The following is a 135,032-nucleotide window of genomic DNA, read 5'->3' as shown; positions in this document are numbered from 1 at the left end:
AACCATCAGTAGTAGTAAATATAAAGACTGGATTCAAGACACTTGTGTGCTGTCTTACTGTTGTCTTATTGGGAATGTTGTTGATTTTGAATGTGAACTTCCACAGACATAGTATGTGAAGTTCAGTTTCCACATCAGAAGCAAATGTAGAGGATTGCAAGAAAAAAAATCTCTTGCCACTGCACTCACTATACAGATAAAAATAATTGGCCACACCTCTTGATGGTTGTTTTTTCTGAGCTTTGCCTTCAGCCTCTTAGTTAATTCAGATAAAACTGAGATTATTGTACTTGGCCTTGAAAATCTTAGAAATTTGGTATCTAACCAGATTCTTACTCTGGATGGCATTACCTTGGCCTCCAGTAACGCTGTGAGGAACCTTCGAGTCATTTTTGACCAGGACATGTCCTTCAACGCACATATTAAACAAATATGTAAGACTGCTTTCTTCCATTTGCGCAACATCTCTAAAGTTAGAAAAATCTTGTCTCAGAGTGACGCTGAAAAACTAGTTCATGCATTTATTACTTCCAGGCTGGACTACTGCAATTCGTTATTATCAGGATGTCCAAAAAACTCGCTGAAAAGCCTTCAGTTAATCCAAAATGTTGCAGCAAGAGTACTGACAGGGACTCAAAAGAGAGAGCAGATTTCTCCTGTTTTGGCTTCCCTTCATTGGCTTCCTGTTAAATCCAGAATTGAATTCAAAATCCTGCTCCTCACATACAAGGTCTTAAATAATTGGACCCCATCTTATCTTAATGACCTTGTAGTACCATATCACCCTATTAGAGCACTTCGCTCTCACACTGCAGGCCTACTTGTTGTTCCTAGAGTATTTAAAAGTAGAATGGGAGGGAGAGCCTTCAGTTTTCAGGCCCCTCTTCTGTGAAACCAGCTTCCAGTTTGGATTCAGGAGACAGACACTATCTCTACTTTCAAGATTAGGCTTAAAACTTTCCTTTTTGCTAAAGCATATAGTTAGGGCTGGACCAGGTGACCCTGAATCCTCCCTTAGTTATGCTGCAATAGATGAAGGCTGCCGGGGATTCCCATGATGCATTGAGTTTTTCCTTTCCAGTCACCTTTCTCACTCACTATGTGTTAATAGACCTCTCTGCATTGAATCATATCTGTTATTAACCTCTGTCTCTCTTCCACAGCATGTCTTTACCCTGTCTTCCTTCTCCCACCCCAACCGGTCGCAGCAGATGGCCGCCCCTCCCTGAGCCTGGTTCTGCTGGAGGTTTCTTCCTGTTAAAAGGGAGTTTTTCCTTCCCACTGTCGCCAAAGTGCTTGCTCATAGGGGGTCATATGATTGTTGGGCTTTTCTCTGTATCTACTGTACAATATAAAGCACCTTGAGGCGACTTTTGTGGTGATTTGGCGCTATAAATAAAATTGAATTGAATTGAATTAGTTCCAGTGAAGGGGAAATCTTATTAATGCGTCAGCTTACCACAACATTTAGGACAATTCTGTGCTTCTAACTTTTTGGAAACAGTTTGAATAAGGCTGTTTCCTGTTCCAGCATGGTTGTTAACTGGTGCACAAAGCAAAGTCCAGAAATACATGGTTGGGTGAGTTTGGTGTGGAAGAACTTGATTGGCTTTCAAAAGAGCCCTGACCTCAACCCTACTGAACACCTTTGGGATGAACTAGAGCAGAGACCGCAAGCATGCAACATTAGTGTCTGGTTTCACAAGCGCTTGTCTTGATGAAAGACCAAAACTTTCCACAGACAATTCGAAAGTGCAGAACATATAGAAACCCTTTCCAGAGAAACAGAAGTTGCGATAGCTGCGAAGTGGGGACTGATGCCATAAAAAAGTTCCTGCTGTTAAAATGTGTAGAAGGCCCAAATACTTTTGTCTGTATTGTGCGTTTAATAAATAGGTAAAAACAAGAGGCCACCGAACATGTGAGGATCTGAAAAAAGTTAAAAGCAAAATGATTAAAAAAAATGTTATTTTTCCAGATTTAGGCACACTGTTGTTGCGTTTCTGAAGATAATCTGAAAGCACAGAACAGAAAGAAAATAATAAAGTACGACAGAAGAAAAACAGTCTTGTGATGAAGTGGCGACCTGACCGGGGTGTAACCCACCTCTGACCTTATGACAAGGATTAGGCTTGAGGCCTCATATGACCTAAATTGGATAATCTGTTAAGAAAATGAAATGGTGGGTGGATGGATAGAGTCCTCATAATTTGAAGGACAGATTCCTTTTCCATGAATTGCATTAGGCATTTCTTTAGCTGAACAAGGTCAAAAGTGTGCACTTTGTTTTGTTCAAGTATATTATTACAAATGTTTCATGTATTAAAATATCAAAATAAGCTGAACAAAAATCACTGAATCTTCTAGAGATAATTTATTCTGACAGATAAATGTACAGTATTAACTCCTGTCGTTGTAAGAATGCATTATAATGCCCCCCCCCCCCCCCCCCCACCCCTTTTTTTTTTAAAGCAAATGGAGTCCACCTTGTAAAATTGTGGTTGGGAAAGACAAACAACAGAAACCAAACACTCTCCTTGGCAGAGTTTAAACACCCAGCATGTGAGTATACGACTGTGTGTTGTTCACCCCCCCCCCTTTTCCTCAACTTTCGCTCAGACTTGTCAACCGAAACCTGCCCTCCCATTAGACTGTGTCAGGAGACTTTGAGGCCATGGGGCAGGTTTGAACAGACCCTCTCGTTTACACCTAAAAAATCCCCCTGGCTTGTCCTTTCCATGCAGGAAAAGTGTCTTGAGTAATGTGGAGCTCCTCCTAAGCCCTGGCTCCTAATAATGTAACAACTCGTTGACATGTGAAAGAAAGTAATTTTAAAAACAAAAAAAACTATATTACATTTATTATTATTATAGTAAAGATTATAATGAAATCTAAAGGAGTATTTCTCATGATTACATTTCCAAGGAACTGCTGCCTGCAAATTAGAAGCTGAAGCAAGTTTCAGGCTTTTCCTAATGATTTTTTTTATATTTTAACACAGTGTTATCATGTTATATCTCCAGTGGAATGTTCAGAGCCAGCATTAAGCAAATTAATTATTTATTTAGATTCCTTTTAGGTCGACCCCTCCTTACCAAACCTACAAAATCAAACATATGAAGCTACCAGCACTGGTGACCCCTTTGTGAATAAGAAGCAAGAAGTATCTTTATTTATGTCCTTTTATAGCAATTTTAAAGACTGACTCCATAAATATATGAGAAATTTCACTAAAAAACTGCAGTACAGAAATAAGCTCACAACCCACTTTCTTGGGTACATCTGTGGAGCTGCAAATGCAAATATCTAATGAGCCATTTACACTAAAGAAACTCAGTGCCTTTATGTAAGCATGTAGACATGGTCAAGATAATGTGCTGTAGTTCATTCTGAGCATTAAGCATGAGCATTACGTGACTCCAAACATGACATGGTTGTTGGTGCCAGATGGCTGGTTTGAGTATTTTAGAAGATGCCTGATGTTCTGTGATTTTCCTGCACACCTATTTCTAGGTTTACAGAGAAAGGATTAAAAAAATAAATTAATTAAATGAGCAGCAGTTTTATGGGCACAAATATCTTGTAGATACCAGAGGTCAAAGGAGAATGGTCAGAGTGCTTTGAAATTTGAGCTAAAGACAAATAAAACTTAAATAACCACTTGTTAAAATGGAAGTAAGCAGAATACCATCTCTGAATATGCAACATGTTGAACCTTGAAGCAGAAAACCACTCCAGGTGACACTCCAGGCTAACAGCAGCAAACTGGACCACGCAAGCTACTATTTGCATGGTCTCACCTTTATGACCACAGTGTACCCATCTTCTGATGTTGCAAAGATCAAACCATCTTAAAATAGTTCCTCTAACATGACAGTGAGCTCACTGTACTCACTGTAACTTGATCTCAAACCAATAAAGCACTTTTGGAATGTGGTGTAACGAAATATTTGCATCATGGATGTGCAGCCACCAAATTTGTGCTACACTATCATGTTAATATGGAACAAAATCTATGAAAAATGAGTTAGAGAAGACATGAAGTATTAAAGCAGTTCTGAAGGCAAAAGGAGGCCCAAACTGTTTTTAACAAGGTATATCTAATTGACCAGTATGTGTGTTTAGTAAATATTTTATTAGGCATAATAACATTTAACATTTTTATGAATGTATTTATCAACAACTAAAACTGTCTTTATAACTTCCCCTATGCATTGTCTTTTAACCTTTTAGGTTTGACAATACAGTATCCCCCCCCTCCCATGCATGCACACACACACACACACACACACACACACACACACACACACACACACACACACACACACACACACACACACACACACACACACACACACACACACACACTAAATTATATCTGCACCCTCTTCACACATGAAACCACAAACACATCACTTCCCATTTTATGGTTCATCTTCTCTAGACTTGATTTGCAACACACAACCTTATCACTGCTTTTTAACAGCAATAAAGAATGAAGTACTCTAAGCATTGTGGAAATTGTTCAATAAAATGAAATATTAAAATTGACATATTTATAGAACCTATCTTGTAAACATGCCCCATACTTAAGTTATCTGAGAACTTGATATTGAAGTTGAAAGATTGACATTTAAATGACAAGCGGTGGCTGCACCTGAAGTCCATTACTCACTCTGCAAATCTCAACACTTCATTGTACACAGCTAATCAGCACTATCTGCCGGGCTCGCTTCCTGTGGGTACACACCAGTTGTGACACTGGTAGCGTTTGTCCTCAGAGACCCTGCCTACCCTGTCATTAAGGTCATGTTTGCAGTAAAGCTGGGAGAGCGGATAATGTTTGGTTAACCACTGTCTCAACTCCAGATAAGCCCCTCAATATCATCCTGAGACCCCGTGGTTTGTTAATGGCACAGGGTCTCCAGATAATAGCGAAGGAATGAGTTTAACCTTGCTGAGGCACGTATGTTTGTGTTCATCTGTCGTCTGTGGCAGGTGTGTGATGACTGAGATAGGAGCAGGGAATAACAAATAAAAACATCTTTTTTTCATTGTTTTTGGTATTTTAACTACCGCTATCTTAACTCTTGTGCTAAAATTAATATCTTCAGTTGGTGTCAGAAGGTGTGAACCGCCCTGAAACCCAAATTGTTCATCACCATGCTAGCAATAAAAGCACAAACACACACACACACACACACACACACACACACACACACGGACACTTGCTGTTAATGGAGTGATAGAAAAGATTGTATAGGCAGGTGTGGGCCTGGTTTGACAAAGATCAGGGTGATAGTAGACCATCTTCTATCAGAGAATCTCTCACATCCCTTTATAATGACCCAGTGTTCTAGTACGATTCTTCCCAGCATAAAAACCCATCATAGTGCCTTACAGCTCTTACCAGTTGCAGAGATGCTGTCATTTAGAAGCAAATAAAATAGAAAAGGGAGTCACAGTTAGTCTACAATATCTTACAAGTATAATTTGTTGGTTAAGGAAGTCTCAGCACTTTACTCAGAAGCAAACGTGAGATAGCTTTTGTGTTATTCTCCTGTCACAGAACTAATAAAACCAGAACTAGTAACCTCTGAAATTCACTGGTTACAATCCAAGTTTGGATTAAAAATAATGATTCTGGCCTTTTTATCATTATACATTTCACTTGTAAAAGCAGGAATCACTTAAGCATGCTAACAACTACATAGACAGCATAAAAAATGACAGGCTAACCACCTTCTGGCTCTTGAAAACACCACCAGATGGGGACATTGTTGCTCCGGTGATTGAACATAAGACTGACTTTTGCCTGACTTTCCACGAGATGCACTAAAAAAATCAGTTTTTTTGGTAAATCATTTTTTTAATGCACAAAGTGCTTCTAGTTGTACGCATCCCAATATATGATACATACATTCACCCAGACAAAAAAGAAATCTAACACACAAGCAATGGTGAGAACTGTGGTCGAAAATAAAGGGCACATGACCACGATAACGAGAACAAGTAGAGAATATTTCCTCAATCAAAAGCCACAGGTGCTGAATTAGATTTATTTTTTATTTAAACTTCATTTGTGTGTGTGTGTGTGTGTGTGTGTGTGTGTGTGTGTGTGTGTGTGTACGCAGTAGGGTACACTGCTGAGTATGTGTGTTGAGTGAAATAAAGTGACAGCTTGAAGTGCACTTATTTGATTATACTCTAACGGTCCTGTATCACATTTACCATTATTTAGGAAAATGAGTGCATGATAAAATTAGGGCTAATTTTGTTTTGGTGTTGATTAAAGTGAGAGTTGTGGGAAGATACCACAGAGGTGGAAAGTAATGTTTTTACAAGTGGAAGATGGATTGTTTTACAAGAGCCAGAGGGAGAAACTAAGTGTGGGAGGGACAGACAGAGAGGGGGAGTGTAGACGTCACATCTGTTCCTGCCACTCCCTAGGGGGCTCTGGGAGCATGGGAACCTTCACCAGCTCCAATAGTTGCAACAAGCTTTGCAAAATGCATTTATCAATTTAAAAGTTTAAAGAAGCAAAAGGACTGCTCGAGTGCATTGAGCAGTGGGAGGAAAAGTCCACACTAAAAACACTAGAAGTCCAGTTTTACAGAGCATCCACTCAAGTTACATAGAATAAACTTTTCATCCTCAGTCTTTGGGTACGCCAGTATAAATAAAGGCATCTGTCATCAGTATCTCAAGCTCGTGGTGTGCTCTGTCGATGTAAATACATCTAATAAAAGTATCTCTAGAATCTTGGGCTTCCTGTCTGTGGCTTGTGGCCTGCATCATGTTCAATGTACTGCGACGGGTTTTGAGTTACCCTTACTGTCATGTCTTGGTTTGGCCCCCCAGAATGGTGACCACCACACTTTAATAAGCCATTTCACAGGGGTCAATTTTCTTTTCTTCACGGCGTCAGCTGGGTTGCCCCATTCACCCTCTTCACCCCTTCCTCACCCACGCTCCCCCATTGGCATGTGTGCGGCCCAATGTTGTTTACTGGACTGAGCATTTAGAGGGGTTAGCGTTTCACCATGGCAGCTGTTGGCACCATGTGCCTCCCCTTCAGGCGGCTGGCCGACGGCACGCAGGCCACAGCTTCACACACCCTTCAGCATCCCCCTGAGGACCCTCACTCCCTCCACTCAGCCCTTTGCTTGGCCTTGGTTGAAACCAGTAGCCTTGATCGGGTATCAGATACCAGTTTAATGTGAAGACATAGTTCTGGCTTTAATTGATGGCTTCCAATTGGTGCTCACAGTCTGTCCGCAGTGCAGAGAAGTAAATTCAGTGACCGCGCACAGGATCCACATACAGTATCAGACATGACTAGACTTTATTTATTTCAGTGCAACAACTATTGCCATGTCTGTCGTTGGTAGGATTAAGGGCTCCTGTTACTACATTTTCCATGTCACCTCTCCCACTGATTTGCTTGACAACTGTAAGTAATCGTAGGGACTCAAGGAAAAATCCTTTAAATAGCTTCACCGTGAGACCGTAAATGGAAGCCTCTAGTCCCCCCCCCAGGCTTTAGAAAAGGCAACGTAATCTCTTCTTCATGACCTGGATGTTTGATTTGGCAAAGATGTGCAGGACGCCCTTCCTGACACAACCCTCCTCATTTATCTGGGCTTAGAACTGGCACTAAGCGTACACTGGCTTTTGGTCCCATAAAATTTTAAGGGGTGGTGGTTATCTCTATTGCCTCATAGCAAGAATAGTCTGTCTTTGAGCATTTTGTTTGCCTGCTCTCCCTGTGCTTGCATGGAACCCACAGATACTGGGTTGGTTAGCGCTTCTAGACTTTATGCGAATATGAGGATGGAAAGTTGAGAGTGATGTCAGTCCAAGTATTTATTGGACTGATGTGTCTCAGTTGACATTCATGTTTTTTTGTGAGATGACCTGGCAGCTATTTGTTGGATTGCCACTGACTTTTAATTAAATTAAATTCAACCAAATTAGCAGGCATAATGATAAACTATAATAACTTTGGTATCTTGTAAAGTTTCGTGTCGCCCCGTTATCAGATTAACCCGCAGTACCTGTCCAGTTACTGCTTCACACGGAAGTATTAGTAGAAAAATCAAAACCCCTGTAGTGCATGTGTGATGATCTCAGTGTCTGCTGTAGCTCTTAAATTCAGTTTTGACCTTAATGGGTGGGAAGCTTGCAGGTTTGCTGGTTAGTTAGAGCTGGAACCGATCAAGGAACACAAGAAACTCTTGTCTTCCTTATATTTAGGCAACTCCCTCTTCCCCTGCATTGACTACATTTACATGGAGCTTAGTATTCTGAATAAATTTGGTTTAATAGCTAAACAAGTCCAGTTTGACTGGAATTTCTGTCTGCTTCAGGGGAGTGGAAAATAACTTTTATTAAAACGAGAGAAAAGTTGCACAATGTAACGATTACTTTTTGGCAGTGTTCACACTACACATGCCCTGAGCACTGATATAAATCCATGGGGAAGTGTGCTTTTTTGTTGTTGTTTTTATTGCTGCTTCCAAGCTAAAGGAGTTTGGTTTCCATATTTTTGTCATCTAATTTTCATTCTTTTTGTGTGCACGTGTATGTTTTTATGCTATTGTATCCGAGCTGGACCATACCAATTTGGGGGCATGTCTGGGAATCAAATCCCTTCTCCAGATCAATAAATACTGGTAGTCTGAAATATTAAATTAGGAATTTGGATGTGTGAGAGTATCATCGGTGCAAAAGTAGACTGAAACTCACTGATCTACAGGGTGGGCCATTTATATGGATACACCGTAATAAAATGGGAATTGTTGGATTGGGTTTTAAGGGGTATTTATTATTTTCTTCTTTTTTTTGGGTTGTATGGAAGCCCCAAACGCAATTTCATTGTTCTTGACAATGACAATAAATAAATAAATACTAAATACTAAATTGTTGGTGATATTAAAGTCCTGTTTGTGGCACATTAGTATATGTGAGGGGGCAAACTCCTCAAGATGGGTGGTGACCATGGTGGCCATTTAGAAGTCGGCCATCTTGGATACAACTTTTGTTTTTTCAATAGGAAGAGGGCCATGTGACACATCAAACTTATTGGTAATGTCACAAGAAAAACGATTGTGAGCTTGGTTTCATCTTAACTTTATTCTTTCATGAGTTATTTACAAGTTTCTCTTTGTTCACAGCCATTGACATGTCGAAGAGGTTAACATGTGAGGAGCGGATCGAAATCGTGTTGATATCTGGTGAACGCAGTAACCGGGTCATTGCAGCAGATTTCAATGCAAGACACCCTACGAGACCACCCATCTCCCATGCTACAGTTAGCAAACTGCTTGCTAAATTTGGTGAAACTGGTTCAGTGTTGGATTTGCCAAAATGTGGATGCAAGAAAACTGTCACTAATGAAGAAACATCACTGGCTGTCCTAGCTTCATTCAGCAAGAGCCCACAGTGTAGCACTCGCCGCATGTCACTCGAGAGTGGCATTAGTCGAACATCCCTTCGGCGGATATTAGCTACTCACAAATGGCACCCTTATAAACTCCAACTCCTGCAGCATCTCAACGAGGATGACCCAGATTTGCGCGCAGAATTTGCAGAATGGGCAAAATGATGATGCCGTCATTCACCTCCTACATCGTTCCCTCGCTCACCTGGAGACCGCTGGAAGCACTGTGAGAATCATGTTCTTTGATTTCTCCAGTGCCTTCAACACCATTCTTCCCTCGGTTCTGAAGGACAAGCTGGAGAACTCTGGAGTGGACCATCACCTCACTACCTGGATTTTGGACTACCTCACCGACCGACCACAGTATGTGAGGACTCAGGGCTGTGTGTCGGACAGGGTCGTCTGCAGTACGGGGGCCCCACAGGGAACGGTTCTGGCTCCGTTCCTCTTCACCATCTACACTGCAGACTTCTCCCACAATTCCACCCAGTGCTTCCTGCAGAAGTTCTCTGATGACTCTGCAATAGTCGGCCTCATCACTGATGGGGACGACAAGGAGTACAGAGGACTGACTCAAGACTTTATGGACTGGTGCCAGCTGAACTACCTCCAGATCAATGCCAGTAAAACCAAGGAACTGGTGGTAGACTTCCGCAGGCACAAGCATTCTCCACTGCAACCACTGAACATCCAGGGTATGGACATTGAGGCTGTGGACAGCTACAGGTACCTTGGTGTTCATCTGAACAACAGACTGGACTGGACTCATAACTCAGACGCCCTCTACAGGAAAGGGCAGAGCAGGCTGTACCTGCTGCGGAGACTCAGGTCGTTTGGGGTGGAGGGCCCACTCCTGAAGACCTTCTATGACTCTGTGGTGGCTTCTGCTATCTTTTATGGTGTGGTCTGCTGGGGCGGCAGCATCTCTGCTGGGGACAGGAAGAGACTGAACAGGGTGATCCGAAGGGCCAGCTCTGTTCTAGGATGCCCTCTGGACCCAGTGGAGGTGGTGAGTGACAGGAGAATGGCAGCTAAGCTGTCATCCCTGTTGGACAACGTCTCCCACCCCATGCAGCAGACTGTGACAGGACTGAGCAGCTCCTTCAGTGGGAGACTGCGGCACCCACGGTGTGGGACGGAGAGATTTCGCAGGTCTTTCCTCCCCACTGCTGTCAGACTCCACAACAAAGACTTTAACTGAACAAACACACACATCCACACATGTGCAATAACACTAAGTGCAATAATCTTTTCTGGCATCGTTGTATTTTTACTCAGTTGTATATAGCATTCGTATTCTATTTTTATCTTATTGTATATTTTTATTCTATTTTATTCTACTGTATATAGTATATTATTTTATTCTATTCTGTACAGCTGTGTACTGTATTTATTCTTATTGTATTCTAATTTTTGCATCATAACTTTTGCACTGTCCACTTCCTGCTGTGACAAAACAAATTTCCCACGTGTGGGACTAATAAAGGTTATCTTATCTTATCTTAAAACAAAAATTGGAACAGGACCCTCAGTTCACGCAGAAGATTTTGTTCAGTGATGAGGCAAACTTTTATGTGAATGGTGACGTTAACAAACATAACCATCGCTATTGATCTGACACTAACCCACACTGGATGGATCCCTCCAAGACTGTTGGAACAACAAAAGTGATGGTTTGGTATATGGGGTACAACAATACATGCTACATGATGGTAAATGGCCTGTATTTGTATAGCGCTTTACTAGTCCCTAAGGACCCCAAAGCGCTTTACACATCCAGTCATCCACCCATTCACACACAGTTGATGGCAAGCTACATTGTAGCACTGGGGCGCACTGACAGAGGTGAGGCTGCTGGACACTGGCGCCACCGGGCCCTCTGACCACCACCAGTAGGCAACGGGTGAAGTGTCTTGCCCAAGGACACAACGACCGAGACTGTCCAAGCCGGGGCTCGAACCGGTAACCTTCCGATTACAAGGGAAACTCCCAACTCGTGAGCCACGATCGACCCATGATGATGTGTTTCCCTCTTTATGCACTGAAGCTGGCACGTTCCCTGAGTTTTTCCAGCAAGATGGTGCACCACCACATTATGGGTGCCCGGTCCGAGCATTCCTAGATGAACAGTTTCCTGAAAAGTGGATTGGTCGTTGTGGGCCAGTTGAATGGCCCCCAAGGTCTCCCGATCTGACCCCCTTAGACTTTTATCTTTGGGGTCATCTGAAGGCAATTGTCTATGGTGTGAAGAAACAAGATGTGCAGCACCTGAAACTATGGATACTGGATGCCTGCGCTGGCATTTCTCCTGCGGTGTTGCTATCAGTGTGTGAAGAGTGGGAGAAGAGGGTTGCATTGACAATCCAACACAATGGGCAGCACATTGAACACATTTTATAAGTGGTCAGAAACTTGTAAATAATTCATGAAAGAATAAAGTTACGTTGAAACCAAGCACACCATTGTTTTTCTTGTGACATTACCAATAAGTTTGATGTGTCACATGGTCCTCTTCCTATTGAAAAACAAAAGTTGTATCCAAGATGGCCGACTTCTAAATGGCCAGCATGGTCACCACTCATCTTGAGGAGTTTGCCCCCTCACATATACTAATGTGCCACAAACAGGACTTTAATATCACCAACCATTCCCATTTTATTACGGTGTATCCATGGCCTACCCTGTATATGTGTAGATTTTAACCCTTTAAGACCTACCATAGAACCAAGTTCGCCAGAGCTTATATTATATTTTTACAGGTTGTAGTGCCATTTTTTGGAGCATTCCAAGTTGCTATACATCAATACAACCATTATAGCCCAAATTTTAATAATATGTATGCATTAAGTGCATAGTAATTACATAAATTGCAAAAAAGTGCAATAAACTACAAAAAAAAAAAGAAAATCGTTTTTGTTTTTTTAACATATATTTCTAGTTAGAGAAATTTAAGAGGCTTATCTCTCAAAACTGTAAATACAAAAAAGTTGCTCAAAATAGTTTCCCACCACAGGAAATTTATTTTGAGTGTCTTCATAGTTTTTTTTTTGAAATACACCAATTGTTATTTACTACAGGAAAAACGAAAATAAATATTATAATGCAAATTTGCAAAAAAACAGCATATGCATCAAAATAAACTATTTCCAGCAGTGCGATATGAGTTGTGATGGCATGCCACACATGGTAAGCTCCAGACCCCACCACCAGTTGATTCACTTTAGTTTAATTTACAGTCACTACTTTAAAATATTCTACTTATTGTTCAATATTGTTTCTTTATTAAATGTATTTATTTTTCCATCACACCTTCCAATGTTTATATGGCGTGCACACATATTAACCTTGCAAGGTCAAAGTTCTGTTTCATGTTATATTAATACATCTTTCTTTGTTTGAGTTACCTGGGGGTTGGTTTCTCCTCCTGTCTGGCAAAAGGTGTGGCAAAGGGCTGGGAGACCTGAAGTACCACTGACAGCCTAATTGGATTGCACCACATGCTTCATTGCCTGGGGGGTGTTTCATGTTTGTTTAATTGTTTTGTATTAGTTGGTTATATGGCAGCCATCTTGTTTCCCCCGTGTGTGTCATTTGGTTTAGCTAAACCAGTATTTAAGTTCCCCCGTGTGTCATTTCAGCAGGTCAGTTTATCGTATGTTTGTTTGAGGTTTTGTTAATTATTATCTTGAATTTAGTCTATTGAGTTGACCTCTTTTATTGGTCTGCCTGTTTAGGTTTTGGCTTTGTTAAATATATTTTTGGGTCAATAAAACCCCTTTTTTGAATTAAAACCACCTGTGTCCTATATGCTTTACTGCTTGGTCCCTGACATGAGTCCTAAGCATCCCAGAAACAACACAGAAAGTCATAAAGTCAAACATAACTTTTAAAAACACCAGTATAGGCTGATGGGTATGGAAGCCCGTTTCCGCCACTAAATAAAAACAAAAAAGCTAGTATCCATAACTTGAAGTTTCAAGTTATTTTCTCGAAATTTCGAGTTAGCTCTGCCAATCAAAAATATACGTGAATGAGGTCGCTTTTCTTGTTACCTGGAATCATATGGCGCAGAGGAACGCGCACTCAAAAACGGATCCCAACAAATTGGCGCTTTCGCGAGTACATTTGCTGATAGTAACACCATGTGATTCAGCTAATAACACAGGAATTTCATCATTTGTGAAGCCAGGCTGAAAACACTCAGCAATCTGTGCATTCACGACTGGATGTAATACCGGTAGCTTAGCTGTAGCATTTGTAGCTGAGGACTTCAGCTTCCGGGTAACGAGGAAATGACGTCATTCACGTAGATTACTGATTGGCAGCGCTAACTCGAAATTTCGAGTTACTTTTCTCAAAATTTTGAGTTAATAAATCGAAATTCAGAGTTATTTTCTCAAAATTCCGAGTTATTTTCTCGAAAATTCGAGAAAATAACTCGAGATTTTGAGTTATGGATCTTTTTTTTTTTTTTTAGTGGCGGAAACGGGCTTCCATAGAATGGGGCCCTGAAGGTAAAAAACTACATATCCGAGAAAGTGACGTTACTTCTGGTTTCGGGCAGGTAATGGCGGACGTGCGATAGTTTGCGCTGATGATCTATTCCAACATAGGATGTGTTACGAACAGCTGATCTGGTCGGTAAAGCGTGTTTCTGGAATATTGTGTTTTTATTGCTGCATGTGGTTTTTATGCAATTTTTGCAACGCTCTATGTGGAAGGAAACCGTGACCTAGGACAAGCTGATGGCATAAAATGTAAGTACAACTCCTCCGATTTCATATGCAAAAAGAATTATTGCGCTAGCTTACCTGGTTGCAGTTCTACCGGGATTTAAAAATAACTAAGCAAAACAGAGCGTGCTGCTCTGACCGGCTTTAAAGGGTTAAGGGTGTGTCCAAATTCACTTGTAGCTTCCATAGATACATTATGCAAAAGTTATTATTACTTATTATGTTTCAGATCATCACACAAATTTTAACATTGGACCATGACAGCCAGACTAATTACAAAATGTGGTATTAAAATAATGATTTCATTGATTAAGGGAGAAAAGTTATCCAAACCTACCTGGTCCTGTGTGAAAAAGCAGTTGCCCCTCTTATTAAATCATGAATTAGCTGTGATTAACCACATTTTTTAAAAGCTGAGTTTAGTTTCGCTAAACACACTCAGGCCTGATGACTGGCAGACCTGTTGAATCAAGAAATCACTTAAATTGAACCTTTCTGCCAAAGTGAAGCAGCCTAAAAGATCTAAAACAGCAACAAATCATGCCACAATCTAAACAGCAACCTGAGAAACAAAGTCACTGCCATCTGTCAGTCTGCAAAAGGGTTACAAAGCCATTTCTACGGCTTTGGGACTCTAGTGAACAACGGTGAGACCTACCAAAACATCCTAAAGAAGAATGTCTGTTTGTGACCTCAAGCTGAAGTGCATTCGGGTTCTGCAGCAGGACAATGATCCGAAGCACACCAAGAAGTCCACCTCTGAATGGCTTAAGAAAAACAAAATGAAGACTTTGGAATAGCCTAGTCAAAGTCCTGCCCTGAATCCGATTGAGATGCTGTGGCATGACCTTAAAAAGCCAGTTCGTGCTCGAAAACCCTCCAGCGTGGCTGAATTACAACAATTCTGCAAAGATGAGTGGGCCATAACTCCTCCACGATGCTGTAAAAGACTCATTGAAGTTATCGCAAATGCTTGAATGCAGTTGTTGCTGCGAATGTTAGCCCAACCCGTTATTAGGCTTAGAAACTGTTTTTTGTGTGTACTTGTGTGTTATCTTTGTCTAATATTTAAAATGTTTGATGATCTGAAACATTTAAGTGTGACAAACATACTAAAAATAGGAAATCAGGAAGAGGGCAAACAGTTTTTCACATTGCAGTAGAGTGGAAAGAGAAAAGTATGTGACTTATCTCTGTGACATTTAGTACTGCCAATCACATGTTGCTCTCTAATCAGGCAATAAACCAGTCAGCAATTTCTGGGTGATTAGTTGTCACCTTCAAGGTGATGTGCAAGAGAGGCAAAGACATACATGCACATATATACACAACCAAATATATTAAATATAATTCTACAATCTGAGATCCTAACATGTTAGTGACACCTTGCTTTCTGCTACCACATCTATGTAGTTAGTAGATGTCTGTGTTTCTTTTAGGGAGATTGTGAATGTCTGCAATCTCGTCTCACCCAGTCCCAGAGTTGAGTGAGTCTTGGGAGAGTGGTGTAGAGAAGGAAGGTCAGGGTGACAGTTGTCAGACCCTCATCCATACCATTTGGATGGAAAGTGATACCAGAGACAGCTGAGACTGCTTCGGTCACTCTCAGGGTTAATTTGAAGCGTCTTAACATTCACTTTACTTCGGGTGCATTTGTAATGAACGTGGAACTGTGGGGTAAATGGAAATCTCAGCATCTGTGTCTCCTTAACTCTCCCTTCTCTTTCTCTCTCTCTCACACACACACACACACAGATGCACTATGAATTAGGCTACACTCACCCTCTCAAGGCCACAGAACAAATTCCTGAGGTTGTCTTGCAACCACAGAGTCATTCGGTCATAACTCTTTCAGTCAGAATCACTGGGGTATTGCCTGTCACTCTCCTGCACGCATCGAACCCCACTCTGGTAACTTGGATTGTGCGTAGAATGCCTGGTGGATGTTTTCCTCCTTCAACACAATCTAGCTGCATATCAGGTTTGCCCCAAAATAATAAGAGGGGAGCTGGAATGAGATTCTCTGGTCCCAAGTTATCTTTAAATGGTTCCACACTCACTTTCAACACCACCATGCGGATACAAAAGGTATAAATGGGAGGAAATGATCAGGAGTTTGCTAATTAGTGACAAAGATAAAATGTGGTACACAGAAAATCGACAGTTTTCTTATAGATGATATTCTCTTGGTGATTAGTTAGGATATGTGACCTAATTTTAGACATTTTGACAGACTAAATAAATAGTGGTGTAAAGAATATTTAAGCTTAATACAACTTTAACAATGCTAACCCGCTGTCTCTAAAGAGGACATTTTGTGGGGGGCCGAGCAAGATGGCGAAGTGAAGAGGAGTGTTTTTTCGAGCTCTCAGCACTAAATCAAATCAAATCAAATCACTTTTATTGTCACATCACATGTGCAGGTACATTGGTACAGCACATGTGAGTGAAATTCTTGTGTGCGAGCTTCACAAGCAACAGAGTTGTGCAAAATACAAGAATGTAAACAAGCAAAATACAAGAATGGCTACATCTGAAACTAATAAATATATGTACAATATATAATAGTGTATGCATTTCTGGATGTGTATACTAAATATTTTTCTACGTGTGTGTGTGTGTGTGTGTGTGTGTGTGTGTGTACACATATTTTACAAATTAAATAGAGTAAACAATAAATAAAATATATAAAATAAAATATACAGAGTGAGACATGTGCAAAACAGTGGCATTACTGTACAGTATGGAGTGCATAATGTTAAAGTTCCAGTAGTGAAACTGAGGTGTCTATGAAGTGTTCAGCAGTCTGATGGCCTGGTGGAAGAAGCTGTCTCTCAGTCTGCTGGTTCGGGACCGGATGCTGCAGAACCTCCTTCCTGATGGAAGCAGTCTGAACAGTTTATGGCTGGGGTGACTGGAGTCCTTGATGATCCTCCCCGCTTTCCTCAGGCACCAGTCTGACCACTTGGCATCTGTCAGACAGGAAGCTAAGGATCCAGCTGCAGAGGGAGCTGCTCAGTCCTAGATCCTGCAGTTTCCTGTCCAGCTTCGAGGGAACGATGGTATTGAATGCTGAGCTGTAATCTACAAACAGCATTCTCACATACGATCTCTCTTCTCCAGGTGTGACAGGGCAGTATGTAGTGTCAGGGCTATGGCATCATCAGTGGACCTGTTGTGGTGGTATGCGAACTGTAGAGGGTCCAGTGAGTCGGGTAGTGCAGAGCAGATGAGGTCCCTGACCAGCTTCTCGAAGCATTTGCTTACGATGGGGGTCAGGGCTACAGGTCGCCAGTCGTTCAATGAGGAGATGGTGGAGGATTTGGGTACAGGGACGATGGTGGCCATTTTGAAGCAGGCTGGGACTACAGACAGAGAGAGGGAAAGGTTGAAGATGTGCGTGAACACTCCAGCCAGCTGAGCCGCGCATGACTTGAGGACGTGGCCGGGAATCCCGTCCGGACCAGTAGCTTTGCGTGCGTTCACCTTCCTGAAGCACCTCCGCACATCCTCCTCAGACACAGTGTGCACACTAGAAGGATATAAAGCATTTTTACAACACCTATTTGACGTCTTTCTAACTTTCAAGACTTTTTTGAAGATCAGTGCACTAAACCTGCTAAATCTGAAACCAAATTCTATAACAACAACATGTCGAAATCTGCTCAGAAAAGGCTGAGTAACTCGGGCAAACCACATGCAACTAGCATGCTAGCTAGCGACCATAGCTACATGAAAGAAATGGAGTGTCAGGAGATGGTTGAAGAAGAATTTCCACCTCTACCAGTTACGCCTTCCAAGCCTCCAGTGGCTAAAAAACCAACACTATCTACCAGTCACTCTGGTGGCGCCTCCCTGAAAGCTGATGCGGTCAACACTTTGATTAATCTGATCAACACCAGAAGTGACGCCATTGAAGAAATGGTAGGAACAGTTCGTACGGATTTAAAGGACATAAGTGATAAGATTATGGTCATTGAGAAGAGGGGTTGAGAAAAACGAAACGCTTACACAGAAATGTGACAAACGCATCTCTGAAGTTGAACGCTACAACCGCCGTTGGAATCTGAGACTGTATGGGGTACCGGAGTTGGAGAAAGAAGATGTGCGCACAAAGGCGATTGGGATATGCCAAACGGTTCTGCCTGCGGAAAAGGAAAAGTTTTCAGAGGTCTTAGACATCGCTCATCGAGTGGGGAAACCAAAACAAAATGACCCGAGACCCAGAGGGATCATCATCCGGTTCATCTCAAGGAGAATTCGTGATGCGGTGTGGAAAGCTGCCAAGAACAATACTTTCCTTCAAAATAATCATCTGCGGTTCACTGAAGACCTGACGAGAGAGGACAAAGAAAACAGACTGAAGCTGTGGCCCATTATAAAGAAAGCACGTGAAGAAGGGAAATCTGCTTACTTTGTTGGAGGTCGAGGCTTTGTAAATGGTGCTGAAATTCACACATAATCTCTTCAATATTCCCTGACCCTTAGTTCTTCTCAGGTTTGTTTACAAGGTGTTCTTTATATTGATGTGCCTGATATTTGTAGATATTAATGTTTGGCTGTCTAAATTGCTCTTTGATGTTAGCAAAAAGCAAACTTACTGTTAAATAGGTAAAACTTTTTTTGTTACGCTTTTATTAGGCATCTAAAGTTTATTTATATATATATATATATATACTCTATACTGTGAACATTTTCATATTCTAGTGCTGAACTCAGTGTTAGGTTAAAAAGTTTAACTTCGATTTACATTTTAGTACATATCTTTTCTTTGTCAATTTGTGTTCTTTGTTTTTTGTTTCTATTAATGCTAGGGGTCTTCGTAACAACTTAAAACGTAAAGCCACTTTTCTTTATGCAAAGCAACTTAAATCTGACTTTGTGTTTTTACAAGAATCTCACTCTACTATCAACGATGTTAGTTTTTGGCGATCTCAATGGGGAAATTCTATATGGTTATCTCATGGAACTGAACGATCAGCTGGGGTATCAATCCTAAAAAACAGATATAATGGGGATGTTTTACATACACAATGTGATGTCAAGTCATAAAATATAATGATTTAGTCTTAATTGTAACTAACATATACGGGTTTAACACGAAGCTAGAAAATGATCATTTATTTTTGACGATTGAAAAAAAATATCTAGCTGGTTAAATAAATTTCCAAATGCAAAATTATTACTAGGTGGAGACTTTAACTGTATTATGGATGCTGAATTAGATAAATTTCCTCCAGGACATTCGAACAGAATTAATACCACTGTTATGGTACGCCTGAAACTTACAGACATTTGGAGATTCAAATTTCCTCAGTCCAAAATGTTTACTTGGTGCAACAATTCTAACTCGAGACATTCAAGGATAGACTTTTGGTTAGTTTCAGAGAGCTTTGACAGCAATAGCATAGATGTAGGTGCTTGGCCTTCTCCAGCAACAGATCATAAAGCCATATATATTAAAATAAATCTAACTTCTCTATCTAATTCTTCTGTTGTTAAATTTACATACTGGAAACTAAACAGCTCATTATTACAAAAAGACAATGTGAAAAAGGAGCGTAAAGAACTGATCTCAAACTTTTGGTCTATAGCTCAAAAAGATTTAAAGTATGGAAATAACTGGGAATTATTAAAATTTGAAATTGGCAAATATTTAAGGAAGGTTGGCAGCCTTAATGCAAAATCCAAAAGATTAGAGGAAGAAAATATAATCTTTCAAATCACACAGTTATCTAATAAACAAATTGACACTTTAACTGAAGAGGAAAAATGAACCTTGCTAAATTACAAGATAAATTAGATCGTTTATACACAGACAAAACAAAACGAGCTTTTATCAGATCAAGGTCTAAATGGCTTGAAGAAGGTGAGCGTAATTCCCATTATTTCTTCAGTTTAGAAAAGAAACACTCAAGTATAAATAATATTAGCAAATTAATGATAAATGGGGTTATAACAGAGGATTACAGATTAATCTCTAAATATTGTAGTCATTTCTATAAGGAACTTTATAGCTCTACATTTTCTCAGGAAGCTGCAAATCATCTCTTAGAATCGCAGAATGTTAAATCTATCAGCCAAGAAGATTCTATATTATCTGATCAACCCATCTCATTATAAGAAATCAAAGATGCAATTGGGCTATTGAAAAATAATAAATCTCCAGGTATGGATGGTCTTACTACTGAATTATATAAAACTTTTTCTGAAGAGTTGTCTCCCTTTCTTCTTGAGGTATTTGCAGAAAGCATAGGAAACCAACAGCTTCCCACTACGATGAATCAAGGTTTGACTATGTTGATTCCGAAGCCTAATAAGGACCTATTGATGATTGATAACTGGAGACCAATTAGCTTGCTAAATAATGATTATAAGGTATTTGCTCTAATTATAGCTAACAGACTTAAGATTTTGTTATTGATGAAACACAATCTGGCTTTATGCCCAAAAGACACATAACTAACAATATCAGATTGGTTTTAGATATTCTGGATTATTCTGACCTCATAAATTGCAATGGTTTCATATTATTTTTAGACTTCTACAAGGCCTTCGATACGGTGGAGCATGAATTTATATTTCAAGCTCTGGATAAGTATGGTTTTGGCTCTTACTTCTCTACAGCGATTAAAACATTATACCATAACAGCAACAGCAATATTAAATTAACAAACGGTACTTCACCCAGATTTAACATACAAAGAGGGATAAGACAAGGCTGTCCCATTTCTCCATACCTGTTTTTGTTAATTGCCCAACTATTGTCTAACCATATGAAATCAAGCTATGTAAAAGGTATATCGCTAATTGGCAAAGATTTACTCATAACACAGTTAGCGGATGACACTACATTATTCCTAAAAGATGAAAATCAAATCTCTATTGCTATTGAAACTATCTCCATATTTTCCAAAGCTTCTGGATTGTACTTGAATATTCCTAAATGTGAACTTATGGCGATAAAAGAAAGTTCGAAAACACCTTTGTGTAACATTCCAATAAAACAAGAAGTTCGTTATTTAGGTATCATAATAACCAAAAATCAGGAAAGTAGAATCACTCAAAATTTTTATCCTATTCTAGAGAAACTCAAACGCAGATTTAATCAGTGGCTCTTAAGAGATTTGTCGTTAAAAGGCAGGGTATTAATAACTAAAGCAGAAGGCATCTCTCGCTGCATTGGCATTGCACCTTGATAAAAAACTTATAAAAGAGGTTGATAAGTTACTTTTCAACTTTATCTGGAAAAATAGGACACACTACATTAAAAAAACAGTTCTTATGAACTCCTATGTCAATGGAGGACTTAATGTGTTGGATTTTAACACTTTAGATAACACATTCAAAATAAATTGGTTGAAGAATCTAATTACTAATCCTACTTCCATTTGGAATACTATACCTGTGTTCATGTTTTCTAAGTTAGGTGGCATTGAATTTTTCCTTACTTGTAATTTTGATATTGATAAAATCCCTTTAAACATCTCTGCTTTTCATCGTCAAGCTTTTTTAGCATGGACTCTTATTTACAAGCATAACTTTAGTCCACACAGTTATTATATCTGGAATAACAAGGATGTTTTATTTAAAAGAAAATCTCTCTTCTTAGATAGTTGGTTTAGGAATGACATTGTTTTAGTCAACCAGTTATTTGATTCAAATGGTATTCTTTTCTCCTATGAAGAATTTTGTTTACATTTCAATTTAGCTATAACTCGTCATGATTATACCAAAGTATTTGGCTCAATACCGTCAGGGGTTTGTATGCTGTTTAAGAATCAACCTAATATCACTTCATTCCACAGGCCGTTGGCATCTCGCATACAAACTTTTGTTGGCAAGATTTGCTTTTCTAAGCAATCTAAAAACAACAATAAATCGATTAGAGCTTTATTTCAGAGTACCATAACCACGCTACCATATGTCATTTTTTTCTGGAACCGGCTGTCAGATGGTATTATGTGGAATGAAGTTTGGAAACTCCCTAATCAGTTTTTAATTACCAACAAAATTAAAGATATTTCTTATAAATTAATACACAGAATTTATCCTTCTAAAGATTATCTTCAAAGCAAATTCAAATTAGACATTGATACAAGCTGTAGCTTTTGTAAAACTTCCAAGGAATCTACTATACATCTTTTTTGGTTTTGTAACCTTGTACAAGATTTTTGGCAGAGCTTATGTGTTTTTATTTCAGAAAATATATTTAAAGGATTTTTACTGTTTTGGAAATATGTTTTGTTTGGTCTGCACAAAAACCAAAAACAATTCAACTTTGATAACAGATATATGATTAACTTGTTACTTTTAATGGCTAAATTTCATATTCACAAGTCCAAATGTTTAGGAAGACATCCCTCTTTTTATGTATTCTCCTTTGAATTTGTACAGTATCTTAACTCAATTAAGAACTCCACTAACCCAAAAGCTATAAAAACTATTGGTGTTTGTGAAAAAATCAAGATCTTTCAATCACTTTATTCTTTGGCTTGATCAGTTACTTTCCCCCTAGCATATTTATATTGTTGTTTTTGAATACTGTTCTTGTATTTGTTTATCTATGCATACAACTCTTTTGTAAGTACAATACCATTATTGTAGTACTGTTTAATTCCATTTTGTATTGTACTGATGTTTAAATAAAGGTTTGGAGGAAAAAAAAAAAGAGGACATTTTGTACTTCAATAACTTTTCATTGCTCATTGGTCATATTTTACAGGCTATGCTTTCTTGAAGCAATACTATTTGGTCAGTTTTTACTTCTATCTTCATCCTGGTGTTGATCCCGCTGGTGCAGGGTCCGCTCTTCGGCAAAGGTTTCTTCATTTGGTTCTGTCCAAGGCGTCCTCAGGTGATGCGTTGACAGTCGGAGCATGTGCATCTCCATAATGTTTAGGGCCTGCTCATGTGTGGTCAATGCAGGCCAACATGCGGAGCCATACGGAGCTATTGGGCGGACCACCGTTTTGTAGATTTTTCCCTTGAGTTGATCTGGCATTCTTCTGTCACAAAGGACACCAGTGACCTGTCGCCATCACTGGTGTCAATCGTGTTTATTTACAAAACTAATGATGTTCTCTCCAATATCAGCTATAGTTTATGTTTAATGCTAATTAGCAAACAATAGCATGATACCTGCCTTGCATTTTTAATCATGTTGGCAAACAGAGCTTCTGTATCTATCTTTCTGTGTCTATGCCCACATGGCTTGAGAGTTGTCCACCTTGTTGAATATGATGGAACTATCCGGAAAAAATCTGTATTTCCTGACTGGAAGTTGTTCCTGGAGGTTGCTGGCTGTCTCTAAGGGAAATTGGTGACAAAGAGAGTGCTGCGCCAAAAATGTCCTTGTGTTCACCTGTAGTTTGTGTGAAAACAGACATTCACCTTTGAAGTTAAACTTGTCCCTCAGTGCTGCAGGTTTCAAAAGGTTTTTACTTTTTACTTTTAAGGGAAATGGTATCTGTTTCTGGTTTGTGCCACACTTCTCAGTTTCACAGAGAAAAGCAAGCTACTCTCAGAGTGTTTGTAGACAAGCCGGCGTGTTTGATGACGGCTGCAGGTGACAGAAAACTGACAGAAATCTGATAGTAACCAAAAAAATTACAACACGGTTTCTGCCAACTGGTTGAGGAATACATATTTTTTACCACTAACTGTTCTTTAGGGCTATGTAGCTGTGGCTTTAGCAATCAGCCTCCAGCAATCAGTTGCCAATTGGTCAGGGATTACTCATTTTTCCCTCACAGCCAGTTGCAGACAAGTCTCCAGGCTTGTGTCAACGGGGCCTTATTCACTTGACCCTGCCTTGTCACAATAGTTGTCACACATGCAAAACAGCAGACAAGTTAACATCATATGGTTACTGGTTACGTGTCTACAAAACCTCAATACACTCTTATGCAAGATTTTACTCATTGATATTAGAGATGGACTGATTTGATATTACATATCGGTATTGGTCCAATACTGACATAAATTACTGGATCGGATATCGGAGAGAAATAAAAAATGTAATCCGATCCATTAAATATCAAAAAAGCACCTCACAAAACTTGCGACATGGCGTAACTCGGCTCATAACCGTAGCACGTCGCAGCAGTATGCCTCACGTGATAGAGCGGCTGTGTGTATTTGTAGCCTCGCTACCAATCCAGCATTTCATCTCCGAGGAAGTGATCACAGAGAGAAGTAAAGCAAATGTGTAAGTTCATCTCTGAATGTTAGTAAATCATAACCACATTAAGCTTAACAACTGATATATGGAGCGACTGCCTCTGCCTCTCCCTCCCTCTCCTGTTGCTACTTCAATCATAAAACTGATCAATGATCAGCTGATTGGCTTTTCTGTCACGAGTCCGTCTCTCTTGTTTGCTTTTGGCCCACTTCGTGCCAGAAAGAGGAAACCAGCAGCTGAACAACAGCAGCACGTTTAAGTTTGATAAGCTGTTGTTAGAATTTATTTAATATTACTTTCTACACCAGGATCCTTTTCTACGCAGCTGACGGCTGGTAACTGTGCAGGGGCGGATCTAGCAAAGTTTAGCCAGGGGGGCCGATGGGGCATGAACAGGGAAAAGGGGGCACAAAGACATACTTTTCTTTCTTATTCTCATTTAAAATGTCTAGCTTTTAATAAATAATTATCTGAATCTTACACCCAAAATTTTAATCTGATGTAAAATGTATAGAAGTCCATTACTGAATATAGTAACTATTAAGTCTAATATACCCTAGTAAGCTATAGTATTTTTTCCTTTGGGAAGGTACCATCTGTGCAGTCTGCAATTTTGTTGAAGAAAGATGTTGAATCTATTTAATTATTCTTGAAAAATAATTTATTTCTGTGCATTTTTTTCCACACTGCATCAAATTAAAGTTGATTACGTCGATTAAGCATCATGAGGTGGAGGGTGGGGGGTGGTTCCCTATTTTTTTTTTTTTTTTTTTGCTGGGAGTTTGCAACCCTATTGGTTAGGTTGCTTAGTCTTTAAAATACCAGGTTTAAGTTTATTAGATTGATCAGTGTTGCTGAACTATGAAATATTTTGGGTGCAGTGTATTTTTTGCATACAGGTATAACAGAATAGCTTTAGTGTTTTGTTTTGGTTTTTTTTAACTTGAGTATGAACTTATACAAAATGCAGCAAGATATTAAAAAACAGTTTTGTTGATTAAAAAACACACTATATCGGATTCATATCGGTATCGGCAGATATCCAAATTTATGATATCGGTATCGGACATAAAAAAGTGGTATCGTGCCATCTCTAATTTATATTGTTATCAGAGGATGAACCCTAGTCTTAATGACTTAGTCAGAGTGTCACGGTGCGGCATGGCACACCGTGGAAGGAGTGGGGAAGGCGGACCCAGGCGCGGTGCTCTACGTATAGACAGTGTTTATTTACAGAGGGTGATATCAAACAACAATAAATCCCCGTGTTTCTCCCCAGACTCCCGTGTCGTGTCCTCCAAGTGCTCTCTGCTCCCGTGTCTGCACTCCCGGTGCTCGCTGCTCCTTAAGCCTTCCACGCTCCTCCTGCGGGAAATAATAGCGGCAGCAGTCAGGACACTGAACAATGGCAGGCATACACTACACGACCAAAACCTAAACTGGGTAACTAACGTGGAGTCCCAAGCAATGATCCCGCGTCGGTGGGAGCTCCAAGACTCTCTTAAGTAGCTCCCCCGACGAGGCCTGATCAGCAGCAGGTGTGTGGCTTCGGGTGTGGCCAGTCCCCTTGCAGGGCCACACCCTCCAGGCCTGACGCCGCCTATAAACAAGTGCTCAGCCACCCACACACACATACACACTAGCGCAGGGAAGGGGGAGCAACACCAAAATACACAACAACAATAATAATAATAATAATAATAATAATAATAATAATAAAATACATGACTGCTCAGGGATCCTGGGTCGCCCAGTCCCAGGACCCTGACAGTACCCCCCCTCTAAGGGTCGGCTCCCGACGACCCCAAAACCAAAACAAAAAAAACAGCACAACCAACCCAGGGCGGGCGGCTGGGGGAACCAGGACGGAGGGCCAGAACCAAAACAAGCAAAAACAACAAAACAACAAACCGACCCAGTCCACAGTCTCAGAGTCAGACCGCGCATCCCGCAGCGGTGCAAAAAGAAAACGAAAAGACGCCACAAACAGTCACAGGCGGCCCATCAACACAACAAGAGAGTTCAGGGGGCCTACCTCGAGCCCAACGGCGGTGACGTAGCAGCTCCGGCGGACGGCCCCGGGTCTGGCAGCAGCAGCAAAACAGTTCAGGGGGCCTGCCACGGGTCCGGTGGCGGCGGCGCTGCTCCTCCGGCGGCCAGCCACGGGTCCGGTGGCGGCAGAACGGTTCTGGTGGCCTGCCACGGGTCCGGTGGCGGCGGCGCTGCTCCTCCGGCGGCCTGCCACGGGTCCGGTGGCGGTGGAACGGTTCTGGTGGCCTGCCACGGGTCCGGTGGCGGCGGCGCTGCTCCGGTGAGCAACAGCGAGGCGTGGCACCAGGCCCATGACGCGCCGACCGCTGACGTGGACGCACCGGACGTAGATGGCGAGGAGGCCGCGCTAGACGTGGAGGTCCCTCCGGTCCGCTGATCTCCGGCTCCGGCTGAGCGGGTCCCTCCTCGGCTGCTGGCAGCGAGAGCTCCTCCTCCTCGGCTGCTGGCAGCGAGAGCTCCTCCTCCTCGGCTGCTGGCAGCGAGAGCTCGCTGAGCTGCTCCTCCGGCTCGCTGAGCTGCTCCCCGGCTGGCGGCTCGCTGAGCTCCGGCTCCTCCTCGGCTGCTGGCAGCGAGAGCTCGCTGAGCTGCTCCTCGGCTGGCAGCGAGAGCTCCTCCTCGGCTGGCAGCGAGAGCTCCTCCTCGGCTGGCAGCGAGAGCTCCTCCTCGGCTGGCAGCGAGAGCTCCTCCTCGGCTGGCAGCGAGAGCTCCTCCTCCGGCTCGCCGGGCTCCTCAGCCGGCTCGCCGGGCTCCTCAGCTGGCGGTGCGGGCTCCTCCGGCTCGCCGGGCTCCTCAGCTGGCGGTGCGGGCTCCTCCGGCTCGCCGGGCTCCTCAGCTGGCGGTGCGGGCTCCTCCGGCTCGCCGGGCTCCTCAGCTGGCGGTGCGGGCTCCTCCGGCTCGCCAAGCTCCTCAGCTGGCGGTGCGGGCTCCTCCGGCTCACTGAGCTCCTGCTCGGGCATGCTGAGCTCCTGCTGCAGCTGGACAAAGTCTGAGGTCTCCCGAGCTTGCACTACCCCCCGGGCTTTACGCAGGGTGCAAAGGCAGGCGGAAACTCCCTTGAGCTGGCCGAGGTAGGGGTTTCCCTCCAGGAGTGCCTCGATGGCATTTAACCCCACCACTCTTGCCCTTGCGTTGGTGGTGTGAGTTACCCAGTCCATCAGGCGTTGGACGCGTGTGAGGTCGCCCCCTCCGGACAGGGCTGCTGGAGTGGGTAGTGGAATGGAGGCTGCCGCTGGTGGAGAAGATGGCTGAGGGATGACCACATGCGGATGAGATGACGACAGCGCCACAACCGCAGATGGTGAAGCAGCGAGTGGTGTGAAGGCCTCTGACCGAGGTGATGTTACCTGCGCTGTCAGCTCGTCCACTGCAGACACAAACACAGATGGTGAGGGAAATGGAAAATTGTCCGTACTACTCACCACAGCCGGCTCTTGAGATGACCGTGGATGTGGCTGCGGTGAGGAACGCTGGCGGCGCGAACGTCGTTTCCGTGTAGACGTCGGGGCCGGCGTCTCAGGCAGTGAAACCACCAGCTGTCCGAGCTGGTGGGCAGCCTGAGGAGGAGAGTGGAGGTGGAGGGTGGAAAGTAGAAAGTCCAGGACCACCGCATTAAGGGAGCCCACCAGCCAGGGGAATTTAAAAAGCATCTCCTGCAGCCGCCTCTCCACGGCGCGACGCAAACCTTCCGCTGGCTTCTCCCACCACAAGTCACACATGCGGTACACTTTGTCCATAATTTCCCTCCTGAGCCTCTCCTCAGAGACCGCTGGGTCCATAAGTGGCGGGATCATTCTGTCACGGTGCGGCATGGCACACCGTGGAAGGAGTGGGGAAGGCGGACCCAGGCGCGGTGCTCTACGTATAGACAGTGTTTATTTACAGAGGGTGATATCAAACAACAATAAATCCCCGTGTTTCTCCCCAGACTCCCGTGTCGTGTCCTCCAAGTGCTCTCTGCTCCCGTGTCTGCACTCCCGGTGCTCGCTGCTCCTTAAGCCTTCCACGCTCCTCCTGCGGGAAATAATAGCGGCAGCAGTCAGGACACTGAACAATGGCAGGCATACACTACACGACCAAAACCTAAACTGGGTAACTAACGTGGAGTCCCAAGCAATGATCCCGCGTCGGTGGGAGCTCCAAGACTCTCTTAAGTAGCTCCCCCGACGAGGCCTGATCAGCAGCAGGTGTGTGGCTTCGGGTGTGGCCAGTCCCCTTGCAGGGCCACACCCTCCAGGCCTGACGCCGCCTATAAACAAGTGCTCAGCCACCCACACACACATACACACTAGCGCAGGGAAGGGGGAGCAACACCAAAATACACAACAACAATAATAATAATAATAATAATAATAATAATAAAATACATGACTGCTCAGGGATCCTGGGTCGCCCAGTCCCAGGACCCTGACACAGAGTGCCTGCCAATGTTTTGTGACTGTGTACATTTGTCCACAAGACACTGCACAAGAATGCACCAACCGTGTGCGGCAAACATCAAGTGAACTTGAACAAAAGTATAATAAAAACAACTATTCATCTGTAGTGTCGGCAGCTGTCTGTGTTCATATTCACATGGAAAGCATAATCGCAGCCTTAGCTTTAATCTACCTTTTGCCAACTTCCTATCTGTATGGTACAACAGTGCTCATCACAGAACAAGTAAAGTTAGTAGCAACCGGTCAGGTGTTACAAGAAACATTTTGCAGTCATACAGTATATCAACAAAGTAAACTCCCATGTTTGCCGCACTGTGCTTCAGATAAGAAACAAAAACACAAGGGAGTGCGGTAAAGTCTTTACTTATCAGCGTTCCAACCTTTAATATCTATAGTTGCGTAAATTCACAAACAAGCACGCCTGTGTACACACCCACAAAAACACACGATTTTTTTTTTGTCCTTGGTCTCTGAGGTGTAGGACAAAAAAACAGCATTTGATTACTTATGACAGAGAAGAAAAACTAGAATGCAGCTAAGTCTTCAAAAAGTAACACACAAACCAGGTGTGCATTCATTTAATCATCTATCCTTTGCAAACTATTGCTATTACTGCTGACTTCTTCCTCTCTTGCTTGCTTCATTGTGCACATTTTGCCAAACATGAATTCTTAAATGCACGCACAGCAGAACAGAAGGTTGCTTAGTAAAGTTAAAACTATATATATATATAAACTATATAAAGTTAAAGCTAAAGTGTGTGTGTGTGTGTGTGTGTGTGTGTGTGTGTGTGTGTGTGTGTGTGTGTGTGTGTGTGTGTGTGTGTGTGTGTGTGTGTGTATTTTGGGAGACCATAGAAGGAGGAGAACAATGGGTGGTGGTGGTGGAAATGTGGTTGAATCTTCATCTCTTGTTTACATTCCACACCCCCAAAGACCCTAACCCCAGCACCAGCACCTAATCTCATCAGTAAATTTCCCACTTGAACAAATATCTAAATATCTCCTCTCACATAATCAGTCTTCGTGTTCACACACTCATGCACAAACACATAACTTCAAGACACACAGTTCCAGTTTGGTTCCCTGGAACTGTGCAAGAGAGTCAAAGACCTTCCTCTTGTTCTCCTGCCTGGTAGCTCCATATAAGAACTGGAGACTTTTGTCAACTTGTTATTTCTGGTGTGGACTTGCAGCACGTCCGCAGGAAGTGCATGCAGAGATCACATCCTTACTTCTGTCTTTGTTTTTTTTTCTTTTGTTTCAGCTGTTTGACAATCAGTAGCTCTTTCTCCGAAATTCTTTTAACTCAAAAACAGCTGTGGCTGTTCAGCAGGGATAACGAGTGTCTTTATTCAGCGCTCCAGCATTTAGCTGGCAGGAGACCCTCACTGTCATAGTGGTCACAGAGAGAGGCACGGTGAGGAGGTGGATATGAAAGGCTATATATACAGGGAGTGCAGAATTATTAGGCAAGTTGTATTTTTGAGGAATAATTTTATTATTGAACAACAACCATGTTCTCAATGAACCCAAAAAACTCATTAATATCAAAGCTAAATGTTTTTGGAAGTAGTTTTTAGTTTGTTTTTAGTTTTAGCTATTTTAGGGGGATATCTGTGTGTGCAGGTGACTATTACTGTGCATAATTATTAGGCAACTTAACAAAATACAAATATATACCCATTTCAATTATTTATTTTTACCAGTGAAACCAATATAACATCTCCACATTCACAAATATACATTTCTGACATTCAAAAACAAATCAGCGACCAATATAGCCACCTTTCTTTGCAAGGACACTCAAAAGCCTGCCATCCATGGATTCTGTCAGTGTTTTGATCTGTTCACCATCAACATTGCGTGCAGCAGCAACCACAGCCTCCCAGACACTGTTCAGAGAGGTGTACTGTTTTCCCTCCTTGTAAATCTCACATTTGATGATGAACCACAGGTTCTCAATGGGGTTCAGATCAGGTGAACAAGGTGGCCATGTCATTAGTTTTTCTTCTTTTATACCCTTTCTTGCCAGCCATGCTGTGGAGTACTTGGACGCGTGTGATGGAGCATTGTCCTGCATGGAAATCATGTTTTTCTTGAAGGATGCAGACTTCTTCCTGTACCACTGCTTGAAGAAGGTGTCTTCCAGGAACTGGCAGTAGGACTGGGAGTTGAGCTTGACTCCATCCTCAACCCGAAAAGGCCCCACAAGCTCATCTTTGATGATACCAGCCCAAACCAGTACTCCACCTCCACCTTGCTGGCGTCTGAGTCAGACTGGAGCTCTCTGCCCTTTACCAATCCAGCCACGGGCCCATCCATCTGGCCCATCAAGACTCACTCTCATTTCATCAGTCCATAAAACCTTAGAAAAATCAGTCTTGAGATATTTCTTGGCCCAGTCTTGACGTTTCAGCTTGTGTGTCTTGTTCAGTGGTGGTCGTCTTTCAGCCTTTCTTACCTTGGCCATGTCTCTGAGTATTGCACACCTTGTGCTTTTGGGCACTCCAGTGATGTTGCATCTCTGAAATATGGCCAAACTGGTGGCAAGTGGCATCTTGGCAGCTGCACGCTTGACTTTTCTCAGTTCATGGGCAGTTATTTTGCGCCTTGGTTTTTCCACACGCTTCTTGCGACCCTGTTGACTATTTTGAATGAAACGCTTGATTGTTCGATGATCACACTTCAGAAGCTTTGCAATTTTGAGACTGCTGCATCCCTCTGCAAGATATCTCACTATTTTTGACTTTTCTGAGCCTGTCAAGTCCTTCTTTTGACCCATTTTGCCAAAGGAAAGGACGTTGCCTAATAATTATGCACACCTGATATACGGTGTTGATGTCATTAGACCACACCCCTTCTCATTACAGAGATGCACATCACCTAATATGCTTAATTGGTAGTAGGCTTTCGAGCCTATACAGCTTGGAGTAAGACAACATGCATGAAGAGGATGATGTGGACAAAATACTCATTTGCCTAATAATTCTGCACTCCCTGTACAGGGACTACTGTGCCTTCCTTTGGAGACACAGAGCAGAGCATAGACTTCCAGCTGTGCAATCCCAACTACTTCGTGCAACTATTAAGGTTTGGATCAGTGGGCCTGTAAAGACCAGGCTTCAAATGTCTGCTTAGTGGAGCAGCAAATCTAATTTGTCAGATCTTGGGGTTTTTTCTTTGGGTTTTTGGGGGGGTGGTTTGCTGATGTAGATTATTTATGTATTTGTCTTGTTTATATATAATAGTGTTTTGGGACAACTCATAGAAAGTTACGTTTTAGTTTTAGGCTGGTGCGGGTGGTGGCACGTCATTTAGGGAGAGCTAGGCAATGCCTAATGGCAGTGAGGTACTGCAACACATAAGTTGCCAGCTATATGCAAGGTTCCCCCATTCAGCTGTGTTTATTTTTTCTAAATAAAGGTAGTTGAATTATCACATTACTATTGTGAGTTCATCCGGTTGTGGTTTGAATTCTTTCACCAAAATATCATACTAAATTTGTCTAACTTAAGTCTTCTCATGGCTAAGTGCCTGGGTGTGTTTGAAATTAGCGTGACTTACATACATGTCTAAAAACCGAAGGTGAGGGCCATCAGAGGGAGGTGATAATTGGGACATCTGAGGACCTCTGTTGTTTGCTAACACCCCAGAGGTGTCGGGGGTCGGGGGAGGTGTTCTTCTCAATGAAGTGCTTTTCTTTTTCAACCCTTTATCTCCATGTAGCCAACAAAAAGGATCGTTTTCCTACAAACAGTAGCCAATGCACTCCAAACCCTTTAGTCAATACTTCATAAGATTCGCAGACACATAGGTGTGAACTACTTTCAGCTTGGGTCGATTTTGCAAAAAATCAACTGTTTTCTCAGAGCTTTATCATAGGTTTGATCCGATCATATGAAAGGCTTAGGAGATAGGGTGTTTTATCTACTAATCAGAAATTTGGTGGCTCGGTCCCTGGCTCCTCCAACCTGCATGTTGAAGAATATTTGGGCAAGATACTGAGCCGGTGCATCCATCAGAGTGTGAGTGTGTGAACTTTAGGTTAAACATGTTTAGGTTTGACAAAAAAGGATGTGTCTGAAAGGCTTGTAGTAAGATCTCTCTCTGGGAGTTCAAAGTGAGTAGAAAAGCGTTACATAAGTGCCAGTTTGTTTACCATTTGCCATTCTTCTTTTGGCTCTTACACCAACTCTACATCCATGAATCTTTTCTGTGGTCTTCCTCTTTTCATCCTGCCTGGCAGCTTAATCGACAACACTCTTTGCCCAGTATACCCACTATACCTCCTCTGCACCTGACCAAAACATTTCAGCCTTGCCTCTCAGACTATATCAGCCCTAATTTCTAATCTTGTCTATCCTGTTCACTCCCAATTAAAATCTTCAAAAAAATCACTACCTTGCTGCTAAAGTAGAGAAAATGGTACCTGGTAAGCTGCTTACTGTACTTTTTTTGGTCAATTAATCCACAGCAAAAATAACCAGGTTGAATTTGAAGGAAGGAAGTAGTACGATTTTGCTGGCCTGTGTCTTTAGTGCTTTCTTGCAACTTCCTGGCTTTTGCTTTTTGGTGTGAACCACAAGTAATATCTCCAGCTCTGCTCAGGCTTTAAGGTCTGATAGTAGGATGACATCATGTAGAGAGCTATTATCAGGGCCTCAGTCCTCGTTCCATTCCTACTAGCACAGAAGGAAGGAAGAGAGTCTGATTGAAGGAAAATGCAATGTGCTCTAGGTCAGACTCTGAGCAGCCAGAGTTCATACTACAAATGGCAGCCACATTTATATAATCTAAAAGAAATCACTGTGTTTTCTTGAACTTTGCACCAACCTCTCTAGGTTTTGTTTCTATATTAAGCTTTGATAGAGCTTGTTTTCCTAGCACTGGGTCTTCCCCCACTCCAACCTTGTGAATCTGTTGTGGAGTATGTTCTCATGGCCTCTTATATACCCTGAAACAAACAAGCATTTCAAATCAGAGAGAGTGAGAGAGAGAGCTCAGAAAGAAAAAACGCCCCAGTATCATGACAGACAAACATGCTCTGCCAACAATTTTGAAAAAGCTGCACGCTCTGACCAAACCACACCTCACCACATGTAGTAAGGATGCAGAAGGGCAAGTATTAACAGTACACTATGACTTGAGCTGAGCGTGTGCCTGATAGTTTTGACGTTTCTCACGGTGGGTCAGGTGCTTTCTTACTACAACGCTGCATGCCCATGCACATCTCCCTTTTATTTCCAGCAGTTTCCCTCACCACTCCAAATTTGCTTTTCTCTTGTGCAACACATTTAAAGGTGACTGCACGCACTCCCTCTTTTTTTTCCTCATTTCTCCCAGTGTTTCCCACACTTCGCGCACCTTGAGAGATCTAGCGCCCTTTGGCGCTCATCCATTTGGCTGTCATAACAACAGAAGGACCAACATGTGCGTAGGCTTCATAATAAAATAATCTTTGCCCTGGGGTGCTGAAACTCTGCAGCTACTCCCAGACAGTTTCACTTGCCCTGAGAGAGAGAAAAAAGGAATCGCTGAAATCTCGTAGAGACATGCACTCTCGCTTGTCGTGCAATGCTGTACGTTCGAGGTGAAATACAGAGCAACGGAATGTGCAGCCTACTTGTGCACAAGAAAGACGTAGATGTGTGTTGAAGAGCATGCAAAACTGGAAATGTATCCATATTTTATAATGTTTTTGTAGTTTTTGCTCCAGAATATCAAAATTCATATGGACATGTCAAGCTTGAGCTGTTGCTTTAGCACTTGACTTTACATGAAGTAAAAGCCACATCCTGGGACTATATTAAGGCAGTTTTACTTCCTTTAGTCTTAATATTTTAAATTGCATAAAGGTTTCATGCATAAAAACAATCTCTGTATTCTATTAGTAGATAATCATGACACAAGATGGTTTTATTTAGGTTTCTTTATACAGCATACTTATTTAGAAAAGGAAAACCATTTGAATTATTCATTTTCGATTCATCTTAAGAGAAATAACTGTGATTAAAGTAATTAAAAGAAACACATGCATTGAAAAGGAAATACACACGTACACACAAAACAAACACACAAACAGAAATTGAGTTGTCATTCACTTTCAGTGCAGCAGTAAGTTTTAAAATGCACGAAAGGTGTTTAAAGATGGGATGCATTTGAGATTATCAGTGCCACAGTTGGTTTCATCTGTGGTTTACAATATGAAAAAGCAGGTTCATCCTGTTTGCTTCCAAACTTCTGCTACTTGACTCCTTCGTGCAGGATCTAATGGCCCTGTTATTACAGCGTGATTAAGAAGCCTGTTCTATAAATTTTGTGTGTATAAGGGAGCCAGTGTAAACAACTAAAGCATTCTTTTCTCCTGGTTCTCATTTAATCTCTGGCAGCAGCAATTTGAATGAGCTGAAGTCATCTGACTGTGTCTTTAGGAAGACAAAAAGTGTCTGTTTGACGCATTTCCACCCTCCTGCTGAATCATGTTTGAACACAAGACTTATGGTTACATCAGTATTTATTTAAGGTGATAAATTGCTCATTTAGTCATAGCCTTAAAAACGCAGATCTCAGTCAACATGACACTAACATTTGTGACATGGGCTTTTAACTTTTTAGCCCTGCAATCAAGCATCTTTTATCATTTCTTTCCTGATAAATGTAATGTAATGGTTTACAACCTGAAAAGAAGTGACAAAGAAGTGACTTTTAACACTTAACACTTATACAAGGGTACTAGAAAGCTTGCACAAGAGAGTTCAGGCTGTGTTGAAGAATAAAGGCGGCCATACCAAGTGTTGAATTTAAAGTTCATTAGAAATACACAAGTTAGAGATGAGTGGAGCCATCCAAATATCGATATTATTGTAAAAAACATACTTCAAACATGCAATTTGAAAGATGTGTGAACCCAAAGCACTTTAAAGACAGGCACATTTGCATCCCAGGTCTCCAAAACAAGCAGTTTCAAAAAACATGAAAAGCTGAAAGGTGTGTTTTATTCGTGTTAGCTAATTATTGTGGAAAGTAAAAACCAGCTTGATGATGGTTCATCTCGTAACTCAGGACACACAGCTCTCTCCTACATAAAATGTGTTTATAGGTTAAAAGTATCAGTATCAGCTGCAATACTGGTGCTGTAGTTGCAGTACAATTTGCAGTATTGCACACTGCAAACAATCACACAAATTCCAAACAAACAAACAATGTCCCCTTTACCTGGCAAAGAAATTTGGAGTGGCTTGAGACTTTTGCATGGTGCTCTGTGTGTAACACCCCTAAAGCAAACCTATCACTTTTAAAAATTGTTTATAAGACTAGGCTGTAAACATTTACCTTTTTTATTTTATTTTTATTTTTTATATTTCTGGCAAATTTAGCTGTCAAATAAAGGTTGTGGAAGTAGAAAGCTACAAGTGTAAGTATTTCTTTTAATGAGTGTTCTTTGTTTGCTTAGTTGTTTAGGTAGTTGTTTGCTGAGTGTTGGGGAAACATTCAGATCTTTTTTCTTGATATATTAGTCAAAGCAATAGCACCACACTGTAAAAATATGCCATTACAACCTCAGTATACTCTTATGTACATTTGGACATTAATTATGTGTTGTTACCAAGTATATAGTATATGGTATATTATACTATACTATAATGGTATTACATTATAATTTGATTTCTGTTACTGTTATGGTTGAATGCCATTTCGGCTGTCTTTAAAGGTTAATGTTAGTAACTAAATGGTTATCCTGTATCTTGATTTTCATTGTCTCAATTTATTATGAGTGAAAATTTAAGTATGTTTCTTTGGCAGGCTAGGAAGTAGATGCAAGCTTTAATGAAGCAAAGAAAATGGTTAAAAATCCCTATAAAATGCTGCTGTTTACTATTACCAAGTTTACTTTGAGAGGGACACTGTTTCTTCCCCCCAGAGAGGAAGCGTGATTTCGTCCTGTGTGGGAGGAGGGGAGGTGTGGAGGAATAGTGGGAGGAACTTGTAGAGTTGCCCACCGATTTCATTGAGAACTCGGAAGGCAGCAGGTTAACATCTATGAACTGAGTCCAGCTGAAGACTTTCTCTCACCCATCTCTCGCTGTTGGATTTACCTTCATATTTTTTTTTCTTGGATATTTATTTCAAGACAACACCTGGATTCATCAACTGCGGATCTATGCGAACCCAACGCGGGAGTCAACAACATTTGTGAAGTTGAAGAGGAGGAATGTATCGTTTCTTTGTGAAACTAACATTTCTGATTCCAGCAATCGCCATCGCACAAGGTAAACAATTTTTATTTATTTATTTATTTTTGAGCGTGCATTGCCACAGAGCATGACCGAGACTTATCTGTGATATTCGCAACAATTAAAGTGGGCTTTAGAGAAGTTTGTGAATTATAAAGAGGAAGAGAAAGACACTCGATTAAACTGATTTGAGTGATTTAAATGTCATGCTGTATAATTATGATCGGAGTATTAAAAAGTTGCATAAATAAATCTCGATGAAAGTTTTCCAGCTTCTCTTGGCCGTGGGAAAGTGAAGAAACCAGAAGCTGCAGTGCGCTTGGCTGGCTCCCCCGGTGTGCGCTAAATGAAGATGTCGCGAGCTATTTTGTCCGCTCATTGCAGAGCAGTCACACTAAAATCAGCTGAGCTTATGCGGTAGATGCAGCAATGTTGGAACCACGATCAAAAGCTAACTAACTGAACACAACATTTAATTTGTTTTCTTACTCTAAATTTATATCAAGAATTTTATCAACAAATATTTTTAATGCTTTATAAAAAAAAAACGACATTTAGAGTTTTAGACAATAAACGGTCTATTTGTAAGCTGTTATTGGACCACTTTCATGTAAAATATGAGATAATGGAAGTTGGTGCGGAGGGACGCGGATTTTTTTTTTTTTTTTTGGGGGGGGGGGGTTGCAAGCACCTTTTGTCTACAAGTGTGGGAGAGTGTTGTGAGTCCCGGGTTGGCGGGGGGTGGAGGAGGAGGAGGAGGAGGTGCTGTTATTCCCGTCTGCCCGGTAAACAATACCCGAGGAGGGTGTTTTATGGCTCGTGCTGCACCACGATTTCTTTTGTTCAGCATCTGAGCCCCGCAGCTGCTGCGCTCTCCCCGCAAAAGCGTGCGTCCCCCCGCAGCCCCCTCCCCTGAATTAAAAAAAAAAGAAGAAAAAAAGCCACGCACCACGCGCTTCTAGCCTCACCAGTGTCCACGAACAGGCTTCCCAATATCCCCTGCGGACACTTGTGGAACAAATCAATTTAAAAATCACGACGCGTGTGCATTAAAATTTGCTAATAAAGCTGTGTTAAAAAAAAAAAAACAACCCAAAAAACAAAACTTAACTGCTGGATAATTCCCTCATGATTTCACCTGCAGCTTAATCCCGATTAATCCCAGTGTGCTCATTTCCGTCCTGTGTGCACAGAGAAACTGTGCTGGGTAAAACATGTTTTGATCTATATATTTGTTTATGCATTCAACAGGTCTTAAATGCTCTCTACCCACCGAGGCATGCCTTAATGGAGGAAGATGCGAAGCCACCCCAAACGGAAATGGTGAATGCAAGTAAGTAACAGGGAGCCTAAGAGCAACACATGAAGATGCTGCTGCAGGCAGTGAGGAAACACCATAGCTATCTTTTTTGTGTGTTACTTGGAGCTTGTATGGTCGTAGTAGTGCACTGTGGGGCAATCGTGGTACTTCTTTACGGGTGGGGAAGAAAAAGAGGCCACATATTCCCCCTTTTAATTCCAGCCTTTGAGCGGTCTCTCTGCTCAGCAACCAGAGGCCCTTAAGTTTCCTCTGGGCTGCTGTGCTCCTGTACCCCTCCGAGAGCTGCATTGCTCTCTGCACACATTCCCTGAAAAGAAAAGACTTTAAAGGAGTGCAGAAATGAAAAGAGAGAGCAGCCTCAGAGTGCTGGGGAGATGAGAAAGGGGAGGCCAGACACACACACACACACACAAAGCCCCCCCCCCCCTTCATCAGCCCCTTAATGAATGCAAGTCCCCCTTCACCTGGCAAAGTGAGAGGACGCGTCCAGTCCTAAATCTTGTTTTTCTGCTCTTTCATGGGCGACAGCTGGGGCTCGCCCGCCGCCCGTCACCCATTGTCCTGCAGTCAGAATAATGCTGTGTGACTAATCTGAGTGGGGCTTCCCATCATGCCACAGCCACCCCAAACACCACAACACACACCAAACCCCTGCCATACCTCCCCCTCCTCCAAAAGGCTTCTCTCCGTCGTTTTGAATGGCTCTCTCCCCCAACCACCCCCACCTCACCCGCTTGTGATCTCCATTTGAAAGCCAGATGGCTGGGAAATGTAATTGGATTGGATGTCAAGAGAGTGAGATTAATTGGAATAAAGTGCAGAAATTTGAGGGCGAACAAGTGGGAATAGACAGGGAGGCAGCTTGTGGGGCTGTTTGTTTAGAGTGTGGATTGATGTTTTTGGGTGAGACGTTTTAATATGCAAACATATTCCCTTGAGCTGGCCTTCCTGTAAATTTTAATATAATGTAATGAGACACCAACTTTTATCTGGTCTGAGTTGGAAACTGATCCTTTCTGAAAGCATCTTTATGTGTGATTTTTACTTGTGGCGTCACTTTATTTTTTCTCCCCTCTTGAAAGAAACTCAGAGGTGGCCTGGTTTGCCCTGGGGCATGTGATCATGGCAGGCTCTCCTCTGGTCTGCGGGGACAAGGGAGAGCTATTGAAGGACCTACGCGAGTAGCCCAGGGGCACCAATTCACAATATGTGAATCTGCACGCTCTGCACACACACACAGTCACACACAGCGCCCTGCACGTGTGCGCACGCTCTCACACAGAAACTCTCTCCACCCTCCGATCCCACAAAGCTGTTATTGTGTTCTTCATCTCTGCTCAGTCCAATTAAAAACAGACAGGATAAGAGCATCACTTCACCCACCCGCGCTCTCTCTTCCTCCTGGCTTCCCGCTCATTCATCATTCATCCTTGCCAAGCTAAGCAGCTATCAGTCATGGGGACACTGTGAGATTCGGGGGGTCAGGGTAAAGTGTCTGTAGCAGAGAATCTTCCAGCAGTGGTCCATATTTTTGTGCCATGCTGTGTCACATCAAATTCGCTTTTAAATTTTGTGCTGCTGACACATAGGTGGAAAGTCGGCTGAGTTAGAAAGGAGGGGATGCCTGCACTGCGACAAGAAAAAGGAAAGCAGTGGTGGAGTTCAGCTGAGGGCATCTAAATTGTGCGGTCGCCCTCACGTGATGTTTAGGGGAAGGTCAGCAGGTTATAACACATCAAACCCACAGAACCAACTATCGGAGATACCACTGAATCATGTTCTGCTTTTGTGGTTATGCAGCATATGGTGGCACAGTTTTGAGTGGTTAAGACAGATCTGAATCCTCTTTTCGGCACAGTTCTCACGAGTGCGAGAGTCGAATCACATGCCGACAATGATGAACAACATTACACCCTTCCTCCCTCCCCCAATATTACTTCATACCTTTAGGAAATCAGGAAAAGGATTAGATTTGTCTTCTTTATTCATGTTGCATTCACTAGAATCTGCTTTTTCTCAAGCTGATATTCAAATGAAGGATTTTAAGGTGATTTTTAACCCCAACCAACTGTAAATTCAACAAGAGTCAAAACCTCTAAAGATGGTAGCTTTAATTCATTCTACAATCACAGCAGTCAGCTTGGTAGAGTAAGGTTAGATTTAGCTAAAAGAAATATAACAGCTAGCTGTGTGGTTGACTGATTGGCTGAGATAGTAAGGTTCCCATGCTGGTTTTAAAAATGGAACAAGAATATGGTCTTAATGTGTGTGACAGCATACACCTCCAGAGAAAATCGAAACACTCAAAAGGAACAAAGGGGGAACCAGCTTTAAAACCTTTAATGCTGTTTCCTCGATTGAAGACAAATCTCTTTACATTAAAAGACTGAGTAACTTTAGGGGAAGTCGGAGAGTTTATGTAAATTGTGGCGATATTGGACACGGAAATAGCAACGAGTGTCTGCAGTGGGGAAGTACTCGGTTGCGATTCTGTGAATTAAGAGGTTATCTCAAGGTCTGGGGCTTCCTGTTTCCCACGAAGCTGCAGCAGTCTTTTTTAATGTAGGCAACTTTAAAGTTTGAGGGCACAAGCATAGTGTGAGTCAAATTTAGTTTCCATTTGTCAGACTGTAATGAGGGCAAAGTCAGGTTAAAAGGTTGTTGCCCTCGGTCTGGCCTTTACGTGACAGACTCACTGTTATTGCTGCTTTGCTGAAATGGGTGCCGTTTTGGTCAGAGATAAGTGTTAAGAATAAACATCTCAACTGTCGCCCCACATGTCTCGAATACTGCACTGACAGAAATAGACCAGACGAGAGAATTTCACTTAATGTGATGTAGCTAGTAAAGGGAGCTGTATGGTGTTGTTTATTGACGATAATGCGTCTCAGTCACAACCTGAAATGATTTTTACACTCTTCCTCTAAGAATGCTGCTCTTCTTTTGTCCTCCTATAGGATTACCAGGAAGGTCTCTATAAAAGCTCAGCTCCCTGAATCAGGGACATACAAGTGCTTAGTGGGTTTAAGGTGCCTGCTGGTGTTGCCTTTTTATTTGGGGTTTAAGCTCTAATGCTGCCACTCCCCTGGTTGGGCCCATTCCCCAGATGCCAGGGGCCACATGATATAGCACTGAAAGAGGCTGGTGGGGGAAAAAAAAGGTCCCATCTTCTTACAGTTGATGTGCAATTTTCAGATATAGAACTCCCAGAAGAGAACGCATTGCATATATAATGTAAAGGCATATTTTTTCACACCTACTTTGGAGACTGATCTGGAAACCTTCAAAGCAGGAGATGCTGATGCAATGCTGTCAGAGCAGAGCGATAAGGGCCTGTGTCACTCTAGTGGGTGTTGAAAGTTCATATCTAGCAGTAGAGGCTATCAAATGAAATAACTCTTCTAGCCAGAAAATGTGTGCATGTCTTGATATTTCTAGTAATTGCATGTGCATGGGGGGGAATGTTATCTGGTTGGAATGTGAGTCACCCTTTATAGCGACCAAACAAGTAATGATGAATGAATATGTTGTGGTAACACACTTGTGCCCACCTGACTTGATGGTAATCTGAAGTAATAGACTCCAGACTACTCCATCGGCTTTCACTGATAATCATCACGAGAGGTGGAATGGCAGGCAGGTGTTTTTCCTGGTTTTGATCGTGAGCTGGGATGTTTTTACAGCGTTGTTAAGTGAGTGCAGCAGAACAAGGTGCATGACACACACACACACACACAGGGAATCAGAGTTATGCCGTCGGCTGTTTACCGTACTTTTATGAATGAAAGTGAGCTCACTGTCAGGCTGTGCTGTTATTCAGACAGGTGCCAAATTCTTCTCATTCTGACCGCCTCTACCAACTTCACTGATTTTAGAGAGTGGAACAGAAACCGCTTTATTATTGTCCAATGATTCTTCTAAGATCCCCTTTTTTGAAGATATATGTTACTTGTAGAGAGTAATTTTTTTGTTTAGGAAGGTGGTTTGATTTCCAAGCAATAATGCGCATTTTACCGAACCAAATGAGCATGATTCAATGTTTAGTAAACACTTTATGCAGTTTAGCCCTTTTTAGGTTCAACAGCCTGAGAGTGCACAATCTTTGTATGACTATTATACACCCTTTTAATATAACAGTGTTTCTCTCTCATGGATTTTATTGCTGTAGTGGGATTTGAGAGGCTTCCAAATCCAGTGCATTTCTCATTTTCTCTAGCTGGGCTACATTGCTCCGCTCTTGTTCTTACTAACAGATGTGGACCCCAGGGGTCACATCTTGGCTAATGATGAGACACATTCAAGGGAACATCAACTAACCAGACAAAGCAAATGAGGAGGAAAGGGCAGAAACAAATATGTAATAAAGACAAAAGGACGAGTGAAAATCAAAAGAGAGAAGAAAAATAGTCGGTGATCTTGGAACGTTGTCAAGTATCATGAAAGAAAAAACCAAGACTGACAACATTATACATGCCTTTGATTACTGTACGCCACCCTCAGTCATTTCACATGACATTTTCCACAGCGGTGGCATTTCCAGCGCACAGTTGGGCACGTTTTGTGTCAGAGCATAAAGTCACCCCCAGAGTGACAGATGGTAGATCAGGCCCAGCAGGGAGAGTGGAGAGAGGGAAGAGAAGGCAAAGGGGCTGTCCCACAGTCACAAAAGTGTTTAGGGTCAGAGGTCGGGGAAGCATCTGCTCTGGCCTGAGGGGACATTGCAGCGCTGGGAGAGACCTGTTGCCGTGGTGTGTGCTGCTGGTCTTTTCAGCGTGTGGGTGGATCTTTATCTCTGACTTCAGGACAAACAAGGTCTATTACAGTCAGTTTGCGTGGGAGTTAACCACACACACACACACACACACACACACACACACACACACACACACACACACACACACACACACACACACACACACACCATTATTAACACCTCGTTTTTATCATAGTGGGTGAGATTTTTGTACCTCAGCAGTGAATTACCTTTATAATTCACTCAGTGTGTTTTCCCGGTGACTTCAAAGTCACCTCAAATGCTTTTACAATCTTGCGCCAATTACAACTGTCTGGACTCCCTGTAGAGGCCCTGCTAAAAACTCCCTGTTGGTCTCACCTATCTAAGTCAACAATAGAGTTTTGAACAATCCGGTGCAACACAAGGGGAAATCTGCAAAAGGGAAACAGCTACGAGTTTAAAAGAAAAATGTCCCTTTAACAGGAAAAAATGATTCCCCATGGTAAGCTGAATGAGAGCTAAAGTAGAGAAAACTAGAAGGAAATATTTTATGTGAAAAGGGAAATAAACAAAAAAAAAGGGAACAGGTAAGTAAGAGAGGAATTAAGAATAAGTCGTGTGGTTTGGAGGCACAGAAGTTGCAACAGCTGACTTCACATGGGTTCTTTATGTCCCCGGAGGAGAGGTTGGCTTTGTCAGCACCCCTGTCTGAGAAGGGGACAGAAGGGAGGGGGAGGAGGAAGGGGAAAGGAGGAGGGGACACGAGGATGGGGGAGGAGAAGGAGTCCTGACCAACAGCTGCCTTCATTAACATGCACACCTGCTCCCTGTGGAGATACTAGGAGGCCAACAGATGCCCTCCTTTACACATAACCACTCACACACTCAGGTCACAGCTACACACAGTCACACAAGCCTCCCAATTCAAATGTAAACACTTTTCTGGTGACTTTAAATGCTCCCTCACGTGACAGATGGGACTGCAGTGTTATGTACGGGCTGCATATCAAATAATGTCTGTGCATTTCATTAGCACAATGCTAAAACAGTCAATTTCTTGTACTCTTTGGTCAAAATGTATTGATTTTTTCTTTTCTTTTTTTTTTTACAAACACCCTGTAACCACAGTGGGCAGAACCCATCTTTGTGAAATTTATGAGAGAATTTGTTCAACTAATCAGCCACTTTGAGCTGTGTGACTTAGCAGTAACAGTCCTTGGTCTGGATAGGAGGGAAGCAGGCTTAGGGCCTGAATGCAGAGCTTCATATCAGTCATCCATGAGCGGCACATTCCCCTTGATCTCTACGGTCATTGTGGATGAGTATGGACAGCATGGGGACGAAAGGTAGATGGGAACAGGCTGTTAGACTGCTAGACTATTTTGTGGCGTCTGTTGTCCCGGCAGAATGTATTTTCAAGGTTCTGAGGGAAGCTAATCCAGAGAGACGTATTAGAACAACATGTTATCCCTGTCACACTGCAGTGGGACTTTGTTGGGCGGGAAACTTTTAGTTCCCTTCTACACCTCCCCCTTACACATCAAACCCCTCATTTTACTCCCCTTTTGTTTAGATAATTGTTCCCATGCTAAAAAAAAAGTCATGCTTTTCTAATCATTGCTGCTCCCTCTCTTTGCTGTCTGTTCCCAGGTGTCCCAGTGACTACATAGGCAGCCGGTGCCAGTATCCAAATCCCTGCAGTCCTTCGCCATGCCGCAACGGTGGCGAATGCCGCGCTGTTTCCCATAGCAACACGTTCGATTTCCGCTGCGTGTGCCGCCTGGGTTTCACTGACCGACTGTGCCTGACCCCCACCAACCACGCCTGTATGAGCTCCCCCTGTCGCAATGGAGGAACATGCCATCTCATTGCCCTCAATGCCTACCGCTGCGACTGTCCACCTGGATGGTCTGGTATGTATGGAAATGTTCAAAACTTGTTTTGTGACTACAAATCTTTTGCCCCTCTTTTAAGCCCTTTTTATGATTATTTCACTTTTACTATGTTACTTTCCAGGTAAAACCTGCCAGGCTGCCAACCCGTGTGCTTCCAATCCATGTGCAAATGGTGGCCTGTGCTCAGCCTTAGAATCCACCTACATCTGCAAATGCCCACGCGCTTTTACTGGTCAAACCTGCAAGCAGGATGTAAACGAGTGTGCCCAGACTCCCTCTCCCTGTCTCAATGGCGGCGTATGCGTGAATGAGGTGGGCTCGTATCACTGCCGTTGTCCTCAAGAGTACACAGGCCAGCACTGCGAGAACCCCTATCTGCCATGCAGCCCGTCACCATGCCAGAATGGAGGCACTTGCGTCCAGAAGGGGGACACCGCTTACGATTGTAGCTGTCTTCCAGGTATGGCACAAACATGAATTTACAGAGTAATGGTAGCTGCCACGTGGAGTTGTGGATGGTTAGTGTGGTAACAAAACACACAATTGTTTTTCCTGTTACATCAGTTGACCTACAAACCAGCCTGTTGTTGTAGTAAAATCTGATTGGGTGGAGTGGAGTAATCTGGAATCACCGCTCTTCCCCTCTCTCTCTGCCAGCCTGCACAGGCAGGATGCAGTTGCACAGACGTTTCCTTCTGATAATCGGTAGCGAGCCCCTACAATGGCAGAGAAACCCACATGCACACAAACCTATAGATTTACACACCCTATTCACGAGATCACAGACTCGCAAAAATAGCTTGTTTTTCACATCAACACTGCCAGCCTGTCTGCCACATTTATTGCTCAATGTTGTGGTAACTGCTGTTAAGAGTCAGGACACCAGATGTGTAGAAAGTGCACACACAGTACATACGTGTAGATGTGGGGAAATAAAGAGGAGAAAAAACAATTAGGGATTTTGCATCAAACCTATACAGTACTTATGTTTAAATTATTCATACCATGCTTTCTAATTTTTATTAGAAAGTACTGTATAATTTTTCATAGAAGGTCACAGTTAGTTCCAAAGGTCACAATCTTACTTTGGAGTAGTAGCAGTGTACATTGCGGACTCTTAGGGAAAGTATTACCTCCTTATCCCTAGCACACCACATCAGTTAAAATAAAAGGGTGGTTGGATCAAGCTTTAACTTGCCTGTGTTTTTGTCTCATTATGTGGTCAGCACAGAGCCCGTTGTTTGGACATGCGGATGAATAACTGATGTTGTGTGTCGAAGTTTTAAGTCACGCTGCGTGCCAGTTGCGGGTGTCTTTGCTGGAATGCGTTTAGATAGCGCACCAGTACAGGCACCTGTGGAGCTGTGGGTTGATTGTTAAGCGGAGCTATTGTGCCTATAAAACACCCACACAAGCCTTTGATGTTAACAGAGGGGACAGGCTGTGCTCTGCCACGAGCTTGTATATCTATTTTTATGCAGGAAGGAAAGGTCTGATTATTACCCGCAATCAAGTGTCGCAAGAGCTTTTCTACATTTTGACTCGTTTGTTCTCACCCCACGCCAATCCAACAGGCTTCACAGGCCACAACTGTGAGATCAACATCGATGACTGTCCAGGCCACAGCTGCCAGAACGGTGGTGTTTGTGTGGACGGGGTGAACACCTACAACTGCCGATGCCCACCTCATTACACAGGTACCTTTCACTTAAAGGCTTTAAAAAAATCATCCAATAACATTTTAAGATAATAAATACCAACTTTTTTTTTCTCTTTTAGGTCAATACTGCACAGAAAATGTGGACGAGTGCGAGCTGATGCCCAATGCATGTCAGAATGGTGGGACATGCCATGACACGCATGGTGGCTATCACTGCGTCTGTGTAAATGGGTGGACCGGCGATGACTGCAGCGAGAACATTGATGACTGCGCCAGTGCAGCTTGTCACCACGGTGCCACCTGCCACGACCGCGTGGCCTCATTCTTCTGCGAGTGCCCTCATGGACGCACAGGTATGGCTCTTGTGACCCCTCTGTGAATGCTATGCAGACATATCATGATCTTAATGTTTAGAGAGTAAAATGTAATACATCCATGGCTACAGGTCTGTTGTGCCACCTTGATGATGCCTGCATCAGCAACCCATGCCAGAAGGGCTCCAACTGCGACACCAACCCAGTCAATGGCAAGGCAATATGCACCTGTCCCCCAGGTTACACTGGATCGGCCTGCAACCTGGATATCGATGAGTGCTCTCTGGGTATGTTATTAAGCTACCAGTTTGTCTCCTTTAGTTTGGATTACAGCCCTCTGATGATTCTGATTCTTTGCAGTTAACACGCAGAACTGATTTATTACATTTATTTATTACAACTTGCATATTTAATGTTTTAGGTGCCAACCCCTGTGAGCATGGCGGTCGCTGCCTCAACACAAAGGGCTCCTTCCAGTGCAAGTGCCTCCAAGGGTATGAAGGGCCTCGTTGTGAGATGGATGTCAACGAATGCATGTCTAATCCTTGCCACAATGATGCCACCTGCCTGGACCAGATCGGAGGGTTCCACTGCATCTGCATGCCAGGTAAAGCATCGGTTTGTAATACAAGAAGACTACTTTTCTTTTGACATGTTTTTTTCCTTTACTTTGTGGTAAGAAAAGAAACGTGACCTGACCTATAACTCCCATTTCAGGATATGAGGGTGTGTTCTGCCACATCAACACAGATGAGTGTGCCAGCCAACCTTGTCTCAACAATGGCAAGTGCATTGACAAGATCAACTCCTTCCACTGCGAGTGCCCCAAAGGTGAGAAATAATCTGATTACTACAGTAAAAACAGCCACAAAAATAGCTTCCATGGTATCATTTTAACCCTCCCTTTTTTTGGCAAGACAATGGGAGCTAAGAAAAGAGGGTGGATTATTAACTATCTGTCAATGAGTGCCGTGCATGCAGTCTCCCGATTGAACGTAAATGATTTACTTCTTCTAATAGTGTCAGTAAAGCATTTACGAGTGTGCTGGACAGAACAGACAGGGCTGCAGAAACATTAGCATATTTGGCGGGCTGGAGAGTTTGTGTAAGAGCTTAGCGCCAGAATTGGGGGGGTAGGGTTTGGTTTTTAGCTGGTAAGCTGTGGACTATTGTGATGTGGTTTGAAAGAAAGATTTCACTGCACAGTAAGAGCCCGAAAAAGGAGGGGTGAAGGGAGTGTTGTGGAATGATTTGTTAGGACTTTCAGCACCACGTGGCCTTTTTTAGATGCAAATTTCAGCAATTTTCTGCATTTCTGCAAATATATTTCCTCTCAATATTGAAAGAAGTTTAATTCTCTGTTTTAAAAAAATGCATCTGCAGGCTTTTCAGGGAGTCTCTGTCAGGTGGACGTTGACGAGTGTGCCAGCACACCCTGCAAGAATGGAGCTAAATGCACCGATGGACCCAACAAGTACACCTGTGAATGTGCTGAAGGTACACCAGACTAATCCTTTCTTCTAATTTATTGCGTAATCTTGTTTGTCTTTCTTAGAAAAAAGTTGCGGGTGTTAAAGCTGTTCTCCTACATTACAGGATACACAGGGCAGCACTGTGAGATTGACATCAATGAGTGCTACTCCAATCCCTGCCACTATGGCACCTGCAGGGATGGCCTGGCTTCCTTCACCTGTCAGTGCCGCCCAGGCTACACTGGCCGCTTGTGTGAAACTAACATCAACGAGTGTCTAAGCCAGCCCTGTAAGAACGGCGGCATTTGCCAGGACAGGGAGAATACATACATCTGTTCCTGCCCACAAGGCACTGCGGGTGAGACTTTAATATTATACAACTTTGAAATTCTTCCAGTGAAATATGCCTGCACTTTCTTCACCTTTTTTCTGCCCCTTATGTATATTCTGATCTACAGGTTTCAATTGTGAAGTGAACCTGGATGACTGCAAGAGCAAGCCCTGTGACTACGGGAAGTGCATCGACAAAATAAATGGCTATGAATGTGCATGCGAGCCCGGTTACACAGGTGAGCGCTGGGTGGAGTTTACAGGTGCAGGGGGGTGGTCACCTGAGCTTTGGGAGGGGCAGGTAGAACAGGTGGCTGACGGACCCATTCCTGTGGAACAATGGTGTCATGTTGCCTATGTGGGACGGAGGAGAAGAGAAAGGGAACACAGCCTGATACATGCACACAGCACACACAAAGCACTGACTTTGTTTCCCGTCTGAAAAGATTGTGACGTTGAGCTTGCAAAGACTCTGTAAACTGATACTTTGAAAGGAAAAGAGAGGCTGTCCTTTAATCACATATCTGATGATTATTAGTGTGTCTGCACAACAAGCCAGTTAACACTTGATTTACTAAGCAAGCCAACCTGTAATGCACTAAAATACAGAACTTTGGTGACAGGCACTCTTTAAGAAATAGACCAGGCAGGTCACATGGATCCGGTTCTGACTGGTAGTGGTTATGTGATTGTGCTAAAACCAGGGATGGATGTGTGGTTAGGGGGAATGTGTGTGTGTGTGTGTGGATGTGAAGGCTGCCTCCCCCCCCCCCCCCCCCCCCCCAAAAAAAAAATCTTTTTGTGCTGAGTGTAGAGGGCACGGCAGGACTGAGACACAGAGGGACAGAGGGCTATTGTAACTGAAGATCAGGCAGTTGGGCCCTCCTCTCCTGACTGATGAAGAGCATAGGAGGAGGGAGCCGGGTACAAGATCAGAAAGGGGGGTGGGGTTAATTGTTACTCAGCCATGTGTGAAATAAGTCTGGCCTTCTGTCCCTGTAAACAGCCCTGGGTGAGGTTAGGTCTCCTGGATGGGGGTGGTGTGTGTGTGTGTGTGTGTGTGTGTGTGTGCTCCCCCCACCTCTGTGATTCAGCTGAAGGGCTCCTTCTGCCTATTCAACAGGGCCCTATTCAATCAATGTAGGAGAGGTAAAAGAGCCTCCAGGGGCCACCAGGCTTGGTACACATTGTATTTGTTGAATATTGAGGGAGTTTGTCTTTTTGTTTTTCATATGCAAAAAAAACCCTGCACAGATTATCTCAGTGAGCAAACTGTAAGGCCTTAAATTATATCACATGGGAGTATCCAGCTGTTTGGCTTCGATAATGGCCAGCTTAGTTATTGATCACTTCAGTTCATCCAAAAGAAACGTTTGTGACACTGTTCTTAAAACCAGATTTACTGTCTTACAGGAGCAATGTGTAACATCAACATTGACGACTGTGCCATCAATCCCTGTCACAATGGAGGCACATGTGTGGATGGCATCAATAGCTTCACCTGCCTGTGCCCAGAGGGATACAATGATGCCACCTGTTTGTCCGAGGTTGACGAGTGTAGCAGCAACCCCTGCATACATGGCAGATGCCAGGACCTTCTTAATGGGTGAGTAGGGATCCAGGTTGTATGAGGAAAAAAAAGTACACACACACACACATATATATTTCTATATATATCAATTACTGAACAAGCCTTTCTACTAAAGATACAAATGTACCTGTGACTCTGGCTGGAGCGGCCAAAATTGCGACATCAATAACAATGAATGTGAGTCCAACCCATGCATGAACGGAGGAACCTGCAAGGATATGACCAGCGGATACCACTGCACGTGCCGAGTTGGCTTCACAGGTCAGTGTTTGGCCCTACCTGCACTTTTCTTTTTTATTCGCGCACAGATTGAATGAGGAGAGCCTTGTTGGCCAACATCTAACCAAAGTGTGTTCTCTAATTCCAACTGCTGTAGGTCCTAATTGCCAAACTAACATCAATGAGTGCGCCTCCAACCCCTGCCTCAACCAGGGCACTTGCATCGATGATGTGGCTGGATACAAGTGCAATTGTTTGCTTCCTTACACCGGTACGACATGTAACTGCTTATCTCCCACTGTGAGAATTACAACTGCTAACTGGATTGTTCATTTAACTAGCACCTGCTTTTAGCTGTTTGCACACGTCTGATAGCATGAACACAATCTTCCAAGTTTCCACTGAAAAAGGATTAGATTGTTATATTCCGTGTTGTTTTTGAAAACATCACCCAGTGGCTACTGACAGGGATGTCTGGTTTTTGACGTCTCTGTGTGGAAAGATCTGCTCGTCTGTTTTGCTGGGATAATAGCGTGTGTGTGTGCTTTTTGGAATAACAGGCCGTTGTGGCTAATGTAACGCAGAGACCCGGACACTGCTCCGAGCACTAGTCCCACTTCCGCCATGTCCTGTTTCCTGTCTATGAACAAACAATAGCAGGAAACAGGAAGGCCTTTCCTGTTTGGCTAAGATGTCATGGAAATGAATAAGGAAGTGGAATGGAAACTGGAATTTAAAAAAAATTGTGTTGCTTTTAAAATTGTGTTTTGCAGTCACTGAAACTGTGGTGCTTATTTTATTACATGCAGTTAGGTACTCAAAGGAGCTCCTATGTAATGCCAGAGTGATTCAATCAATGTTGGTTTTTTTGGTCATACCAGGGGAAAATTGTGAGACTCTACTGGCCCCCTGCAGTTCCAGGCCATGTAAAAATGGTGGAATATGTAAGGAGTCGGAAGATTATCAAAGCTTCTCCTGCATCTGCCCTGAAGGATGGCAAGGTATACATTTTTCCAGCTAGTGTTTTTCTTTTTTTTTGATTGTTTGGCTGAATGTGTGTGTAGTCAGTTAGTATATAATTACCCAACAGTACAATACATTTTTTTTTGTTTTCCCCTTCAGGTCAAACATGTGAGATCGATATCAACGAATGTGTGAAGAGCCCATGCCGCAATGGCGCCCTTTGCCTCAACACCATGGGAGGTTACCAGTGCAAGTGCCAGCCGGGTTACTCTGGCCAGAAGTGTGAGACAGACATCGATGACTGCAAACCAAGTAAGAAGCAAATCTAAAGCCTTTTAAGTTCCCACTTTGTGTTTGACTTAAAACAAAAGTGGCAATCATACTTCCTTTTCTTGCATTTCAGATCCCTGCAGTAATGGTGGCCTGTGCCGCGATGGCATCAACAGTTTCACATGCACCTGTCCGCCCGGGTTTCGTGGTGGCAGATGCGAGCAGGACATAAATGAGTGCGAGAGCAACCCGTGCAGGAACGGGGCCAACTGCACCGATTGTGTGAACAGCTACACCTGCACCTGCCCACCTGGCTTCAGCGGTATCAACTGTGAGATCAACACAAACGACTGCACTGACAGGTAGCTCCCCTCACTACAATCTGTTATTATTAAACTGTTCTGATGAACTGACCCAGAGGAAAGTAAGGGATTTAACATTTCCTATTTTCTTGTTTCAATAGTTCTTGCTTTAATGGTGGCACCTGTGTGGATGGAATCAACACTTTCACCTGCCTGTGCTTACCCGGATTCACAGGGAGCTATTGTCAATATGATATCAATGAGTGTGACTCCAAGCCATGCCTCAATGGAGGCACTTGTCTTGACAGTTATGGGACCTACAAATGCACCTGTCCTCATGGCTACACAGGGATCAATTGTCAGGTAGGGAGAAATACTCTTATCTTTGTCTTATCACATGCCTAGGCTTCTTTACTACATCTAAGTACCTTCTCTCTTTTTTATCCTAAATTAGAATCTTGTGCGCTGGTGTGACTCTGCTCCCTGCAAAAATGGAGGTTCGTGTTGGCAGCAAGGTGCCTCCTACACCTGCCAGTGTCAGACTGGATGGACTGGCCTCTACTGTGACATCCCAAGTGTTTCCTGTGAGGTGGCAGCTAAACAGCAAGGTATGCTCATTTCGATTATAAGGTGAAGCTTTTGATAGTAAATTTGCTATAGTCTGGTGGGCAGTTTGTACATTCTGAAACTCCTCGTTTGTCTTTGATTGTAGGTGTTGACGTGGCTCACTTGTGCCGGAATTCAGGCCAGTGTCTGGATGCTGGAAACACGCATTATTGCCGCTGCCAAGCTGGCTACACTGGCAGTTACTGCCAGGAACAGGTGGACGAGTGCTCACCCAACCCTTGCCAAAATGGAGCCACCTGCACTGATTATCTAGGAGGCTACAGTTGTGAGGTAAAAGGATATATGAGTAATTTAAAGATGAATTGATTTATTTAAGTTATCTTAAATAAAGTCCTGGACAGGACTCTGTCAGCTAAGCCAGCTTGATAAACCATTGTCACCAGGACACTGATTTATATTTGGTGCTATGACTCTTTTCTGGGAACTTCCTATATATGTGGTACTCGTAAGGCACCTCCCAACCCCTTCATGAACATGCATGGAAAGCAGGGAGCAGTGAGAGCAGTAGCAGAGAATACAACCGTTATAACGGTGATTAAGTCAGTTAGAGCATTAAATGAGGAGCTGGGATAGAGGTGGGTTGCAAAGTGATTTGCAGATGCATATGGGAATCAGCTGAGCCACCAAGTGATTGGTTGGCATTAAGACAAACTGTTCTGAAGGGATTGCAGCTGATATGGATTTAATAGTCACTCTGAAATATGATATAATAGATACATCAAGAGGCTGTTTATTTCTGGTAACCCTCTAAACTTGTTTCTCATTTAAATAACAAAATATGCTTGAATATCTTTTATTGTCAGTGTGTCCCTGGCTACCATGGTGTGAACTGCTCAAAAGAGATCAATGAATGTCAGTCTCAGCCCTGCCAAAATGGAGGGACCTGCATCGACCTAATCAACACATACAAGTGCTCGTGTCCCAGAGGAACACAAGGTATCTTATAGTTTAGCATATGTGCATACACACATTCCAAAAAATATACTTGATAAATGAATACCTAGGTATCCATGGTGTGTAACCCAACTTATCTGTTTCCCGTAGGTGTCCACTGCGAGATTAACTTAGATGACTGCAACCCCTTCAGAGACCCACTCACTAATGAGCCCAAGTGCTTTAACAATGGCAAGTGTGTGGACCGCATTGGAGGCTACCAGTGTGTGTGCCCACCGGGTTATGTAGGTGAGCGCTGTGAAGGGGACGTCAATGAGTGTTTGTCAGATCCTTGTGACCCCAGAGGCTCCTACAACTGCATCCAACTCACCAACAGCTACCGGTGTGAATGCCGCACTGGGTATACAGGTACTGAATGTGGATCAGCAGCAAAAGTACAGCAAAAGTCTAAATGTTTTCTAAGAGTAGCTGACACATGCTTTTTGCTTCTGTGCCACAGGCCAGCGTTGTGACAAGGTATTTGATGGCTGCAAAGGGCGACCTTGCAGAAATGGGGGGACATGTGCTGTTGCCAGTAACACACCTCATGGTTTTGTCTGCAAATGTCCACCTGTGAGTAAAACATTATAGCGTCTACTTAAATGTTAGCACTTAAAAAGTCCTTTTAAACCAAAGCATAGCACACTAATCATAAAGTCTGTGTCATTTCTGCCCCTGTAGGGTTTCACTGGCTCCACCTGCGAGTATGACTCTCGTGCCTGTGGGAGTCTGAATTGCAGGAATGGTGGCACGTGTGTGTCAGGCCACCTAAGTCCACGCTGCCTGTGTCCTTCAACCTTCACCGGGCCTGAGTGCCAAACTCCGACTGACAGCCTCTGCATCTCGAACCCCTGTTACAATGGTGGCACTTGTCAGATAACTCCAGACCCTCCGTTTTTCCAGTGTAGCTGCCCCAGCAACTTCAATGGTCTGCTCTGCCATATACTTGACTACTCGTTCGTTGGCGGGTTTGGCCGGGACATCACCCCACCTCCGGAGGTGGAGATGAGCTGCGAGATTCCACAGTGTGACGAGTTTGCAGGAAACCACATCTGCAACTCAGTGTGCAACAACCACGCCTGCGGCTGGGATGGAGGAGACTGTTCGCTTAATTTTGATGATCCGTGGCAAAACTGCTCCTCTGCTTTACAGTGTTGGCGATACTTCAATGATGGGAAGTGTGATGGGCAGTGTAATAGCCCTGGGTGTCTCTATGATGGTTTTGATTGCCAAGGACAAGAAGGACAATGCAAGTAAGTGTCACAGAAATGTCTTGGGTGTTTTTTTTAAAGATTTGTGGGGCGGTATCAGAATATTAACCCAGTCTTATTTTGTTTTTCAGCCCTCTATATGATCAGTATTGTAAAGACCACTATGCTGATGGTCACTGTGACCAGGGCTGCAACAATGCAGAATGTGAATGGGATGGACTGGACTGTGCCAACAACATGCCAGAGAAACTGGCTGATGGACATTTAGTTCTTGTGGTCCACATCCCACCAGATGAGCTTAAGAACCGCTCTTCAGCCTTCCTCAGAGAGCTCAGCAGTGTCCTTCACACTAATGTGGTGTTCCGCCGTGACGCCAAAGGAGAACCCATGATCTTCCCTTACTATGGCAATGAGCAAGACCTTGTTAAGCATAATGTGCTGAAGCGCTCTGCAGATGGGTGGCCTGACTGGGCTTCGATGCCAGCCAGTGTTTTGGATCAAGTTAAAGAGGGTGTGTCATCCATCGTCAGCTCCCGGAAACGCAGAGAGTTGGATCCTTTGCAAATCAAAGGGTAGGGCACAACATAGAGAGTTTTAGCTATGTTTAACATTTAATCACTAAATAATTACACTGATTTGTATTCACATCACAAAAAGGCTAAAAAAGGTTAATGCTAATGTGACTATCTATCTCTGCTCATAGGTCTGTGGTGTACCTGGAGATTGACAACCGTCAGTGTTACCAGCAGTCTACTGAATGCTTCCAGAGTGCCACAGATGTAGCTGCATTCCTTGGAGCACTGGCCACCAGTGGGAATCTCAATGTTCCCTACATTGAAGCTGTCACAAGTACGTGTCTCAGTTTCAGCCATAAGATTTTCCATACATATACACATATATGCATACACAAACACAATGCATTTCAGTCATGTAAAATAATTTTATTTTAAACAATCATTCCAGGTGTGAGACCCACTCCCTCTGATTCAGAGCTCTACCCCATGTATATAATCTTCCTCGGTTTGGCTGCTCTGGGTTTCATCTGTCTGGGTGTTCTGGTGTCCCGTAAGCGGCGACGAGAGCACGGCCAGCTCTGGTTTCCTGAAGGATTCAAAGCATCGGAGCCAAGCAAAAAGAAACGCAGCGAGCCACTGGGAGAGGATTCTGTTGGCTTAAAGTAAGTGCACTCTGAAAGTGGAATGTGAAGGTTATTGGCACTGGCAGTGGGTCACTATATTTCCTTGACTTGTATTTGCTTTGCTGTAGGTGCTCTAATCTGCAACCTCTTTTCAATAGGCCAATGAAACACTCGGACATGAACCTCATGGATGACAATCAAAATGAATGGGAGGACGAGGATCCGGAGTGCAAACGCTTCAGGGTAAGAAGAGTTTTCCTTTGCACCAAAGCTGTCCATTCTAAATTTTATCATCTCTGATACTAACACTGACACTAACTGGTGTGTCTTTCAGTTTGAGGAACAGGCCATGTTGGATTTGGGTGATCATACAGATCATAGGAAATGGACACAGCAACATCTGGATGCAGCGGACCTGCGGATTGAATCCATTGCTCCTACACCTCCTCAGGGAGACATAGAGAATGGATGCATGGATGTCAATGTCAGAGGACCAGGTGTGTAACTGGAAAACTCACAATTTCTCTGTCAGGGTGTCACAAACGAATAAAACATAAATTATCTTTTGAATTACAACTGACTGAAGATGCCTATATACTCACTGATCCACTCCCCCTTCTTTTCAGATGGTTTTACTCCCTTGATGATCGCCTCCTGCAGCGGTGGAGGACTGGAGAATGGCAACAGTGAAGAGGAAGAGGATCCATCGGCAGAAATAATCTCTGACTTTATTTACCAGGGCGCCAACCTCCATAACCAGACTGACCGTACAGGCGAGACTGCCCTCCACCTGGCTGCCCGCTATGCCCGCTCAGATGCTGCCAAACGCCTCTTGGAATCCAGCGCAGATGCCAACGTTCAGGACAACATGGGTCGCACACCGCTTCATGCAGCTGTGGCAGCAGATGCACAGGGAGTGTTCCAGGTAAATGCCCTGGAAATCCCCTCAGGATTTTATTTTCAGGACAATGTTTGTCCCAGTTTGACCCAACAGTTTAAATTAATTTAACAGAAAACATCTTGTGTCCTTGCAGATTTTAATCCGAAACCGTGCTACTGATCTTGACGCCCGCATGCACGATGGAACAACACCATTGATTCTGGCGGCCCGTTTAGCAGTTGAGGGCATGGTTGAAGAACTTATCAACTGTCACGCCGATGCTAATGCCACTGATGAATCTGGTAGCTAAAGTTTTATCAAACTACAATCTCTACAGTTTTCACAAATGGCTTATTGTGCTAGGGGTCATGATAATAAACCCCGAATTTGCACTCTCTGCAGGTAAATCTGCTCTGCACTGGGCTGCAGCTGTAAACAATGTGGAGGCTGCTGTGGTACTGCTGAAAAATGGTGCCAACAAAGATATGCAAGATAATAAGGTATGTGAAATGATATGCATTTAATGGAGGTTTTCCACAAGCCTTTGTCCTTACATTTACAGTGATTATCTAGTGTATGAAGTGTTGTTTAATGAGAAGTGGGTATTTCCACCCAGGAGAGCATACCTCCCTGCTAGAACATGTACTTGTATATCCTTGATAAGAACAACAGGTATAATAAGTCATACACATAAAAAACATGAGATGCGGTGAAAAGCAGCTTAGAGATGCAGCAAAGGTAGGCAATCTTAAGCAGCTTAAACACTGTATAAAAGTCCTGTTTGAGATTTGTTAGTTAGATCAACAACAAAACAAAAAAAACTGTTATCAGCTGCTGTCTAGACGTCTACAGTCAATTGTTGTTGCAACCTACGTAAGTGGCCAACATCATTGGTGGTGGTGTGCCCAAAAAAAAAAAAAAGAAATGCCTGTTTTGTTATAAATTTAATGTTATATTCGTTGTAATTTCTGCTGTCCTCTTGGCCAGATCTCTCATGAAAAACAATTTTTAAATGTCAATGGTTTTACCCAATTAAATGCAGGATATATAAAAGTCACATTGCTAAAAATCTGAGCATCTGTGATACATTAATATATCATTATTATTCCTTATACTTATTCAGTAATTGTTATTCTCACACTGATAAATTAAAAAACAGAGGAAAAAAAGCAGCTGTAAATGCATAGTTGGAATCAACTGAACCGGCCAATCACAAAAGTTATGGGCTGCATCACTGCGATGTGTAGTTACATTTCTAGTGAGGTACAAATCAGATTATGCCGTGGGGCTTCAGAGAGGTTTGTAGTTACAGTGGTGTAGAATTCCTGCTGAAGCAGAAATCCCCATTTACACTGACTTTGTGGCCTGCCTTAACTAATGATAATCTCAATATTTGGTTTCTTTATAGGAAGAAACGCCGCTCTTCTTGGCAGCCCGTGAAGGGAGCTATGAGACAGCGAAAGTTCTTCTGGAGCATTTTGCCAATCGCGAGATCACCGATCATCTTGACCAGCTGCCCAGAGATATTGCCCAGGAACGCATGCACCATGACATTGTGCGTCTTCTGGATGAATACAATGTGGTCCGGAGTCCTGGGCTTCATAGTGCACCCTTAAGCACCTCCACCCTCTCCCCACCTCTCTGTTCCCCCAATGACTATCTCAGCAACCTCAAGCCAAACGTTTCGGGCAAGAAGATTCGTAAGCCTAGCTCGGGTGGAAAAGGAGGAAAGGACAACGGCAAAGATAATAGGCTGAAGAAGAAAAAGTCAGTGGATGGGAAGAGTAACTTGCTAGACACATCAGGTGTCCTCTCACCAGTTGATTCCCTCGAGTCACCCCATGGCTACCTTTCCGATGTTGCCTCGCCTCCCATGGCTTCCCCCTTTCAGCAATCGCCCCCAATGTCTTTAAATCACCTGCAGGGGAATGGAGATTCCCATCCTGGCCAGATGAACATGGGTAAGGATCTGAGTTGCATGGCTTTTGATCCTAACCCACCCCGTCTCTCCCATTTGCCTGTGTCCAGCCCCAACAGTCAGGGCGCAGCATCTATAGGTGGTAGCAGAGGGGGGCAGTGTGATTGGGTCTCCAGGATGCACTCAAGCATAGGCCAGCAAGGAAGCTTCACCCAACCACCACAGATAACCCATAACATGATGGGTCCTCTGCATGGTGTCAGTACTGCCACTCTGTCTCAGATAATGGGCTACCAGAATCTGCAAACCAGCCATCTGGGCTCGTCCGCTCACATGATGCAACAGGCTCACTCGCGGCAGCTCCAGCACCAGAACTCTAACAACACCACAGCCACTCAGTCCCTCAACCAGAGTTTCCCAACTGTTGAGCTGAATGGATCTGACATGCAGCAAAACAACTGCTCAGGCCGCACCATGCCCATCCACACGGTGATGCCGCAGGAGACCCAGATTCTTGGCACCCAGTTTCTCACCCCTCCATCTCAGCACAGCTATTCAGGCCCAATGGACAACACACCTAGCCACCAGCTACAGGTGCCTGACCACCCATTTTTAACCCCCTCCCCTGGGTCCCCTGACCAATGGTCCAGCTCTTCCCCACATTCCAACATGTCTGATTGGTCAGAGGGCATCTCCAGCCCTCCCACAAGTATCCACTCGCAGATGAATCTAATCCCAGACCAGTTTAAGTAAAAACTTGTAAAATGGACTGAACTCTTGTGTGGACTACATAAAAAATATCCAATGTTCACCATGAAAGACACAGAAAAAACTTGTTTCAAGACTGAACATGTTCTTTTTTCTATTTTCAGTTTTTATACTAATGACAAGAACAATTTTAGTAATTTTGTATTTATTTATGTGCTTTTTTGACTGAAAGATAAAGATGTTTTTATATTTATGCTTTTAAATTTTTATTGTTTTGGGGGTTTTTTTTGTTCTGTTTTTTATGTATGGGAAGACTAGAACCCATAAAAGGGAGTGTATATCAGAAAACAGCTCCTGAGTGTGTACACTGGCTATTTATTTCTGTCTTCTGTTGGTATATTTACTCGATTTATTTTAATATTTGACGTATCGGTCTTGACAGATTTTATCCTTGGGTTGCTTTATGTTTGTACTTTTTAAAAAAAATTATAGATTATTTTAAAGTTTCAGTATTAATTATATTCTAACCTCGTTTGTCCTTTTAATTTCCACAATTTTTGTTACTAAACTACATTTCACTAAGTCTTATCAGAGTCTGCTTTGATCAGATTTGTACATAAAGCATCACCTTTCATGATGTTGCTTGCTACACTATTGTCTGTAAAAAATAATGGTGGAGACAGTAACTGAGCAAAGGTATCAAAGATATAATACTTTAAAAATGTTGGACCTTAAAGCACAGAACAACTATGTCCTGTCGGCTGAGAGCTGCTTTTGAGAATGAGTTTAAATCATCTCAGTAAATCTGAGCCTATTCTATTGAATAGCAGTCTTGGCTGGCAATGAGTAATAGATTTGTGGTTATTCGTGATGCAAGGACTATTTCTTTATTGCATACTTATATCACAAATCAATGATTACATGTTTAACCTGTTTTGTGTTAAATGGCAAACCTGTAGTAGAACACTGAAATGTTACATTTGCCACAATTTCAAATAGTGCCAGTGCTTTTTGAAACGCAGTGTATGTGTGTGTGAATTTTCTTGTAAAAAATGTGGGGCAGAAATTGTGAAGGAAGCTGGGACCTTTGTATGTTTAATGGAATCACCTGCACTTTTAAAGGAGTGTGGTTTAAGGTGTTTAAATGTCACGTTTTATAAACTAATCCAGAGGTAAAGGTGTTTTTTTTTAAGAAAAAATAATGAATTCAAAATCAAACTTCATGCAAAGTTGTAGTTTGCTAAGAAATATTTGCTGAATAAAAATGTTTTGTAAAAATGGTCTTGATTCAATAAAAGCTATTGTTAAACTTTAAAATGTGTGTCTTTCTGAATTTTACTTTATTTTCTGAAAAAGAAAATGCCTGCTAGGGTTGCTGATAAACATTTGTGTGAAACATGATGTTAACTGAACTAGATAAGAATAAATGTGTGTTTGCTACTATCGCTATTCATGCAGTGGGCTTGCTAGCTAATCTGCTGAAGATTATAGCTGATTTGAAAGTATGCCACAAAGGAATCATGTCATTATTTACATCTCTTCAAGTTTCAGTGGACTTATAACAATATGGTGCATGTACAGAGCTGACAGTTTTTCTTCCTGGTGCCTACCAGACAGGTTTAGGCCAGTACCAACAGTGCTGTCACATTATAATGCAATACTTTTTTTAAGTACATAATTTTGCTAACTGGCACTATGTTTGCTTAAGCTTAATTAAACTAAAGATAAACCTAAAGTACAATATTTCATTCCTTTGCTGTATGTGAACCATTCTGAGTCAGATAGAACATGTTTAATTTTTATCTGAGCCACTGAGTGTACACGTTTTGCACACTCACAGCCCGCTATTTGTAACACGGGCTCGTCCACTTTTTACTTTTATAATTGCATTAAATTTTCATGGCACAGATTCAAAAAGGTGCAGGAAGCATTCTACAGAGAGTTTGGTTCATATTGACATGATAGCATCACACAGCTGCAGTTGCCCTAAAGATGGTTTTGTGGAAAAATCTAACAAGATCAACAGATTCTGAAATACCAAGAAATACCTGTCCATTTTACACCCACAACCCAACCGAAGTATGTTCATAGCCACTCACATTCTGATTCTCAGTTTCAAGTTCAGTTGCCACTATGTAATAGACTGCTTAGATATCTGAATCAGCTGAACACGTATACGTAATAAAGTGTCTGAGCCCCAAGTCCCTTTTTTCACCTAAAACATCTTATAAAATGTGATATCCTAACATAAGTACTTACACTTAAAAATGCTTTATTTTTGATTGTTTGATTTATATCTTTGTCATTTTCACACCATTATCCAGCATTCGTCCAATGTAACCACATTTATGGCTACTTACTTTTTTTGCCATGAATTTACAATTAAATTGTTTTAGACATATAAATTGACCAATACCGCCCCCTCCTGGATGTATTCCTCAATGAAAAGCAGCACACTTGTGACAAAGCCACATTTAATCACTTTGATTATTGGAGGCTGGCTTCACTCGCTGACTGTGTGAAGTTTCAGACCCACTCCCCTGCGTGGAAAAATAAGAATATTACACCTTAATCTGGGTTCACCTAGGCAGAGGGTTCTTCTTTCACTGTTTTTACATGATGACGGTGAAAACTGATGTGTGAGCCACCAAATGCAGTGATTGTCGATTTTTCATATACCTCTTTGTACCATTTTAGGTAAAAACAGCAATTAAAGAAAAACATTTCGTTTCGTACAAAATATATTTTAGAATAAACAGCTTTTTATCCACAGCAAAAATAAATGTTTAAAATACAATGTTTTATGGACGAGAGAGATAAGCATCAATTTCATTCTGTGCATGGTGATCCTGCACAAGATCACATTCACTGCTTTCCCTGTTCTATGAGTTTGGGATGGCTGCCATCTCTACCGTTTTACTGTGCCTTATAAGTCACCGAGCTCTGTGTGCTGACTCTCACACGTGCTCATTTCTACAGTGGATATAATAAATAAATAAAACAATAAATAACATTACTTGTAGTTATGAACTTTTTTGTCTGTTTAAAACAAATATTACAACAATATCCAATAGGAAATTAAATCAAGCAAATAATTGCTTTATTAATTATATCCAGTCTTATTAGTTTTAACTTTTGGTATAAATTATTTAGTTCTAAATGATTGCCTAATGCAACAATCTTATGTTTTAGGCTTTACTTTTTTATTACGTTAATTTGTTCCTGATTTTTTTTCTTATCTTTTATTAATCTTCACAGCTGTTTTTTTTTTTTAAAAATAGCGCTGCAGCGCCCTCACCAGGTGGCTATATGTAACTGGCGGTAACACCCGTCCCCATAGAGACAGGCTCCTACAACAGGGTTGCTCGTGCACCGTTAGAATCGCCAGTCCTCCGTCAGAGACGATGACAGCCTCAGTATGAAAGAGCCAGCTATTTGACATTAATGATTCCATCGAAAGCAGACATCTGTGGTGGTTGCCAATCGGAATTTTTATTATTACTGTTATTATTATAATTATTGGATTAACGACCATCAGCCACCAGGCGAAGCTTTATCCTGAGAGGCCGGAGATTTGTGTCGCTGGGCAGGGAGGAGTCTGTTATTTCAACGTTAGCTGAAGCCAGGCCAGCATGTCGGCGTTTTAACAATACATCCATCTCAAATACAAAGCTTCGGAGAGGATCCTAATGTGCTCTTAGAGGTGAGTCTTTGCTACATGTTATATTATTGCTGTTAAATGTTGCAACGCTAGCTAACCTGCCACTGATACAGTGGACATAGCGGTGCTAGGTTAATATTGGGTCGTTCTGTTCAACTGGACTCACAAGAACCAGCTGTCATTTACTAAAAAAAAATTATTTTTGGTTTCATTTTTGAAGCTAATTCTAAAAGAACACAGAGCTATCATTTATGCCCGGAAGTGCCCTATAGTTACTTCAGTCTAAGACATTATTAGCTGATAATCAGATAAATAGCCAACAGCATACATATAGAAGGTGTTTTGGGCTCATATGAATGGTCGTGCTGACTGACAGCAGAGGCGACTACAGCACCTGCAGGTCAGACGAGGTGAGTCTTTGTGAATTTCATGTTAACGGAGCCGGTGCTGTCAGTGAGCAGGGCCCCGGTTGTTGTCCTGAAATCGATGATGTAATGGTGTTGGCTTCATGAGAAGAAGTAATACCCGTGTGTCTCTATGTTCAGGATGGATGTGGAGGTGAGTGCTGGCAGGGACAGCACTTGGAGGAGAGCAGCGGCAGCAACAGCAAATGATGATGGTGCTGGTGGTGGTGGAGGAGGAGGGGTCATGGAGGCTCAGGTTGTACCGCTGGAGCTGTACGACTGTGCAAGAGCCAAAATAGACGCAAATCTCCGCTGGTTGTTTGCCAAAGCCTATGGCACAGGTAAGACTTTCTCTTGTGCTGCTGAGACCTTCTTGGATGTCAAGAATGCAAGAGGATTCATATCTTTTTATATGGATGAATATTTTATTGTGCATTTTGTCCTAGTAGTAGAAAGAGAGAAAGGTATATACCCTACAAAAGGTCCATGTCTAGAATCACATCTGAGTTGTGTGTAGTTATACAGATGCTACTATGACACAAATGACAATTTTAATAAAATGAAATTTGTGACCTTTTCAGTTTAAACATTATTGATTTCTAACTGTGTTATTAAACAGTCAGAATAACTGAAAACATCAGGATATGTTGACGTTAGGTTTCAAGTTTCCAGTTACTAGTCCTTTGTTTATGCAGATTGAGACTTCAGTCTACTTGGAAATCCACTATCCTATTTTTTGAGTGTTGATTTTCGACCACAACAATTGCAAATGTATTTTATGAGAATTAACTTTTCATACCGCGACAACATAGCAGCACTCCAGAGCGTCATTCCTGCGAGTGAATCCTTGGGCTGACATCTCGTGATGAGTCTTTCATGCACAGGTCACTGGCTTTGTCAGCTCTGATGAGGTCTGTTAAAATATTAAAAATGATTGCTCTACATAGGCAGGCTGTAAGTACTGCAAATGTCTGGAAATCACTCTTTGAATGTGGGTTTTTATGCCACACACTAGCAGATCTATCAGGAATGTGATCAGGAGGTCAGCTGTGCTCTGCAAGTCTCAGTTTTTGTTTTATCAGTAACAATAATGTATTTGGAAGTTGATCCGGAGGCAGTCATTTAGGAACGGAAAACTCATTGTTCTCATATCCACTTTATGAGTCAAGCAGTTGGAGTGCCTGCAATTAAAGTGTATCCATTCCTGTAGATGACTCAGGGAATTGACGCTGACATGGGAACTAAAACTGAAAATGCAGGGCTTATAATACCATAGAAATGAAGCCGAATGCTAAATTCTGCTCCAATCTACACACTGGGAATTACTGTATCTTTCAGATGACAATATAACTGTCATCTTCCATCAGTCATGTCAGCATGAGCAATCTCACATAAACAGATGGAGCATTTTAGTGTTTTACCATGAATGCGCAAAATATTGTATGCTTTCGTTGTGTAGACTAGAGCTTGGTGTTTGTTCGGGGCAGAGATAAGATGTCCATAATAAACACCAAACCATTACCATTATCTCAGAAAGCTTCCTGCTTCCCTTAATCTCATTGGCTCTTCCTGATGTGTGCCAGGGACTCTGGTGTCCTGTTTTATGCAGGCATTGATATAAAAGTCTATGAGGATTATACCAATACTATATGACATGGGACTCCTCAGTTTATTAAGCTATCACAACTATTTAGGTAGTAGGGAAATGATGAGCTAGATTGTCGCCGCCATTTATTCGCAGCTGTCATGTGGCGCTTATCATGACAGTCAGTTTTTGTTCCTGCTTAGCTTAATGTGGTGTGCAGCTAGCAATTATCACTTCGACAAAGAAGCAACTGAGACCATAATTAAGCAGGAAGTGGTAAATGTTTGGCACTTTTCCTTTAAAGAAATACTTAAATGATAAATTGAACACTTCAATAGATATACCTGATTGTTGTTGGACCTCGTTTTGCCTTCTGTCTTATTTCTTTATAGCATAGATTCAACAAACATTTCTCAGATTTTGGTTAATATTGGCATCATGCAATTGCTTTGCCAGCAGCACGTCCATGATGTGAATCTCCTGTTCCACCACATCCCAAAGGCGCTCTATTAGATTGAGATCTAGCGACTGCGGAGGCCATTTGAGTAAAGTGAGCTTATTGTTATGTTTAAGAACAAGTGTCTTCTGGAAGCAACCATCAGAAGATGGGTATGCTGTGGTCATAAACAGCTGGGCGCTTAGCAATACTCGGGTATCGTGCAGCTTTAAAAAAAAATGTTCATCTGGAGAGAAGAGATAAGTGTGGAAGACAGAACCACACTATCAGAACTCCTATTAGAGTGCAAACTGACGAACACACCGACACAGCAGTGCCGGGAGGACCGTGTTGTCTGTTGTGAAAGTCAGCACAGCAGTCACATGATTAAGTGTTTAATGGGATTGGACCTGAAGGCCTGTGTCTCTGAACAACACAGCCCGTTTGTTTAGACTCATGACATGTTTATTAATGGCCTGTGGAGAAACACTGAACGTTCCTGCACTGGAAACAGTTTCAAAGAAGAAACAGATAAACGGATAGTAAAAGTGTGTCGCTTTCAAACTACATAATTACTTTTTATGTACAGTTTTAATAGCTTTTAACAGTTGGAGTCAACAGTCTTATGTTGTATAATTTGTACAATAGTGGGCTCTAAAGGTCAGGGATATTGCTTTTATATTTTCTCCCACATAATGCTTAAGTGCTCTGTCACCTACTGTACAGATCAGTACAGTCCATAGATTTTTTGTTCTGTGCTTTACTTGATAAAAAAAATAGTTTTGAAATGGAAACTGAATGCCGTTTGAATGAACCGATACTGGAATAGTTGGATATTTAGGTAGATGTGGAAGTGCTGAGATTCTCCTGGGGCGCAGTTAGTGCTATCACCTTTCAGCTTGAGGGTTTCAGGTTTGAACTTGCTGAGGTCTTGCTCTCAGTTTGTTTGCCCTCAGTAAGCCTACATGGGTTTTCTATAAGTGCTCTGTTTTCCAGAAGCAAAGTTTTGTTTTTGTTTGTGTTGTTGTTTGGTTACTTGGCATATCTGTATTGGCTTTATACTTGGATGGTGGCAAGAATGGTTGCCTGTGCTGTTCACTCCGGGATGGACTGGCCACCTGTTCAGGGTGTATCCTACCCTTTGCCCAGTGTCAGTTGGGATAGACTCCAGCTCCCCTGTGATTTCAGTTGGATAAGCAGTTAGAAAATGATACATGGATGGATGGCTGTATTAGTGATCTCTCATGCACAATAATAAATGCGTACAATTAGAATAAAGGATCTGGAAAATTGGTGCCCACCTTTTCAGTTCTGTCTGCTTTGCCATGCTTTCAGGTGGGATTGGCTTATTGACTTACAGGCTATGTTTGCCCAACATGCTGTCTTCAGGAGGACTGTTCATTGAGCCGTCTTATTGGAGAGAAATGTTGCATACCCCTGCAGAGCCCGGAGTCTGATAGCTCTGCCTTAACTGTCAGCAGGATTTCTGCTGGTCAGTCTGACCTTTGTGCTTGAAAGAATAAGAACAAAGACTCATACATGCACACTGGGCTGGGTTTAAGTCCTGGATCAGATAGACGATAAATATCTAAGCAGTATTAACTACTAGAATTATGGAGGAGAACCTCTCCTTTCAAATTTATTGCTGCACACACACATACACATGCACACATCTCCTGATGTCAAGGTCCGTGAATCAATTCACTGAGCAGGAGCCGGGACAGCATCCCAGCCCCCGCCTCCGGCCTCTCCATCACCACAGCAACCAGGGAGGAAGAGGAACCATTCTGGGACAGCTAAGAGTGAGGAAGTGGGGGTATTTGTAAGAGGAAAACAAAACAGAGGAGCTCAGACATGCAGGGGTGTGTTTTCTCACATGATCTAGAATTCTCATTCACATATGGCAGCGCTACATCAGCGAAGCGTGCAATAGATCCTGTATGTGGACCATGACAAGCAAGCAGTCTGTCGTAAAAGACACAGCTGAGGTCTTCGCAGTCAGATGTAGTACCGAGCCTGCTGTGTGTGCGTTTTCCACTGATGGATGTTTGTCTGTTACATCACAGTCAGCATCATCCCTAATGTGAAGCAAAACGAGAACACATGCTTTTGTTAACTGATGCAAGTATAGCTGCTTATCTTCTCTTCTCACACTTTTATTCATCACTGTCATCGCTCAGTTCTGGAGATGTTTGACTTAGAAACAAACAGTCCCTCAAGAAGCCTGGCAGGGTGTAACTGCTAGTCCAAACCAATCATTTGATAGAGAAACCATAGATAATGGCAGTTAAAAGCAGTGCATTTTAGGCATATCTGTGTATGCGGACATTACAATATTTTAACAAGACAAAGATGTGCAAGGAAGCTCTATCTGGCTACGAGGTTTGCTGTACTGTCAGAGAGATAATTTGACATTTTGGAGCGATACACTTGTTCATTTTCTGCTGAGTTAGATGCAAAGATCAATATTATTCTCTTGTATGCACACCATCTCTGAAGCTGGAGCCAGAAGCAGTTAGCTTATCCTTGCAAAAAGACTGTGCACAGAAGCAAACAAACAAACCTAGCTCTTCAAAGTTAAAAAAAGAGCTAGAGTCTCCTAGAGACCTCATCATTTGCTTGCCAACATTCCTTCATTTCTGTGGTTATTCAAACAAGATGTAATGTAGTAATAGCTGAGCTAAGAGGTGCTGTAGACACAGATTTACTGCTTCCCCCTCCATCCACTTTTACGTTAACCTACACTAAGCACCTTCTGGTTTTTATTGTAAAATAGATACCACTGTGCCTGCTACCCATTTACTGATTTATCACAGAAATAAATTATACAGTTATACACTTTGTTTAGAGCAGTACACACCCACTCATACCCCTCTATGATGGACAGAACTACTAAAATACTAAATCCACTACAAGTTCAGGTCAGTTTTACATTAGCTTGCATGCTTATAATATTCATTATCAGATGGCTTTGAGGGTTTTTTTTTTTTTTTTTTGGGGGGGGGGGGTGACAAGAAACAACAGAGTTTCAACACACAGAAATTTCGTGAATGCTTCGGGCCTTAACTCCTGGATTAACATGTCCAAGACATAAAAATAGCTTTGGCATGTCCATGTGCATGAGCAGGAGCTGGAGAGTGCTAGGCTGGCTTGGACGACACCATTAGCTTAACTATCACCACTAAGTCCCCGTTGGCTAAGTGGCTTAGGGCTTCAGGCCCAAGTGCTGTTTAACCACTGACTTTGAGTGCTCTCCTCATGCACTGGTTTCTTCTTAGACGGTCTAATACCCTTTAAAGCCTGTGTACTAGGAGCTTCTCTGTTACATAACACAGCAAGGCATTGGTTGGACACGTGTTGTATAAAAATAGTTTGTGTGTGTGGTTGTAAAGTGTGATTTGTACCTTTATACAACTTTGATAGGTAAAAAAAACTTGCTGCTCCCATTGTGGCTCTCATTTTGAAAGCATTTTGTTTGCCATCAATCCTTCCCCCAGATCATGTTCCTGCAGACCTGCGGGACCCCTTCTACACAGACCAGTATGAGCAGGAACACATCAAACCCCCCATCATCCGCATGCTGCAGTCTGGAGATCTCTACTGTCGTGTGTGCGGGCTCATCCTTCACGCCGAGCAGGCCAGCTCACTCCAAAACCACCAGTCTGTCATCCAGGCTCTGTCGAGAAAAGGCATCTATGTCCTGGAGACCGACAACGCGCCAGTTTCAGATCTGGATCTCAGCGCTTCTCCCATCAAAATGGTAAAATGTGTCTTTCTAGATTGTCAGAAAAAGCAGACTCAGTTTTCTGAAAGATGAGTCACATTTCGGCAACGTCCCAAAGCCAGATTCTGTGATTCATGTGTAGCAGTTGTAACAGTGACAAAATAACAAATATTTAATTTGCTTTCATTTCACTGATTTACACACCTCCCCAAAAATCTCTTTGTTTTTTTTCCCATTGTGGTTAGTATTCCTCTGTAATAGTATAACCCAGTAACCTGGCAACCCACACTTACCATCTGTTAACAAGCTAATCTGACTTTCCAGAGCCAAATGTGAGCTAGTAGTGTTGGAATAAATAATGCACCAATGTAACAGAATTATTCATCAGGCAAAATGGATCAAAAAGTTTTTCATGAATTTTCAATTTTCTCTTGATGATTTCCATAATCCTGAAAATGTGCTCTAAATGCAAAAACAACACATAAAAGGGAATGATTATTATATAAAAACAATATTGTACCATTACCATTATACCATTACTACTATACTAAAGTGAATCTGTGATTCCCAAATATTTAATACATAGAAAGACTTCATGAATGTGGGGTTGTCACAGTAGGGGGCAGGAAAAGTCATTTCCGCCTAAGGCTTCTCAAATGCTATGTATCTAATGATGGATTCAAAGATAGCTCTTTATCTGTTCTCCCAGAGCGCACACATCCACCTCATTGATTCCCTGATGATGGCCTATACGGTGGAGATGATCAGCATAGAGAAGGTGGTGTCCAGTGTCAAGCGCTTTTCAACCTTCAGTGCCTCAAAGGAGCTTCCTTATGACCTGGAAGATGTGATGCTGTTTTGGATCAACAAGGCAACAATTAAACAGTGTTATTGTTATGACATGTTATTGTATGATGTTATTGTTTGTGTGTTCGTCTGTCTGTGCTAACCTGCTGTATTCTTTGGTGTTTTAGGTGAACATAAAGTTGAGGGAGATCACAGAAAAAGAGTGTAAAATGAAGCAACATCTTCTTGACTCACCGAGTCACCAGAAGGTAATGATAATATAATAACAACAATAATAACTTTATGTATATAGCACCCTTTAAAAACAAGTTTCAGAAAAATACACTCACTGGCTACTTTGTTTGGTGCACATGTTCTGTTGCTTGGGGAAAAGCCAGACTGCTTGCATTTGATATGATTGCAGCAGTAACTCCAATAACCACTCCTTACAACCAAAGTATGCAGATGAGTGTTTCTGAATGCAGAGAGTAGGGTGCAAACACCCTTGCAGATGAGCTACAGCAGCATAAGACCACACCGGGTGCCAGTCCTGTCAGCTAAGACCAGGAAATGGAAGTTATAATTCAAACAGGCACATCAGAATTGAACAATAGTAGATTGCCTGGTCTGATGAGCCTTATTTTTCTGCTATGACATTCAGAAGTAGTTTAAACTCCACCTCAGCATTATTGCTGATCTATTACATCATGGATGTGCAGCAGGCAGCAAGTGCATGATATTAACATGTAAATATGGACTAAAATCTCTGATAGATGTTTCCCTGTTCTACATAGAGTGAAGGGAGTGCTGAAGGGAAAAGGGAGTCTGAGTATGAGCAACGTGCACATAACAAAGTGTTCAGAGAGTGTAGCTTCCCCTGTCTTGAAAAGAGTCTGTCTTAAGTGATGTTTTTTGCCTTTGTCTAATGTCCTACATGTGTGCATCTTGTCCTTAAAATACATATTAATTGTCAAGTAATCAGTTCTGTCTTCTACTGACATTGTCTGGCAAACCTGTGATCAGATATTCAAACATTTTTATTTGTGTGTGTTTGCACCTCATGCTTAAAGGATATATATATCATGCTTTATATTTTTAAACTACTGTCCCTATTATTTGAGGGCTTTAGGATAATTAAGCTGTGGGATTCTTTGTGGGGAACCAGTTTTTAATGTATTATATTTTTAACATAGGGATTTTTTTTTCAAATTGTGTCTGTCATCATTAAGTTTGTGCTGAGTAAGCTTTTGGTAGTTAGTGTTTTAACGTATCAACAGATGTGCAGACAGTTGCCGCTGGATTGACGCTTGCATTAACTAGCTGCATCATTAGTAGCACAGTGTGTCTTTTGAGCTATGTCTCATTTCAGTTGTTCCCCCGTGATTCCTGAATAAATAGATATTGCTGATGCTTTCATTCGAACCCTTTCCGGTTATCTTTAAGACCAGATCTGCCTCCTTCCAATCAGGAGAAGATTCGATTCCTTCTGGCTGTGTCTGACCCTTTACTTGTCTGTTGCTCTTCCTCTTTGTGTCTCCCTCCCAAATTAACTCCCTCGTGTGCCTCTTGGATACTAGTCTCCCTCCAAATGGTACTGGAAGCTTGTACCTGTAAGTGCCACTGCTTGCAATCACCTGTGTGAATGTCAATGTGTCAACTGGAGGTGTGTGAGGTTGTGTATGTGTGTGCATCAGATGTGGCAGCGTAATGGAAAGCTGGGAAAAAACTAGACTAACAGGATGAAGGAAAAAGGGAATATATTTATGGGTGTTATATAAATGCAGTAAATTGTATAAGGAAGATGACACAGTGGCCCTTACTGGCAAAGGAAGGAACATCACCATGCTCGTTTGCTTTTATTTTCAAATCCTTTTTTACATCCTTTAATATTCAGCTGAGCTCATTCAGTCCTCAACTTCCTCCTCCCAAACCATCCATTTATCCACCCAGTGTTAGAATGGCTCATGGCTTCTTTTATTTCACCATTAACTTCCTCCCAATATCATTTCTTTCTGACCTCACTAGCCTGATATATTGCATGCTCTGGCTCATTGCTTACTGGAACCTGTGGAGTTCTCTCGTGTGGTAAAGTATTCATCATTAACCCCTTTCGTTACTTCATTGTACGGTTTATGACTTTTTCTCTTGCATATCCACGCAATACTTATCTGTGTTATGCTTAGCTTAAATATTTTATATGAGAATCATTAGCACCCTTCCCGATTCGTATCAGCGAAGACACACATTATGCACCACATGACATGTCACAACCAAGAAGCCCTAGACCCCAGTTAGTGCTGAAGAGAAGCAGAGATTAGTTTACAGCATGTGAGATGTTATGTTTATCTGACAAGTGAGAGTGTGATTCAGTGATTCATTAGACAAATGTGTGCACACTGTGTAATCCTAGGCCTTCTCTTGGTGTGTAGGTGCGTTACCGCAGAGATCACCTATCAGGTCGAACGCTCCAGCACTTCCCCTTGTTGGACGACCTGTTGAAAGACATGTGTGATGGCACAGCTCTGCTGGCTGTGATCCACTTTTATTGCCCAGAACTCGTTAGACTGGAAGGTACTGTAACACAGCTCTATTCAAGCCAGAAGTGTAGCACATACTGTAGCTGTCAATTTATCCTAATGTTATATAAGTCAGGATAGTTTTACCAAGAGGTGAATTAAAAGATCAATACGACTGTGAAGCAAAAGGAGCAGTATCTATGAATTTAAAAGGTTTAAGAGTACAGAGTAAGCCTGATAGCGTTGTCCTGTTGTGTGCAGATATCTGTCTGAAGGAGGTTCCCTCTATCAGTGAAAGTGTTTACAATATCCAACTACTGATGGAGTTTTCAAACGAGTATTTGAACAAATGCTTCTATCTGAAGCCTGAAGACCTGCTGTACTCCCCACCGGTACTAAAGGTGAGCTTGGAAACATAAAACACTTTTATAGTTACAATAAAATCACTGTACATTTATTTTTGAGTAAAAGTAACGTTAAATTTAACTGCTTAACTATTATACCTCAACAAAAGACGTGTTTTATGGATTTGTCCTTGTGGTCCTGCTCCTCTTGCCCTCAGTCTCAACACCTGATAGTGAATTGCTTTAAGCGATGGATTAAATCTAAAGAATACATATAAAGCCCAGTGTGCCTTGATCCTGTGCTATGCTGCTTTTTTGTCATGTCTTGCTTTTCTTCCTGATAGCGTCAGTTTTTGATGTCTTACAGAATAATGTGATGGTCTTCATTGCCGAGCTGTTTTGGTGGTTTGAGATTGTGAAGCCAGACTTTGTTCAACCCCGGGATCTTCAGGATATCAGAGATGGTATGGCACACTTTCTGCCTTCATCCATCAGTTTTGATTGAATAACACAAAAAGCACAGTCGCTACATGTACACAGATTGATTTGATGACTATATATATATATATATTTGTATTTACTGAAATGTTAGTGGCTGTTGTGAAAACATGCCATTCTTCTATTTCCACAGTGAGACTGCTGCTGCAGCCTAAAACTTCTCGATCCTATGTACCCATCTCCAACATCACTAAACGAAGTTTCCTGACATCATCGCACTCTGCTGACACCCTGGCCACGCCCACAAGCCCTGACCTCAGGTATCATTACAAAAAACATCTATTGAGTCACTAGTCCAGAAAAAAAGAGTTTGGCTGTCTTTTCCCTAAGATCAAAAACAAAACAAAACAAAATTAACTAATGTTTTAAAAGTTACACATATACAAAATTATACAACATTAGGGCTAAACTACTGACACGATTGAGGTCTTGGGTTTATTGCATCAGATCATTTAAGCAAAGTGATTGGCTTTTATATTTCCCAGTTTAGCTTTTGATTGGGTCTTTGGTCACAGGACCCAGACAAGCATCATCTTGGCTCTTCTCCTAAATGAAGATCTGTGGGATGATTCGGAGTGCGGTGTCTCTCTTTTGTGTCTCTGCGGTAGTGTTTTAAATGCCTCTGCACTAAATATTTAAGCAATGTAAACTTAGTAAATTAAGAGGTTATTAATTTATACAATGATATAGATATACAATAATAATTTACACAGCTAATATCTCTCTCTCTCTATCTCTCTCATGCAGCACTAAATCAAGCTCCACAAGCCCATCTGTGCTGCCTCTGAGACAGAGACAACAGAAAGTGGTTGAGGAGACCACTCCAGGTAAAAAAAAAATCATCTGTGTTCTGAGCTGAGGTTTCTGCCTGAAGTCAAGAAGTAAATATATTTTTTCCTAACATGGATCATGTATTCTTTGTGCAGATATAAGGCATAGGCCTAACTCTCTGATAGGCCCAGATGCGCAACATCAGGGCTCCAAAATGGCCTGGCCAGAGAGAAGGACGAGGTGAGTGGTATACAGTAATTGGTTTATTCAGTTTCATGTTGCAGAATCTATCAGTATGACAAATTCTTTTGTTCAGCTTACCTAACTCATTTTCCTCCTTCTGTACTATTATCTCATCCAGGCCTTTATCCCAGCCTGCATCCTATGCCCTGCATTTTGCCCCAGAGGATGATGCAGACAGTATCAGTCTTGCTCGCTCCATTAGCAAAGACAGCTTAGCCTCCAACATAATGAGCATTACTCCTAAACACATGCTGGGTGCGGGTCTGTCTCAGCATAGACTTAGTGGTCAAAGCCTGCTTAGTCACATGCGCATAGAGGATGAAGAAGAAGAAATAGAAGAGGAGGAACTGGTTGCCGTTATCCATCCTTCTGTATTTTCTAGACATCGAATCGGGAGCAACATGGAGCAGGACGAGCTGGAAATGCAGAGTGCAGCTCCTGCCTCAAAAGTATGTAATGCTTCTCGTCCTTCCTGTTTCGATGCGGGCCCTTTTACTCTGGACTGCCGAGGCGACAGCTATTATCTGGAGCCTTTGTTGCCTGCCATCCCTAAAATGGCCAAAGAGAAAAGCATCAGCCTGAACAAGCAGGAGGAGAGCGGTGAGAGTCGCTGCAGAGGCACGGGAAATGCAAGAAATGCAACGGCCGGTGTCCCGCGGACCTCACAGAGGAAATCCCCCAGCAGCTGTACACCCACGCAAGTGGTGGAATCAGTTCCTAGCTCTCTCAGGCAACTGATCGAGGATTCAGCAGTCGACTCTCAGCCTGGAAAGAAGCAATCTGAAGGCTTTTTCCTTCACTTGTCAGATGAGCCAGACCAGCACAGTTCTTTCTCCATAGATTGCATGCCAGAGGCAGGGCCCGATTCTGACTCTGACATCGCAGACCTGGAGGAGGATGAAGAGGAAGAAGATCAGATGGAGCTGATGAAAGAGGAGGTGAAGGGAGGGAGGGGAAAGTGCCCAGAAGAGGACGACACGGCTGAATTTGGAGAATTTGGAGAGGGAGAGTCAGCCAAACTCAGAGAAGACATGAAGGTAAGCGAGCGGGAGGATAAGGAAGATTGCAGTGGGCGCTCTAGCCCTTGCCCTAGTACCATATCATGGGCGAGCAGCTGCAGTGCTTCGGGCAGCGCCAGTGTCAAGATGACCAGCTTTGCAGAGAGAAAGCTCCTCAAACTTGGTCTCCGTGACGGATACTCAAGTACCAGCAGCTCCCAAAAGACAACACCTGATGGCTCTGATGTCACCCCCTGCCCTCCCTGGCAACTGAGGAATGACTCCACCTCGGGTTTGCTGGGGAAAGAACCGAGCACTGTGATGGGGAAGAATACGGCACTTAGTTCTCCAGTTGTGCCTTCAGAGCTACTGCAACTTCACATGCAACTGGAAGAGCAGAGACGCGCAATCGAATATCAGAAGAAAAAGATGGAGACGGTGTCAGCCAGGCAGAGATTAAAGCTTGGGAAAGCTGCTTTCTTGAACATTGTTAAGAAGGGTGGGGGGCGCAGCGACACTCTTCCTTTACCCCTCAAACACTCCAAGGAATCCTTGGCGCTAACATCTGCTGACAGGAGTAAATCAAAGAGCCAGACCAGCAGAGATGATTCTTGTCTTGATGCTCTAAAGGTTCGAACAAAGGGAGGTCAAAGAGAGGAAGGACCGATGAACACAGACAACAGATTAAACGCTCTCTCCCAGGATAACGGAGCTGAACCTGATATAAATGAGTGCTCCCGTTCCATAGAGCTGCTCAATGAAGCTATTAGTACTATTCAGCAGCAGATGATGCAACTCTCATTACAGCAAAACCTGCTCATGAAGCAGAGCGTGGCCTCCCCTCCAGACTTGGTGCCGTCAGGCCCAAGCACACCCCCTGACACAAACCCAACACAACAAACACCTTCTACCTCAGACTCCAGATCTTATGCAGTTCACTTTGTAGATATCAGTGCCGGCAGTGCTGCACCAACTCGTCGTCCTCCCAAGCTTAGCTCCAGCCAGCGCAGCAAAGCCCCAGAGCTGAAACAGAGTAAAGAAAACAGCAAGAGTGTCAAAAAATCAAACATCCAACTTCCAGAATGTGCTGAAGGGGAGGAGGTGGAGAGTACTGCTGAGAGCTCTAGGACTGAGAGAAGCCTTCAGAGGAACACCACCTTCAGGGTCCAAGACAGCACAGGAGAGGGAACAGGGCGCCTCTCAGACAAACTCAAATCACCAGACCCACCAGTTATCTCCAGTACGACTCAATTTCCATCACAGGATGGAGAGCAGGAGAAGGACGCAGCTGTCAGGTCAAGGATGGAGGTTGCCAGTGGGGAGGAGAGCACAAGAGTCAAGGGTCAGCTGATTGAAGTCGACTTGTCAGAGCTCAAAGATCAACTCGAGGATGGCACTGTAGACGCCCCAGACTGCGTGGCAGAAGGCGAGCAGAAGAACGTGTTGGGCTTCTTCTTCAAGGTGAGATGAAGATGTTTACACATTTTGTTGTACTGTGTTTTAATTTCAATGTGGTATATTGGAGGTTTTTCTTTAATCTTCCAGGATGATGAAAAGGCAGAGGACGAAATGGCGAAACGTCGCGCTGCCTTCCTCCTCAAACAGCAGCGCAAAGCCGAAGAGGCGAGACTACGCAAACTTCAGCAGGAGGCTGAGAGCGAGCTCAAGCGTGATGAGGCCCGGTGAGTTTGGACATGAAATCACATGTTAAGAAATGATAAGGAGTGGTCCAAGGCGTGGGTGGGCATCTGGCCGCTGTATTAACTTTCCTTCTGTTTGCTCAAGGCGAAAGGCTGAAGAGGATCGCATTCGTAAGGAGGAAGAGAAGGCACGGCGAGAGCTGATTAAGCAGGAATACTTACGGCGGAAGCAACAAGCCCTGATGGAGGAGCAGGGTCTGGTCAAACCTCGCCCACGGACCAAAGCCCGCAGGAACAGGCCTAAATCGCTGCACCGTGAAGAGTCCAGCGGTCTCTCCAAAGGATCCGCTACACGTAAGAGTGTCTCTAGTACTTAAGCAGTAAAAATGTGATCGTGTTGTCGTCCTCTGAGTATCTGTGTGTGTGCGTGTGTGTCGTGCAGGTAATTCTCTGAAGGTTTCCATGTTGATCAAAGCCCAGGACTCTGCAGCAGGCTGCAGGGGAGGTGAACCTTCTTAAGCTGCTCTGCATGATGTGGACACGACTGATAAAAATAGGAGTGGATTTCAGAATAGGAAGATCAGTCCGTCTTTTTTCAGAGCAGACACTTCTGATTGGCTTTGATACACTTGTTTTATTGTTTTATGTGCAGCTTATTGTGTCTCTTTGGTCTTACATGTGCTTTTTTTTAACTACATTGTTCTTTTTTTAATTATTGCTGTGAAAGTGCAGTAGTTCAGGCATAAAACTGGGCAAACAGCACTTGGCTAAGGAAAGTAGCTGATGCTAAATCCTTCTGTCTCCATTTTCAGCCGATCTGAGCTGCAGTCATCGAGGATCAACGCTCTCTTTGGCAACTGATGCAGACAGCGTTATCTCCGGAGGGGCAGAGTCAAACAGGTGAGAGTTTGGCTGTATAAAAGCAGAGAAAATTTGTGTCCATGTTGTGTGTCTTTGCACTAATTTGATTTTGGTGCATTTTTTTAGGGCTGGATCTGTGTGCTCTATGGAGTCATTCCCCCTAAGCAGGGCCTCCAGCAGGAACATGGAACGGGACTGGGAGAACGTCTCTATAGCCTCTTCCATTACTTCGAATGAGTATACTGGTGAATAGAAATGCTGAAAAAAAGATTTATTTCCATCATCACAAAACCAACATTTATTTTTAAAGATTGGTGCAAAACAAATTTTCTATTTTGTCACATTCTTAATGAAAGAGACATTTAGATAAATGTGTTTTTATGCTATTTGTCAATGAAACTGTGAAAAGGTTGATGGCTCTTCTGTATAACCAGGCCCAACAAAACAGTTAGCTTAGCCTTAAGCACAGATTGTAATATCCACTGGACCTCAAGCCATGACTTCACAAACTTTGCTACAAGCTTGAACAGCAGTTTGCCACTGCATCTACTCCCTCCTTCAGTTTTGATGCTAAGCTATGCTAGGCTAATCGGCTCCTTATTCTAGCTTTATAATTGCTTTAAAAATATGAGAGAAGCATTGATATTCCCATGTAACTCAGCAAGAAAAGAGTTAGGCCTGTTTTCTATTATAACCTAAACCACTCCTTAAACGGTTAGAGACCTGTATGGCATTTACTGATCTTCTTGGTTTGGTTCATATGCTATAGGTCCCAAACTCTTCAAGGAGCCGAGCTCCAAGTCCAACAAGCCAATCATCATCAATGCCATCGCCCACTGCTGCCTGGCCGGAAAGGTTAATGAAGTGCAGAAGAGCGTTGTTCTTGAGGTCAGTGAACACACAGCAGTAATACCTATGAAACTGTCTGGGAACTTTGTGTATATCATAGTAAAACATTTTAACGTGTTATTGAAACAGTACTATGCAAAAGTCTTGAGCCACCCGTCCTTCCTTTCTATTTTCCTTTCAAGAAGCCAGACTTTCTAACATAAGAGACAACTTAGCTAAGGACCCGTTTTAAATTGCAAGCTCACAATTTTAGATTAGTTTAATGTTAATGTAATGTCAAAGATAACACAATTTGTTGGGCAAATAATTTCATTTTTCCAACAATAAGGTGATTCCCAAAGAGCTATCAGCTGGAAAGTTCTATCTCAGCATGGTGTGCAGTGGACAAGTGGAGGACAAAAGAAGAAGTAGTAGGCCTTAAAAACTATATACAACAGATGAACTTTATCTGAAAATCATCCCAATGTTTAAATGGTTGTTAATATATATGGAGGAGGTTAGGAAAGACATGCAACAATATGTGAAACACAGTGGAACAGGTGGTCATACCAAATATTGACTATATTACCATGTATGTTTGCACATTTCAATAAATCACTGCAGCTATTTTCAGCAGACTACAAAGAAATAAGTGGAAGCTGAAGACTTTTGCATAGTACTTTTAATTTTTTACCACATTCAAAAATTCAGTTTTAAATTCTCAGGAACTAGAAAAGTGCGAGTCCAATCACCTGATCATCCTCTTCCGTGACGGCGGGTGCCAGTTTCGCGCCATTTACTCGTACTCTCCGGACACTGAGGAGATCATCAAGTTTTCAGGCACAGGACCGCGCACCATCAACCGAAAGATGATCGACAAGCTCTACAAGTACAGCTCAGACCGCAAGCAGTTCACTGTCATCCCCGCCAAGACTGTGTCGGTCAGCGTGGACGCTCTGACCATCCACAATCACCTGTGGCAGGTCAAGAGACCAGGGAGTGCACGAAGAAAATGAGAAAGGGGGACATTTGTAACCATTTCTGGTCCCATCTGCTACTGTTGGGCAGGCCCCAATAAGCGTGGAGACGACTGTCATGTCATTAGAGGGTTCAGATATTCAAAAGTATTGCATTCTGTTGTATTAGCTTTTTATTCTGTATGTCACACTGCAGGGTTTTAATTTGTGGGGATATCCTACATTTAATTAGGCACTTCTTTTTATGTAGCACCCCCACTACTGAATCTACTGGTACCAAGTGCAAGTGTAGACACGCAGGGATGAACCTGACAGTGTCTTGTAACATTTACTGTTCCAGCTTGGCAAAGAAGTACCCGACTGCTGTGATTAATCCAGGCTGCGCATACAGAGGACTCTTCTACTACTCGTATGTGTTTTTATGACGAGGGAGCTTCGAACAGACTTTTCTTATGTCCGTGTGGAATGGATGTTAGCAAGTGGTAGTCTTCTTTTCTATTTAGTGTGTTTGGAGAAGTGCGTCAGTCTTTGTGTTAGGGGGAGGGGAGAGCAGACTGCAGTTCTTCTGCATTTGGCCCTGAATGTGTTTACTCTTTTGATTATGCTTTAAATCTTCTGACAACCAAGCAAATGTTTTTCGGGGGGGGGGGGGGGGGGGGGTATTTGTGCTGCTGTTACAGTGGAAAACAAAATAATGTTGTTTTTACCTTAAGGGAAATTGTACTGGTATTTATCTCAAACCTGAAGCAATTTAAACACTGCATTAAAGGGCAGCCTACGGAAATAATCGCACACATATATAAACATATATTCCGATGTGAGCCCTGTGAGATCACCGATTAGCTCACATCACTGAACTAAAATTGACTGGTCTATGCCACTGAGCTGTTTGCCTCTCACATATAACCGCTGGCTGGATGTTGGCGAGATGTTCGTTTTTAATGCCGCTTCTGGCGCTTCACACTAGTAATTTCCTTGCAGTGACTGATGTCAGCAGCTGGTACAGTGTTTGGGAAAACTGCACAATACTTGATATTTGTTTGCTGCGTTTTGTACGTTTTTGAGCAGTATTTTTTGTACGTTGCGTACAAGTTATGTTTACAAAAAAAAAACAAAAAAACAGGCACTATTTCGAGGTTTGTTCTGTTACAGGCATACAGAGCTGAGTCTTGTCCGTGTTATATTGAATGTTTATTTATTTTGATTAAATATAATAAATGCAGCTAGGTACATTTTCTTGCTAAAGTTGCCTTAATGTGTCTTTTTTCTGCTCTCCGTTTCCACTCTGTATTTACTAAACGAGGGGGATGCACAAGTCCTTTTTATGGATTGCTAAGAACTACTAAATGCCACACAGTCAGCACCTGCAGCTGGCAGTTAAAGCTAGAAAATGAAGATCTGCGGAGGACATATGGTCAGGAGAGTGAGCAATAGTTATGGTTGCTGATCAGGAAGTACAATTAAGTCCAGTTAGAAAAACACTGCACAACTGTGACTTGTTTGCTATGGTTACCAGTAAGTACATCCCATGATTCAGTCATTTATAGGAGGACCTGAAATCACCCGCTAAACAACCATCACCCTCACATGGCCATGCTTAACAGTTAGTGTCCGGGTTTTTTTTTGCTGATATGCTGTTTGGTTCTTGCCAAATCTGGTCCTCTGTATTATGGTCAACATCTCCCCTTTGGCACAAAAGCAAACGCAGCTTATCAACATTTATGGTCATGATTTGGATTTGTTTTGCAGCAGGTGATTTCAGGTGCTTCTATAAGCATGAAATATATCTGCAAAAAGTCCTGTGAAAAGTTTCTTTTTAACACAACTGTATATGCCAGTCTCTTGTACATTCAAACAGACTTTTTTGAGCAATTATTATTTAAAAATAATCAGCATATTTTTCAGACTTAATAATTACCTTAATGAAACTATCAGGACTACTAATAGATGTAGCTAAGTAAAACATTGTACCACACTGCTACTCGGCAGTGGGCTATTTATGATTATTTGGTTTTAATCAAATTTGCATTTTAATTACAATATTACGATGATTTTGTTGCCTTAGAGCCACAGGGAGCCAGTGGAAATATGCAACCAATCCATAGATCCGGTGGTTCCCTGCGACTTTAACAAAAAAAAACTATCCCAGTACAAATATGGAAATGTTTTAAATGATTATAATTGCTGTAAATGATCTTTTATATTGTCGTTTATTAAAGAAAATACACTTAATGATGTACATAGAATAAGCAAATATCAAATTAAAAACAAAAGTCCTGATAAATTAAAGTCACTAAAGAAAATGGAGAATTTTACTGTACATCAACCGACAAGTTTGCTCTCACCATCTAACACTGATGGCTCACCGTGTGCCTTGTTTTCCCAAAAAGTGATTATTTTTCACCTATAATCTGTCAGACCTATCTCTCATTAATGTTATCAAGTCACTTTGTATTTGAAAGAACAAGTAAAAATGTGAAATCCCTTTTTAGCGAGAAAATTCCATTAAAAATGCTTCAAAAATCACCAGCAGCATAATTACAGATTCCAGTTTAGTGACGCCAATCAGTGGAAGTGAAGCAAAGTATACACCAACTAGCTCCTGTCAATTAAGGTAACCATGGCAATAGCACCAGTGTTAGGTGCATGGGTTTACATATATGTATGTTTTTTTGCATCAGACATACTTTTTAATACTCTAAAGAATGGTCTTTTAAACAGGGTACTTTATGGGGATTTACTCACTCGTGCAGTCAGCCTCAGCGGCCACCAAAGAAAGTTGACGACTTTCAGCTGCAGTTTCCTCCTGCTCATCGGGGCAAACACATTTCTCATAAAATCAGGTCAGGTCTCAAAAGCCAGTTAGAAGGAAGCTGAAGTGTATAATCTTTCAAACAGAGATCAGAGGGAGCGTCTCACTGATCAAACCCACTTCATGCATACATTCAGACAATTTATAAAACAACATTTCTCTATCACAACCAAATCATAACTTCCTGTGATGGCAACAACAAAAATCAGATTTCACCTTGAACGTATCCCAATAACTTGTTTTATTAAATAATAGGACTTTAATAATCTATAAATAATGTATTAAATGTCCCATATTTTCATGCAGGTACATAAGTGATTTGTGTCTGTGCATTTAGAGGTGCAAGTTTGTTCTTCGGTTTATTCATTAACTAGCTCTGGGTTGTTGAGAGAAGAAGAAGAAGGAATAAACAGAGGCTTGTATAAACACAATAAACAATCCATAAATGATATTTTCACAATTCAAATAATTAAAAAGCCTAAATTAGATTTAACATGTTACTTAGCTCAGTCTGTTGCGGCCTCCGGGCAGGTTAGTTGCTCCCCCCATTTATGGTGCTTATCTTAAAGTAAGCTAACATTTTTATGAAATTATCTTAAAACAATTTAAGCAGTAGCATTCTTCTCAAAATTCTTGCAAAGTCTCTAAAGCATCAGACTATTCCTTTAATGTCATTGCTTACTAATAGACAGGTTTCTATAGTAAAAAAAACAATATAGGCAACTTGAAATCATTTCAGTATGTTGTGTTCATAATACAGCACTTTAATGTGCGAATAAAATAAGACTCAAGTATAAATAAGTTCAACACTCAAATAAGTACGAAGTCAAAGAGTCAGAAAGACTCTTACATTAGGCCAAAGCAACCACAATTGTATATTATGAAGCAAAAGTGTTTCACTTAGCGGTGCTGAAAGAAAAATGGCGCTCTCTAATTACTAATATAGTGTTAATCAACTAAATACTTTATGGCACAATATTGAATACATGGCACAGCCTGTTTAAAGGGTTGAACTAAGCTCTTGTAGTAGTAAATACTTCATCCAGTCTAAGAAATGCACTGCAGCAAACATATAAGTAACCACCATTATTTGTACATGATACTAATCTACACCACTAAAAATCTACTTCTATTCTTCAGCTGCAAAAATTAAGCTTTGAGAGTTTAAAGCATATATTTTTATTTGAGTCATGTAGTGTTGCAAGTTACGCTTGAGTTTATGCGAGTGGTGGTAAACAGAAAATGTGTATCCAGGGAAATTCAAAATATGATCACCTGATATTCTCAAAAAAAAAAAAGCAAGGAAAGAGGATTAAATCCTGAACTTCAATGTCACAATTTTTCTAATAACGATACTTCAAACCAAACCACCAGAGTTCTGTAGCTTTCAGTGACAAATACATATTTCTGTGCTCATACTTGAATGGCTAAATGAATTGGATTCATTCTAACCAGGGCCGGCTCTTTAGCTCTGATGAAACTGACTGGCATTCCTTCAGTTAGCTCACTTCACTTCATAACAAGCATGTCCCTGACTGCTCATTTTTATTTTTATTCCTATTTTCACTTGTATTTTTATTTTTATTCCTATTTATTCTATTTATCCCCTTCGTAAATTTTATTTATATTGTCTCTGTATTTATATGTGTGTGTGTGTGTGTGTGTGTGTGTGTGTGTATATATATATATATATATATATAATATTCTGTAAATCTGTAACTTCTGTCGGTGCTGTGCTTTTTTGGAAATCGAATTTCCCAGAGGAACCCACCCGAGGGATTAATAAAGTTAATAAAGTTCTATCTAAAAAGAGCTCTCACAAATATCAACACACTATTTTTACAGAGTTTGTGGCAAGAGGATGAAAATGTCACTGATGACATCAGCTGTCACCTGACAAACATTAGGCACTCGTATAATACAGTGGCAGACTGCAGGTGCTGAAACTTTGTAGCACAAATTGTCCTCTTTCAGACTGGACCCGCATGGATGCAACGAGACCCCCACAGAAGCTGAAGCTGGGTTAATGAGTGTAGCAATAAAGGTTGGCAGGGTATCAGAGCTGGGTGTCCTCTCTGGTGTCCATGCTGGACTCGTGTCTCTCTTTCAGGCTGCTGCTGTGGACAGGGGGCTCTTCGGGGACGTGAGCCAGAGGGTCCGAACGAATCAAGTAGCTGGGTGGGAGAAAGAGAGCAGAAAGCAATGAAATGCTGATGTATCTCGCTCATTATTAAAACTGCTCCATACTCACTCAGCTCACTGAAGAATGAAAGGACCAGGACATCTTAAAGGCCTCATTGTATCATATCAACCCATTAGAGTGCTTTGCTCTAATGCTCTAGGAGTTACTGGTGGTTCCTAAGATACTTAAAAGTAAAATGGGAGGCATATCCTTCAGCTTTCAGGCCCCTAATCTGTGGAACCAGCTTCCAGTTTGGATTCAGGAGACAGACACGCTCTCTAAATTTAAGATTATGATTAAAACTTTCCTTTTGATAATGCATATAGTTAGGGCTGAATCAGGTGACCCTGAAACCTCCCTTAGTTACGCTGCAACAGATCTAGAGTGCCGGGTGCTTCCCATGAGTGTTTCTTCACCACCTTTTTTTCACTGTCTAAGTGTTTATACACCACTCAGTATCTAATAATTAGATATTATTCATCTCTCGCTCTCTTCCACAGCATGTCTTTTGTCATGCCCCCCTACACCTTAGCCTTAATTGGTCATGCCCTTCCCTGAGCCTGGTTCTGCCAGAGGTTTTTTCCTGTTAAAAGGGAATTTTTCCTTCCCACTGTCACCAAGTGCTTGCTCATAGGGGGTTGTCTGATTGTTGGAGTTTTTTCTCTATTATTGTAGCGTCTTTAATTTACAATTTAAAGGCAATTGAAGCAACTTACTGACATCACCTTTATTTACCCCTCTTTTATTTATATTCATAAGAGGTGTGCTTCTTGCCACCAGACAAAATTAAGTCCAGCACACTCAAAAAAATAACTCTTTGAATGAACATAAAAAAATCATGGAAAGAATTTCCACGTAATTATATTGCTTTATTTTAGCATTAAGCAATTCTGTTAATCCAACTTAATGTACTTGAGTTGGACTAACTTGATTAATTAATGATGAATCAACTGTTTTACTACAGTTGAGTCCAACTTAATTTAATTGAGTTGATCCAACCAATGCAAATTACGTTAGTACAACAAAAATGCTTAATTGTGATAGAAAGCCATTTATTAATGTGGAAATCCTTTCCATGGTTATTTTACATTCATTTATAAAGTTATTTATTTTTGGAGTGTTCAACAAAGTGTAACAAAGTCTAGAGTCTTGTTAACATAAAATGTTAATGGATTTATAATAACTTGCACTCCTCTTATCTTTACCAGGGTTGCAGTGACACTGGGGCCTATCCCAGATGTGATAGGGTGGGAGTCAGAGTACTGGACAGGTCACCAGTCTATCGCAGAGAGACAGACAACCATTTGCACTCATGTTCACAGATATTTTAGAAACACCAATTAACCTAAACCTAATTTATGCATGACTTTAACTGTGGCAGGAAACCAGAGTACCCAGAAAGAACCCACTGCAAACTTGGCCAGATTGCAGATTTGAACCCAAGACCTTCTTGCTGCGAGGCAACAGTGCTAACCACTGTGCCACCGAGCTGTCAATATAGAGTTTAAAAAAATAGGGAAACTATGATTACAAGGCTTTATATAGAATTTTCTGTACGTTTTTGTCCTTTACAGGTTAAACCACAATAAATAGCTAATAGTGTGTGTATGGTTGTCTGTCTCTTCTAACCCCAGTGATTTTCCTGTGGTTTGAACTCTTGTCTGATCTTGTGAATTTTGTGAATCCAGGCAACTAACCACTCTTACTAGATTGTATCATGTCATCTCAACAAGAATAAATTAAGTTGCTGGATTTCATGCAGATCCTACATGATTTAATTACGTTCACCACAGAAACATGAAATTATTTTGTTCACATTGCAAGTTTGAATTTTGTAAACGTAACAACCACTCAATTTCATTTTTTTGAGTGTACTCTTTTCGATGTCTGCTCATTAATTGCAACATAATCTACTATAAAAACCAGTTAAGTCTTTATCTCTTTACAGCTTAGATGCCTAATAAACTGACAAAAATGTAAAGTTGTAGCATGTAAAATTAGTTAATATGCCATTTTTATGGATTTGCTCTACAAATTACATTCATTCATTAATAACATAAAAATATTGGCAATTCACTTTATTTTAATTATAGTGTGCACTAATATCTTACTGGCATTTTTTTTTCTTTTTCCCTCACCGTTGAATAATTTGATGTCATCAGACATGTAAATACATCGAAATACAACGATGTGGAGGAAGGGAAATGCACAGCGCAGCAACATAAAGTAGTAAAACTTACACAACATCATTGAGCTCCAGCCTAGTGTCAGGAGATGGGTTAATAAGGACATAGGAGAGAGTATTTTGGTGATCGTTCTGTTCATCTGAAACACAAACATCACCACAGTCAAGCACAAAAGGCGATGCCATGATCAAACTGTATTTGCAGGATCATGAGTTGAATACCTTGTAGGTAACCCAGATTAACTCTGTTCATGACGTCACTGGCTGTCAGATTTGTCAGGTCATCTACAGGTACACAAACAGCAGTTAGATTAAAAACAATTAAATACCGAGCTGTCGGTTTTCTCGTGTCTATCATTACCATATCCAGATGTGGGGAGGCCCAGGTGCCTCATGCGGTTGCGGACCAGTTCTGACAGCTCTTCCCTCTCAGAGCGCCTGTAGAGGTTGAGGCGCTGCTGGGCAATGCGCTGGGCGTTTTCTTTGTTCGAATCCCGGCTCGCCCCCTGCCACCGCACACTTTTCTTACTCAGACGCCGAGCCCACTGCATGCTCTTCTTCCTCAACAGGGGGTGATCGGATGGGTCGTTGTTGCGAGACTCGTCCCCCTTATCCTTTGTGTCCTCGCAGTCATCAACGCTGACTGACACCTGCGACTAAGGTGGCGAGACAATAAGTTACATTTACACATCTTTAAAGAAGGGAGGCTGACCATTATTCATTGAGGTAAATCATTTTCTTCTGTTTTTAGTTTTTGCTCAAGCACCAAAATGAGATCTCAATGGAAATACATCACTGCATACATTCATTTGTTTTTTGTGTATTTAATAAATAAGTTCTTGGACTGGAGATTGATAGCCTGACATCTTGCTTAGATCTCACCTCAGAAGTGCAGAAAATGTGTGACTCAGTTCGATAGATCCCAATAGGAATTTCAGCACTAGAGGAGCAGAGCTTCTGGAACAGTCTCCCGTAAGTGCCAATCCACAGATCCTCCTCTTTTACTTTCATCTAGAACAGCACATGATAGCATATACTATTAGGGCATATGGGCTGCACTGTGCTTCTTTCTTTTCATTAATTCTGTTCTTCTGTCACACTCACAGCACACAGGTATCCTGATCCTGGGGTGGTATCCAGCCCCAGCAGCAGTCTTGCAATAAGGATCATGTAGTCCTTCACAAAAGACTAACAAAGAATAGCAGAAGATTACTTGTATCGCTTCATACATACACATACACATAGCCATGACAGCTATAAATGCAATAGAAAAAAAAAAAGGGAAACCTTTTAATCAGTCACTGAACACAAGAGGGCACTTGTGCTTTATGATGGTAACACTGCTCACCATCTTCAGGTGATGCTGTTTTTCTGCTGCTATGAGCCATCATTCAGACATTACTCATTTCTTTCACCTAGTGTTAAAAAAGAGTCACCTCAGACTACGCGTTTCGCTGCAAGTGTGTACCAACCTGGTAGAGCAGGGTGTCCAGCATGCTGATACTGAAGACTCTGCCCGCAGCGAAGGGTAGGCGAAACATGAAGGCCAAGTTGGAGCCTTTGTCACGCTCCTTCTGTGGGGGAGAGACAGGACACACATAAAGCAAAGCATCTGTAAAGGCCTACAGGGCAACTAACCGTAAGCTCCCTCATGCTGTTTTTACCTTTTCCAACTTAGAGAGAGAGTATGAGTAGCAGTCCTTCGCTCTGAACTGCATGAATCTCATGTTGGATGGGTGAGTAAGCTCTGTGATTATACTGAGACTGGGAAACAACCTTGAGTGGGAGAAAGTGATAGAAAAAAAAAGAGGAATTAGAAGCTCAGGCATCATTTCATAACAAACTGACTACGGTTCATGAATAATATATGAACGACTGGAAAAAATGCTCACTTTACCTGAACATTGTCTGCACGTTGACAATAGTTTTGGCATCGGCCATGTAATCTTCCTCGGCGCTCATGGTGCTCTCTTTATCCACAACGACCAGGTTATCGGCGTAGATGATCCCACACTGGAGCAGGCTGTCCAGACTGAAATATACACACACAATAAAAAAGCAGAATATAACATAAAAAAGTAAATGTAATAAATATCAAAACTGAAAATGAAAGCAGAAAATTATGTGACATTCTCACTTGTCTATGGATCCAGCCATGTAGTAGACCATTGGGAAACAGCAGATGGCCTCCAAGAAGTGATTATCAGGCCTGAGGGAAGTATATATGGTGCATTTAGCTTCCATGAACCTTATTACATGAATATATAACAGATTTTAAAGAGATAAGTGTATCATTCAAACATAGAAAAGTTGTAGCCCAAGCTTCCTTTCTCTGAAAACATGTTGGCTTCCTCTTGTACTTTTTAAATATTTTGCTGTGTGTAGCCACACTTCTGATATTATGTAAATATAGTGTTACTAATGATGTTTATCTTTCTGTCTTATGTAAAGAGTGTTGAACTGCTGCACTGTTAAAAAGAGCTACACAAAAAGTGAATAGTATTTCTTGTAGACATGCCATTTCTTGTCATTTTGTTTAATGTGCAGCGATGAATTATAACAACATGAGATGGGCCAAATTTGAAATATTGAGCATTTGATCATTCAAATCTCAGCTGGCAAAATGAAATAGCCCTGACGTCTCCTCAAAAAAAAGAAGACAAACATAAAATAAAGTCTATTAAAGTAGAAAGCATTAAGATTTTTGACTATAGTAGCTGCTATGCTCTTATAATATGTGCAACAGTGAGCACAAGTTCCCCAAAGCACTTAAATGGTAGCTTTAATTCCCTGTTAGTGGCTTCAGGCTGAGGGATGAGTCCACTCAGAGAGATTTAGCTGCTGACAGAACGTCACTGCATATGCATCTGCCCAGTCCTGCTGACTAGAGACCCAAGGCTGTCGTAAATGCGTGGGTGTTTGTATTTGTATGCGTGCGACACCAATAGGAAGAGAGAAAGAGAGAGCGCCGCATGAACGGAGAGTTATTGTTATCTGTCTGTTTCCATGAGAGTCCTGAGAGCTGGCATGTGGGGGCTGAAAGGGACACATCAGGGCTGTGGATGAAAGCCTGCGTAGTGCTCTCCAAAGAAATCATTTTCTCCATCTTTTCCTCCCCTTGTAGCAATCTAAATCATTCAGGTTCAAGGCAAAGCAAGTTACCATGGTGACCGTCTGGAGGTACAGAGAGCAGCGTTTTTATTTTCTTTGTCACTCAAAACACACCGTCACTGCAAGCGGTACAGCACTAACCTAACATCAGGGCTGACAATGGAGTCCCGCCTCCACAGCCGTGTCCTAAGTGCTCGGCTGACGCAGGCTTTTAACATACATAATGTTTCCCGGTGTGAAACGGTGAAGGATGGAGTGAAGGGAGAAGAAAGGGACAGTGTGCGTGTGGCAGGCGTGTGTGCGCGCCGCGAGGGCGAACTCACGGGTTATCCAACAGCAAGACAATAGGGTTGAGTTCTTTCCTGGGTCTGTAATAGGCTCTGAGAGGCACTATGAAGTTATAGAGACCGTTCCCTGCTGTTTCGGCTGAAACGATTATGAGCTTGTTTTTAAACCCGTACGCTTTGGCATCCTCGAAGCTGTTGTGCCTGCACCCCTGCAAAGACAGAAAAAACTCAGAAACATGGAGGTATTTCAGGATTGCTTTTATGAAGTGAAGGACAGAGAGAGGAGAGAGGGAGTGATTGAGGCAGTAAGTAATTTGAGTGACTAAGTTGAAGGAACATCGACTGCCCACCTGGTCCAGACGTAGGCAGCAAAACGGGGCTTTTTCAGCCAACAGATGGCAAAGGGTGGGCGAGCTCCCAATGTACGGAGAGTTAGGGGGATAACCTTTCACATACCTGGCAACGAATCCAAAAAGCATGAACGACACATTTCATAAACCATACAGGACTTTCCTTTCCTTTATTTTTTAATAAAAACACCCAAACTGGCCTCTGTTACTTGGAGAGAAAAAAGGAAATATGAAGGAGTATCTTTATTATATGTACAGAACATTAGCACGGGCCACTACAGAAATCTAACAGGTAAGAAACATTGTTTGTTTGTTTGAGGGTTGTTGTTTTTTTGCATAATATATAGGCGGATACTACAAAACAGTGAAGAAAATAGTTGTATTAAACATTAAGTTTGTCTTAATTTGCACATGGATGTATGCCTGGTATTCAGAATGCTGGCATATATTAAATGTGTATTTTATGTCACCATGGCTGAAGTTCATGTTGTTCTTGTTCAAGTTGAACAAGAACAACATGAACCCATGCCAGCATGCTAAAGTTCATGTTGTGAACTTAAACAAGAATGCAAACTTAAAGCAAAAATACAAGATTACAAAAAATTATGTTCTATCTGAGAAAAATTTAAGCCTAATAAATAACGAGTAATCATACTCGCTAATAATACTCCCTGCTGTTTTTTTTTAAATCAGTTTCTTTAGGTGTGGTTTCTGCTCGGTCTCCTTGTAAATAGGTTTAAGAATAGACTGTATATAATAGATGGAAGTCGCTACCATCTAAAACTGTGTCATATTTTACAAAACAAACATCAGTGACAGTGACTAAGACCATAATATTACAAAGTTGTTAACTGAAGTTATAAATAAAATGAGCAATGGGCTCGTAGACTTCAATACCTTTTAATTGTGAAGCCAGATATTTTGAACCTTGCTGTTCAGTAAAAACAACGTAGATTCAAAAAAGATACATAAACACTATGAACACAGAGGCTATGTCCATCTTTTAGATACAGTTAATGGCTTTAACGTGCATTTTCACAGCAAGAGAGTCCTGGTTTTGAATCCAGTTACCATCTGCCACCTTTTTGTGTGTGTTTTTATGTCCTCCCTGTCAGCTGGTAATTCTCAAAGATGTGAGAGTGAATGGCTGGCTCTCTGAGAACAACATGAACTTCAGCCATGGTGACATAAAATACACATTTAATACCTGCCAGCATTCTGAATACAAGGCATACATCCATGTGCAAATTAAGACAATCTTAATGTTTAATACAACTATGTTTGTCTGGCAGGGTGTGACCTGCCTTTCCCTCTATGAGAGCTGGTTTAGACTCCAGTCTTCCCACTACCCCGAACTGGACAAGAAGTTAAGAAAATAGACTGGTGGTATTAAACTGTGTGTGTTTACACGTGCACAGAAAACCAGAATCCTTACTCTGTAGATGAGTGGCCTTTTTCATCTGTGAAGACCGAGTCATCTTCTGATTGGTCACTTAGCAGGTCACATGGCAAGATTGAGGCAGAGTCTGCTAATTCCTGAACCGGAGCAATGCTCGGCCTACGACTTCCAGTTCCATTTACTGTAGGTGGGACCAGTTTACCTACTGGGGCATCAGGAGGGGTTGTATTCTGAAGATCCATGGCAACCGTACCTGTAAATACATCCATTCTGGTTCATATGAATCTCAGTCCTAAGTTTGATCGAACGTGATCAGTTTGTTTTCTTTCTCACCCATGCTGGCAATGATGCTGTGGACAGGAAGCTGTGAAGGCCCATCAAAGAGTCCCCCAGCAGGACCACCCTTCTTCTCCTCCTGGTTGAAGATGAAGGCTGAGTTTTCCTCCTTGGTGATGTTGATGTAGTAGCATGTGTCTGTAGAAGCCATGATGTGGCGCGGCCCAGGGTTTAACAGGATGCTCTTGTTGTCTTCCCTCTTTATACCAATCAGACAAACACCATACCTGGGGATCACATACCTGCCGTTAGACTAAAGCGCCTGAACGACCTGCTTGATGGAAGACTGAGGACAAAAGAAAAAGAGCAGTTCTACTCGTAAGTTTAAAGACTAGATTTTCAGATTGGATGAGCACAGAAACTTCAAATTAAAACTGAAAATTCAGTAGTAAGTCTTTTAATTGCTTAAAAGCTATTAAGAGCTTTAATAAGATTTGCAATCTTAAAGCATATTTGTTGGTGTTTCTGCTCATTCTTTCTCATCTAAACAGATATATCTTATCAGAGATGTCATCAAAGAGGTATAAGTTTGAGGTATTATTAGCTAATTATATTTTACAGCATGAAAAAAAAGAAAAACTTTAATTTGCATCTTAATGAGAGCTCCAAGATTAATAATTAACCTCCATGCATATTAAATGTACTTGTTATTCCTATATCAAATAAATTTTCATTATAGCACTTTGCTAAAATTATACAAAACAGGTGTTAAGAAATACTGAGCTTTCCTTGATAACTGATACAATCCCACAAAAGATCTTCTGACTGATATTGTTTTGCAGCTAGTTCAGTTGCTAATATGATATGCCGTTCTCTCTTAGAACCCGATGAATAGTAGATTTTAGTTTGAACACAACACTAATACCACTCCCTGATGGCAGGACTCTTCCAGCAGGACAAAGCGACTACTAGACTGTACATGAAAGACATGGGAACACAAGAAAACCCCCAAAGTGGAGCTTCTTACGTCCTATTTTGATGGAGCATCAGTATGATTCTTATGTCATGTCCAAACACAGCCACATGCTCCTTATCCAGGGGTTGAAGGAGGTTGGAACAATCCAGAATGGCATCTACAGTTAACGAGTTGTTACATCTGAGTGGTAGTTGCACAAAATACTGTCAAGCAACATCTGTTTTTACGAGCTGCATTGTGGTTCTCCTTTTAACTGATGCCACTGAGGGAGTTAAGTCAACAGATGACCCCGCCTGCATGTATCCTTTTTTTCATTTCATCCCTGCAATGCGCTCATGGTTCAGATAAGAAGTTGTGTTTGTGGTACTTGGTAAGTGGAGTAATTTTTTAAAAGTAGCACATAATTTCAAATTGAATGTTTCAGTCCATTTTACTAAAAAAGATAGTAAGAGCAGGTTAGACTGGGTAGTTTTTCAGTGATGTTGTTTAGTGTACAGTGATGAACTGTGTTAATTTAATTTAGTGTAATTTTACTTTATTTAGAAAGTGGGGCAATACACATTAATGAACATTTTAACAAATGTAAATATGCCAGATTATAGCCCTGGGCTAATTTCCATCTGCAGACCCTCTGCCAGGTTGGTGTTACACACAAAATAGTCAAAACATACAAAGACACTATTTACAGATCATGTGACAAGGATTTAAACAGTGATTACATCATATTAGAACAAACAATGACAAGAGGAGTGGACAACAGAGGACAATACAGAGAACAATAACGGAAACACATCAATTATATTGCACAAACCCCAGTATTACACATGCCCTGACTGTCGGGTTATTGCACTGACCCATTACATTAATAGTTGTTTCCCTTTTTGTAATACACTAACTCTTTTTCACGTCTAATGTGAAGCATGATTAATTAAACATGATCACATGTTTGTGCGTCCCTCAGCCACCCTTTTAAGTGACTCTTAAAGATACAAAGACTTGTACTTTCCCTGACAGTGGAAGACTATTCCAGAAGCTCACTCCTTGATACGACAGAGCATTCTGTGAAAAGGTGGTCCGTCTAAATGCCCATTCACAATCACCTCTCACAGTGGCTCGAGTCAGTCGAGACCCGACAACACTGCTAGACTTTTGTTTAATAAGATCACTCATTGGTGGAGGTGCCAGACCATGTATAACTTTGTATATTAGACAGACAGGTGCTGAACTGGTGCAGGGCAGACTGTGGTATCTTTGGTCACTGCTAAATTAGGTTGTGTGTAGCACCAGAGACAGTGTAACAGAGAGACATGAGACACAATTCTAAATTGAAAATTATGGAACATTATTGGACGGAAAGAAGAAGCCCCTAAAGTCTTATGTGTGTGCAAAGCCAGCATAATTTTAGGCAGCCTTCATCAGATATAACTGAATATACTGGACATGAAGTTTTTAGGTCTCATTAACCTTTGAAATGAAATTAATTTAGATAAAGCTTCAAATTCATTCTAACTATTTAATCTTGAATAGTTTTTAAACTTTAAACTCTGCCCTATGCAGAACAGTTGTTTGATGGGTCTTAAAGCTGCTGATAGGTGGATTTAGATACCTTTGGACAGAGACAAGCTAACGGCTCTACTTATTTCCGGTTTTCAAGCCATGATTAGCTAACTGATTGATGCTAGTAGCTTTATTTGCAAAGGACGGATATAAGGATGATATGAACTTCCTTTTATAATTCTAGGCAAGACAGTATTTGGCACAGCTTTTTCTTCAAACAAGAGCAGAAGTGTTATTTAAACATGCATGAAATTAAAACCAGTGTTTTTGTAGTCTGCGGCACACAGAATATGACTTTCACCAGAAAAGCACTGCTGAAGCACTTAATGCTGTGTAACACTAAGCTAAACAGACAAGCAAACATTTTAATCTCTGAGGGAGATGCGTTTGCTTACAAAGCTACTCACTTCTTGTGAGCATGAAAGGAGGCATATGTGAAGCTTTTGCCATTGTACTCTCCAAAGAACTTGCTGTCACACACTTTGATGTGGTAGACCTCGTTGCCGGAGCAACATCCATACATCCTCTGCCATTGCTCCGGGGATTGCTGTCCTTCTCTGGAATCATTCAGAGGAAATACAGACGGATGGGTAAATTTAACACGTAAACCTATTCAGTCTATTCAGCATCAGTGATAATCATCAGTTGTGAAAGAAAAACTCTCTTCTTTGCTGCACACCTACCTCTAGACCCTTGGGGTCTCAAAAGTCTCCTGACGAAAGCAGGCAGCTTAATTTATCTGTGTCAGTCAGGCAGTTTTGTGCTAATATGCCCTTTGTAATGACTTCCGGTTATTACTGTAATTGTTCAAGTGCTTTGATGGAGTTTAATGGGCTGTGAGAGATGCTCAGAACAACCCCAAGGTGGTGGTTTACAGACTTGCTTCTTAGTAGTTATTAATATTTGCATAAGAAGACATGTAAATTGGATTTCTCACTCTAACTTTCATATTTCTGAGTAAAAGGAAAAATAACTTGCTCGTGACGATTGGTAACTCCTGATCCCCTTTTATTTCCCACTGCAGCGCCATGATGAGCTGCATGTCACTAAAACCTAGCGTTTCACACAAAACGCCCACACAAGCGAAGGAAACATGCAGAATGAAATACGGTACGTTCAGGTACATATTGTTACACTTGTGTGGAAAATGTCTGCAATTTTAAAAATTTAGAATAGAAAATACACAAGCTTTTTTTTTTTCTGAAGGGTTGACAGGAACACAGCAAGCACTAACTAAAGCCTATTTATTCTTCATTAATGCTGTTTCCCTTGAGCACTGAAATCAGCTTTTAAGCGAGATCTGTTTGCATGCTGTGAAAAAATCATTTTCCACTGGAGTGCTTTTCATACGGCGCTACAAAGGAAACACATGCTAAAAAAATCAATTTCGGTGGCGGCTGTTCTCTCTTTTGGTACACTCTCTCCTACATCCTGCTGAGCTTCACAATGAGCTGGGACTTTTGTCTTTGGCTTGGCTTTCTCACCTCTCTGTGGCAGCTCCATGGGCCCTATTTATGCATCAGCAGACATGAAAATGTGAAGAAATTTGAACTTTGCAGTCTCACTAAGGAGTAATCAAACAGCCTGAGGAGGTTTTGTAGAAGAACTGACCGTCCACGGGAAGTGTGTACAAGGAGTGTAACCAAAGTGGAGGTGGCAGGACAAACACAGTTGAGAGCCAGCATGGCGTACTTGAACTCTTCCTCGCAAACAACATGATCTGAAAATGAAGAAAATAGTTGATCAGCAGAGCTGGCCGAGAACTACTCACAGTACTCTACAACTTGCACTAATGTTATAATGGGGTGATTATATTATGTGTCACTGTACAAAGTTGTATCAGCCCCATCATCACTGCAAAGGCAAGTATATGATAAGGCTTAGCCAAGGTCATGTGTGCATTTACTTGTGTGCACAATCAGAGCTGTCTTACAGATTCGTATTTGTTAACAAATACACTTAACTCCCCAAATTCTTGCTAAATCACAATCTCATTAATTTTTACAGTACATGCTGGTGTTATGGGGAGTTACACATTTATGCCGAGCTAAGCTAATCAACTCTTGGCTTTCGCCTGACATTTAAACCTGAAATAGCTAACTGTATGGGCAGTTGTTAGGTGTAAAAGAACAAACTGGAAGGTTTATAAATGTCTGATTACCACAGACTGAACAAAAGCTACTGGTAAATAGACTCACTGGCCATTTCATTATGTACACCTAGCTAGTACTCGGTTGGACCTCTTTTTTCTGAAGTACTCAGAACACCCATCTGGCACCAGCAACCATGTCATGTTCAAAGTCACTTAAATCAGCTTTCTTCTCCATTCTGATGCTCACTTTGAACTTCAGCACGTCGCTTTAACCAAACATGCCCCCTGAGCCAGGGCGACCGTGGCTCAGGGGGTTGGGAATCACATCTCTAACCGGAAGGTTGCCGGTTCGATCCCTGGGCTCTCTGTCCTGGTCGTTGTGTCCTTGGGCAAGACACTTTACCCTACTTGCCTACTGGTGTTGGCCAGAGGGGCCGATGGCGCGATATGGCAGCCTCGCTTCTGTCAGTCTGCCCCAGGGCAGCTGTGGCTACAATTGTAGCTTGCCTCCACCAGTGTATGAATGTAAGAGTGAATGAATAGTGGTATTGTAAAGTGCTTTGGGTGCCTTGAAAAGCGCTATATAAATCCAATCCATTATTATTATTATTATCCACTAAGTTGCTGCCATGTGATTGATTAGCTGCTTGTGCTAACGAGATGTTGAATAGGTATACCAAATAAAGTGACCAATGAGTGTATATGAAGGGAAAGAAGTGGGCTGTAAAATAATTCCCCATTTGCTTTTTTTATGGGCAAAAAAATAATTTCTGTTGTTTTGTCTGAGCACACCACCACAGTGCATTTTAAACCACACAATCAAGCTTTGATTTAAAGTTCAGACTTTAATTCAAGGGGTGAATAAAAGGGTTTAATAAAAGTGTTGCACTAGCTGTTTAGGAATTACAGCCATTTTTATATATAGTTCCTATTTAGCCAGATGTCCAAAGGTCATTGGACTGATAAACAGTTTCATGGTCAGGTGAGGCCTCTCCCCTCATTATTCCATATCAAATAAAGCGGATAAAAACTCTCAGCTTCAGTCGACCTTAACTGTTTACATTTAAATCCACCATGATGATGTACAGAGGCAAAATTACAAAACAACTGTGTCATTGTCCAAAAAGTTACTGACTTGACTGAACATGTATTTGCGTGATTGCTTCATTATTTCATTTAGAAACTCTCACCTGCAAATTTAACATGGAACTTATTTTCAGGTTTGAGTATCTGGACATATAGGGGACAATTTGGAGCAAAGTCTTTCACTGCCCAAGCTCTCAGGATGGTCTGATGGTCCTGAGGGGGGAAACAACAAAAATTATGCAGCTGTCTCTGTGACAGACAGCATTAATTTCTGAAAACTCATAAATCAGAATTACAGCACAGTTCATAATTTGTCATTTGTTATTTTTTGTCTTACTGCAGCCATGCGATCCACCTCGTTACGGCTGCTCAATATGAAACAAGCCTCTGCATCATCCATTCTGCAGAATTGTGACAAAATTGACAAATTATTAAATGTCATGTTACACAAAAAAACAAAACAGCGGCAGAGAAAATACAACCCACAAAAGACAAAGCTGAAATGATAATAGTGAGGCGAGACAACAACAATCTTTGATTGAATTTTCAGATTAGCATTGCTCGCTTGCAGGCAGACAAAACAAGCTGAAATAATATATACTGTATACTGAAGGTGCTGAGAATATGGAACTGATTTTGCATATGATTAACAGAGCCAAGAGAGTGCAGAATGCAAAACAAAGTGTGGGAGGATTTGAAACAGTGCCAGATGCAGAATATAAGCTCTACACGCCCAGTCCTCGACTTCTAATTGCTCTGTCAGAAACCTGCCAAATGTATACAGTGAATTTACACAATCCATTACATCAATGTAATTTTGATTTGAATAAAGTTAGGACATGCCGTATGGTACAGCTGTACAGTCAGCACAGGACTGAGAAGTGCCAGGGTGTGTTTATGTTTACAGTTATTAATTATTATTATTAATTATTAATAAAATGTTTTCAAAGATGGCAGCTATGGTGGGGGATCCCCTGAATTTGCTCTCTAATTCTTATGTTTCTTTACTTTTAATGGAGGAAAACACATTACATAAAAGTTGCAGATTGATATGCATAATTTTAACTGAAATAAATAATTGAACCTATTCAACCTGTCTATAAAATCAGTTTTATCCATTCCCACTTCTCCACCACCACGCAAAACCAAATAGCTGCCGAAGAAGATCAAGCATAAGACTGTAGAACTGCACAAGGCTAGAATGGACTACAAGACGACAACAAGGTTGGTGAGAAGGTAACAACTGTTGATGTGATTTAGAAATGGAAAAAAATATATATATAACTTCTCCTCCTCCCCTCACAATAACAGGAGACCTGTTTTCCTTCCCTCATCCCCAACTGGTCGCGGCAGATGGCCCCGCCCCTCCTTCCAACTGTCAGCAAAGCGCTTGCTCATAGGGGATTATATGATTGTTAGGGTTTTCTCTGTTTTCCTGGTATTATTGCGGAGTCTTTAACTTATAATATAAAGTACCTTGAGGCAACTGTTGTTTAATTTGGCGCTATATAAATAAAACTGAACTGAAGTCACCACTGGTAACACACTATGGTGTGATAAACTGAAATCTTGCAGTGCCTGCAAGGTCCCCCTGCCAAAGAAGGCACAAGTACAGACCTGTCTTAAGTTTGCCAGTGAACATCTAAATGATCCAGAGAGAGCGCTGTGGTCACATGAAACCAAAATCAAGCTCTTCAGCATCAACTCGGACTTTGAAGAAAGATTAATACTAAGTATGACCCAAAGTCATCCTCACAGTCAAGCACAGAGTTGGAAAAATAATTTGGGGCTGTTTTTCCATGACCTTGACCCAAAACATACTGCCAAGGTAACAGAGGCGTGGCTAAAGAAGAAGCACATTAAGTTCATATAGTGGCCTAGCCAGTCTCCAGACTTCAATCCTATAGAAAATCTGTGGAGGCAGCTGAAGCTTTGAGTTGCCAAGCAGCAGCCAACAAACATAAAGGAGAGAGTTTCTGGAAGGAGGAGCGGAACAAAATCCCTCCTGTCTGCAACTACAAGAAACATCTTGCTGTCGCTGTTGCAAACAAGGGTACCAAGTACTAAGTTATGTTTTGCTTGAGGATCGAATACTTATTTCACTCAATCATATGCAAATCAGTTTCTAACTTCTATGTAATGTATTTTTTCTGGATTTTGTTTGATATTCTCTCTATTAAAATTCAAATGAAACTACCATAAAAATCAAAGACTTTTTTTGAGGTAAGCAAACTTACAAATTAAGCAAAGCACCAGATAATTATTCCTTTATATCCTTTACTTTACAGGGAGTGCAGAATTATTAGGCAAATGAGTATTTTGTCCACTTCATCCTCTTCATGCATGTTGTCTTACTCCAAGCTGTATAGGCTCGAAAGCCTACTACCAATTAAGCATATTAGGTGATGTGCATCTCTGTAATGAGAAGGGGTGTGGTCTAATGACATCAACACCCTATATCAGGTGTGCATAATTATTAGGCAACGTCCTTTCCTTTGGCAAAATGGGTCAAAAGAAGGACTTGACGGGCTCAGAAAAGTCAAAAATAGTGAGATATCTTGCAGAGGGATGCAGCAGTCTCAAAATTGCAAAGCTTCTGAAGCGTGATCATCGAACAATCAAGCGTTTCATTCAAAATAGTCGACAGGGTCGCAAGAAGCGTGTGGAAAAACCAAGGCGCAAAATAACTGCCCATGAACTGAGAAAAGTCAAGCGTGCAGCTGCCAAGATGCCACTTGCCACCAGTTTGGCCATATTTCAGAGCTGCAACATCACTGGAGAGCCCAAAAGCACAAGGTGTGCAATACTCAGAGACATGGCCAACGTAAGAAAGGCTGAAAGACGACCACCACTGAACAAGACACACAAGCTGAAACGTCAAGACTGGGCCAAGAAATATCTCAAGACTGGTTTTTCTAAGGTTTTATGGACTGATGAAATGAGAGTGAGTCTTGGTGGGCCAGATGGATGGGCCCGTGGCTGGATTGGTAAAGGGCAGAGAGCTCCAGTCCGACTCAGACGCCAGCAAGGTGGAGGTGGAGTACTGGTTTGGGCTGGTATCATCAAAGATGAGCTTGTGGGGCCTTTTCGGGTTGAGGATGGAGTCAAGCTCAACTCCCAGTCCTACTGCCAGTTTCTGGAAGACACCTTCTTCAAGCAGTGGTACAGGAAGAAGTCTGCATCCTTCAAGAAAAACATGATTTTCATGCAGGACAATGCTCCATCACACGCGTCCAAGTACTCCACAGCGTGGCTGGCAAGAAAGGGTATAAAAGAAGAAAAACTAATGACATGGCCTCCTTGTTCACCTGATCTGAACCCCATTGAGAACCTGTGGTCCATCATCAAATGTGAGATTTACAAGGAGGGAAAACAGTACACCTCTCTGAACAGTGTCTGGGAGGCTGTGGTTGCTGCTGCACGCAATGTTGATGGTGAACAGATCAAAACACTGACAGAATCCATGGATGGCAGGCTTTTGAGTGTCCTTGCAAAGAAAGGTGGCTATATTGGTCGCTGATTTGTTTTTGTTTTGTTTTTGAATGTCAGAAATGTATATTTGTGAATGTGGAGATGTTATATTGGTTTCACTGGTAAAAATAAATAATTGAAATGGGTATATATTTGTTTTTTGTTAAGTTGCCTAATAATTATGCACAGTAATAGTCACCTGCACACACAGATATCCCTCTAAAATAGCTAAAACTAAAAACAAACTAAAAACTACTTCCAAAAACATTCAGCTTTGATATTAATGAGATTTTTGGGTTCATTGAGAACATGGTTGTTGTTCAATAATAAAATTATTCCTCAAAAATACAACTTGCCTAATAATTCTGCACTCCCTGTATATCTGGGCTGTTCCTGGTGTGGTTCTGTCTATTGAACACCTTCATCTTTATCACCTTTGTCACAACTTCACTGAAAGAATCCCTGTGAAGTTTTTCAAACAGCCGTACATAAATCAAGACTGTATACGATTACCACAAATATGCAAACTAACTGTAATGCGCTGTACAAAATTCCTGGATTTATCGCTTAAGCTTGGCTGCAGCTCTGCATACTGGATATTTGTCAAATTGGACTTGTATGAGAGGTACGACATAAATAAAATTCAACTGAGTCATAGATGTCATTATGGCTACAAAAATAAACCTGACTTGACATACAGATTGACAACAAGTTTTTATGCCTTTCATCATTGTTACAATGTTCCATAGTCTCCCTCATGAATCTTTCACAACTCCAAAGTATCAGAAGAATGTGAGACAGATTATGTTGCCTTTCTTCAGAAGAGCAGTCCCTCTATCGGTTCACTTTCAAAAGGAATGAGTATAGCTTGAATGAATAATTACAGTGTTGTCTGAGTATGAGGCCAAACAATAGCTCTGACAAGCCTATTTACTAAGAAAAGAAGAAGAGAATATCAGGGTAATATTAAGGATTGGTAGGACAATAGTCTTTTAAGTCCTACTGACAGTTTGCAAGAATTATCAGTACCTTTCCCAGAATGTGAAATATGAACTTTTGGGAGCCACTGTAGATGATTTAATTGGAAACAAATGAGGTGCAGATGTCAGATGATAAAAGGAATCCATAAAACTGTCTTTATGAATATGACACCAGTACATTATTATATTTTTAACATAACCAATCAACAGGAAACCAAGAAAGACAAACAAACTGAAAAAAACAGCACACAGAGCTATTTGACTGAGAAAAAAGGGGAAAAAGACAATTTCAACAAAGGTCAGTCTTGAAACCATTTCATTTTTCAACTTTCTCTTTCAATATCTATGTTATTCTTTGTAATGGGAAGTTTGACATTTATCTTAACATCTTAACTACGCATTTGATCCAAGCTGTATTTCCATTTGTTCATTTTCATTCTAGTAGCATTCTTTTGAAGTCAAGCACAAATACTTTGGGGCCCAATTGAATTTATTTAGAAATAAAATTCTCACATCACTCTGACCTCTTCTCAAAATGTTTTCTCCCTTGCCAAACACAGTGAAGCAAACACAATAAAACAGTATTTTATTATGACTATGTTTACACTTACACTTAACCACTTATAGTGGGTTTCTAAGGACTGCATTAACTAATAATATGGGCTTCAACAGCTCAACTCCCATCCTCTCCCCTCCCAATATTCATTCTGTGCTTTAATACTATTCTGCGAACTCAGTAAAGATTACACAATGATTGTAAAATTTTATATAATAAAGCAATTTTTAGTCTCCCACAAAATGAGCACCAACATGGCGCATTTCAGCAAATGATGGACAGTGTTCCAAACTTTTACCACATCCCTAATCAATGTTATTGACTGCAATTTTCCTTCATTTCATTGATGTTTGTTGGCATTTGTGTCAGAAGCAGCTGTGTAGCAGGCAGAAGATGGATGCAAAAAGCAGGACTTGGAAGACAATGGGTAAACTTAAAAGCGGCTAAAATGCTAAACTTACACCAAGTACAAAATAATGCAAGTTAAAAACAAGAAAACCAAAACTTCTAGTATTCAAGGGAAATATAGAACTAGGAAAAATACAACAAAGGACAAAAAGGAGACTGAGGCTTTATATACAAACACAGGATAACATGGAAACAGGCAACAGGTGGGAAAACAGCTGAAACTAATTACAGATAATGAAAGAGGGGAAGCAGAATTGAATACAAAACACAAGAGACAAGAGGTTCCCAAAATAAAAGACCAGGACTAAGGAGACAATAAACTAACAGTGTGGGGAAAACAAGAGGGACATGAAACCATAACACCAAAAGAAAGTGCACCAGGCGTAAGGAAATAATAAACAAGATTGTAGATTTGTCTGGAGATCTTGGTCCTGTTGCACGACCCAGTTTGAGCCCAAGTTTTAGCTGTTGGACAGATGGCCTCACATTTGGTCTCATCTGTGCAAAGGGCATTGTTTCAGAAGTCGTGTGGTTCAGATGCAACTTGGCAAACCCGCTGTGCTATGCTGTGCTGTTATGTCGCTTTCTCCCTTCCAAACAAGCCAGACTTGTTCAGTCTTTTTCTCATTGTACTGTCATAAACCTTTACATTTAACATACTAGCTGAAGCCTGTAAAGTCTGAGATGTAGCTCTGGGGTCCAGTTTCTCTGAGAATTGCACAGTGTGACTCCTGAGGCTGTTGCATTGTTTTAATTGTGTTAAGATTAGCAAACTGACAAAATTTTGTAGAGGTGTTCTAACTTGCTGATGATCAGTTAATCAAGTACATTTGATTAGCAGGGCTAAGTGTTACTTACCCTCTTAATTCCTATTGGAAGCGGGAAGGGTGTGATTAGTTTCTAACAGGACTGCAAACAGTCCTGTGAAGAGTCTCTTTTTTTCACAGGATTATATATTGGAAAAAGTCACAGTTAAAGTATAATCTAGTTATAGGAACTGTAACTTACTTGGCTCTAAGCAGATCCTGATCTTTGAGGACAGACCCTTGCAGATAGATGACTCTTTGAGACCACAGAGGGATCTGCAGCACCCTTCGCACCTGGAGGTCCATTTCAGTTGGGCACAGGATCACCACATAGTAATCCTTGAAGATTATGTAAGAACCACATCAGTATCTCAAAAGAGGAATTTCTATGTAAATGGAGACACACCATGTCAGTCATTATCACTTGTAAGTAAACCTCGAGCACGTGTATGTAACGGTCGTTACCTGCAGTCGTGGATGAGCGTAGAATTCATTGAGAAAGTCCATGAGCAGGTCTATTTTGAGTGCGCTGACACACAGCACAACATGTTTCTCTGTCTGTGCTCTGTGGCGGCTGTAATTCCCCCCAGACTTCTGTCTCTCCATCCACAGGTAGATCAGCTCTTCAAACTGACAAGCAGCACGCGATGCAGAGGTCACACGAGGAAATGTAAACGGATCCAAAGATTATTTCAGTATCTTTGTACCTGAAGAGGCAGCACCACCAGGGCCACGCAGATCATGATGACTACCAGTAACTGGGAAGGCCATATGCGGGGAGTCACATCTCCGAAGCCCACAGTGGAGAAGGTGACAATGCAGAAGTAGAACGAAGTGAAGAGGGAGAGGTTTTTGCCTGCTCGTTCCAGGTGCTGAATCCCACACGTGCTGTATACAAACAAATACGAAGTCAGCATATACAGCTACAGCATGTAGGTTGGTTATGAACCTGGACATAGAGGCCACAAGGAATAGATAAATAAATATGCTGTATTAACAACTAAAAGGTTTGTTTAAATATTAATAAAAAATAAACATTAAGCTTTTGTTTGTCATTTTGACTTCATAACTGATATTTTAATTCATTTTGAGCATTTCTCAGCTAGCAAAAATGGTTTGGATCACTCTTCACCGTTACAATTATACTTTAACCAGTAGTATAGAGTAGAAGAAATCAAAGCACAAAGCTGGTGGGTGCTTTTCAAAGTTTTCACTGTAAATTCTCTTCTTTTAAAGCTGTTGCATCAACCTCCACTGTATAATCTGAAAATGTCTAAGTTCCTGTACGGCTATATCACTGAAATGTGATCTCATACGCTTGTTTTGCACTCGGCTGCGGCAACGGTGTCACATTTACCAGGTCACAAAAAGCAAGAGTATACAGCAAGCTGAAATAACACAAAAACACGGTGGATGCCAGGAGATGTGACGTCAGCTGTCTCACTGTGATGGCATCAGCCACACATGGATAAATCAGTGGATTTGTTTACTTTATTAGTTTGTTTTGCAGTTTTCTTCATTAATATAATTATGATTATGATCTCAATTGCTAGTTTTGAATCATCTGTATAACATGATTTTCATATTTTTAATTTTATGGCCCCATTCAGAGTTAAATAAAGCAGGGTATATTTTGGAGTCCGCCTGCCTTGTGATTGGCAGGTCGCTACCATATGAGTGCACAGAGTCACTCGATTTCTCAGTCAGAGCCAACCATTGCTTGTCACCTCTGGTTTCCAAAAACCAAGACGCTGATGGTGAAAATGCTCAGCTCCAGGCTTCAAAACAACAGTTTATAAACAGCTCACATAATCATGGTTACATCTGTGTTTTACGTGCTGTCTATGAGTTTAACTACCCTGCAGTGAACTAAACAGCACTGTCAAAGTTATGCTCCCATAATATTTGGAATTATCTGGATCACCATTTTTAGTATCGCTTAGTAATTATTAAAAATATAAATAAAAATCTGCACAGTTCTTTCACATTTTAGCAAACACAGACAGAAGCACAATATGTCACCACTCTGAACAGAATGGTTTTACAGTCCCTGCAGAGGCAGGCTCACCCAGTGAAGACGAGGCAGAGCAGGGTGCAGATCAGAATGAGGACCTGGTTAAACATGGCCGAGTTGGTCCTCTGGATCGCTCGATGGACATCGTTCTACCATAAACAACATACAGCAGTTATAGTTAAAAACCTATTCATTTTCTTCTGCTTATCAAATTCAGAGTTATAGGGGGAGGCTGAAGCCTATCACAGCTGTCACAGGACGAGGGTACACTGTTGTAGGGTTAATACACAGAGACAGATAATAGGTCACATCTAGAGTCAATTTAGGATCTCTAATTAATCCAACCCCATGCATGTTTTTTGGATTGTGGGAGGAAGCTGGAATACCTGGAGCAAACCCAAGCAGACACAGTGAAGGCATGCAATAGGACCAGTCTGGATTTGAACTAAGCTCCTGCCTGTTGTGAGGTGACAGTGAGTACTACCACTGGACCACTGTGTTTCCCAAGGATACAAATGCTTATAATCAGTGACACTGCGTCTACCCCTGTTCCATTTAATTGTGAATTCGTTTAGCGGTTGCAGATGCTTCTACTCTTGTATGCTCCCCACTGCAGTCTGCAGAGCAACATGATAAAATGCACACAGCACTGAAAATAATCCCTAATGAGCTCCCTCCTGTGTGCAGCACAAACAGAGCAGAACCAAAGAAGGATTTTTTGTTGTTACAGTGTGGATGTCGGGGAGTACGAAGGCCTCTATAAATCAGTGCATTTAAAATGTCTGAAGTAAATCAATAAGCTGTTGAAAACTGGTCATTAATAGACAAAATTCAGTTAACTGCTTTGACTTACGATCATATTCTCCAAAGCACATTTGGCCAACCAGCAGTTGAGAAACACAGGAATGAAAATGTTCCTTATCGAGGGCCAGAAAATCTGAGGAGAGGTAGAAAACACTTCATTTCAGAGTTTTCTCAAACAATAAAAATCTCACAGCAGTGGGTCATATGTCTGCAGCTTAAACGTGCTACCTGTGAAAATTAAAACTTTTAAGTATTATTGTGTAACGTTTTTATACCCAGAATCATTAAAGAGGAATACTCTGCACTGTCTTAGTCAGCTATGATGTTTGTAGTTCTATCTTCTCTGTCCATGTAGCTCAATCTGCACAAAATGTCAGTGTTACCTCTCTAGTACTTGTTGTAGTTGAGCATTTTCATATAAGAGCTAATCAAAGCAAGCATGCAGCATTAATTACAGCAAGGGCAATGATTTGAATGTTGATGACCCTCTTGTGACAGGCAGATGCACACTTGTCCTGCACATTGATGTAGTTTGGCACCAACAAACTAGTCCTTAATGAAACTTGTTTTATCTTTTAGAGTAGCAAGGCCAAGACTTCTTTAAAGAGACAATTCTGCTGAGCTTGAAATGATTATTTTTTTCTGGCCATCTGGCCACCACAAATCAAGGTGCCATCCATTAGAAAGTACACCCTCTTTAGATTCTATCTATCTTAATATAATCAAAAAACATTATCTTAAGAACAGATAAATACATTTGGAGTAACAACAACATGACAGTAAACCTAAGCAGAAGAGTGTGTAAAAAAATCCAGTACACCCTACCAATCGGACCTAAGAGGTTAAGTAGCAGCCAGGTGCTGATTAAGAGACCATCATTATGCGTGAGTACACCTAATGAGGGTATTACAGGAGCAGAAGTTTTTGCAGTTTGCTGGTCCAGAGCATTCAGTGTGCTTTAACACAATACGGAAGACGAAAGAACTCAGCAACCATCTTTGAGAAGCAACTGCTGCTGCTCATCAATCTGGGAGGGAGTATTACGTCCATCATTTATACAATGCATACAATCCTTCATACAATGAGAATGATTCTTCAAAAGTGGAAAACATTCAAGATAGTAACCAATCTTCCCAGAGGTGGACATAGCATAACACCTTATACCAACTATCAAATCGTCACAGTAGAGGGGTGACGATTTGTTTATTTTGCAGCAACAGGTGCTGGGGACCTTGCAGTCTTAGAATCAACCACAAACTCCTCTGTATAGCAATAATTCCAGAGGCCACATGTTTAACGGGACAATGAGCTCAAGTAAAGCATCAAATCTATAACAAAGTTAAAAGGGAATTTTTCCTTTCCACTTTTGCCAAAGTGCTTGCTCATAGGGGTCATATGATTGTTGGCTTTTTCTCTGTATGTATTATTGTAGGATCTACCTTACAATATAAAGCGCCTTGAGGCGACTGTTGTGTGATTTGGTGTTGTATAAATATATGGAATTGAACTGAATTGAATTAAAAGAGCTGTGCATAAATAAACTGCAAAACTCAGTGAACTGAAGCAATGTTGCAGAAGAGAGTGGGCTAAAATTCCTCCACATCAATGTGAGAGAGTGATATAATCATATAGAAAATGGTTGCTAACTATTAAAGTTATTGCTGCTAAAAGTGATTCCACAAGCTTCTGAATCATAGGATGTGCTTAATTTTTCATGGAGTGCTTCTGCATAATAAAGCACATTTCAGGGTTGTCATGGTAAAACTTTTACCGTAATGATGAAGGGAACTGTGTTGATCATCTCTAGAAGAAAGGACACCTGGAATATCTGCTCCCAAATGTTCCCCTAAAAGTAAAAACAGGCACAGACTTTTAACACTTTCATCTGTAAGCACACAAAAGACAGTGAGTCACTGCAGAGATTCATTGTTGTCTGTCACCCTGCAAAACCACTTATTCCTTCACCTCAGCCATATCCTGCAATTACTGTCTGTCTTTAATGTAGCCTTGACAAATGACTTGGTCTAATTGCACCACTTATGGATTGTCAATCTAGCACATTGTAAGTGATTAATTGTACAGAATGCATTAATCATGTTTGAAGCCAGAGTGCTTTTTTTAGCACACTCTGTCTTACCTTGTAACTCAGATACATTAGTAACATAGTCTCCAGGAAACTAATGATGGCCACAATCACCTGTGCAAAAACAGGATATAAGACATACTTAATTATTTACAACAGCGTTGTCACAAATAATCTTCTAAGAATGACGCTCACCATGTTTTCACATGACGATCAGACATTTATGGTTTGCATTAGACAGTCAAATATTTGGTCAACAGCACAATTGAAAGCAGAGATGGGATCACTCCAGTTGCAACACCTGTCAATATGTTGATGTTCTGACACACGACCCATGTAGTCACTGCTACACTGTTACCTGATCGTGTGAGTACACATGGGTCGGAGAACCCCCGTCTTTAAAAATCGGCCATCATTTTCAACTACACACCTGTAAAGTATCTTGAATCTTGCACGGTTGTGACGCTATGCTGTTGAAATCTGTCCACAGACAGACAGACAGACAGACAGATATACAGAGAGACAGACAGACAGACAGATAAAGACCTGCCCGAGAACTCAAAATGGCTTTGTGGTAGTTCCACTTACAGAAGATGTTTCCAGGACAATTTGTCACAATGACACACACATGCACGCACACAGACACTCACAAGGTACAAACTGTACCAGCTGTGCCAATGAGGCCGGCAAACACACACACAAGTTTATGCAACTCAGTGAAAGTCATTGAAAGTTTTGCTTTATGTGCTCTTTCTTCTCTTGTGACTCACTTGAATGGCCCAGACAGGAAGCTTCCTATCCACCCAGAAGATCAACTCCCTGACAGAGAGAGCACACAAGAGTGACAATTGTACTACATTTAACAACAAATTCCCTCCAAATCAAAGAAAAATTGTACATGATTGGTGTCTATACCATCAGTGACAACGTGAGATAAACAGAAGACCAAGCTGGCAGGGATCTCTTTACATAAATGTTGATAAAAAGGGAAAATCCGATAATGAAAACACCGATGGCCTGCCAGAATAACTAATAAGGTGAATGGAAGAAATGAGGTATCAGACCAAACAAAGAGCTGAAAGAAATCACACCTTTTGCTGCTTACCAGTTAATTTCTCTGTCCTGCACTGAACCGTTCCACTGACAGTCGACACTGTGGAGTAGTGATGATGGTAAGGGAGGAAGGCAGCAAAATAGCAGGAAGTGAAACATGAACATGGGAGGATTTCTGCAGCTGAACTAGATCGTAGACACGTCAGTTTATTAAAGCAAAGTATGAGTTCCTAAATCTTCATACTGAATTAAAATAGAATGCTAGATCTTTTCACACTTTTTAAAAATTTTAAAAACTTAAATATGAAACATACATTTATTTATTAATGATCATTTGATTTGTGTAAAAATTAAAGCACACAACAAGCCAATTAATCAAGTTAACCACCCAAAGGAGCTGGCCAGCTCCTCATAGATAACTGTATGGAAAAGAGAAAAGGCTTCCTGTTCTGTCCTATAAGCAAATCTTTGCTTTATCTATTGGTCCTATAAGACATATCTTCAGTCATCAAAGTTGAACCTTTGTTATATTTCTCATATAACAAAACGCTTTTATACTCACACCTACAGCCAATTTAGAATCACTGGAATTAGTATTAAACTGAAATGCCTGATGTTTGGACTGTGGGAGTAAGCCAAACTAATTCTGGGAGAAACCATGCAAGCACAAAGGGAACATGCAAAATCCACACAGAAAGGCCCCACACTGCTGGTGGAGTCAAGCCCAGGAGCTTCTTGTTCTGAGGTGACTATCTGTGGAATCAAACTCTGATTACCAGTTATTCATGGTCACAACAGCAGATAGATAAAGCACAGCAAAAAGTTGATGGGGCAGACACTGGAATGAGACATTACCTCTACAGATCACCACTGACTGGCCTAAAGTTATCTAGAGTCACTGAGAGGCGACTCTAGATGAACAGATGCAAACTGGGAGGTCTGCACTCGTTTGCGTGTAGCAGCTCTAGAATTGGCAGTTTTACACATAATATTTATTCAATTCATAATAATTTGGTTTTTAAAAAATGAGAAAGGGACCACTTTCATGAGTAAATCATAGTATGTGACATTTAGGTCTTATGATGCGTACAATAGATACAGTATCCTATATATAGTATCGCACATGAGCATGCTGTGTCATCTAAATGACACCAAAGGAGGCTGCTGTTGCTGTGATTACGCAGACTCCAGGGCTTCTAAATAGATATTATGATCCCGACCTGTGGAACAGTCCTCCTACATATAATATGCAGAGCAACCTTAACCAGTAACCTTATATTCAGTACTCAGTACTCGGCATTTTATTTGCAGTTTAGCTTCTTTTTTCACCTTTTTTTGTTGCTTTCCTTTAAAGAATTAATCAACTGCAATGGATGAATAACAAATCTTAACATTATAATTGTTTTTTTCATTTTTTGAGAGTGTTGTGATAACATTGCGTTAGAATGTGCTTGATAAAAATCCTCGACTTGACCTGAAAACCTTTATTTTAAACAAACCATTTGTTGTTGCCACTGGGAGCGTTTTGCTGTGCAGCGCTGTGGCTGGCGCCTGCGCTCTGAGCGGGGTTGTCTGTCATTACTCTGATGATGTACAGCAGACAGGTGAGCAGCTTCAGGGAAAAGTTGAACACACGAATCCTGAGGCCTGAAGGCAAAAGAAAATAAGATTTGTATAAATAAATCTTATTTGTAAGTAAGATTTATTGTGACAGTGTGTACATAGGCTTTCCTGTGTTTAAGTTTAAACTGTATTTAACACAGTGTCATTTCTTCAGAGTAAATCTCTGACAGGTAAGGAAAAAACATCTGGGATTCTCCACAGGTGTTCTCATACAATGGTGGAAATAATCATTTGATCCCGGGCTGAATTTGTAAGTTTGTCTCTAATTTTTAAAATATTTTTATAATTTTTATAGTTTTTTGGAGAGACAAAACATCAACCAAAAATCCAGAAAAAACAAATTACATGAATTATATCATTGATTTTCATGTCAGTGATTCTTAAGCAAAGTCTAACTTAATACTTGGGGGAGAAACTTTTGCTGGAAAGCACAGCGGCAATATGTTTCTTGTAGCTGGTCACCATGTTTCACACATCTCAGGGGGAATTTTAGCCCACTCCTCTTTACAGAAACTCTCTAAATCCTTTAGGTTTCGTGGTTGCTGCTTGGCAACTCAAAGGTTCAGCTCCATCCACAGATTTTCTCCAGGACTGAGATTTGGAGACTTGCTAAGCCACTCCATCACCTTAATTTGCTTCTTCTTTAATCACTCCTTTGTTGGCTCTGTGGTTTCTTTTAAGTCACTGTCATGCTGGAAGACCCATCTTCAGTGTTCTGGCTGAGAGAAGAGATTTTATGGTACACTGCCCAGTCCATTGCCCCATTAATCCGATGAAGGTGTCCATCATCGGATTGCCCCAAACAGCCCCAAAGCACAATGTTTCCACCTCTGTGCTTGACTGTGGGGATTGTGTTCTTTGGATCATATAATTATTAAATATTTCATTCAAAATAAGACACACAACTACAACGTCGGAAAAGACCCAGGGAAACCGAGTTGACGATAGAAACCCTGAAAACCACAAATTCCACACCAGAGTCTCAACTCTCGCGGCTTAAGATGGGCCTGTACATGTGCCCAATTGAGCAGGGGACATGGCCTGTATTTATATAGCGCTTTTACTAGTCCCTAAGGGGACTTTTACTTTACTAGTCTTTACTTTACTTTTACTTTACTACTTTACTAGTCCCTAAGGACCCCAAAGCGCTTTACATATCCAGTCATCCACCCATTCACACACTGGTGATGGCAAGCTACATTGTAGCCACAGCTGCCCTGGGGCGCACTGACAGAGGTGAGGCTGCCGGACACTGGCGCCACCGGGCCCTCTGACCACCACCAGTAGGCAACGGGTGAAGTGTCTTGCCCAAGGACACAACGACCAAGACTGTCCAAGCCGGGGCTCGAACCTGCAACCTTCCGATTACAAGGCGAACTCCCAACTCTTGAGCCACGATCGCCCTGCAGGGTGCAGCAACATATCAATCTATATCAATCCCTTACAGTGTAGTAGTATGTTACCAGTGGAGTTCTTGGTGACTGTGGCCTCAACTACCTTAAGATCATTATCAAGCTCCACCCATGTGGTTTTGGGTGATCCACCACCTTTCTCGTGATCATCCTATGAGGCAAGATCTTGCATGGAGCTCCAGACTGAAGGCGACTGATGGTCATTTTATATTTCTTCCATTTCTGAATAATCACACCAACAACTGTAGCCCATTCCAGCCTTGTGCAGGTCTACAATCTCATCCCTGATGTCCTTTGGCAGATCTTTGGTCTTGCCCATGGTGGTGGAGCAGTTGGAATGGATGAAACAGATTCTGTGGGCAGGTGTGCTTTATACACATAATGACTTGAGATCAGGACCATCTCTAATTGCTTGGCTGATTTTTTGATTGATTGCAATTGACACATACTACCAATCTGCAGGAATCAGAATAATTCTGGCTGGGTTGTAGAGGATCAAATACTTATTTCACTCAGTGACATACAAATCAATTCACAATTCTTCATATAATGAGTCTTTTCTGGATTTTTAATTGATATTAAAATTAATATATAACTACCATGAAAATTTAAAACTGTTCTTTAGAAGTCAGCAAATGTACATATTCAATCATTATTTCCCCTTCTTTACACATTTGGGTCTTATTATGCACAGCTTTCTGGGTTTGCTTTTGTCGCGTTGCCCTTTAATGTGCCCTTTCAATTAAGCAGCACTCATCGTAAGAACATGAGATGGTGGCCGGTACCATCCACTTACTTGATCTTTGGTTTTTGATGAAGAAAAGCTTCAGGCGCTCCTTGAAAGTGTTTTCGTTCACATAAAACTCTACCTGCACCCTAACAGGTAAGAGAGGGAGAGAGACAGTCACACAAGAATCAGCAGCATTAACAGAGATACGAAGATGTTTTTCAAACCGACGACCTTAATACAGCATGAATATTCATAATGCTGTTTTTGTAATTATCTGCCTGAGGAGAGTTATGTAATTATCTGTGTCTGATTTAGTTTCCAATTACATGACAGGACTCCTGTAGGCCACGCAGTTTCAACTGAAGAAACCAAAGAGCAGCTGCTAGAGTGGAGCATCATTTTAGCCAGGAGTGAAGTTAAAAGAGACGAAGGTAAATATTTTTGCACATTTTTTGTATGCAAGACAACAACATTCATATTTTAAAAGGAAAAGAGAAGAGCACAGAGCCTTTTTTTTCTATTCCTCTGATATCATCATTAAAAAGGTCATATAGTAGATGGGAACAGTTTATGCAGATATCACTGTGTCAGTGACATCTATCAGTGGCATTGCTAGATTTCCATATCAGACCAAAGCATGTTTTATGATGAGAAATCCAACATCCAGAAATGGAATGAAAAGACGCGCTTGTGCATAAATGAATATTAGATTTGTTTCTGCACCATCCCACAGAAGGATTACACATGTTGTGCGAGACATTGTGCACACCCGTTTGTATTTGCTATTAAGAATGATATAATGAAGATGAAAATGTATATTCATCAGTGACTCCTTTACAAATTAACTGTGGTTATTGAGAAAATATCTTGAGTGTGAGGAGATTCATTTTTATTCTGGTATGCCTTAGTAACATTTTCAGTATCTCTCATCCTAATCCTGTTGCTGCTCATATTTATGCTAAATTAGAAATCACTGCATCTCCCCACACAGCTGCGTTTGTGCACTCTCAAAGCTGTCAAAGACTGATCCTCCTGCATCCCTGTGACAGCATCAGCCCATCCATCAGGTTTTGATGTGGAGGTCCAATCTAGTTTGAGTGCCTGTGACATTTTTTTCAAACTGTCGTGACTCCCAAGGAAAAACAACACGGGCACAATGAGAACATGAAAACTCCCAAAAAGAAGACACTTCAAATGTAAGACCCTGTTGCCAACAACTGACTGCCTGTGCTGTTGCTACTGTATCGCTTGGCTTATTACTCGTGCCAGCTGGTGAGATGCTTGAGTCAATATAGTACTGTGCAAAAGTTCTGAGTCACTCCTATTTTCTTATATTTCTCTTTGAAGGAGGGAGACTTACAACCTCTTTAAGGTTGTCTTGAGGAAAGGTTCACCAGACTTTCTGAAGGTCTTTCAAAGTTTTTCTTGCTGTTTTTTCACTAATTCACATTGTGCCTACACATACCAGAAGCAACAAGGTGATTCCCAGAGAGCTCTTAGCTAAACACTTGGTATATATCTGAGGAAACGTGTTGCAGAGGAAACAAGGTTTGAAGAAACTGGACAGTCAAGTCCAGGATAGCTGAGGATAAAATCAGAAGTGGCAGGTCTAATGAAGTACCTATAACAGATGAACAGTATTTTAAAGTCATGTCATTAAGAAATAGGGAAGGTAAATCCAGCAAAGACCTGACAAAAGACCTGGGAGTTGCATCTAGCCCTTCCAATTATCCATCTTCCAATTATCCAATGAAACCTTATCAGAAATGGTCTCAGTACAAGGATGGCTGTCAAGAAGACATTCTTAAGGAAGCTGTTTGGCAATAGCTTCATTTTTCAGCGAGGTGATAATCCCAAACACAGTTCAGTAAAATCATACCACACAGTGAAAACTAAAACACACCAGGATCTGCTGAGAATTGGCCTCGTCCTATCCTGGCCTCAACATTATTGAAGCAGTGTGGGATCATATTGACAGAGAAGGGAACAAAAGGTGGCCAATATCCATAAAAGAGCTTTGAATGTCCTCCAAGAAGCCTGGAGAACTATTTCTGAAGACTACATAAAGAAATGACAAGAAGGCTAGGCTAAGCGAGTTGAGGCTGTGCTGAAGTTAAAGGTGGTCAAACCAAATATTGACTTTTGTTAGAATTCTACCAACTCTGTTTTATCTCATTTACCTTATTTCCATCTATGTTTGCACAACTCAATAAATCACTGCATCTGTTTCTCATTTTCCTAGTAAAGTATTAGGAAATGAAGAGTGACTCAAGACTTTTGCACAGCGCTGTATACCTCATCAAATTATGCTAAATCCAAACTAGCTGGGATTAGGAGAGATTCCTTGGGAAAAAGAATCTCGCTTGTAAGGGGCTGGATCTTAGCTGAGCTGACACGGGCTGAAAGATGGGAAGAACCGAGGACAGCACAAACTATTACAGGGCTAACACAGAAAGAAAGGCAACCACCACACACTCTCACATCCACATGTCCATCCAATTTAAAACCACAAATTAACTTAACAAGCATGTTTTTGGACTGAAAGAGAAAACCAGAACACCAGGGGAAACCCACACAGGTAAAGAAAACAACAGTGAACCAGGAGGTTTAAAAACAAGCTTCTTGCTGTGTGGCAAAAAGAGAGAAAGTGCAAAAACTCCTTTGATCGCTATGAATGAAAGAGAATTTCAGTGCTGTCTTTGCAGTACTATTTTCTGATGCATGGGCATGGGAAGGTATGAAAAGGAAGGCATGAGAGAGATTAGCAGGATTTCAGAAAGGGTGAAAAACTGCAACGCTTCACTGATGCTCCATTAATCTCAAGTTTTGGCTTGTGGCTGAAAGGATCACAGTGGAAGGGAAAGGGCGGTGTGGGTTGTTGGATGCGGCACTAAAATGGCTATTACAGTTCTTCACGACACTAAAACTACATCACAGTGATGGAAACCCTTCAGTGAAAAAAACTGAGAGAACCGCTCTGCGATGAGAACTAAAAACATCTGTAACATGGGGCCAGCAGCGGGACAGAAATGGGCTCTGGAGGCAGAAACACTTCAAATGAGAGGCTGTGCTGTCGTATATGAGAGTCCTACAGATTGATCTCTGTCTGTGTCTGTCTGTCTGTCTATCGCGTCCTTATACCCTCCCACGCATACATAGGCCTAATGGGTACAAGTAATGGCCCTTAATCAGCTCCTGTTGAGCACACAATTACGAACTGAAGAGGTCTGATATTAGTCATACTGCAGTGTCACGTCGGAGTTTCAGGCAACAAGACGCACACTTCTGTGACCAATTAGATCTTTTTAAACGCTTGCTTGTGGCTCAGCGAGTGTGTGTGTGTGATCATTGCCTCGCTTTCATTAAATCAATGCAGCTCGAGGGGTTCATCAATAACAGCATAGACCTGTTGCTTCCAATCCAAAAGGCCCATTCATCAATTGACAGAAAATATATGGATTAATATATATGTAAAAAGTCCTCAAGCAAAAAGTCCCAAAAATCTTACAAACTTTCAGTTAATTTGTTTTTTCTTCTCATTTATGTGACACTAAGCTGACTTTTAAATTACCGCTAAAACAAATCAATTATTGGTACGACTGAAACAAAATGTACAAAGATTCAGTTCATGTGCGTCTCAGCAGTCAACATTTGCGCGTTTTCGTGACTGAAGACCTTTCCGTTTTCGACTACTTTAAATAGTCACCTTGCAAATTCGCGAGTGGGGGTTTTCACACTTGAACAAAAGAAGTACAGGAGTAACTGAGAACATAATAATCCACAATAGCGACCTTAAGATACCGTTTTACTTTCTATAATAGCAGAAGTGTCGATGCGTAAAGAAGAAATGACTTTCTGATCCTGGCCCCTATAAATAAATAAATAGGAAGGTTTTTTTTTTGTTTGTTTATTTTTCCACCTCTTATCAAACTCCTGCTTATCTCCTAATAACTCCTAATACGTAATAACTACGACTCTTCCCGCCTGAAAATAATAATTCACAGCAAAGAGAAGGGGAAAAAAAGCCGTGGACAGCATTATTCTCCCGCCTCTTTACCGGCGCATCCACTTCCATTAACATTTGGACATCGTGCGCACTTCGGAGGGTAAATTCTCCTCTCCGCGTGGCCCTACCTCTGCCCGGCGTCACCACTACCAAACGTGTCCGACCTCCAGGTTGGGATGAGGATCTCCGGATCCATCGTGCAGGACACCTGTAGCTGCGTCGTGCAACCAGTTTGAATTCCTACAGATGACCAACGTGCCTCACTGCAGCTCTAAAATACCAGCGCAGCACTGCCGGAGGATGAACTGATTTTAGCTTTAACTTATGAAACGACACGATAAAGATAAGAAGATAAAAATAAGAAACCATAGACGAAGCGGTTTTTTTTTTAATATATTTTATTTTCAGATGCTTGTTGGAGTATTTTTAGAAATATATTCCCGCAGCTCGTTTTTATTTTTTATTTTTTCCCTTCTTTGCGCGGGCCTGTTGCCACAGCAACGTTGCTTTGACAGGAATAACCCTAACTGCTGCTGCTGCAGCATGGTCCTCTCCAGCAGCACAAAGCTGTAAACATTCACTGTGCCATATCAGAGAGATTGTCAGATGAACTCGGATTTGTTTTAATTTGCTGTTGGCATCAGCAGCATGTCAGCAGACTACCCTCAGCCTGTTGGAAGGAAGTTTTCATGACTCGGAGCTCGTACAGTCTCAATGAATGTGCCGCCTTACCGTCTGTTCTTCTGTCTGATCATGCTAAACACAAGTTGGTGATGACGCTCGCTTTGCTCTGCAGGATGTGGTGGATTGAGACAAAAACAGAAAGATGATGCACTTTTACAAAAAGAAAAATGAACAGGCAGTGCAGATGAAAGGAAAATCAAGAGGACTGATCTGGCGGTCACCCTCCCTTCAGTCTCCCACCTCTTTGTCTCCTCTAAATTTGCGATGTCTGAAGTACTAATTTATAGATGACCTTGCCCCCAGCAGTCAGTGCTTTTGAAAATAGGAGGAAAGGCCATCCCTCTTGAACCCCCTTTCGCCCACACCAGTACAGCCACTCAGTGTGGCTTCTGAGTTGCACGTGAACACCCTTACATCACAGCCTCTGCCTGTAAGACACCTCATGGTGTTCAGGATCACAAAGTTTAGATAAAAATCAGGTAGGGGATAGTCAAGGCAGGGCAGTCAAACATAAGGCTCGGGGGCCAGAATTGGTCTGGCAAAGACTCCAATCCAGCTCAGTGGAAGGCTTTGGAAAATCTAAAGGGGGGCATAGATCATGAACGTTTAACAGTATTTTCATGTTTTACAGCTTTTTCTATTAATAAATAACTTTATCATAGCCATTTATACTACTTTAAAAGTTACATAATAGATAAACAATTAATATCTACTTTAGATATTTTCTACTACAGACAAAACAAGCTTTAATATAACACAAGACAGTCTGGGCAGTGGACCTTTTCTGTTGTTTTACACATTGATCATGTAGCAAACTGAGACATATTTTTGAAATTGGACTCAGTTGTGGCAAATTATGTTGCCACTACTGAGTGTTGATTCCTTTAGAAAGGAACCTTTGAGTGAGGGATGATTCCCCGGACAGATGTGACCGGTGACATTTGGGGTTTCAAGACACAGCTCTTGACTTGACCACTGGAACGCTAACCTGAAGCATCAGTCCCCTATAAACAACACTATCTCCTAAGGACAGAAGATGCGCTCATTTGCAGGGACAGAACAGAAAAAAAGACGGGAAACCATTTAAATAGGAGCTGGAAAGGTTTGGAGCTTTCTCGAAGAGAAAACGAGGATAGCTGTGAGGACAGCTGGAGAAAAGGTCATCTTTGACTAAAAGCATTGGCAGAGCTTGTTGTTATTCCTCATCAAACAAAACAGATATGACAAATATTACAAACAGCTCTACAGTCTGAAATGCTTGCTGCTGCTGTTATCACTTCTAAAATTACATCTGATCATACCTCTCCAGCGGTCCATCTGGAGAACACGCGATTATGCACTGAATAAACATCCCGAGGACGTTTTAGCTTTTTAGCTGACTTACCCAAATTATGAACGTCAATTCACTTCAAAACGTTATGCTGTAAGAGAAAAAAGAGTGCCTAATTCTTATTCTTTGAGTTTGTGCTTAAACTAATGAAGAAGGTCTCTAAATTCCCTAAAGTAGAATGTTTTTTATTCTCAGGATGGAAACCAGTGAAGCAGATCTCAGAAAAACAGAAGCATCACACACAGATGCTGCAGCTGAGTAGAGCGCTGAAGGCAGAAGATGAGGAAAGACAGATAGACCGACGGAGAGATCTCATTTTCAATTCTGACAGTGAAGTAGGTCGCAATGTTGTCGCAGAAAAGAAAAATGTGTTTCAAGTCAAACTTCTTCAATCTTCAAATACGTACACAGACACCTGCTCCACAGCTTCTCATGCACCTCCCTCTTATTCAGCACCATGGACAGCGCTGCAAATCCTGCTACGTTTCTGGCACCTTTTAAACACAAACGCCACTTAGACCGGAAAAAGAGAACACTTCAGACTGCGCTCCTACGTGCTAAAGTCTGGAGGGGGCAAACACTGGTAAACACTCCATGAACAAAGCCTTTTCAGCAACTACAAAGAGGTGAATCAAGTGGGATTAAACTCCAAATAACAGTATTTGTCAGGAATAAAAAAAAAAAAAGGTCTGGCAATCAGCACGCTTGATAAGTGAAAGCAACATGCGCGGACGACCAACAGAGCTGTGATGAGATTTAATTCAATTCAATTTACTTGTTTTTTTCACCCTGTATATGTCTTGGGGCTGTTGCAAATAAAACACTAATAACTTACATAAAATTCAAACAGTTGGAGTCAAAAATTAACAACAACAGCAGCCACTTAAAATAAAACAGGGGGAATAATGGATGTGTGCTCTTTTTTAGATGTCGTCATTTTACACTACTTCACTTAATGCTTTCATAACGTTTTATAGAGGCTGACCAACATCAATTAATCTGACAATTTATTACCACAGTTATTAGTAATAGTAGATTCATCTTCACAAAATGGTGCGAAAAGAAACCAAGGTCTTCTTTTCTTTATTATTAGATTTACCCCCAAATAGTCCACATTAAAGAGGATTAAGCAGCATTTGTTTAAAGATTACAGCTGCTTGCTTTGGGATACAAAACTAAGTAGGACAACTAACCGATTCTGACAAAAAAACATCCACCGTTTAACTCAACTGTTACACTTGCTTGCTGAGAGAGTGCTAGTTAGCAAATAATGTTAACTAACTAACATTAATCATTCACTAAAGTAAAGCAAAAATGAGATCAATAGCCAATCTTATTGGGCAAACAGCTGTTTGCTAAACGTAAAGAAATGGTGCATTGAAAGGATAAAAAGCCGGCATGTTAGCTATAATACTTATAATACTTAAAGTAACAACTAAATGTTGAAATAACTCAAATTAGTAAACTACAAATAGCAAAACAGCTAATTATATATGACCAAAACCTAAGAGTTACAAATAAATGTTGCAACAGCTCAACTTAGATGAGTAAAAAGCAATAAACAGCTAACACAGGTAGCTCAGCTAAGGGTCAATAGTCAAAATAATTTGTTAAAAGTAATAGGCAAACAGCAAAAGTGCTGAATTTAAGAGACAATTACCTGAAATACGAAGCTAAATTCAATGTTGAGAAATTGCTAAACTGGTGTATAGACAGCTGAAATATTAGGCTACCTATAACACCCATTATAAAGGTTATATGTCTATGAGCTGATGCGTCTGTCAGAATTGTACAAATTTTAAGTTTGACAGTTTCTTCTCAGCTTACTTCTTTCGGTTCCTGACCACCTCAAACACCACGTCTCAGCCAAGTTTGTGTGTTATAAGCAGAGCTTCCTGCCTACCTGTCATCATTCGGGAAGCTCTGGTCCCCAAGAAGAAGGTCTCTGAAGCGGAAACGGGGTGGCAGAGGAAGCACCTCGCTCTCTAGCTGCTCCATCTTGAGAGTAGAGATGTCTAAGATAACCCCAGTACTGCGGCTGCTGTTTTTGGTCTGGAGTGGGGCTGGGGATGAGCTGGGGGGAGGGACAGGAGAAAAGTAAAGAAACAGAAGGCAGAGAAAGTTGTGCAAAAGTGAAGGAAGCCAGTTGAGCCAATGTTGAAAGGAAACAAGAAGCACAAGGAGAAGGAAAGGAGGCAAGGAAGGTAAACATGGGATGGAAAAGTGCAGTTGACGGGGCCCGGGTATGGAGTTACAGAAAATCAGACCAAAAAGGATAATGCCCCTAATGAATACTTTATATTGTACTGTAAAGTTTATATTTTTGTATTTTTAGTAAAGATAATCCCAAACAATGACCTTTGCAGCTAAAATCTTTGTGTAATGAAGAACCAGCCAACATATGTTCACCTGAAGCACCATGCATTGTGGCTTCTTCACTATCCTGGGACAGAAGCAGGGACAGGCTAAAATGCTGCTGCTGTGTGATGATTCAGGCTTAAAAGCAGAAATTAGCATGCATTCAAGGTTATGTCGCTCCTGTGCTGCTTACAGACCATAGAAGACAGACCTGAGTACTTTCCACAACTTTATTAATAGGATTTAACTTTGTTAACAGAAGCGTTTGTTTCTTTAGATTAACAGAGTATACACATGCTTGCATGAAATGGAAAAAAATACCCTTTCTTTTTAGACACAGATCAAAGTGCCTTCTTTCAATTCAGGGCATGTTCATGTAGTGGTATATTTTTTAAATTGTTGTACTATTACTTCACTTTTCCAAAATATCCAAGAGTATTTTGTCCACCACCAGGTTCAACATATGGCTCAGCTTCAAGTACACATCATTCATATTATGAATGATGATTATGAATCACTATAGATTCATAACTTGGATTAAAGTTGATCTCAACCAGTGGGAAAGAAAGTAAAAAATCTTCAGCTGCTGTGTTTTTCTGAATGGCTGCAGATGCTGAGACACATCTCTCTAATGTGCAGCCCGAAAGCCTGAGTAACATGCAAAGGTTAAGTACAGCATAGTGGGATTTTACCTTTACTGCTGGAGAAGATGATGTGGGAAGATGAACTGATTCTGTCGCTTGAAGAAATGAGATGAATTAGAAACTCCAGAGTGAAGTGAGCGGCGTTATTTATGCCTTAATATTTTTAACTGTGTGGCTGTCGCAGCATGGATGGATGCTTTTGTGAGATTACACTCTTGCTTTCAATATTTGTTAAATGATCAGCGCCGGTCAGCACATCACCTTTATAATTAAAATATTGCATCCTTTGATAAAATATGACTCATTGCAGGGTAGTTATTAATGCAAGTGAACCTGGTTTGGTGTGAAGACGAATAACGTTTTCAGGCTCTTAGAATTGCACAAAACAGAATCTCCATCACTGTGTCTGTCAGCTTTGGTCCTCCATTAACCTTGTCAAACTTAATGCATGATTGATGAAGGGGATGTTTTGATTTTGATACTGTGATTTTGTTTAACTCATCCATCTAAGCAAATACAACCCAGGAGTAAAGTTCACCATTCAGCTCTCATAAGATAAGTGAAGACATGAAAAATGTGTTATTACATTTAAATAGTTCAGCACGTATGGATGCATGTGATATATCTGTATGGCTTCAGTATCCATTTTTTAAGAGAAGATGGTTTTTGTTTTGGCCAAAAATCATCCCAAATGTTCTTAAGAAAGCATGTGCGTGCACGGGTCAAACCAGGCATCACCAGCCCTGGTAATGGATTCATATGAGCTGCAGATAATCTGTTATCTATAGGCCAACACTGAAAGCTGAGACAGCACACCGGTGAACAGCTGGACACAAAACAGGTGATGACGGATGAGCAGATTGTGTATGGATGAGAAAAACAATGCAACACGTTTACGTCACATCAGTCACATTATTCAACAGGCAAATTTCCTGATATTTTTTTTTAGAATCAAATCCCAAACTAACCCGCAAGTGAATATACTTAAAAAAAAAAAAAAAAAAAAAAAAATATATATATATATATATATATATATATATATATATATATATATATATATATATATATATATATATATATATATATAACTTCATCCTCGTCAATCACATAATGGATGAAGTTCGCCGGTTGAGGCTACTTGTTGGAGTCTCTGAGCTGTTGCTTGTCTTACCGTGGCTTGTGGTCGTTCACGCTCCCGTCATCGTTCACAAATGACTGATTCACGTAACATTCACTGCACATTTTGGCCGGAGATCCGGCGCTGCCGTCGGACTGGAGTGCTGCGGTGGTCGGCGTTGAGTCTCCCTTGGCGAAGTCGTCTTCCTGGATTAATTGCATCGGAGGGTGATCTGCCAAAAAGGAGTGTACTCCTGGAGATAAAACACGCGCTCCTTTAAAAGTGATTTTGACCGTGCGCGCGCGCGCGCCCCTCTCACCTATCCAGGTGCATTTCGAAGGTGAGTTTGTGTCAGCCTACGCACAGACAGAGGCTGCCAGCGATGTGACAACCGCCCGATGAACTCTTCAAACGGACACGCTGAGTGAAATCATTTGGCTGTCAGCGTGTAGAGTGGGAAACACTGTGGGACGCAGAGAGGACAGGTCTGCAGCAGCAGCGAACATCACAGCTCTGCTTATTGAGGTGCGGGTACACCTCATGACATAACTGTCGAATTATCACCCAACTCTTGATGATGAGGGAGACAGAGACGGAGAGAGAGCGAGAGAGAGAGAGTTTAGCACCATCTGTTGGAGGCTCTGAGTCTCCTCAGAGACTCCAACAGAGCTCAAGTTGAAACGGGAACATTAACATTTAGGCAAGGACACAAGAGATCAGCGCATTTCAGCCTTCAACATAAGCATGACCACGGAGTCTGAACAACGCTTGGACTTTTTATTTATTTATTTATTTATTTATTTTAAAAAGCTTATATTGTGCTGTACTGCTGTTTTTATTGGATGTTTGCCATCTTAAGCAATTGTGGTACAATCAAGCAAAAATACTGTTTAAGGGGGAAATGCATTCAGAGTGCAGAAGAAAAAGTGTCAGCAAAATCCACTTCAAGCATCACAAGTAAACATCTGCAGGGAAAATAGCCCAGCTGTGCTTGATATATAGATATTTTATGAGGGTTGTGAGACAATGAATATGTTAATTAATCAATCAATCTAATCTAATCCGCATTGAAACAAATGCACACAAAATCAGTGAAAGCCATTATATTCCCATGGATAAAAAAAATGTTGACCATTTCCCCTTTTAAAAGGAGTAGGAGGAAGCTAATGCGTATTATATCCTACCTCTGTTTAGCTCATCTTCTATATCTGCTTTGATCACACCTTACAAAATGTACATAGATGCTATAAATAAATATGGCTATGTAATACATGGTCCTTTGTTATATATATATATATATATATATATATATATATATATATATATATATATATATATATATATATATATATATATATATATATATATATATATTGTTAGATCTATGATTATATAACTACACCTGTCCAAAAGTACTGCTTTATCATATGTCATGAAATACAATTATCCATTTAATTATCCATTTTAATGTACAGTACAACCACATACATATTTAACACCCTACCTCATCCATATAGTGTATTATCTGCATGAACCCAGCCATACCACTTCATATACAGAATGCATTGCCATGATAAATTCAATAATTCTAACTTTCCTGCAACACACTGGTGATGGGTTTGTGTCTCTTGCTGCTCTGTTATTCCACAGCAAGTAATGCCAAGCGAGATGACAAATTATAATAACAAATTCATAAATGGAAAAAGACATATTTAAGAGTATTTATTTGCCCCCTTCCACAAGTCAGGTCATAGTATAAAAATGCACACACAGACACAGTTACATGATATGCATCTATAGACTAATGATGGTGACTGGACGATGCCCACTCAAATGAGCTCTCTCCTTTGTGCCTGCTGTCAGTTTTCTCTCAGGTGTAATGAGCTGAAGCAGAAAATCACCCTCCATGCAGAGGAAACCCCGCCATCTTTACCATCGCACAGCAGGGGAAAGATGAGAGCCCAGCAGCTTGGCAGGTATTAACGTGCAGCTTTTCAGATAAGACGTTTCAGATAAGCTTTATGTTTTAGCAATCATTGATACACATGATTAGTCTGGTCAAAATGCACGAAGACTCTGAATATGAAATCTTCAGACTAGCTGAGTCCAAAAACTGTTTCGAGATGTCTTTCAGTCCCTGTGTTATAATTTTATCCTTCAGGAGAAGGTCACTAATGATGAACACTAAACGATATGTGGGAAAAAAGAAAAAAAGAGCATAGCTGAATGATTTCAACAACACATCCAGAAGCGCCAGAAGAAATAATAAAAATAAATAAATCTAATGTACAGAGAAAAGATTGACTGACTGGATGTTTTTTATTATTTATTTCTTTGTTTATCTGATGACGCAAGCTGGAGCAAGTATGTACAAGACGTGGGTGAGGTGATATGATTCACTGGGACGGCAGTGACACGAGGTTGTTGAAGAGTTTGAAGCCGTTTGGGATTGAGTCAGTCATTCTCACTCCGGGGAAACATTTCTAATGCTGTAGATAAAGAGTGCATACATGAGATTAAGGGATTCCACCGGGAGAGATGTGTAAAGGTTTGATATCGAAAATACCACCAAGCGCTTGCTCACAGGGAATCGTTGGGTTTCTCTCTCGTATATTACCAGGTGTAAGTGTTGTTGTGAACTGGCACTTTATAAATATAACTGAAGTCAGATTAATTGATGTGGATTCATTTTATATTTATGCCAGGCAGTAAAGTCCAGCAAAATGTTTGTAGGCTTTTGCTTGTCAGCTTGTTTTTCAAATACTGATCACAGATTCTAGATCAGAATGAAAGAAGATGGTCTTTGAAGATCTTCGAGGGCTTTTGAGTGTGTTCAATCCTTGAAAAGAACGTATGCAATGTGTATGGACATTCTTCACAAAGCACATTAAACACAACATTTGCGCTTCAACCAAAAACCTTTTGCATATGACTACAGTAACATCGTGCTAAAGCCGGGCTGATCTCTACAAATAATTACTGGATTGCAATATAGTCTTATTCCACTCATTCATTATCTCAGGTGAATCCAGCAGCTATGTATTTAGTATAGTGAAAGTAAGTGTTAAGTGTTTGTTATGTAGGTTGAAAAAACTCCTAATACTTTCTTATACTTGGATTTTGTACTCTGACCTAATGTCAGCAAGCAAACATGTTCAAAATAAGATTGTGAGAATGGAAAAAAAGCCAATAATATTTAAAAAAAAATGTCTACAGACATCTTATCTTGATTTTCTGTAATTTGTGTGTGTTGTTGGAGGAAAATATTAAGAACAACAGTGATTTTTTTTAGCAGGATTATAGATGTCACAAGTTTCACAGTCTAACTGTGGGAAAGATAAAGACGCTCTGCCATCCAGACAAAAATTTGATGAACTACAATATTATACTAGAAAAATTTGCATTTCCTGCGAAAATGCAGTGTGGATGCTTTAAAGCTGAAGCTGTATGCAAAAAGTAGCTGAAAAAGCTGAAAAGTTGCAAAAATTGTAAAAACTTTGCAGAAGCAAAGGAACTTTGCTAAAATGGAATAACTTAGCAGAACTGCAATATCTTAGAGGAAACATAATACTTGGCAGAAATACAATAGCATAGCAGAACTTAGCAGAAATATTGTAACTTACCAGAAACATAACTTCTCAAAAATACAAGAATTTAGGAGAAATAGTATAAGATAACAGAAAGAATATATTTAGACAAAAATACTTAAGCATTACAGAAACACTATGATTTAGAAAAATAGTACAACATAGCAGAAATACTGTGATTTACCAGAGACACTGTGATGAACTATGAATATTGTAATTTTAAATTAAGACTATGTTATAGCACAAATATTATAATTTGGCAGAAATACTATGATACAGCACAAATACTCTGGTTTAGCACAAATATTATAACATAGCAGAAATACAATTATATAGCAGAAATGCTATATTTAGAAAGAAAAATATAATATAGTAGAAATAGTATGATTGAGCAGAAATACTACAATATAGCATAATAACAATGATTTAGCAGAAATACTATGATTGAGCAGAAGTACTAAGATGTAGTAAAAGTACTTTGATTTAACAGAAATACAATTATGGAGGAGTAATACTTTAAAATGGGAGAAATATTGATACACACACACACATACACAGAGCCTAAAGGTAAGAGTATTTGTGCCATGGAGTGTTAAGAATGTGAGGTCCATATTAGAAAAGCTGGTAAAATCATAAAAGTTTGCAGAATTGTAATAAATGATGAATATGAATTACTGGTCTGTGACAGTGTATTAATTTGTAGGGAAAAAAACATGTTGACCAAGGTGGAATCGAACCCACGATCTTTGGCTTGCAGACCCGTGTCATTACCAACTGCGCCACTGGGAAAGAGAGGAGCCGTTTTGAAAAACAGGGTGATGAGCAGTCAGAATTAGATCCCGGTGAGAGGCGAAAAACGCTGTTTTTTGGAGTTACAAAACGTTGTGTAACTCAAAAACTAGGTGGACTAGAGGCATAATTCTTGTACTGGGTGAATCAGCGGACTTTGGTGTACTTTGACTGCGATTTTCATTGCTCTTTGTACAACCGTCGCTGAGATATGACGAGAGAGGAAACGGAAGACCTCAGACATGATTGGCTGGCTGGGAAGCCGTGCAGGCCCTGATATGTGATATGTGTCTGAGTCCGCACAGAGGATTGGCTGCCTGGCAGAAATATATAGAAATAGTATGATTAAGCATAAATACTACATTTAGCAGAAATACTATATTAAGCACAAATCCTATAAAAAGCAGAAATAGTATATTAAGCACAAATCCTATTAAAAGCAGAAATAGTATATTAAGCACAAATCTTATAAAATAGCAGAAATAGTATGATTTAGCACAATAGTAATAAGTTAAACAGAAAAATTGGAAAAGCAAAATGGACAGCTGAAGAAATGCTGAACATGCTGAGGGTCCCTCAAATATACTTGTTAAATGAAAAAAATCAGCAAAAAAAATATATAACAGCCACACAATCAGAAATATGTACACATAAGGAAACACACATGCACAGAGAGACACACACACAAGATCCAATTCAGTCAACCAGTCTAAATATATTGAATTTGAATCTTAGAATGAGATCATCCCATTAAAAGGCCTTCTCTCTCTCTCCCTCTCTCTCTGTCACACACACACACACACACACACACACACACACACACACACACACACACACACACACACAGGGAGAGAGAAGTAAGTTTCTAGCTCAGTCAGCCTGGGAGCTGCTGAATTTGAATCCACCAATCAGAGAGCCTGTGCACTTTTTCCCGCCAAAACAGGTGCATCTATTTACACACGCAGCACAGAGAGACACAGGATTATCCGGTTGTTAAGTCTGACGTCACTAGCCGTGTCTGGGTCTAAACTCCGCTGCAGGTCCATATATCAAACGATCACTATGGCATTACTGTGAGTTGAAAAACTGTCTAAAGTCTTTCATCTTTAATAAAATGATCAGCGTTCTGCTCTACCAGGTGTAACAATTGAGTTTAACATCCAGGCATCCATGAAAACAGAATTTATGACATTTAACGGAGTTAGAAGTTAGCAGGGAGTTAGCTCGCTAGCTTCTATCTAAATACAATATAGCATGTCCTGACTGCGGGGTTTTGGAAACAAATTCAAACGTACAGCTCTGTTATCACTTCCAACATAAATGAAGACAGAAAGCTAAACAGCAGTGATGTTTGTAGGGTTACTGAAGTTTGGCTAGCTGGTATATAATGATGTGCTACGTGACCGCTAGCGACACAGCTATGTTAGCATAATATAAACAAGCTAACTTTTTTTCCACTTGATAAAAGTTACCGTGAGTGTTCTCGGTGGTCAGGAACAAATGTAATTGCATGGCAGGATGCTGTAAACGGACCAAACTTCAGCCAGGAGAACAACTGAGAACAACCATCCACAATACGAGGTTAGTCATTCATATACTGCTGCATGGGCTGGGCTGTAGTTACATCCTAAGGTTTTAAAAACTGAGCTTAAATAAATGATTAGCGGTAATAAAAGCCGAGGGAGGTCAACAGTGATCGCTGACTGTTTTAGGAGCTTTTTGAGATCAAATAGAAGAAAATACATAACATTAAACATGTTAACAACACAAATGCCATATTAAACGCAGACTACTTTAGACCCGGAAGTAGGATTCGTCGCGTCATCACTGAACAACCGGATTGCAGTCTATTTCTCATAATGACGACTCCCCTCAAACAAATGACCATAATTTCCTAATCGTAGGGGCTAGAGCGGTCATTCTTACACCGTTTTGTTCAGAAGAGATGGGGGAATCTTCAAGTGTTGACAATTTATCATTAAAATATGAATTTTTAGAGATACATGACATGGATGACTTGTTGACTTAGAAGCCACGAATTCCCCAATATGCAAATTTGAATGCCTCAGACCACATATATGATTGGCTGGCTGGGAAGCCGTGCAGGCCCTGATTTGTGGATTTGAATTCCTCAGCCCTCAGATATGATTGGCTGGCTTAGAAGCCATGAAGGCCCCAATATGCAAATTTGAATGCCTCAGGACACATATATGATTGGCTGGGAAGCCGTGCAGGCCCTGATTTGAAAATTTGAATGTCTCAGTCCTCACAGAGGATTGGCTGCCTGGGGACCTGGCAGAAATATATAGAAATACTATGATTAAGCATAAATACTACATTTAGTAGAAATACTATGTTTTAGCACAAATACTATAAAAAGCAGAAATACTATAATTTACCAGAAATACTATATTAAGCACAAATCCTATAAAAAGCAGAAATAGTATGATTAAGCATAAACACTACATTTAGTAGAAATACTATGTTTTAGCACAAATACTATAAAAAGCAGAAATACTATAATTTAGCAGAAATACTATATTAAGCACAAATCCTATAAAAAGCAGAAATAGTATGATTAAGCATAAACACTACATTTAGTAGAAATACTATGTTTGAGCAAAAATCCTATAAAAAGCAGAAATACTATATTAGGCACAAATCCTATAAAAAGCAGAAATAGTATGATTAAGCATAAATACTACATTTAATAGAAATACTATGTTTTAGCACAAATCCTATAAAAAGCAGAAATACTGTAATTTAGCAGAAATACTATATTAGGCACAAATTCTATGAAAAGCATAAATAGTATGATTAAGCATAAATACTACATTTAGTAGAAATACTATGTTTTAGCACAAATCCTATAAAAAGCAGAAATACTGTACTATGATTTAGTAGAAAAACTATAAATAATCAGAAATACTATATTTTGCACAAATCTTATAAAATAGCAGAAATAGTATGATTTAGCACAATAGTAATAAGTTAAACAGAAAAATTTGAAAAGCAAAATGGACAGCTGAAAAAATGCTGAACATGCTGAGGGTCCCTCAAATATACTTGTTAAATGAAAAAATCAGCAAAAAAATGCACAGGGAGAGAGAAGTAAGTTTCTAGGTCAGCCTGGGAGCTGCTGAATTTGAATCCACCAATCAGAGAGCCTGTGTACTTTTTCCCGCCAAAACAGGTGCATCTATTTACACACGCAGCACAGAGAGGCACAGGATTATTGCAGCCTATTTCTCATAGTGACGACTCCCCTCAAACAAATGACCATAATTTCCTAACCGTAGGGGCTAGAGCGGTCATTCTTACACCGTTTTGTTCAGAAGAGATGGGGGAATCTTCCAGTGTTTACAATTTATCATTAAAATATGAATTATTAAAGATATTTGACTTCTAATGCACCATAACTGAGTAGAGCGAAGCAAAAACTGGCTTGACTTGCCCTCAAACAACGCTTTGTAACTCGAAATCTATTTGGAGTATCGATATCATTCTTTCACCGTAAGAGACAGCAGGCTTTGGTGAACAGTCATGGAAATTTTCAGGTCTCTGTGGAAATCCAACAAAAAGTTATGACGAGAGAAAAAAGTGGTTCATTTCCAGGGTTTGAAATCTGAAGAAATCTGAGCGACGGACGAATTTCCTACCCTCAAACAAGTCCAACTCATTTCAGAACGGTAATACGTGAGAAAGAAATTCTTGAATTGTGAGCGTCACGAGTGTCTGAAGATATACCGGGACAAGCCTCATGTCTTAACTTTGCTTCGTTAAGGAGATATGATGATTCGAATATGCCTCTCATTACAGAAATGCAGCGGTGATTTTGAACAAACTCTCCATTGACTTTATATGGAGAGTTTTCCGACATTGTGTTGGTCTGAGGAGATTTGCGAAAGTTCTATGAATACCACAACAATGATAGTGACATTTTCGGAAACCCAGCAAAAATACCTATGTTTTGATGTATAATTTGTGGAAGTTGAGTGAAGATTGAGCAAGTAGCAAGAAGTTGTTCGGACATGAAGAGAAGACTGCAAAACCTTCAGTGGCACACTGGAAGCCAAGTGCATAGCAACCATAACAACGCATGTATTTTGTGAAAAATCACAATTTTGCAACTGAAAACTTTAAGAGGCATAAAGGTAAAACGGTAAAAGATTTGAAAAAGCTGAATCATACCTGAATAGCCCAATAATTTGAGAACATTTTAAAGTTTGAATGGTTGTTCTACGTGAAAATATGAGGAAGTAGTTAAGTTTCAGAAACAAGCAAATTTTAGCAGAATTGCAGAAGTTTCCCATTCATTTCAATGGGACAAATTAAGCTTAATATTTTAAAAAGTATAATAGTGAAAAATACCAAAAGACATAGCAGGAATTAGCAGAAATAGCAGAATATTTTAAAATTTGAACAGTGAAAATCGGCTGAAAATTGTGGAAGTAGTTAAGTGCCAAAAAGTGTACGGAAGTCCCAAGAGGAACTCAAGAGTGTGGATGCTTAAAGCATCCACACAATTATAAAGTATAAATTAGAAAAAAACCCCAAACATATTTAAGTGGTTGCTGGTGGCTTGTGAAAACTCATAAATTCTTCTGCTAATCAGTCTTGGTGCAGTTTCGAAGCACTTCGTCTGTTCCCGAGTCACAGCATAGAGTTGAAAAGTGATTTTTGTAGAACATCATGTCATTAAAGTGACGTTAACCTTTGCACATTTGGATAAAAAAAATCTCCTCACTTTAGATGTTCTTGTTAAATGTGGTAAAATCAAATTAACTCTTGAGTCATGGCCATAAACCCTAAAACAAACAAACACAAAAATCACAGCAGCTTCTAATATTTAAATTATAATTTACTTTTTCCTACAGCCTGAGTGAAAATTTGTGCAAGATGTAGTGATAATCCCTCTCAGGTTTCCCAATAATTTTCCCAACTAGAAGCAAGGCCACGGCTACGTTGAGCTTTGACTTCAAAAAACAAATCCGTTCTTTCCTCTTTAAGTGTGTGTGAAAAATTTGGAAGTATTTCAAATATACTGCATTTAAGAAAATGGGACAAACACACAAACACAGCAAGCTTCAGCCTCAGTCACCGAGAACACATAACTGTGTTCCAGCTGTAGATGCTACAGCTACAGAGCTGCTTACTTCACGTTCTGCCAGCTCTGTATTTACAGTTGTAGTGACGTGACACACCGATAAGGATGAAAACGACCAGTGTCTGTAACATCTATCATTAGCACAAACTGCACTGGTTTTATCTTCCGTGTCTAAAAGCTTACATAAGGTGCGATACTATCTTCAGTGAGAAGTTGGACCTTTCCCCTGTGCCATCGCGGTCTCCATCTGGTGTGCGGAGCCACTGTACTGCCCTGAGCTCGAACTCTCCACTTCGCAGAGTTCAAATTCTAAAGGAAACCTAAAACAGTAACACGACTGTTGCATTTGGTTTAATTTTTCTATGTTAAAATCCTTGTACTTTCCGATGTATTGGGTTTTTAGTTTGTTTAAAATTTAAATTGATGGGTTATTGGCAGAGAGATGCACTATGTCATTTGGATACTGCATACAACATAAAACCACTTGTTTACTACTTTATTTGTACCTTAACTAACTGGTTACTTTTCAGTTTACCTTTTATTGTTTTAATTTAAATAGTGAGAGTCTAAAGAAAAAAGCAATATAAGACACTTATAGGTTAATGACTTAGACATGTAAGTGGACACAGTATTCAGTGAAAGCAGTACTTAAAACCTATTTGCTTATTTGTGATTTAACGTGATGGTTTATAAAACACATTTAACAATATGTTTTCATATTAAAGTATATTTGTAGCTACTGCATAGCCCAGATTGAACTGAAAGTAATCTTGTAAAATTGCCACGATTTTCATTCAAACGGCCATCACGTTATAAATTTCACAGAGAAACAAAAGCAAAGATTGAAAAAGGTACAAAGAAATGAAAATAGCTGAAATGCTGCCCTCTGGTGGAGATGAGTAAAAAGTTTCCAGCTTCTGTCCTTGCACTGAATATATACTTAGAATATCTACTAAGTATTATCAATTTTTAATTATTGTGGTTAAACCAGGGCGTTAAATCATTTCCCATGAAAGTTCCCTCAATTTTTATTCATTAATTTTTTTACACTGACAGGCACAGAAGAAATGCTATGGAGAAAAAAAAACCCTTTTCCTCTCAGTCTCACCCATGTTATATTAGTTGGTTCCAGAGCTTTTACTTAGGTTCCCATTATGTGCTACATGAGCAGCAGAACAACAAAGTTAATCAAGGACCATAACATGGGTATTAAGGCAACAATTACAGTATTTAAAAAATTACTAATCCCCCAATACTATTATACAGTATGCAATGATGGAATAAAATATGTTCATTAGGGGGATTAAAGTTTATGAA

The 135,032-nt window shown here is 41.1% G+C and overlaps 3 protein-coding genes and 3 long non-coding RNA genes across 11 annotated transcripts; 2 read left to right on the top strand and 4 right to left on the bottom strand.

Moving 5' to 3' along the window:
- Positions 1-14,181: 14,181 nt before the first annotated feature.
- notch1a (notch receptor 1a) lies at positions 14,182-60,885 on the top strand. The gene is made up of 35 exons (XM_026173444.2): positions 14,182-14,199; positions 36,979-37,117; positions 38,333-38,414; positions 44,788-45,050; positions 45,154-45,492; positions 46,607-46,729; positions 46,812-47,045; positions 47,138-47,293; positions 47,428-47,613; positions 47,724-47,837; positions 48,390-48,503; positions 48,603-48,836; positions 48,937-49,047; positions 50,222-50,414; positions 50,515-50,660; positions 50,776-50,889; positions 51,500-51,619; positions 51,741-51,893; positions 51,985-52,213; positions 52,315-52,516; positions 52,608-52,761; positions 52,866-53,050; positions 53,584-53,716; positions 53,825-54,082; positions 54,174-54,286; positions 54,395-54,966; positions 55,056-55,496; positions 55,628-55,773; positions 55,888-56,101; positions 56,221-56,305; positions 56,397-56,559; positions 56,689-56,987; positions 57,097-57,244; positions 57,345-57,442; positions 58,351-60,885. Exons 2-35 carry the CDS (start codon positions 37,060-37,062, stop codon positions 59,611-59,613), a joined length of 7,443 nt encoding a protein of 2,480 aa, XP_026029229.1. The 5' UTR covers positions 14,182-14,199; positions 36,979-37,059; the 3' UTR covers positions 59,614-60,885.
- Positions 25,567-25,977, bottom strand: LOC145429987 (uncharacterized). The gene is made up of 2 exons (XR_013910355.1): positions 25,811-25,977; positions 25,567-25,723 (listed from the first exon to the last, which is right to left on the bottom strand). It is a non-coding gene; the product is annotated as an uncharacterized LOC145429987 (long non-coding RNA).
- LOC145429986 (uncharacterized) lies at positions 28,264-28,674 on the bottom strand. The gene is made up of 2 exons (XR_013910354.1): positions 28,508-28,674; positions 28,264-28,420 (listed from the first exon to the last, which is right to left on the bottom strand). It is a non-coding gene; the product is annotated as an uncharacterized LOC145429986 (long non-coding RNA).
- On the bottom strand, positions 30,517-31,925 carry LOC145429854 (uncharacterized). The gene is made up of 2 exons (XR_013910187.1): positions 31,532-31,925; positions 30,517-31,456 (listed from the first exon to the last, which is right to left on the bottom strand). It is a non-coding gene; the product is annotated as an uncharacterized LOC145429854 (long non-coding RNA).
- Positions 60,886-62,737: 1,852 nt separating the features above from the next.
- On the top strand, positions 62,738-81,085 carry camsap1a (calmodulin regulated spectrin-associated protein 1a). 6 transcript variants are annotated; one of them, XM_026173438.2, is made up of 20 exons: positions 62,738-63,271; positions 63,775-63,974; positions 69,152-69,414; positions 70,088-70,249; positions 70,353-70,433; positions 72,190-72,249; positions 72,594-72,735; positions 72,942-73,081; positions 73,392-73,488; positions 73,656-73,782; positions 74,270-74,349; positions 74,449-74,533; positions 74,655-76,995; positions 77,080-77,216; positions 77,320-77,528; positions 77,617-77,679; positions 77,987-78,074; positions 78,162-78,280; positions 78,805-78,923; positions 79,589-81,085. In XM_026173438.2, the coding sequence occupies exons 2-20, from the start codon at positions 63,776-63,778 to the stop codon at positions 79,877-79,879; spliced, it is 4,803 nt and encodes a 1,600-aa protein (XP_026029223.2). In that variant the 5' UTR covers positions 62,738-63,271; position 63,775; the 3' UTR covers positions 79,880-81,085. The 6 variants fall into 6 exon arrangements, with proteins under 6 accessions (XP_026029223.2, XP_026029224.2, XP_026029225.2 ...); XM_026173439.2 differs by lacking the exon at positions 72,190-72,249 and adding an exon at positions 71,742-71,774 and having other exon boundaries at positions 62,739-63,271; XM_026173440.2 differs by lacking the exon at positions 72,190-72,249 and having other exon boundaries at positions 62,739-63,271.
- Positions 81,086-82,869: 1,784 nt separating this feature from the next.
- kcnt1a (potassium sodium-activated channel subfamily T member 1a) lies at positions 82,870-118,428 on the bottom strand. The gene is made up of 30 exons (XM_080303596.1): positions 118,228-118,428; positions 114,160-114,239; positions 111,828-111,975; positions 110,381-110,428; positions 110,046-110,094; positions 109,330-109,389; positions 108,964-109,038; positions 107,242-107,325; positions 106,443-106,537; positions 105,082-105,262; positions 104,840-105,004; positions 104,577-104,713; positions 98,491-98,554; positions 98,258-98,366; positions 96,587-96,695; positions 95,383-95,532; positions 92,500-92,729; positions 92,203-92,419; positions 90,768-90,873; positions 90,454-90,626; positions 89,157-89,228; positions 88,917-89,051; positions 88,684-88,795; positions 88,492-88,593; positions 88,124-88,207; positions 87,902-88,030; positions 87,381-87,675; positions 87,242-87,304; positions 87,075-87,159; positions 82,870-84,826 (listed from the first exon to the last, which is right to left on the bottom strand). Exons 1-30 carry the CDS (start codon positions 118,293-118,295, stop codon positions 84,709-84,711), a joined length of 3,543 nt encoding a protein of 1,180 aa, XP_080159722.1. The 5' UTR covers positions 118,296-118,428; the 3' UTR covers positions 82,870-84,708.
- Positions 118,429-135,032: the final 16,604 nt, after the last annotated feature.

The sequence above is a fragment of the Astatotilapia calliptera genome, chromosome 7 (genome assembly GCF_964374335.1).
Source record: "Astatotilapia calliptera chromosome 7, fAstCal68.1, whole genome shotgun sequence".
Taxonomy (NCBI): Eukaryota; Metazoa; Chordata; class Actinopteri; order Cichliformes; family Cichlidae; genus Astatotilapia; species Astatotilapia calliptera.
Note: the sequence above shows the minus strand (reverse complement) of the source record. Positions and strands in the feature narration are given on the sequence as shown.

What these genes read in the sequence shown, in the direction of transcription:
- kcnt1a (XM_080303596.1), bottom strand. Translation starts at nt 118,295, where the DNA reads ATGGATCCGGAGATCCTCATCCCAACCTGGAGGTCGGACACGTTTGGT. An exon ending in TGGTGGTGCTGCCTCTTCAG is followed by an intron (nt 105,005 to 105,081) that starts GTACAAAGATAC and finishes GCTGCTTGTCAG; the next exon opens with TTTGAAGAGCTGATCTACCT. An exon ending in AAAGGCCACTCATCTACAGA is followed by an intron (nt 90,874 to 92,202) that starts GTAAGGATTCTG and finishes ATTCGTTGCCAG; the next exon opens with GTATGTGAAAGGTTATCCCC.
- camsap1a (XM_026173438.2), top strand. Translation starts at nt 63,776, where the DNA reads ATGGATGTGGAGGTGAGTGCTGGCAGGGACAGCACTTGGAGGAGAGCA. An exon ending in CTGTGGAGTTCTCTCGTGTG is followed by an intron (nt 72,250 to 72,593) that starts GTAAAGTATTCA and finishes CTTGGTGTGTAG; the next exon opens with GTGCGTTACCGCAGAGATCA. An exon ending in GGTTGAGGAGACCACTCCAG is followed by an intron (nt 74,350 to 74,448) that starts GTAAAAAAAAAA and finishes TTCTTTGTGCAG; the next exon opens with ATATAAGGCATAGGCCTAAC.
- notch1a (XM_026173444.2), top strand. Translation starts at nt 37,060, where the DNA reads ATGTATCGTTTCTTTGTGAAACTAACATTTCTGATTCCAGCAATCGCC. An exon ending in GTGCCGAGTTGGCTTCACAG is followed by an intron (nt 50,661 to 50,775) that starts GTCAGTGTTTGG and finishes CAACTGCTGTAG; the next exon opens with GTCCTAATTGCCAAACTAAC. An exon ending in TAGGAGGCTACAGTTGTGAG is followed by an intron (nt 53,051 to 53,583) that starts GTAAAAGGATAT and finishes TTTTATTGTCAG; the next exon opens with TGTGTCCCTGGCTACCATGG.